Raw genomic sequence first — 144179 nt, forward strand, 5'->3', positions numbered from 1 at the left:
ATGGGGGGCATTGAGACCCATGGAGTCAGGAAGCAGACATCCTGATAGTCCCTAAGATAATAAATAATAATAATGATGATTATTATGATGGTATTTGTTAAGCGATTGCCCAATTAACCTTGCTAAAGCGTGCATAGGAGTATTCAATATGAAGAATATAGCCAGGCATTTATTTATGGTACTTATTAAGTGCTTACTATGTGCCAGGCACTGTACTATGCGCTGGGGTAGATACTAGCTAATCAGGTTGGACACCATCCCCGTCCCACATTGGGGTACCAGTCTTAATCCTCATTTTACAGATGAGGTAACTGAGGTGCAGAGAAGTGAACTGACTTGCCCAAGGTCACACAGCAGACAGGTGGCAGAGCCGGGATTAGAACCCAGGTCCTTCTGAATTCCAGGTCCCTGCTCTCCCCACTAGACCACTCTGCTTCTCTAGTAATTTTTGCTACTCTGCTTCAGTAGCTACTGGAGAGAACATGATTTGGACTGCGTGGTTCCTTCTCCAGTTGCAGAATTCCTTCCAGCTGGATTCCCAGCCGCAGCTGCAATTCAAAAAGAAAAGGCAAAATCAGCGATGGTAGCAGTCTAATTTCATCTCCTCTCTCTTTCATTCTTTCCTTTGCCACTGGGCCCACCTCCATCGGCCATAATGTGGTATTAAAACCCCCTGGGATTCTGGCTAATGGCCAGTTGGATTGCTTTCCAGAAGATCCAGCTACTCCCATTGTGCAAATTTGAATAGACCCACATTAGCCCTAAAAATGGACTGCTATTAGTACTAAATATACGAGCGTCTAATAATAAAGAAGAAATATCGGTTTATAGAAAGCCTCTCTTAAGGAGTCAGAAATGTCTTAGTTCAAACCTTCGACGGCACTGTTGAATGCATTCCCAGTTCATACGGCTAGACTATAATCCTAAAACAACTGGGCCTTCGATTTCTAAACACGGTCGGGGCGATGAGAACTTATGTAAGCACCGGCCTGAGAGTCAGAAGGTCATGGGTTCTAATTCCGCCTCTGCCACTTGACTGCTGTGTGACTTGAGGCAAGTCACTTAACTTCTCCGTGCCTCAGTTCCCTCATCTGTAAAATGGGGATTAAGACTGTGAGCCCCACGTGGGACAGGGACAGTCCAACCAGACTACCTTTTATCTATCCCCAGCGTTCAGAACATTGCCCAGCATATAGTAGGTGCTTAAAAAATACCATTATTATTATTATTATTATAAGTGAGGAAAGAAAAAATTAGGGATTAGTATAGGCTCCTCTCCATCCGGTTTTCCAGCCAGGGGAATGAAGTTGTGTGACTTGGCTAGATTTTTTCAGTAGGTCAAAGATGGTCAGGGATACTTGTGCTCTAAAGCAAGCTTTGAGAGCAAGATGTGAAGCTTCTTTGTGGGCAAAAGAAATCACAAATCTACATGTCTTTTCTATGGGCAGGGGACTTTCTTCAAATAATGAATGACCCTGTCTAAAGCTGACTGTAGATTACAGGATCATCTCTAGACTTTGAGCTAATTTGGGGAAGGGAACATATGTATCAGTTCTGTTGTATTCTCCCAGGTGCTTAGTGCCGTGCTCTGCCCACAGTAAGCACTCAATAAAATCACTAAAACCGGCCTTTTCTTGTCCATCCAGACAGCTACAACGTTAATCCAAGCAGGTCACTACAGAAATCTCATTAAACTTGCATTGACGTTTGAACTCGAAAATCAATCAGTTGTATGTATTAAGTGCTTATTATGTGCAGAACATGATATACTAAGCACTTGGGAGAATACAATGTAACTGATAGATCATCCCTCATTCCATTTTCCTCTATTTTTCTCTGACAACTCACTTTCCCCATCAACTTGTTAAGGAAAAAAAAAAAGCAAAATACCCCTCCAAATTCATGTTTGAAGAATGTCATATGGAGAGAGAGAGAGTCCATTTACCTCAGCCTGTTCTTTACCTGTTTCATTTTTCTTAGAAGTCTCAAAGAGTCAAGTGACATATTTTAAGAATGTAAGCTCTCTGTGGGCAGAGATCATGTACTTTCCCAAGCACTTAGTACAGAGAAGCAGCGTGGCTCTGTGGAAAGAGCCTGGGCTTTGGAGTCAGAGGTCATGGGTTCAAATCCAGACTCTGCCAATTGTCAGCTGTGTGACTTTGGGCACTTAACTTCTCTGTGCCTCAGTTCCCTCATCTGTAAAATGGGGATTGACTGTGAGCCCCCTGTGGGATAAACTGATCACCTTGTAACCTCCCCAGCACTTAGAACAGTGCTTTGCACATAGTAAGTGCTTAATAAATGCCATCATCATCATCAGTGCAATGCACACCATAAGTGCTCAATAAATATGATTGATTGAATCTCTGTCTCTTTTCCATTTCTCCCTTCTCAGTGCTCTGCACTCAGCATTTTCTAATAGATCAGATTTGGTGGTAAATATATTGCTGAACTCCGTCGGGGGTAATAATAATAATAATAATGATGGCATTTATTAAGCGCTTACTATGTGCAAAGCACTGTTCAAGGCACTGGGGAGGATACAAGATGATCATGTTGTCCCATGGGGGGCTCACAGTCTTAATCCCCATTTTACAGATGAGGTCACTGAGGCCCAGAGAAGTTAAGTGACTTGCCCAAAGTCACACAGCTGACAATTGGCAGAGCCGGGATTTGAACCCATGACCTCTGACTCCAAAGCCCGGGCTCTTTCCCACTGAGCCACGCTGCTTCTCTAAGGAAGTAGAGAGTGCTTCTCTAAGAAAGTAGAGAGGGGTAGAAAGTAGCTTGGAGACATTAGGACTTTGGGCAGTCTAAGAGCCTGGAGTCTGATTCACAAACCTAGCTTGGAGGTTTCCTGCTTCTGTTTCTCTTCTTCCAGCGCTCTCATTTTGGCATCGTACTCATCCGCCAGTGCCTTCCACTCTTTCCGGTTGTTGGTGATTCCTTCTAGCATGGGGGTGATCTGATCGTGGAATCGGGAGAACTCCTAGAAGACAGTGAGTCTGGTCTCAGATCCAGAGAACTTTAGGAAGAACTGTACAGTGATCTGCACACAGTAATCAATCAATCAATCGTATTTACTGAGCGCTTACTGTGTGCAGAGCACTGTACTAAGCGCTTGGGAAGTACAAGTTGGCAACATATAGAGACGGTCCCTACCCAACAGTGGGCTCACAGTCGAAAAGGGGGAGACAGAGAACAGAACCAAACATACTAACAAGATAAAATAGAATAGATACGTACAAGTAAAATAGAGTAATAAATATGTACAAATATATATACATTATGTCATATGTCATTATCATAATTACAACAATTCTGATATCTGTTAAGTGCTTTGTATTAACCAAGCACTGTACAAAATGCTGGGGTAGATACAATATAAGCAGACAGAGTCCTGTTCCATATGGGCTCTTGGTCCAAGGAGGAAGGAAAACAGGTATCTTAACCCCATTTTTACTGTTGAAGCTGTGGCACAGACACATTAAGTAACTTGTGGATCAGAGAAAGGTTTGGTACCAAATGGGACGAGTAAGCGCTCAATAAATATGATTGAATAAACTGTGGCAACTAACTCATCTGTATAAATTCCTGGATGACTATACAACCTTCCTTGTTGGCCACGTCACACAGTGAGCAGCTTTAGTGAATTGTTGGCTTTGTCGGACTGCTTTACCTCCAGCTGGGCCCGTCTCAGGACCATGATCTGAAACTACTGTCCGTGAGGTTTATAATAATAATAATAATAGAATTTGCTAAGCGCTTACTGTGTGCAGAGCACTGTACTAAGCGCTTGGGAAGTACAAGTTGGCAACATATAGAGACAGTCCCTACCCAACAGTGGGCTCACAGTCAAAAAGGGGGAGACAGAGAACAAAACCAAACATACTAACAAAATAAAATAGAATAGATATGTACAAGTAAAATAGAGTAATAAATATGTACAAATATATATACATTATGTCATATGTCATTATCATAATGACAACAATTCTGATAGCTGTTAAGTGCTTTGTATTAACCAAGCACTATACAAAATGCTGGGGTAGATACAATATAAGCAGACAGAGTCCTGTTCCATATGGGCCCTTGGTCCAAGGAGGAAGGAAAACAGGTATCTTAACCTCATTTTTACTGTTGAAGCTGAGGCACAGACACATTAAGTAACTTGTGGATCAGAAAAAGTTTTGGTACCAAATGGGACGAGTAAGCGCTCAATAAATACGATTGAATAAACTGTGGCAACTAACTCATCTGACGGAGAAGCAGCGTGGCTCAGTGGAAAGAGCCCGGGCTTTGGAGTCAGAGGTCATGGGTTCGAATCCGGGCTCCACCGCATGTCTGCTGTGTGACCTTGGGCAAGTCACTTAACTTCTCTGAGCCTCAGTTACCTCATCTGTAAAATGGGGATAAAGAATGTGAGCCCCAACGTGGGACAACTTGATCAGCTTGTATCCCCCCCAGTGCTTAGAACAGTGCTCTGCACATAGTAAGCGCTTAATAAATGCTATCATTATTATTATTATTATTATAAATTCCTGGATGACTATACAACCTTCCTTGTTGGCCACGTCACACAGTGAGCTGCTTTAGTGAATTGTTGGCTTTGTTGGACTGCTTTACCTCCAGCTGGGTCCGCCCCAGGACTATGATCTGAAACTACTGTCCGTGAGGTTTATAATAATAATAATAATAATAATAATAGTATTTGCTAAGTGCTTACTACGTGCCAACCACTGTTCTAAGTGCTGGGGTAATAATAATGATGGTATTTGTTAAGTGCTTACTATGTGCAAAGCACTGTTCTAAGAGCTGGGGAGGTTACAGGGTGATCAGGTTGTCCCACGGGGGGCTCACAGTTTTAATCCCCGTTTTACAGATGAGCTACCTGAGGCCCAGAGAAGTGAAGTGACTTGCCCAAGGTCACACAGCAGACAAGTGGCGGAGCTGGGATTCGAACTCAAGACCTCTGACTCCCAAGCCCGGGATCTTACCACTAAGCCATGCTGCTTCTCGAGGTGGACGAAGTGGATACCCTGGGTGTTTCAGATGGGTTTTGGAGTCAGCCTGTAAGGCTGGGGAGAAGACAGAGAAGGATCCCACTCCTGATAGTTAACTTAGGAGAAGCAGCATGGCTCAGTGGAAAGAGGCCGGGCTTTGGAGTCAGAGGTCATGGGTTCGAATCCTAGATTCACCAACTGTCAGCTATGTGACTTTGGGCAAGTCACTTAACTTCTCTGGGCCTCAGTTACCTCATCTGTAAAATGGGGATTAAAACTGTGAGCCCCCCGTGGGACAACCTGATCACTTTGTAACCTCCCCAGCGCTTAGAATAATAATAATGATGATGATGGCATTTATTAAGTGCTTACTGTGTGCAAAGCACTGTTCTAAGCACTGGGGAGGTTACAAGGTGATCAGGTTGTCCCACAGGGGGCTCACAGTCTGAATCCCCATTTTGCAGATGAGGTAACTGAGGCACAGAGAAGTTAAGTGACTTGCCCGAAGTCACACAGCTGACAATTGGTGGAGCCGGGATTTGAACCCATGACCTCTGACTCCAAAGCCCGGGCTCTTTTCCACTGAGCCACGCTGCTTCATAGAACAGTGCTTTGCACATAGTAAGCACTTAACAAATAACATTATTATTATTATTTATTATTAGTGGAGAGAACTTGGGCCTAGAAGTCAGAGGTCCTGGGTTCTAATTCCGCCTCTGCCTCTTGTCTGCTTTGTGATCTTGAGTAAGTCGCTTAACTTCTCTGGGCCTCAGTTTCCTCACCTGTAAAATAGGATTTAAGACTGTAATTCAATTCAATCGTATTTATTGAGTGCTTACTGTGTGCAGAGCACTGTACTAAGTGCTTGGGAAGCACACTAAAGTCCCATGTGTCCAACCTAATTAGCTTGTATCTACCCCAGGGCTTAGTACAGTGTCTGTCATATAGTAAGGGCTTATTAATAATAATAATAATTATTATTATTATGGTATTTGTTAAGCACTTAATATGTGCCAAGCACTGGGGTAGATACAAGGTAATCAGGTGAGCCACATGTGGCTCCCAGTCTTAATCCCCATTTTACAGATGAGGTCACTGAAGCATAGAGAAGTGAAGCGGCTTGCTCAAGGTCACACAGCAGACAAGTGGCGGAGCCGGGATTAGAACCCATGACCTTCTGACTCCCAAGCCCGGGCTCTTTCCACTAAGCCACACTGCTTCTCCACTAAATACTATTTTTTTTTTTAAAAAAAGCAGAGCCTACCTTATACACAAAGGTGCAGACAAAGTCGATGAAACCAACTTGCAGCTTGGGTAGTTCATCAGCTTTATTCCTGTCCATCATGGGCTACAGGACACGGTGACAAAGAATCCACAGAACATTTGTGCTTGTCTTTATTGTAAAGGTTCATATATTTTTTTTCCCCACCGTCACTTGTAAAGAAGCAGCATGGCCTCGTGGAAAGAGTGTGGACTTGGGAGTCCGAAGATCTGGGTTCTAAACTCAGCTCCACCCCCAGGGATTCCCAGCAGCACCAGTATATGTGCTATGCAACTTGATTTGTAGTAATAATAATGGTATTTGTTAAGCGCTTACTATGTGCAAAGCACTGTTCTAAGAGCTGGGGGGGATACAAGGTGATCAGGTTGTCCCATGTGGGGCTCCCAGCCTTAATCCCCATTTTACAGATGACGGAACTGAGGCACAGAGAAGTCAAGCGACTTGCCCAGAGTCACACAGCTGACAATTGGCAGAGACGGGATTTGAACCCATGACCTCTGACCCCCAAGCTCAGGCTCTTTCCACTGAGCCGCGAGAAATGTCTAAGAGTTGTTGGGGAAACTATCTTGCGAGACCCTGAAGGCCTTGTGGGTGTTTATGGGAAACTAATTTATGGGCCTGGTGTGCAGTGACAGCTTATTTAAGGGTGGTGTTTATTAAGCACTTACTGTGTGGCGGGCACTGTACTAAGCACCAGGGTACAAACGAGATAATCAGGTCAGTTGTTAACCCAGTCTCTGTCCCACATAGGGCCCTCAGCCTTAATCCCCATTTTATAGATGTGGTAACTGAGGCACAGAGAAGTGAGGTGACTTGCCCAGGGTCACACAGCGGACAAGTGGCGGAGTCGGGAATAGAACCCGCAACTTTTGTCAGAAAGTTCCCAGGCCTGGGCTCTTTCCTATAGGCCGCCTTGAGCCTGGAGCCGAGCAGGCGCAACCTCGGCCTCGGGCCTTATGAAGGATCTATTTATTTATCTATTTATTTATATCTATTTATTTATTTATTTATTTATTTATTTTACTTGTACATATCTATTCTATTTATTTTATTTTGTTAGTATGTTTGGTTTTGTTCTCTGTCTCCCCCTTTTAGACTGTGAGCCCACTGTTGGGTAGGGACTGTCTCTATATGTTGCCAACTTGTACTTATCAAGCACTTAGTCAGTGCTTTGCACACAGTAAGCGCTCAATAAATACGATTGATGATGATGATGATGATGATGATCTAGAGAAGCAGCGTGGCTCAGTGGAAAGAGCCTGGGCTTTGGAGTCAGAGGCCGTGGGTTCGAACCCCTGCTCCGCCACATGTCTGCTGTGTGACCTTGGGAACGTCATTTAACTTCTCTGAGCCTGTTCCCTCATCTGTAAAATGGGGATTAAGACTGCGAGCCCCATGTGGGACAACTTAATCACCTTGTATCCCTCCCAATGCTTAGAACAGTGCTCTGCACATAGTAAGCGCTTAACAGATGTCATTATTATTATTATTATTCTCGCTCTGCCATCAGCTTGTGACTTTGGGCAAGTCACTTCACGTCCTTGGGCCTCAGTTACCTCGTCTGTAAAATGGGGATCAATCAATCCATCATATTTATTGAGCGCTTACTGTGTGCAGAGCACTGTACTAAGCACTTGGGAAGTGCAAGTTGGCAACATACAGAGACAGTCCCTGGATTAAGACTGTGAGCCCCACGTGGGGCAACCTGATCACCTTGTAACCTTCCCGGCACTTAGAACAGTGCTTTGCGCATAGTAAGCGCTTAATAAATACCATACTACTACTACTACTAATAATAATAATAATAATAATTATTATTATTATTATTACATAGAAAGTGGAGAGTCAGCTACCGAGAGGGCAGACAGGGTGATCTCACCCGGTTGAAGGCCAGGGGTTAAGCAGCATTCTTCCTATAGGGATAATGAAGGTTTTGTTCTTCTGTGAGGAGGAAAATTTAGGCGTGATCTGAGTTTAGAGATAATTACAGGTGAGGATGAAGGCTTCTTACAAAGTAATAAAAACCAGCTCGGCACAGCTTGTGTAAAAGAGTCTGGTTTTGGAGCCAGATGAATCAGTGGTATTTATTGAGCACATACTGTGTGCAGAGCACTGTACTATATGCTTGGGAGAGTCTGATATAACAGAGTTGGTGGACATGTTCCCTGCCCACAGTGAGCTTACAGTCTAGTGAGAAGCAGCGTGGGCTTAGTGGAAAGAGCCCGGGCTTGGGAGTCAGAGGTTGTGGGTTCTAATCCTGGCTCTGCCACTTGTCAGCTGTGTGACCTTGGGCAAGTCACTTAGCCTCTCTGTGCTTCAGTTACCTCATCTGTAAAATGGGGATGCCCATGTGGAGCAACCTGATAACCTCGTATCTACCTCAGCGCCTAGAACAGTGCTTGGCACATAGTAAGCGCTTAACAAATACCAACATTGTTATTATTGTTATTAGTGGGGGATCCCCATGTGGGACACAAAAGCACATTGTCGGCTTCCCCTCTCATTGTTGTGCTGGGTTGTAGGAGGTGAGTGTTATTTAGAAGTTCCTCACACAGGATTTGTGCTCCTCGAGATGCTTTATGCCATCAATAAACAACTTTAATTACAAAACTGGTGTTATCAACCTTTGATATGGGGCCTGGCATCTTGTGTAAGCTCATCCTCTAGACTGTAAGCTCCTTGTGGGTAGGGGATGTTGTCTGTTATAGTTGTGTTGTACTATCCCAAGCACTTAGTACAGTATCCCGCACACAGTAGACACAAAATACATATGATTGACTGATTGGGTTTGAGGAGAGTCATTTTTAAAGCCCTGGATCACAGAAGAAATTCAGGAAAACCAGGTTGTTTGGATGCCTGGATATTTCTAACAAAAGGATTTTATTCCTCAACTAGAAGGGACAGTTTCACCTGAAGGGATATTTTGTAAGCAGCAGTTCTAGCAGAAGAATTAAAGAGCTGTACTTACGATCGGATTCTGCTGTAGCACACTTCTCTCCAAATCTCCTTGTTCCCAGAACTCTGCAGCAACTAACAAAGCCACCTGCAGAAAGCAAAGAAGCAGAGACCTCAAAATGGACCCCTAAAATCCCTAGTTCAGGCGACGTGGCAGCTGTGTGACTTTGGGCAAGTCACTCAACTTCTCTGTGCTTCAGTTACCTCATCTGCAAAATGGGTATTAAGACTGAGTCCCACGTGGGACAGGGACTGTGTCCAACCTTATTAGCTCAGATTAACTCTTGTGCTTAGTACAGCGCCTGGCACATAGTAAGCACTTAACAAATACCGTGAAAAATAATAATAATAATAATGGTTATTGTTTAATGCTTACTAATTCAGGCCAAGCACTGTAATAAGCACAGGGATAGATAATAATAATAATAATAATAATAATAATAATAATAATAATAATAATAATAATGGTATTTGTTAAGCACTTACTATGTGCAAAGCACTGTTCTAAGCACTGGGGGGGATAAAAGGTGATCAGTTTGTCCCACATGGGGCTCACATTCTTAATCCCTATTTGACAGAAGAGGTAACTGAGGCCCAGAGAAGTGAAGTGACTTGCCCAAAGTCACCCAGCTGACAAGTAGCGGAGCCGGGATTAGAACCCATGACCTTTGACTCCCAAGCCCAGACTCCTTCCACTGAGTCACTCTGCTTCTCTAAATGCACAGAGTAACAGTGCTACTATTATCAAAGCTGGGATAGATTTAAGATAATCAAACCAGATCACAGTCTAAGTCGGTGGCAGAACAGATATTAAATCCCCATTTTGCTGAGGAGGAAACTGAGGCTCAGAGATGTTAAATGACTGGCTCAAGGCTCAGTTTCCCCTCTGATTTCAAGGTGGACCTCCCTCCCACTTTTGGGGAACCCCTCTTCTAGCTCGAGGGCCCCGCGTCTCATCACGTAGGCCTGAAAATGCTGCCGGGGCTGGCTGAGAAGAGGTGGCGATTCAGCCACGTGGCTGGAGGGTATGGAAAGGTTGATATTCTCTGAATCAATCAATCAATCATATTTATTGAGCACTTACTGTGTGCAGAGCACTGTACTAAGCACTTGGGAAGTACAAGTTGGCAACATATAGAGACGGTACCTACCCAACAGTGGGCTCACAGTCTAGAAGGGGGAGACAGAGAATAGTAATAATAATAATGATAGTATTTATTAAGCACTTACTATGTGCAAAGCACTGTTCTAAGCGCTGGGGAGGTTGCAAGGCAATCAGATTGTCCTACGGGGGGCTCACAGTTTTAATCCCCATTTTACAGACGAGGTAACTGAGGCACAGAGAAGCAAAGTGACTTGCCCAAAGTCACACAGCTGACAGTTGGCGGAGCTGGGATTTGAACCCATGACCTCTGATTCCAAAGCCCGTGCTTTTTCCACTGAGCCACGCTGCTTCTCACAAAACCAAACATATTAACAAAATAAAATAAATAGAATAGATATGTACAAGTAAAATAAATAGAGTAATAAATATGTACAAACATATATACATATATACAGGTGCTGTGGGGAAGGGAAGGAGGTAAGAACTGAACTTCCTCCTCCATGGCCCCTGCCTGGGGCAAGGGCTGGCAAAGCAAGGTGGGGAGTATGGAGTTTGCTGAAGGGCGGGACATAAAATATGAAATAAAAACTTTGAGAAACGGTGTAGCTTTCTGGACAGGTGGTACTAAAGCCCCCCATATCTGAGAAGATGGCGTGCAGGAGGGGATGGAGGTGGGCATTCCTCAGTTTCACTCCAAAATCCAGAATCATCAGATCCGGGAGAGATAAGAACGTGGGCTCCTACCTTCATCATCATCATCATCAATCGTATTTATTGAGCGCTTACTGTGTGCAGAGCACTGTACTAAGCGCTTGGGAAGTACAAGTTGGCAACATATAGAGACAGTCCCTACCCAACAGTGGGCTCACAGTCTAAAAGGGGGAGACAGAGAAGAAAACCAAACATACTAAGAAAATAAAATAAATAGAATAGATATGTACAAGTAAAATAAATAGAGTAACAAATATGTACGAACATATATACAGGTGCTGTGGGGAAGGGAAGGAGGTAAGATGGGGGGGATGGAGAGGGGGACGAGGGGGAGAGGAAGGGGCTCAGTCTGGGAAGGCCTCCTGGAGGAGGTGAGCTCTCAGTAGGGCCTTACCTTGCTCTGAACCTCCCAGGGCTTGGTTATAGCTGATAAATCACAGGCTGTCATCATCATGGCCCTACGGGAGAAATGGAACACAACCCGTTGAGCCTGTCAAATGCCAGCCGGGTTCTCACTGGATGGTCAAAAATCTGGGGATCTCGAGTAAGGGCTGATTAGGACAGATAAATCGCCCCTTCCTCCTGATCAATCAGTCGTATTCCGTGAATACGGACTGTGGGCAGAACACTTGGGAGAGAAAGTATAATAGAAGAGATCTGGTGGACATATTCCCTGCCCTCAAGGAACTTACGGTTCTGATCCAGCTAGACAGTCTAATTCAGGGCCAGAATGGCCCCTTGGTCACGGTCATCCCTCAATCAATCAATCATTCATATTTACTGAGCGCTTATTGTGTGTAAAGCGCTGTATTAACCTCTCGGGAGACTACAATAAAACAGTATTGATAGACACATTCCCTGCCCGCAGTGAGCTTACAATCATAATCATCATCAATCGTATTTATTTAGTGCTTACTGTGTGCAGAGCACTGTACTAAGCACTTGGGAAGTACAAATTGGCAACAGATAGAGACAGTCCCTACCCAACAGTGGGCTCACAGTCTAAAAGGGGGAGGAGGTGTCACCAGGTGACAATTTAATGCTAGTCTTGCAGCGCTAAATTGATATCATATCTAAAGCTCTAGATAGGATGGGAAATAGCATTCAACGTTCTACGCACAGAAGTTTAAACGCTACTAAAGAGGAGAAAAAGGGATATAAGAGCAAATGTTTCAGCGCACATCACTGGGTGCCTTGAAGATGCAGATTATTTGTTTTCTCTCATGGGTAATCCTCCCGATAATAACAGTTATGGTATTTGTTAAGCACTTACTCTGTTTAGGGCTGGGGTAAATACAAGGAAATAATCACATTCATTAATTCAATTGTATTTATTAAGCGCTTACTGGGTGCAGAACACTGTACTAAGCGCTTGGAAAGTACAAGTTGGCAGCATATAGAGACGGTCCCTACCCAACAACAGGCTCACAGTCTAGAAGACACCATTCCTGTTCCACATGGAACAGGGGAAGGGGAAGCAGGGGAAGCAGCATGGCTCAGTGGAAAGAGCCCGGGCTTTGGAGTCAGAGGTCATGGGTTCGAATCCTGGCTCCGCCAATTGTCAGCTGTGTGACTTTGGGCAAGTCACTTAATTTCTCTGGGCCTCAGTTACCTCATCTGTAAAAATGGAGATTAAGACTGTGAGCCCCCTGTGGGACAACCTGATCACCTTGTAATCTCCCCAGCGCTTAGTACAGTGCTTTGCACATAGTAAGTGCTTAATAAATGCCATTATTATTATTATTATGATTACATGGCAACTCACAGTTAAAGTAGGAGGGAGAACAGGTATCTAATCCCCATTTTACAGACGAGGCAACAGAGGCACAAAGAAGTTAAGCGACTTGCCCAAGGTCCCCCAGCAGGCAAGAGAAGCAGCATGGCTCAGTAGGAAAGAGCCCAGGCTTTGGAGTCAGAAGTCATGGGTTCAAATCCCGGCTCCGCCAGTTGTCAGCTGTGTGACTTTGGGCAAGTCACTTCACTTCTCTGTGCCTCAGTTCCCTCATCTGTAAAATGGGGATTAAGACCGTGAGCCCCACGAGGGACAACCTGATCACCTTGTAACCACCCCAGCTCTTAGAACGGTGCTTTGCACATAGTAATCGCTTAATAAATGCCATTATTATTATTATTACATGGCAACTCACAGATAAAGTAGGAGGGAGAACAGGTATCTAATCCCCATTTGACAGATGAGGCAACAGAGGCACAAAGAAGTTAAGGGACTTGCCCAAGTTCCCCCAGCAGGCAAGTGGCAGAGGCTGGATTCAAATCCAGGTCATCTGATTCCCAGGCCCCTGCTCTATTCACTAGGTCACTAGTCCCGGGGGAGAAGGCCTTCAATGGTGACCACTGGGCCATCATACCCCTGGAGGAGCAGGCCTTGGGAATGACCTAGACATGTTGCCAACTTGTACTTCCCTAGCGCTTAGTCCAGTGCTCTGCACACAGTAAGCGCTCAATAAAGACGATTGAATGAATGAATGAATGAATGACAGAACTGAGCTGACGGCTCAGAGGAAAGCAAGAATGAAGCACCCAGAGCACATCATCATCATCATCAATCGTATTTATTGAGCGCTTACTGTGTGCAGAGCACTGTACTAAGCGCTTGGGAAGTACAAATTGGCAACATATAGAGACAGTCCCTACACAACAGTGGGCTCACAGTCTAAAAGACTTTGAGCACATCATAATCAGCAAGCCTATTATTACAGACTGGGGAACGCTGTTGCCTTGTCCTTGGAGCCTGTCTTAGGCTGGAATGCCACTGCTATCAAACTTTCTTGCGCCATGGTGATCGTCACTTTCCAAATCAAAGCTTAGCACAGAAACTGAGTCACGTGGAACGGTTGAGATCGCTCAATGAATCGATCGTATTTATTGAGTGCTTACTGTGTGCAGAGCGCTGTACTAGGCTATTGGGAGACGATAATACAATAGAGTTGGTAGGCATGTCCCTGCCCATCATCATCATCATCAATCGTATTTATTGAGCGCTTACTGTGTGCAGAGCACTGTACTAAGTGCTTGGGAAGTACAAGTTGGCAACATATAGAGACAGTCCCTACCCAACAGTGGGCTCACAGTCTAAAAGTCCACAATGAGCTTATAGTCTAGAGGGGATACATTGTCTAACCCTGACTAAATCATTCATTCCTTCAGTGGTATTTTAACGTACACGTGTGGCGTGCTTTACTAAGCTCTGGAAAAAAAAATTAATGAAGGATAAATAAGACTCAGTCCCTGGCACTCAAAGGGAAGTGGGTTTTAGGTTTCTTGCTGGAGATATTTGGACTGGAGCTAAGGAAATTGTTAAATGAAACATGAATGGGAGGCTTGGCACACTTGCTCTGCCAGTATTTATTCAATTGTATTTATTGAGCGCTTACTGTGTGCAGAGCACTGTACTAAGCTCTTGGGAAGTACAAATTGGCAACATATAGAGACAGTTCCTACCCAACATGTGAGCTTCTACCACACATTTTGAAGAGAACGTAATGGCAGAGTTCGGAAACGTTCTTCTGACATGGCATATCCATCTACATTCAGTGTGACGCAGGGTTAGAAGTAATGCTTGTGTGCGTGGTATGGGATGAGTACTCCAAAAGAGAGTTTTCTGAATGTGTTGAACTTCTGGCACAAAGCAGCAGAGAAGCAGCGTGGCTCAGTGGAAAGAGCCCTCTCTTGGGAGTCAGAGGTCGTGGGTTCTAATCCCGGCTCCGCCACTTAGCTGTGTGACTTTGGGCAAGCCATTTCACTTCTCTGTGCCTCAGTTACCTCATCTGTGAAATGGGGATTAAGACTGTGAGCCCCACATGGGACAACCTGATAGCCTTGTATCTATTCCAGTGTTTAGAACAGTGCTTGGCAATAGTTAGCGCTTAACAAATACCGTTATTATTATTATTACTAACACTGACATTTTTTGAGCACTTAGTGTATGCAGAGCACTGTACTAAGCGCTTGGAAGAGTGCAGTACAATAGAGTTGGTAGATATGTTCCCTGCCCACAAAGAGTCTGGAGGGGCAGCTGAAAGTCTACTATAGTCTGTAGACTGTAAGCTTTTTGTGGACTGAGATAGCACTCAGTCGTATTTATTGAGCGCTTACTGTGTTCAAAGCACTGTACCGAGTGCTCTACCCTAATCTATTGCATTAGACTTTCCCAAGCACTCAGTACAATGCTCTACGTACAGTAAGTGCTCCGTAAATACCACTGATTGATTGATTGATAAACATTTCCTTAATGCCGGGTTCTGAAAGGATGTGACCCTATATTACAGGAAAACTAGGCCGCATGTGTTGTTGAGTTTTATTCTTTTGTGTCACGGTGAAGAATGAAGTCTGGAGTGAATATAAGCATCTTATGAATAAATAAAAATACCTTTTCATGGATCATACAAATGGTCATTCATTCATTCTAAACCTTGAATCAAAATTTAACACAAAAAAGGGGCGATAGCCCCCTCCTAAATCAGCCCCATTTGACTCCCTGATTTAGACTCCTGAAGATATGAACAGTCAAAGATGCGTATTATTATTCATATTACTATTAACACTTAATAAGGAAGTTTTAGAAAACCCAGAAGCAATATGATTTAGTGGATATAAGACGGGTGTGGGAGTGAGAAGACGTGGGTTCTCGGCTTCCAGCTCCACCACTTGTGAGAGTGGGCAAGTCACTTCACTTCTCTGTGCCTCAGTGACCTCATCTGTAAAATGGAGATGAAGACTGTGAGCCCCATATGGGGCATGAACTGTGACCAACCTAATTAGCTTGTTTCTACCCCAGCACTTAGTACAGTGGCTGGTACATAATAAGCGCTTTACCAGATGCCATTAACAAGAACTTGCACTACTTCTCACAACTCCTGTCTTAACGAGGTTGAACGAAGAACACTCACATGACGATTTCTTTCCGAGTTTGTTCCAACATCATGTATTGGGTCCATTCTTGTTCACTTTCGTATGTCTTGGACTGATCCACTATCTTCTGGAACATGGTTCTCTTCCTGAAAACAGAGGAGACGGGCAGAGTGAGAGGACAGATAATAAATGAGGTGATTCAAGGATTATCTGAATCGGAGTGTTGCAATGCAATCCCAGTTCCTCCTTTCAACCTCGAACGGAGATAAAGAACAGAGAACCGCTAACCCCCTCACAAGAACTCCCCTAATGACCATAAATTCAGCCAACATGTTGAGGGGTTATCAGAATTTCCTGTGTCTGCATCCCCTGAGATATGAAGAAATCCTCAGGCAGCCCTCTCCCAATTTCCCACTACTAGGTTTCTCCACTTAATTTGGCCTCCCTGAGGCTAGTTTGTTGTTTTTTAGGAGTGTTTTTTAACAGTATTTGTTAAGCGCTTACTATGCGCCAGGCACTATACTAATCACTGGGGTAAATACAAGGTTGGACACAGACCATGTCCCACATGAGTTCATAGTCTTAATCCCCAATTTACAGATGAGGTAACTGAGGCCCAGAGAAGAAACTTGCCCAAGGTCACACAGCAGACAAGTGGCAGAGCCAGGATTAGAATCCAAATCCTCTGACTCCCCGGGGCCCGTGCTCTTTCCGCAATCAGTCAGTCATATTTATTGAGCGCTTACTGTGTGCAGAGCACTGTACTAAGCGCTTGGGAGACTACAATACAATAGGGTTAGTAGATACATTCCCTATCCACAGTGAGCTTACAGTCTAAAGGAGAAGCTTACAGTTTAGAGGAGGATCTTACAGTCTAGACGATGGGCTTATAGTCTAAAGGACTAAGCCACACTTTCTCACCAATCCTCCTGCCTCTCATTCATTCATTCAATCGTATTTATTGAGCACTTACTGTGTGCAGAGCACTGTACTAAGCGCTTGGGAAGTACAAGTTGGCAACATCTAGAGACGGTCCCTACCCAACAGCAGGCTCACAGTCTAGAAGGGGGAGACAGACAACAAAACAAAACATATTAACAAAATAAAATAAATAGAATAGTAAATATGTACAAGTAAAATAGAGTAATAAATCTGTATTCATTCATTCATATTTATTGAGCACTTACTGTGTGCAGAGCACTGTACTAAGTGCTTGGGAAGTACAAGTTGGCAACATATAGAGATGGTCCCTACCCAACAGCGGGCTCACAGTCTAGAGAGATCCCCCTCCCCATCCCCTCCGCCTTACCTCCTTCCCCTCCCCACAGCACCTGTATATATGTATATATGTTTGTATGTATTTATTACTCTATTTTATTTGTACATATTTATTCTATTTATTTTATTTTGTTAATATGTTTTGTTTTGTTCTCTGTCTCCCCCCTCTAGACTGTGAGCCCACTGTTGGGTAGGGACTGTCTCTATATGTTGCCAATTTGTACTTCCCAAGTGCTTAGTACAGTGCTCTGCACATAGTAAGCGCTCAATAAATACGATTGATGATGATGATGATGATGTTGGGTAGGGACTGTCTCTAGATGTTGCCAACTTGTACTTCCCAAGCACGTAGTACAGTGCTCTGCACACAGTAAGTGCTCAATAAATACCATTGAATGAATGAATGAATGAGCCCACTGTTGGGTAGGGACCGTGTCTCTATATGTTGCCAACTTGTACTTCCCAAGCACTTAGCACAGTGCTCTGCACACAGTAAGCGCTCAATACGATTGAATGAATGAATAGAATGGGGAGACAGACAACAAAACAAAACATATTAACAAAATAAAATAGAATAAATACGTACAAATAAAATAGAGTAATAAATCCGTACAAACATATATACATATATACAGGTGCTGTGGGGAGCGGAAGGAGGTAAGGTGCGGGGGATGGGGGGGGGGATGGGGGAGAGGAAGGAGGGGGCTCAGTCTGGGAAGTCCTCCTGGAGCCACCCGAGAGTCTAGAGAACATAGGATATATCAGGTCCCTGACCCTACCATGCTGGAAAGAGAATCAGAGGACCTGGGTTCTAATTCTGGCTCCACCACTTGCCTTCTGTGTGACCTTGGGTAAGTCACTTAATGACTCTGAACCTCAGTGTCCTTCTGTGTTCAACACGGTTAACTTGTATGTACCCCAATGCTTAGTACAGTGCCTGGCACGTAGTAAGCACTTAATGAATACCACGAAAACAAAACAAACTAAAAAAAAATTCCCTCCTTTGCCTACGATATCTGGCCCCATCTTCTATCCTCAAAATCCCCAGTGGCACCTCCTCATCGACTGGAAGGGCCAGGGGTCACTGGCTTGCAGTAAATGGACCGTCATTCTTTTAATCCTTGAAGTCTCTGGCCTTCACCAGCCACTTCAGCACTTAGAACAGTGCTTTGCACATAGTAAGCACTTAATAAATGCCATTATTATTGTTGTTATTATTATGCACTGTGGCCTTCAGCACTTAGAACAGTGCTTTGCACATAAGCGCTTAATAAATGCCATTATTATTTTATTATTTGAAACCACTCTGCTGTAATGGAGACTTCAATGAACTCTGGCCTAGCAGGCTCTCCCCTCAGTTGCTGTTACAGATCTCTGATGTAACACTGAAACAGCTCTCTACAGAATCTCCAAATCCATAGCAAACTAATGGAGTTTCAAAGAAATCACCATCTGAGTGAGGGCCTCGGTGGCTGGAAGTTTATAATTGATGAAAACCGTGCACTTCGCTAGCTCGTGGACTATCTCCAACCTGTTTAAACAACATTACTGCAAATCTACCCCTGAAGAAAACATCCTGGAACATTGGGAGGGGCACTGGGAAAAGTCTCTTTAAGTAGAGAACAAGGAGGTCCCGGCTCTTTGCCAGAAGGGTTATCTGGAAAAGGTATGTGTGTTGGTGGGAGACTGTTCCCAGAGTAATGGCTTGGATCTCGGAGGGGTGGTCCTGAGAGACACGAGGCTTTAGATCCCTTGTCCAATGAGTTTCCCTGTGTGCCTGGGGAAGGGAACTCGGCTTATAAATATTGTTGGTATTTGTTAAGTGCTTACTGTGTGCAAAGCACTGTTCTAAGCGCTGAAGGCCACAGTGGCTGGTGAAGGCCAGAGACTTCAAGGATTAAAAGAATTACGGTCTAGACTGTGAGCCCGCTGTTGGGTAGGGACCGTCTCTATATGTTGCCAACTTGTGCTTCCCAAGTGCTTAGTACAGTGCTCTGCACACAGTAAGCGCTCAATAAATATGATTGAATGAATGACTGTGCCAAGCACTGTTCTAAACGCTGGGGTAGATACAAGGCAATCTGGCTGTCCCGCGTGGGGCTCACAGTCTTCATCCCCATTTTACAGAAGAGGTAACCGAGGCCCAGAGAAGTTAAGTGAGTTGCCCAAGGTCACTCAGCAGACAAGTGGCAGAGGCGGGATTAGAACCCACGACCTCTGATTCCCAAGCCCGGGCTCTTTCCACTGAGCCATGCTGCTTCTATGGACAACAATAATAATAATAATGACGGTGTTTACTAATCGCTTACTATGTGCAAAGTACTGTTCTAAGAGCTGGGGAGGTTACAAAGTGATCAGGTTGTCCCACGGGGGCTCACAGTCTTAATCCCCATTTTCCAGATGAGGTAACTGAGGCCCAGAGAAGTGAAGTGACTTGCCCAAAGTCACACAGCTGACAACTGGAGGAGCCGGGATTTGAACCCATGACCTCTGACTCCAAAGACAAGAGAAGCAGTGTGGCCTAGTGGAAAGAGCACGGGCCTCGGAGTCAGAGGACCCGGGATCTGATCCTGGCTCCGTCACTTGCTGTATGACCTTGGGCAAGTCACTTCACTTTTCTGGGCCTCAGTTCCCCCATCTGTAAAATGGGGCTTAAAGCTATGAGCCCCATGTGGGGCATGGACTGATTATCCTGTATCTATCCCAGCACTTAGTACAGTGCCTGATTTAGATTAAGTGCTTAATGAGCGCTCAACAATACCACTAAACAAAAATATAGTCAGATTCAAGCACTTAGTACAGTGTTCCACACATAGTAAGCGCTCAATAAATATGATTAAATGAACGGGCATTTGGGAGAGGGAACTTGGGGCTTCTTCCCTGGTTCTGATGGCAGAGTATTTTTCCTTGGAATTCCCCAGAAAGTCGCCGTGGTTCTCTAAGACTCTCTAACTCACACAAAGAAGCTGGAGGCCGATCTCATTCTTTCAAGGTAAAAGGTGGAATTGCTAGCTTGCTACGGTCACAAGCCTTACAAATGATTTGAATAAATATAAATTGTCCCCGGGCAGATATACGCACTTGAAATAAAGGGCCAGATCTGTAGCGATGATGGCAATATCCATCATATGGATCGCATGTTCATGCTGCCTTCGGTTGAGGTTCTGGAAGATATTCAGACTCTGAGGAAACCAAGAGGAAATGCATGAAAAGTGCATTAGTGGAGCATGATCAGGAAAATACCCTTCTGACATTTTCCCAGAAGGAAACAGATGCAGTTGAGAAAATCTAGCTAAAAGAAGCCTGCCTGTCTTTGCATGAAATAGCATCAATAGCTCAGTATTTATGCAGCAGTAATATTTCCAGAGGGCTTCTTCATCTTCTCATATTAATCCTTTCCGCATTCCTCTGGGGTAAGCCTGTGTTGTTACTTGATTACAGATGGGAAAGCGAGACCAGAGAGGTTTCCACAGAAATTCAAAAGCAAAACTAGAACCGTTCTTGATCGTAACCAAAAGCCAGAGTAATATTTTCTCCTTCACACTAAGAGACAGAAAGGAATCTCTTCCAGACTTCTTATCCAGGTCCTGAAAAACTAGATTGGAGCACTGCAGGGGATGGGATTTAGCAACTCGTCTATAGTTTTTACGCCTGTTACCTTCATTTTAAGTTTTTAATTGCTGGGATCTTGGGGCTCAATACCTGGGAATTATCCCAAGCAAGCGAGAAGCAGCGTGGCTCAATGGAAAGAGCCCGGGCTTTGGAGTCAGAGGTCACGGGTTCAAATCCCAGCTCTGCCAATTGTCAGCTGTGTGACTTTGGGCAAGTCACTTCAATCAATCAATCAATCGTACTTATTGAGCACTTACTGTGTGCAGAGCACTGTACTAAGAGCTTGGGAAGTACAAGTTGGCAACATATAGAGACAGTCCCTACTCTGGGCCTCAGTTGCCTCATCTGGAAAATGGGGATTAAGACTGTGAGCCCCCCGTGGGACAACCTGATCACCTTGTAACCTCCCCAGCGCTTAGAACAGTGCTTTGCACATAGTAAGTGCTTAATAAATGCCATCATTATTATTATTATTATTAAATAAGAAATCAACAAGTGTCATGCATGAAAAGCGGTTTCTGTCTCCCTTCTTCAAACTTGGAAAATCCAGCTTTCTTTTTGTAACAGGATCATCTGAAGGACAGTAAGTAAATCAAGGTGACTGAGATTGCAACTAAATGAGAGTGAGATTTGAATGCAGCTAGGAGACCTCACTCGGGGAAAGTGAAACAGGCGATGATTATGCATCACTCCGTGCATTTCCCTCATTTAAGTCAGACGGTGTAACATTTGACTCAGAGGACAAGATAAGAGTTGCCCTGTCATGGGACCCTAGGTTTTGGGAGTAGAGAAGCAGCGTGGCTCAGTGGAAAGAGCCCGGGCTTGGGAGCCAGAGGTCATGGGTTCTAATCCTGGCTCCGCCACTTCATTCATTCATTCAACCATATTTATTGAGCGCTTACTGTGTGCAGAGCACTGTACTATGCGCTTGGGAAGTACAAGTTGGAAGATTAAGGTCCCACTGAGATTTGAACTTGGATCGCTGGATTCAGAGTCCAGAGTGCTAACCATTACACCATGGGGCCCTTAATGTCTGCATTACTTGTCTGCTGTGTGACCTTGGGCAAGTCACTTCACTGGGCCTCAGTTACCTCAACTGGAATCAATCGTACTTATTGAGCGCTTACTGTGTGCAGAGCACTGTACTCAGCGCTTGGGAAGTACAAACTGGAAAATGGTGATGAAGACTGTGAGCCCCACATGGGACAACCTGATGACCTTGTATACCCCCAGTGCTTAGAACAGTGCTTGGCACATAGTAAGCGCTTAATAAATGCCATTATAATCATTATTAATAATAATACTATCGGGTTAGTAATAAGAATAATAATAGTGATATTTTTTAAACCAAGCACTGTACTATGCACTGAAGTAGATAGAAGATAATCAGGTCCCACATGGGGCTCACAGTCTGAGCAGGAGCGGGAACAGGGGGAACAAAATCCCCATTTTGCAGATGAGGGAACTGAGGCACAGAGAAGTGAAGCGACTCGCCCACGTTCACACAACAGACATGTGGAAAAACCAGGATTAGGACCCTGGTCCTCTGAATCCCAGATCGGTGTTCCTTTCACTAGGTTACACCGCTTCTCTCACTGGAATTTGTGAGCTAACCCATATGGAGAAAGGCAATAAATAATACGATTTTCCTGAGTCTGCAGACACAGGAGGTTGAGAAATCAGCCCGCTTGAGGACAAATTTGGGTTATTTACTTGTGTTTGTTCTTCCTCAGGTGTGGAAAGTCGCTGTCAGATTCCAATTTCTGAAAGCTGAGATATGTCATGAGCTGGGGACTACCCAGGAGCTCAGTGCATTTTTTTGCAGTGAAGCATTAATGGAGGTGGAAACAACGTGGCCTCATGGAAAGGCCTGGGAGTCAGAAGATCTGGGTTCTAATTCTGACACTTACCTGCTGTATGACTTTGGGCAAGTCACTTGACTTCTCTGTACTTCAGTTCCCTCATCTGCAAAATGGGGATTCGATACCTGTTCTCCCTCCTACTTAGGCTGAGCCCTTGGTGGGACTTGATTATTATTTTGTATCTACCCTAACGCTTAGTACAGCACTTGGCATGTAGTAAGCACTTAAATACTACAATTACTATTATCATTATAAATTGCTCCCTGCTGCTTGGTTCATGGCATCATCAAGGTGGAAGTTCTGTGATAAGCACTACAAACCCAGAGATGACTCTGAGGCGGTCTAAGCTGGGGTTTAGCTAAACGCAGGGTTTATTTCCTCAGAGGCCTCAACTCAGCTGCATGGTACTCGCCCAAGCGCTTAGTACAGTGCTCTGCCACAGTAAGTGCTCCATAAATACCACTGTTTGATCAGAAGTGCTCGCTGACTCTTCGACAAGTAGTCCTCTTCACTGCAGTCAGGGGCAGAGATTATTGTTTGCCTTATGCATCTCCACCTCGACGTATGCAAAGCTCCTGCTAAGGATATGATCCTCCTGTGACAGCAAAGAGCGAAATTTATTCATTTATTCAATCGTATTTACTGCTTACTGTGTGCAGAGCGCTGTACTGAGCACTTGGAAAGTACAATTCGGAAACAGAGACAATCCCTACCCAACAACGGGCTCAGGGGAGACGGGCAACAAAACAAAACAAGTAGACAGGCATCAATATATAGAACTACTGATATCTGCACATCATTAATACAATAAATAGAATACTAAATATGTACATATATACAGAAGCGTTGTGGGGTGGGGAGGGGGTAGAGCAGAGAAGGAGGGAGTGGGGGTGATGGGGAGGGGAGGAGGAGCAGAGGAAAAGGGGGAGCTCAGTGTGGCAAGGCTTCCTGGAGGAGGTGAGCTTTCAATCAATAGGGAATGTTCTCTAGGTGTTTGAAGGGGATGTAGAGTGCCAAAAAAGCCTGTTCTGGGAAGTGCCTCTGTGGCACTAGAAATTCCTAACTGAGTATCTGGCAGTTTTTCTTATCTAGGGAGTTGCCCCTCTCTCTCCCCTCCTAGCCCATACTCCAGAGCTAGAGATGAGCTTCCAGGGCCCTTCGTTTTGTTTTGGTTTTAAACGGTATTTGTTAAGCACTTACTAGATTGTGAGCCCATTGTTGGGTAGGGATTGTCTCTATCTGTCACCGAATTGTACTCTCCAAGCTCTTAGTACAGTGCTCTGCACACAGTAAGCGCTCAATAAATACAATTAAATGAATGAATGAATATGAGCCAGGCACTGTAGTAAGCACTGGAGTAGATACAAGGTAATCAGGTTGGATGCAGTACACATAATAATAATAGCATTTATTAAGCGCTTACTATGTGCAAAGCACTGTTCTAAGCCCTGGGGAGGATACAAGGTGGTCAGGTTGTCTCACGGGGGGCTCACAGTCTTAATCCCCATTTTACAGATGAGGTAACTGAGGCCCAGAGAAGTGAAGTGACTTGCCCAAAGTCACACAGCTGACAATTGGCGGAGCTGGGATTCGAACCCCTGACCTCTGACTCCAAAGCCCATGCTCTTTCCACTGAGCCACGCTGCTTCTCTACATCTCCTATGGGATGATTGATTGATTGATTGATCACCTTGTAACCTCCCCAGCGCTTAGAACAGTACTTTGCACATAGTAAGTGCTTAATAAATGCCATTAAAAAAAAAATCCTCATTTTACAAATGAGGTAACTGAGGCCCAGGGAAGTGAAGTGACTTGCCCAGGTTCACTCAGCAGACAAATGGTGGAGCCGGGATCCGAACCCATGACCTTCTGTCTCCCAAGCCCGTGCTCTATTCATTATGCTGCTTCTACTCTCCCAAGCGCCTGTTACTGTGCTCTGCACACAGTAAGCGTTCAATAAATACGACTGCCTGATTGAGATCCCTTGAGTCATCCAGGTTCACTGCACACAGTAAGCGCTCAATAAATACAATTAAATGAATGAATGAATATGAGCCAGGCACTGTAGTAAGCACTGGAGTAGATACAAGGTAATCAGGTTGGACACAGTCCACATAATGATAATAATAATAATAATAATAATAATAATAGCATTTATTAAGTGCTTACTATGTGCAAAGCACTGTTCTAAGTGCTGGGGAGGATACAAGGTGATCAGGTTGTTCCACGGGGGGCTCACAGTCTTAAGCCAACAATGCTTCTCCGGGCAAGTTTGAAGAGAAAACCTAATCAATCAATCAATCAATTGTATTTATTGAGCACTTACTGTGTGCAGAGCACTGTACTAAGCGCTTGAATGCCCTGGGAGGGGTTATTCTGGAGGACGTTTGGGTCTTCATCCCGTTGCCAAGGGAGCTGCTACCATGTTCTAGCATCAAAGAAAAGACGAGCCAACCAAGGAATGCCTGTACCTCATCTTTCAGCAGTGTCTTGCCAAATTCCAAGTGGTGTCTTTCCAAAATGGAGGAGCCGTGCAGCTTAGCCAGTGGGTTTTGGGATCTGAAAACAGAAGAGTAAGACCCTTTCCCCATGAAATCCTCACTAAACGCTCTCATGATCATCGTACACACTCCAAAGGGCAAAGATGTTGGACGAGTGAAAAGCGAAATGGCTTATTTGTAGGGGTAAACCGGGCTCTCTAAGGGTAGGATTGCTGAGCAAATAAAAGAAGGAAAGGGATACGCAGGCTGATAGACTTCCCTAGAGGCCCCAGCCTAGAGGGGCAAATTTTTGCTGGGTGACAATTTTTCAGGAAAAAAAAATTCAAATACCTAAAAACTTTTAATATTACCAACGTCCTGATTTTTTTTTTCCAATGTCAGCTTAATCCCTGCGAAAGAGCACGGGCTTTAGAGTCAGAGGTCATGGGTTCAATCCCGGCTCCGCCAATTGTCAGCTGTGCAACTTTGGGCAAGTCACTTCACTTCTCTGTGACAATAACAAGTACTTGTTTGGGAGGTTACAAGATGATCAGGTTGTCCCACAGGGGGCTCACAGTCTTAATACCCATTTTACAGATGAGGTAACTGTGGCACAGAGAAGTTAAGTGATTTGTCCAAAGTCACACAGCTGACAAGTGGCGGAGCTGGGATTTGAACCCATGACCTCTGGCTCTCCAGCCTGTGCTCTTTCCCTTGAGCCATGCTGCTTCACATAATAATAATAATAATAATAATAATAATAATAATAATAATGACATTTATTAGGTGCTTACTATGTGCAAAGCACAGTTCTAAGCGCTGGGGAGGTTACAAGGTGATCAGGTTGTCCCACAGGGGGCTCACAGTCTTAATCCCCATTTTACAGATGAGGTAACTGAGGCACAGAGAAGTGAAGTGACTTGCCCAAAGTCACACAGCTGACTATTGGTGGAGCCGGGATTCGAACCCATGACCTCTGACTCCAAAGCCCGGGCTCTTTCCACTGAGCCACGCTGCTTCTTTTGCCTGCTGTATGTCCCTGGGCAAACCACTTCACTTCTCTGTGCCTCAGTTACTTAATCTGTGCAATGGGGACTAAGACCGTGAGCCCCATGTGGAACATGGACTGTGTCCAACCTGATTAGCTTGTATCTACCCCAGTGCTCAGTACAGAGCCTGGCATCCCCTTCTAGACTGTGAGCCCACTGTTGGGTAGGGACCGTCTCTATATGTTGCCAACTGTACTTCCCAAGCGCTTAGTCCAGTGCTCTTCACACAGTAAGCGCTCAATAAATACAATTGAATGAATGAATGAATGGCACAAAGTAAGAGTTTAACAAATACCATTAAAACCAAACCGAAACAAAAAACTTACTTCATCTGGTAGAGGTTATTAGTGCCTCTGTGATCGATGTCATGACAGAAAGCAGCGGTCACCATGGCTAGTGCCTCCAAATCCGTGAAGTAACGTTTCAACTTCCCAGTCTAAATAAGTGGACAGAGCGTGCTTACGAGTTGTCGTTTCCTAGAAATGTCTCCAAAGTTTTGTTCCTCTAGACGGTGAGCCCGTTCTCTAGACTGTAAGCTCGTCGTGGGCAGGGAACCTGCCTATGAATTCTATTGTATTATACTCTTCCAAAGTGCTCAGTACAGTGCTCTACACACAGTCCGTGCTCAATAAATGGTCACGGGTTCGAATCCCAGCTCCGTCACTCGTGAGCTGTGTGACCTTGGGAAAGCCACTTAGCTTCTCTGGGCCTCAGTTACTTCATCTGTAAAATGGGGATTAAGACTGTGAGCCCCAAGTGGGACAACCTGATCACCTTGTAACCCCCGCAGCGCTTAGTACAGTGCTTGGCACATAGTAAGTGCTTAACAAATTCTAGACTGTGAGCCCACTGTTGGGTAGGGACCGTCTCTGTATGTTGCCAACTTGTACTTCCCAAGCGCTTAGTACAGTGCTCTGCACACAGTAAGCACTCAATAAATACGATGGAATGAATTGAATGAATGAATGAATGAACAAATACCACCATTATTATTAATAAATACCATTGATAATAATAATAATAATGACATTTATTAAGCGCTTACTATGTGCAGAGCACTGTTCTAAGCGCTGGGGAATTTACAAGGTGATCAGGTTGTCCCACATGGGGCTCACAGTCTTCATCCCCATTTTACAGATGAGGGAACTGAGGCCCAGAAAAGTTAAGTGACTTGCCCAAAGTCACACAGTTGACAAGTGTGATTGACCATTGATTGGTTGATTGGTTCTGAGGTGGGGGAGAAAGGGGAACATGATCTGGCTGATGGTGCAGGGGAGGAGATGACTGTGATGCAGAGACCCATTTGATATTAGTTCAAGTCAGGCCAGATCATTATTATTATTATTATGAATGATAATAATAATAATTGTATCAAGCACCTACTATGTGCCAAGAACTGTACTAAGCACTGGGGTAGATACGAGATAATCAGGTCGGACAGTTCCTGCCCCATAGGGCACTCTGAGTCTAAGGGGGAGGGAGAACAAGTGTGAATCTGCATTATATTCATTCATTCCAACGTATTTATTAGAGAAGCAGCGTGGCTCAGTGGAAAGGGCCCGGGCTTTGGAGTCAGAGGTCATGGGTTCAAATCCCGACTCCGCCAATTGCCAGCTATGTGACTTTGGGCAAGTCACTTCACTTCTCTGGGCCTCAGTTCCCTCATCTGGAAAATGGGGATAAAGACTGTGAGCCCCCCGTGGGACAACCTGATCACCTTGTAACCTCCCCAGCGCTTAGAACAGTGCTTTGCACATAGTAAGCACTTAAATACCATCATTATTATTATTATTATTGGGTGCTTACTAAGCTCTTGGAAAAGTACACTACAACAATAAACAGTCACATTCTCTGCCCACAGCGAGCTTACATTTTAAAGACAAGGAAGCTGAAGCACAGAGAAGTTAAGTGACCTTCTCAGGGTCACAGAGCAGGCAAGTTGCAGAGCTGGGGTTAACAGTAATAATTAATGATAATAAATAATTGTTAAGCACTTATGTGCCAGGCACTGTCTTTTGACTCCCAGACTCCCGCTTTTCCCTCCAGGATACGCAGCTTCACGTTTCTCCAGAGGCGCCTAGGAATTCAGAGGGCAGGATTTGGGGGGCAGCAGGAAAATAACTAGCCATACTTGTTTCGATAATATTTCTTCGATCTGGGTACTGGGTCAGATAAGAAGGGTCCGGAAAGTGCTGGCTCCATTTATCAGGGAATCTGGGAAATTTTGTGTGTGCTAACTAATGACGATAACAAAGCACTGTGTGTGGCTGAGAGGTAGCGATAGCCCCTTTTGGATGTTATCTCCAACGTCTCCCCAGATTTCTGTTTCTGTTTTCTATTTCTGTTTTCTGTCACCTGCATATATGAGCCCACTGTTGGGTAGGGACCGTCTCTATATGTTGCCAACTTGTACTTCCCAAGTGCTAAGTACAGTGCTCTGCACACAGTAAGCGCTCAATATGATTGAATGAATGAATATATGTTTGTACGTATTTATTACTCTATTTTATTTGTACATATTCATTTTATTTATTCTATTTTGTTAATATGTTTTGTTTTGTTGTCTGTCTCCCCCTTCTATACCGTGAGCCCGCTGTTGGGTAGGGACCGTCTCTAGATGTTGCCAACTTGTACTTCCCAAGCGCTTAGTACAGTGCTCTGCACGCAGTAAGCGCTCAATACAATTGAATGAATGAATATATGTTTGTACGTATTTACTACTCTATTTTATTTGTACATATTTATTTTATTTATTCTGTTTTGTTAATATGTTTAGTTGTCTGTCTCCCCCTTCTAGACTGTGAGCCCGCTGTTGGGTAGGGACCGTCTCTATCTGTTGCCAACTTGTACTTCCCAAGCGCTTAGTACAGTGCTCTGCACACAGTAAGCGCTCAATAAATACGATTGAATGAGTGAATGAATGCCCGGGAAGCCAGTAGGGGACCATTCTCGTGGCCCTGTTCTCTCCTGAGACAGGAAGGCGGAAGCTCGGGAAAGTTCAGTGATTATCCTCAGGCTGTATAACCCTTGGAAGTAACGTGGATTGGGACTGGGTGTAGGTAAGCAGAGTGGTCTAGTGGACAGACCGCAGGCCTGGAAGTTAGAAGGACCTGATTAGAATCCCAGCTCCACCACTTTTTTTTAAAATGGCATTTATTAAGCGCTTACTATGTGCAAAGCACTGTTCTAAGCGCTGGGGAGGTTGTCCCACGGGGGGGCTCACAGTCTTAATCCCCATTTTACAGATGGCCCAGAAAAGTGAAGTGACTTGCCCAAAGTCACACAGCTGACAATTGGCAGAGCTGGGATTTGAACCCATGACCTCTGACTCCAAAGCCCGGGTTCTTTCCACTGAGCCCCGCTGATTCAACTTGTCTGTTGTGTGAGCTTGGGCAAGTCACTTCACTCCTCTCTGCCTCAGTTACCGCATCTGAACAATTGGGATTAAGATTGTGAGCCCTATGCGGGACAGGGACTGCGTCCAAACTGAAAAGCGAATATCTACCTCTACATTAGTACAGTGCCTGGAACATAGTAAGTGCTTAACAAATACAATAAAAATACCAGCTGAGATTAGAGTTTTTCTAGTTGTAACTGCTTTATGCTCACCTCAACCATTAGAAATGGAGCTTCTTGTGGACAGGAAACGTGTCAATTGGCTATTCTATACTTCCCTAGTGTCTAGTATAGCGCACCGCAACAAGGTATCCTTCAGTCTCGTCTATCCCACCGCCCGAACTCTCGCCCATGACCTGCTTCTGGCCTGGAAAGCCCTCCCTCTTCATTCATTCATTCATTCAATCATATTTATTGAGCGCTTACTCTGTGCAGGGCACTGTACTAAGCGCTTGGGAAGTCCAAGTTGGCAACATATAGAGATGGTCCCTACCCAACAGTGGGCTCACAGACTCAACCTGAAGAGCACTTGAGTGTGTGGGCTTGTGGGCAGGGGTCATGACTTCAAACTCTATTGCCTTGTACTCTCCCCAGAATTTAAGGCAGTGCTCCACACATAATAATAATAATGGCATTTATTAAGTGCTTACTATTCATTCATTCATTCAATCGCATTTATTGAGTGCTTACTCTGTGCAGAGCACTGTACTAAGCACTTGAGAAGTCCAAGCTGGCAACATATAGAGATGGTCCCTACCCAACAGTGGGCTCACAGTCTAGAAGGGGGAGACAGAGAACAAAACATATTAACAAAGTAAAATAGACTATGTACAAGTAAAATAGAGTAATAATAGAGTAATATTTATGTCCAACAGAGAGATAATCACTCTCTTCCCAAGCACTTAGGAAACTCTTCTGCACAGAATAGGTGCTTAATAATTACTATTACTACATTGCCCACTGACAGGCTTTCTCTATGAGGCTACTTGCTACTGATTCTCTTTCTCTACCCTCCCTCCTTCCCCCTCTTCCTTTCCCTTTTCAAGAAGAAACATGGCTTAAGGGAAAGAGCCCGGGGCCTGAGAGTCAAGGGACATGGGTTCTAATCCCAACTCCGCCGCTTACCTGCTGGGTGCACTTAGACTAGTCGCTTAATTTCTCTGTGCCTCAGTTTTCTCATCTGTAAAATGGGAATTAAAAGCCTGTTCCCCCTTCCCCTTATACGGTGAGACTCGTGTGGGATTAGCTCATATTTACCCCAGGCATCAGTATGCTGCTTGGCATGTATACCATGTACGTATACCAATGGCATGTATACCAATCCCGACTCTGCCACATGTCAGCTGTGTGACCTTGGGTAAGTCACTTAACTTCTCTGAGCCTCAGTTCCCTCATCTGTAAAATGGGGGTGAAGACTGTGAGCCCCACATGGGACAACCTCATTACCTTGCTTCCCCTCCCCAGCACTTAGAACAGTGCTTTGCACATAGTAAGCGCTTAACAAATGCCATTATTATTATTATTATTATTGTTATTATATAAAAAGTGCTTAATGAATACCGCAATTATTATTGGTTCTTCTCTCCCCTTTTCCTAATAATAATAATAATAATGGCATTTGTTAAGCACTTAACTATATGCCAAGCACTGTTCTAAGGTTGTCCCACCTGGGGCTCACAGTCAATCCCCATTTTACAGATGAGGTAACTGAGGCCCAGAGAAGTAAAATGACTTGCCCAAAGTCACATAGCAGACAAGTGGCGGAGCCGGGATTAGAACCCGTGACCCCTGACTCCAAGTCCACACTCTTTCCACTGAGCCACGCTGCTTCTCTAATGACATTAGGTTTCAAACTGGGGCTTGCGGGGAGGGGAAGAGATAAACTTTCTGGTTCCTTACACACCGACTTCTCCGAGTTTCACTTTGGTTCTACAAAAAAGGATTGCTGACCACTGACTGGGCTAACGCTGCAACTCAGCTGAAAACTAGGAGTCAAATGCTGAGCCGCAGAGTTTAACTTGCTAGTTGAGGTCTCTAATTGTGGACAAAATTCAACCCGCAAAGACGTTCAAGAAGAAAAAAATCTGATCCTTTACGTTGGCCTACGGGACTGGAAGATCTCTGATATCCGGAGACAAAACAAGCTGTTCCAAATTTCGCTGCAGGGGCCCTGCTTGACCCGAACTTCCCGGTTCAGGCCAAAGAGCAAGAGGAGAGCTGGAAATTAGGATGCGAAGCCAGGAAAGTGCGGTGAAAGAGCAACAGTGCCAAAAGTCTCATCCACAGGGTTTCTTTGGCACACTCCGCTTTGTGAAGTTTAATCCAAAATCCACCCCCCAGCCCCAAACTCCACGTACTCCCCTGTTTTCCTTCCTCCCCACCTGAATCATCTTAAGAAGTTCAGTTCTTTGTCTCTTCCACCATTTTGGAGCTACAACAACTAGAAGGCCGGGAAGAGAGAAAAGAGAGGAGAACCATAGGACCAGATTGTTCCGGGATTCTGGATTCTAAAACCCAACCCACCACTTGTCTGCTGTGACTTCGGGCAAGTCACTTCACTACTCTGTGCCTCAGTTACCCCATCTGGAAAATGAGGATTAAGACTGTGAGCCCAAGTGGGCCACCAGACTGTGTCCAATTTAATTAGCTTGGATCTACCCCAATGTTTAGTACAACAAGAGAAGCGGCATGGCTCAGCGGAGAGAGCCCGGGCTTGGGAGCCAGAGGTCATGCGTTCTAATCCCGGCTCCACCACTTGTCAGCTGTGTGACTTTGGGCAAGTCACAACTTCTCTGTGCCTCAGTTACCTCATCTGTAAAATGGGGAGTAATACTGTGAGCCCCACGTAGGTCAACCTGATCACCTTGCAACCTCCCCGGCGCTTAGAACAGTGCTTTGCACATAGGAAGCACTTAATAAATGCCATTATTATTATTCAGTTCCCTCATCTGTAAAATGGGGATTAAAACTGTGAGTCCCATGTGGGACAACCTGATCACCTTGTATCCCCCCCAGCACTTAGAACAGTGCTTCACACATAGTAAGCGCTTAACAAATGCCATCATTGTTATAATAATAATAATAATGATGATGGCATTTGTTAAAGCACTTACTATGTGCAAAGCACTGTTCTAAGCATTATAGTAAGAGCTTATCAAGTACCACATAAAAAAAGTCATTTTACCAGGTTCCAGTGGAAGCACAGTGATTGTCTATAACTTTCAGGCTCCACTAAGGCTCCCTGTATCCCGAAGAACACTCGGAAGCTTATTAAGTACACCTTGCACCTCAAACCCGATCACGGCCGTTTCAAGGCTCATCACCCTACCATCAGCAAAGAGAACATGGTCTGGCCCACATTAAATCCATGACGCCAGTTGTGGTAAGTGATCTTGCGATAGCCTTTACTGAGGGAGTATACGAAACGCACCAGGGCCTGTGAAGAGAGAAAAGCAGGAGACCATCATCTCTTTGAGGGCAGGGAGCATGCTTTGTTCTTCCTCTAGATCTCCTCCCCCTCATAACAAGGGCCCAGTCAATGATTTGGGGGGGGTGATCAATCAATCTGTGGTATTCACTGAGCACTTATTGAGTACACAGCATGGCCCTAGGTGCTTAGTACAAGATCAAAATAAATTTAACAGAAGCTGGAAACTTTTTGGGGAGAAGAGGTGATGTCTTCTCCATGGCTTCATCCTTCCTCATTTTCAAAGTCTTTCTGAAAGGCCACCTCCTGCCCACACCTGGCTCCTGTGCGTTGCTCTCTTCCTCTCTTACCATCAACCTCTTGCTTATGACATCCCTCCTACCTGGAACTCGCTCCCCCTTCACACCTGACAAACCATTACTCTCCCGATCTTCAGAACCCTACTAAAATCACATCTCCTCCGGGCAGCCTTTCCTGATTAATCTCTCAACCCCAAACCCTGTTTTCCTTTCCTACTGCATAATAATAATAATAATAATAATGGCATTTAATAAGCACTTACTGCTCTAGGCACTGCGTGATCAGGTTGTCCCACAGTCTTAATCCCCATTTTACAGATGAGGTAACTGAGGCACAGAGAAGTTAAGTGACTTGCCCAAAGTCACACAGCTGACAATTGGCATCATCTATGCACTTGGGATTGAACTCCCTGAAACATTCATGCCACCTTCCACGGGCATGGCACACACCCTTATTCTTAGTTGTTTCCCCTTTATACAAGTGCTTTTGTCGGCAGTCTCCCCCTACAATCTGTATCTCCCCCTATAGATTATAGAAATCTTGTGGGCAAGGATCATGTCTACTCAATCTAACATGCACTCCAAAGTGCTTAATATAGTGCTCTGCCCAGAATAAGTGCTCAATAAATACCATTAATTGATTGATTGATTGAAGTGCTACAGGGAGCAGTGTGGCCTAGTGAAAATGGCCCGGCCCTGGGTGTATTAAATTGTGGTATTTAATAATGATGGTATTTGTTAAGCGCTTACTATGTGCCGAGCACTGTAAGCACTTACTATGTGCCAGGCACTGGACTAAGCATTGGGGTGGATACAAACAAATCGGGTTGGACACAGTCCCTGTTCCATGTGGGGCTCACAGTCTCAATCCCCATTTTACAAATGAGGTAACTGAGGCCCAGAGAAGTGAATTGATTTGCCCAAAGTCTCACAGTAGATAAAGTGGCAGAGTAGGAATTAGAACCCAAGACCTTCTGACTTCCGGCCCATGCTCTATCCACTACCCCATGCTGCTCTCATCTCTAAGCTCCACCATATACCTGCTGTGTGACCTTGACAAGTCACTTAACTTCTCTGTGCCTCAGTTCCCTCATCTGCAAAACAGGGATTCAATTCCTGTACTCCCTCCTACTTAGACTGTGAGCCCCATGTGGAACCTGATTCCCCTGCATCCAACCCAGTGTTTCAAACAGTGCTTGGCATATAGTAAGCACTGAACAAATACCACAGTTATTATCATTATTTATTGTTATTATTGCAGGAGAGTACACGTCCCTCAGAAAAGATTCCTTGTCCATGATAAATGGGTCAAAGTTTTTAGAGAGCCAAAGACTCATCTCTGGATTATTGTTATGGCAAATTTCAGAAAGGAAAGAAAGCCAAAGATCATAGGCAGGCTCTCACCTCCTGGGGAATATGAAATTTATCTACGACCTTCAGTTCATAGTACATCTGGATCCCACACTTCACCAGCTCCAGTTCGGTCAGGGGCAGATCGCTGAAGTGGAATTTATTAATTTCATATTGCTCTGGGTCTGGAAGTTCAGCTTGCTATAAAAAAGGAAAGAAATTAGCTTGTTACTGGGGAGAGAGTAGGAGATGGAATTTTTAGGTATCTTCGGATTTGTGGTTAAGTTCAGAAGGGTGGGGTGTTTAGGTATCTCCAGTGAGCATCAGGGTCTCAAGATGTTTCTCCATTCCTCTGGCACTTCAAGGATCTAGCCATAAGGATGTCAACAGCAACAACAAAGTGAGAGGTGGAATCCCCTTCTAGAGGTGGCAAAACTGAGGCCCAGTCATAGGGTAAGGCAGAATTAGGATGACAATCCAGATTTTCAGACTCTTATTCTACTGCCCTGTCCCCTGAAAGGAAGAAATGGAACTTCCCTCCCTCCCATGTCAGTTTAAGACTCATTTCTCATTCCCCTCCTTGGGTTCCCATCACCAGGACTGGGTGGGATGTTGTCTGAGGTAAACCCTGATCCAACTTACGAGGATCTCAAAAAGCTCATCTTCTTCGCACTCACTGGGTTCTTTTCCATACACTTCTCTTGTTTTCTGGAAAGGCAGAGGCAAAGATTTTTCAAGAGCCATCCCGACAAAATGAACCCAATTTCCTCAGAACTCTGAGGATGCCTGCTATATTCTAAGTCCACTAATTCTTCCCAAACTTCATTTGCTCATCATCCTGATCCCCATTCAGAATGTACCAGAATAAAGGGTGGAATTTAGCCTTGCTCTTTCCAATGGCACAAACGTGGAATATTTTCCAAACTGACACTTGCTCTTTTTGCTGTTCTTTTATCAAGTATCTTAGCTTTTTATTTGTTCAATTTCTACACTATAAATAGGCTTAAGAAAAGTCTGACATTCCTAGCAAGATAACTGTACATGAATATATATGTAGATAGATAGAGATGATGATGATAGATAGATAGATAGATAGATAGATAGATAGATATTACTACCTTGTCTGGCTCTGACTAGTATTTGTGTACATAGATGGAGTATTTTGTCATAGGCTGTGATTTATGGTGAGGGAACTAGACCGTAAATTTCTCCATTATCAATCAGTGGTATTTATTGAGCCTTTTGTGTGCAGAATATTGTATTGAGCGCTTGAGAGCATGCAATATAACACAGTTGGTACCCACATTCCCTGCCTACAGGGAGTTTATTATCTAGATTGAAGCCTCCCTTATGCCACCCTCACCACCAGATTGTAAATTCCTTGAGGGCAGGAATCATGTCTGTCAATTCTATTGTAATGCAATTTCCCAAGTGCATACTTAGTACAGTGCTCCGCACACAGTACTCAATAAATGCTATCGATTGCTTGAATCTTTCATTTAATGAACAAGAGTCACCCCAAAAAGTGTTATGTGGGGTGACTCCTCATTCAGTCCTGAGACACTCAGATTCCTGAATGGTTCTAGAATAACATAATTTGATAGTATAACATTTTCCTAGTGATAACAAAATAGCATAGGATAACATCATCAAGGAAAGAAGTCAAAGTGAGCAAGCAGGAAAAATAAGGGGGAAAATACACACCAATATCTCCTGGATTTCATCGTTGCTACACATTACATGATATTTTACCATATCCTGAAAAATATCCTTCCTGTTTTCCAGTTTGTTCATTGACTCATAGGTGTCAGGATTTAGGACGGACCACCCGAGGAACTGCGTGAGAGACTAAATAAAAAAAGAAAGGGCATCATCATTAGAAAGTTTCTTCTTACTCTTTTCTCTTTTAGGAATAGTTAAACCAAGCTTTCATTGCATACGTTAGGCACTCAACGAATAAACTGATACTGATACAGAAGATAATATTTGCATAACATTAAGTCTGTTGATTAAGATCTTACTAATTTGATCACACTATGTTCTCAGGTGAAGACCATAATGATGAGGTAAAACCGTCTTCAGAGAAATTTACATTTCAATACCCAGAAGCAAATGCTGTATACTCAAGGGAGTCTCAAAGGAGAAGGAAAACTGGCTCAGATCAATGTTACCTTTAGCATGGGATAAGTGAAGTAGAAAATCAATCTGATATATTTTAGTGCCCGAACCCCTCTTTTCAAGGAATCAATGACCACAAAATGGTTCTATTTTCTTAAAATCTCTTGGTAATATTTCTAAGACTGAATTTGTACAAGTAGGGATGCTTGTGAAGATGTAGAATGCTACAGTACAGTGCTCTGCACACAGTAAGTGCTCAATAAATATGATTGAATGAATGAATGTAGAAACTTGAGTTACATAGGCAACGTCTTCAAACCCTGTCACCTCAGTCCTTAAAATCCCCAAATTCCCATAGCACTTATGTACATATCATATATACTTTATTTCTTCCCTTGTCACTTAAATATCTGTCTCCCCCATTAGATTGTAAGTTCCTTGCAGGTAGGACCCATATCTTCTAATTATTATGTTCTTTCTCAAGTGCTTAATGATCACTTAACTCCAAATGTGAAGCCCACGTGGGGCAGGGAATTGGCCCAACCTGATTACCTTGTATCAACCCCAGTGCTTAGAACAGTGCTTGACTTAGTAAGTGCTTAATAAATGCTTTAATTCAATTAAATTACTGACTAAATGCTAGTGATTGATACCTTTATGCTTCAGTAAATTTAAGTAGATCTGGCTGCTTTCGGCCAGTGGATAATATCAGCTTCTTCTCATAAAAGTTCTGACTAATGTTACTTCGATGACCAAGCCAGAAGTAATATTTTAATTTTTCCTTCTGTTTCAACAGATTGACTTTCAGTAAACAGTTAGAACCTTGTCCAGGGGAGAAAAGACTGTATTGTGGCCAGAAATTAAATACAGCAGGAACTCCATATTTATTAATAATAATCATACTGATAATAATAATGGTATTTGTTAAGTGCTTACTATGCATCAAGCACTGTTCTAAGCACTGGGGTAGATACAAGGTAATCAGGTTGTCCCATGTGGGGTTCACAGTATTAATCCCCATTTTACAGATGAGGTAACTGAGGCGAAGAGAAGTGAAGTGGCTTGCCCAGGGTCACACAGCAGAGAGGTGGCGGAGCCAGGATTAGAACCTATATCCTCTGACTCCCAAGCCTGGGGTCTTTCCACTAATCCATGCTGCTCTGATCACTGACAACTGTTGATAACCTATTTTTCCATGGAGGAAGACTATATGATCGCTAAATATCAACCGTTCTGTCTTCTGCTCTCCACGGGAATGTGTGGAGAATGGGGAATGTGGGGAGAGAATGATGTGTCTCTTTTCCTGGTTGGAACTGGTTATACTGGCTTACTATCTGGTCATGCTGGGCTGCTTTTCCCTTGGAATGTATAACTCAGTTTGTCTTTGGTTTAAAATCTCCACTCACCATGGAGATTTGAAGGAGGAATCCAGGAAGTTATAATAATAATAATAATGGCATTTATTAAGCGCTTACTATGTGCAAAGCACTGTTCTAAATGTTGGGGAGGTTACAAGGTGATCAGGTTGCCCCACGGGGGCCTCACAGTCTTAATCCCCATTTTACAGATGAGGTAACTGAGGCACAGAGAAGTTAAGGGACTTACCCAAAGTCACACAGCTGAGAAGTGGCAGAGCTGGGTTTTGAACCATACCTCTGACCCCAAAGCCCGTGCTTTTTCCACTGAGCCATGCTACTTCTCAAGTTATCCAAATGTTGGAACAAATGGAACTGGATTCACATTTCATTTTCCCTCCTACATTCACTAAAGAGAAGATTGGTGTTTATCACTTGGCTTGCCTTGCCTGAACAGGAAAAACAGGTATAATAATGATGGCTTTTGTTAAGCGCTTACTATGTGCTAAGCACTGTTCTAAGTGCTAGGGGGATACAAGGTAATCAGGTTGTCCCACATGGGGCTCAGTCTTAATCCCCATTTTACAGATGAGGCAACTGAGGCCCAGAGAAGTGAAGTGATGTGCCCAAAGTCACACAGCAGACAAGTGGTGGAGGCGGGATTAGAACCCATGACCTCTGACTCCCAAGCCCATGCTCTTTCCACTGAGCCACGCTGCTTCTCATATATCATATCACGAAGTTTCAAGGAATAATTGAACTGAGAAGGTCTCCCAGAGCTGATTGCCATACGGGGGACTATTTATCAGAGACCCCAAACCAAATCCGTCAAGCCCTGGTTCCTAAAACCTGGTTCCTAAAACTGTTCCCAAGAATTACTTTTGAAAGCAAGTCCAACCCTGTGTCAAATGATGTCAGGGGCATAGGTTTGTCTTTGATGTTTCCCGCATTCCTCTCACGGTCTTCCTGGTTACTGGTGAGAGGGGATAGAGGATGATCAATCAATCGCATTTATTGAGCCCTTACCATGTGCAGAGTTCTGTACTAAATGCTTCGGCGAGTTCAATATAAGACACATTCCCTGCCCACAATGAGCAGGGAATGAGAGGTTGATGAAGGGGCTGCCAATAGGAGATTCCATGGCTCCCCCCGATTCAAGACCTCTGGCGATTCTATTTTCCATTTTCTGGCCATGGGATCATGGCAGCCCAAGTGAAAGAGACGTGGCACCTTGGTTTTATGCATGGTGGCTGAATCCCAGTGCCATAATATGCAACTCCTTCCACGCTGCACTTGATGCCCCCCATGCCCAGGACTCCAGGCAGCTAATGGACCCCTTAAATAGAAGCAGTGTGGCTCAACGGGAAAGAGCACGGGCTTGGTTCTAATCCCGGCTCTGCCAATTATCAGCTGTGTGACTTTGGGCAAGTCACTTCACTTCTCTGTGCCTCAGTTACCTCATCTGTCAAACAGGGATTAAGACTGTGAGCCCCCCGTGGGACAACCTGATCACCTTGGAACATCCCCAGTGCTTAGAATAGTGCTTTGCACCTAGAGAAGCATGGTGGCTCAGTGGGAAGAGCACGGGCTTTGGAGTCAGAGGTCGTGGGTTCGAATACCAGCTCCACCACAAGTCTGCTGTGTGACCTTGGGCAAGTCACTTAACTTCTCTGAGCCTCAGTTACCTCATCTGTAAAAATGGGGATTAAGACTGTGAGCCCTACGTGGGACAACTTGATCACATTGTATCCCCCCAGCGCTTAGAACAGTGCTTTGCACATAGTAAGCGCTTAACAAATACCATCACTATTAGTAAGCGCTTAACAAATGTCACCATTATTATTATTCATTCAGTCATATTTTTGAGCACTTTTTGTGTGCCGAGCACTCTACTAAGCACTTGGGAGAGCTCGTTGTGGGGAGAGAATGTGTCTGTGTATGTGAGCCCATTGTTGGGTAGGGACCTTCTCTATATGTTGCCGACTTGTACTTCCCAAATGCTTAGTATAGTGCTCTGCACACGGTAATCGCTCAATACGATTGAATAAATTTACTCACCCAAACGCTTAGTACATTGCTCTGCACCCAGTAAGCGCTTAATAAATACGATTGAGTGAATTTACTATCCCAAACGCTTAGTACATTGCTCTGCACACAGTAAGTGCTCAATAAATACTCAAAATGATTACAATTATTATTAACAACTAGGAATTCCTGCACTAAACATTTAGCCACATGGCCCACGGCAGGCTTTTTTGTGTACTGAGTTTTTAGGAAGGTTGGACACAAACCCACATCTCCAAGAAAGCAACCAAAGAAAGCTTGATGCAAGAAGTGAATGGACCGAAAATGACATTTCTTGGGAGAATTTTTACTCCGCTCTGATGAAGCAGTTCCAGATGTCTTCCTTAAATAGAAAGTATACCCACTCAAACATAAATAAAACATTCTCTAATTGTACAATACGTTTCAATAGCAAATGCGCCTCACTGTTTTGTTCAAGCTGGTCAAGGACACGTTTTCTATAATAATAATAATAATAATAATAATAATAATGGCATTTGTTAAGCGCTCACTATGTGCAAATCTCTGTTCTAAGAGCTGGGGGGGATACAAGGTGATCAGGTTGTCCCACGGGGGGCTCACAGTCTTAATCCCCATTTTACAGACGAGGGAACTGAGGCCCAGAGAAGTGAAGTGACTTGCCCAAGGTCACACAGCAGATAAGTGGTGGAGCCGGAATTAGAACCCATGACCTCTGAATCCCAAGCCCAGGCTCTTTCCACTGAGCCATGCTGCTTCTCTCTGTATGATCCCAAACAGAAAGGATGTTTAGTTTGCAGGACGTACCTCCATTAGTGTTTCATCCATGTCATCAAAGGGTTTTCCATCTTTTCGATTGTAAAATGTGGCAACGCCAACGATTTCTTCCTTCTTATTGACTATCGGCATGGAAAGGACATTTTTAATCGTCCACCCAGACTCATCCAGAGGTTCTTTCTACATAAAGGTAGATTGTGATTAGAAGTTAGAGAAGCAGCATGGCCTAGTGGAAAGAGCACAGTCCTGGGAGTCAGAAGGATCTGGGTTCTAATCCCGACTCTGCCAGGTGCTTGCTGTGTGACCTTGGACAAGTCACTTCTCTTCTCTGTGCCCCAATTACCTCATCTGTAAAGTGGGGGTTGAGACTGTGAGCCCCATGTGGAACAGGGTCTGTGTTCAACCCAATTTGCTTGTATCCATCCCAGTGCTCAGTTCAGTGCCTGGCACATAGTAAGTGCTTAATACCATTAATAATAATAATATTCAATCATTCAATTGTATTTACTGAGCACTTACTGTGTGCAGAGCACTGTACTAAGTGCTTGGGAAGTACAAGTTGGCAACATCTAGAGATGGTCCCTACCCAACAGTGGGCTCACAGTCTAGAAGGGGGAGACAGAGAACAAAACAAAACATATTAACAAAATAAAATAGAATAAATATGTACAAATAGAGTAATAAATATGTACAAACATATATATATATATACATATATATATATATACAGGTGCTGTGAGGAGGGGAAGGAGGTAAGGCGGGGGGGATGGGGAGGGAGAGGAGCGGGAGAGAAAGGAGGGGGCTCAGTCTCATCCTTTTGAAATTCATTATTGTTAATAATATTATTTATTTATAATATAATATTACTTATTTATTATTTAATAATAATACGTTTCAAAAAGATGAAGATTATGTCAGTAAACCTCAGTGACATCTGCAGAAGACTGAAATCATTCAAACCTGGAACTGATGCTTTGTTAAGGGGGGGTCAGTCTGGCCCTGCCCAATTTCACAGAAACTTGCCTAAACAAGTTCTCAGAGTTAAGTTGCAAGAAAATTTAAAGCATTCCAGAGTGGGAACCAACCTCTCCCTATCTCCCCATTGCAAAACAAATACTTGACTTTAGGGGTTGACCCTCAAGAAATTCTTCCACTCTGCTCTGGAAACACAGCACGCATGATTCATCATAACCCTTTCTGAGATTCTTCTGGGTTCATTCAAGCGCTTAGTACAGTGCTCCGCACACAGTAAGCACTCAATAAATACAATTGATTGATTGATTTGGTCACTTTACTACAAGAGAAGCAACGTGGCCCAGTGGATATACAGCACAGGCCTGGGAGTTCTCCCCCTGGCTTGCCCATCACTGTAGACGGCACCACCATTCGTCCTGTCTCACAAGCCAGTAAACTTGGTGTTATCCCTGACTCCTCTCTGTCATTCAACCCACATGATAATAATGACGGCCTTTATTAAGCGCTTACTATATGCAAAGCACTGTTCTAAGCGCTGGGGAGGTTACGAGGTGATCAGGTTGTCCCACGTGGGGCTCACAGTTTTCATCCCCATTTTACAGATGAGGTCACTGAGGCCCAGAGAAGTTTAGTGACTTGCCCAAAGTCACACAGTGGACAAGTGGCAGAGCTGGGATTTGAACCCATGACCTCCGACTCCAAAGCCCGGGCTCTTTCCGCTGAGCCACGCTGCACACATTCAATCCGTCATCAAATCCCGTCGGTCCCACCTTCACAGCACTGCTAAAATCCGCCCTTTGTACTCCATCCAAACTGCTACCACTTTCATCCAAGCACTTACCCTATCCTGCCTTGATTACTGCATCAGTAGAAGCAGCGTGGCTCAGGCTTGGGAGTCAGAGGTCATGGGTTCTAGTCCCGGCTCTGCCACTTGTCAGCTGTGTGTTTTTGGGCAAGTCACTTCACTTCTCTGTGCCTCAGTTCCCTCATCTGTCAAATGGGGATTAAGACTGCGAGCCCCACGTGGGACAACCTTGATTACCTTGTATCTCCCCCAGCGCTTAGAACAGTGCTTGGCTCATAGTAAGCGCTTAACAAATACCAACATTATTATTATTATTATTATTATTATCAGCCCTCTCGCTGACCTCCCCGCCGCCTGTGTCTCCCCACTCCAGTCCATACTTCATTCTGCTGATTGGATCATTTTTCTACAAAAACATTCAGTCCATGTTTCCCAAATCCTCAAGAACCGGTTAATGGTATTTTACTGGCTTTAAATCACTCGATCACCTTCCCCCTTTCTGCTCTCCTGCTGAAATCCAGGCCGCATACTTGGCTCCTGTAATGCCAACCTTCTCACTGTACCTCCATCTCATCTATCTCGCCTCTGACCTCTCGCCCACATTCATATCTTTCAAAGCCTTATTGAAGGGACATTTTCTCCAAGAGACCTTCCCTGACTAAACCCGCTTGTCCCCTTTTCCCACTCCTTTCTGCATCACTTTTAATCCCTTTTTTATCACACACCCCAGCCCCCCAGAAACTACACACATACCCCTAATTTATTTATTTATATTAATGCCTGTCTCACTCTCTAGGCTATAAGCTCATTGTGGGCAGGGAGTGTGTCTGTTATATTGTTATGCTATAATCTCCCAAGCACTTACTACAGTGCTCTGCACATACTAAGCACTCAATAAATATGACATTGATTGACTGGGAGTCAGAAAGATCTGGGTTCTAATCCAGACTCTGCCATTTATCAGCTATATGTCCTGGGGCAGACACTTCACCTCTCTGGGCCTCAGTTACTGCATCTGTAAAAGGGGGATTAAGACTGCGAGCCCTATGTGAGTTAAGCAGAAGCAGCGTGGCTCAGTGGAAAGAGCCCGGGCTTTGGAGTCAGGGGTCATGGGTTCAAATCCCGGCTCCGCCAATTGTCAGCTGTGTGACTTTGGGCAAGTCACTTAACTTCTCTGGGCCTCAGTTCCCTCATCTGTAAAATGGGGATGAAGACCGTGAGTCCCCCGTGGGACAACCTGATCACCTTGTAACCTGAACAGTGCTTTGCACATAGTAAGCACTTAATAAATGCCATTGTTTTTATTATAAGGACTGTGTGCAACCAGATTACCTTAGTACAGTGCCTGGCACGTATTAAGTGCTTAACAAATACTACAATTATTATTATTATTATTTACTGGATTTAATGATCTTTTTGGCGATTGCCATTCATCTCATTCGGAGAAGCAGAGTGGCTCAGTGGGAAGAGCACGGGCTTTGGAGTCAGAGATCATAGGTTTGAATCCCGGCTCCGCCACATGTCTGCTGTGTGACCTTGGGTAAGTCACTTAACTTCTCTGAGCCTCAGTTACCTCATCTGTAAATTGGGGATTAAGACTGTGAGCCCCACATGGGACAACCTCATTACCTTGTTTCCCCTCCCCAGCGCTTAGAATAGTGCTTTGCACATAGTAAGCGCTTAACAAATGCTATTATTATTATTATTATTCATTGGCTCATCTATCCTTTTACCATTTATCTTTTCCCCTTCACTTAAATTGCATCTCTGTTCAGTAGTGATGAGAGTTCACGCTACTTCTCAATTGGGAATATGATCAGATAGCTACATTACCTGAAATGCAAAAAAATCTTCTGCAGGAGCATTCATAATGTTGCAGATCTGGAAACCACAAAGGAGTAACATATTATTGATGCTAACTGATATTTTGAGAGTGTCAGTAGTTCTACTCAGATATTCAATAGGCACAGTCTAATGTCTACAAGCAATCTATAAACAGAGAGACAGAGTAAAGACAACTTCTATGTATCATTCTTCCCCTTCCCTTTCCATTCCCAAATCCTTTCAAACCTGAGTGAGAGTTGAGCCTTTTTCTCATCCAATACTCACCAGGCCATTTTGGGCAACATAGGCTGGGAGGCCACTAACTAAGGCCCAGTGATCGGGAGTTGGATTCCTGTTAAAGCAAAGAATGTACATTGTTATGGTGCTGGTCTGGATTTTTGGAAATGTGGGTTATTTTTCACTGATGGTTGTCTGTTTGGAAAGTGCTTCTCAACCCAGCCACCTGAGACTCAAAATAGCAGAAGAAGAAGAAAAAGAGGAGGAGGGTTTGTAATTTGTAATCATTTATTCATTGTATTGAAAATTTTGTCCAATATACGTTAGCAATAACCTTACTTTCTTCTTAAAACACCTTGAAACAACTTAACTCCTGACCCTGCCTCTGGTTTCCTGGCCTAGTGGAAAGAGCCTGGGCTTTGGAGTCAGAGGTCATGGGTTCAAATCCCACTCCGCCACTTGTCAGCTGTGTGACTTTGGGCAAGTCACTTAACTTCTTTGGGCCTCAGTTCCCTAATCTGTAAAATGGGGATTAGGACTGTGAGCCCCCCCGTGGGACAACCTTATCACCTTGTAACCTCCCCAGCACTTAGACCAGTGCTTTGCACATAGTAAGTGCTTAATAAATGCTATCATTTTTTTCTCCATCCTCCTTCCCTTGGCTAACAGAGTTGATTCCTGATTGAAGTTTCTGAGATCAAGTCTCACCCCTGATTTCCTCTAGATGTGACAAGAATTGAAGGACTGTAAAGGATTTGTGATCTTTTGCTACATAGACCACCGTGTAAATTCACCTTTTGGTCCTCAGGATTATTGGCCTTGTGACTGAGTTTGCTTTGATTTTCAAGAAACGGATAAGTAGAGGTGACTTCAAAGGTGCAAGGAGATGCTCAAAAGGAGTTTAGTTGTTTCAGGATGTTTTAAGAATAAGGCTATTGCTTAGCTATATTGGACAAAATGTTAATACAATTAAATAACTACAAACTACAAATCATTTATTTAATATTATAAGATTGCTTTGAATTACTCTTAGATTGTGAGCCCCTTGAGGGACAGGGTCCATGTTTGATACTCACCTGTATCATAAACTGTATAATAAGTGCTCAACAAATACCAGCACTTAGAACAGTGCTTTGCACATAGTAAGTGCTTAACAAATACCATCATTAATATTTATTATTATTACCATAAAAAAGGGAAAAGTGAGGTGGGGGAAAGCAGGAGAAAGTAGTGCATTCAAATTCATTGTGAAACAAATTCACTAACAAATGAGAAAAAAGTAGGAGGAGGAGGAGGAGAGGAGGAGGAGGAAGAGGAGGAGGAAAAGAACAATGAAAAGAAGAGGAGGAGGAGGAGGAGGAAAAGAACAAGGAGAGGAGGAGGACTGTACTTAGCAGTACAGTGCTCTGCACACAGTAATCACTTAAAAAATGCTATTACCATTACTACTACTAGCAACAAATAGCACTATGACTATTATTACGACTACTACTACTAAGTTTGAAGTAAGCCTTCGCTGGATGAGCAGAGTCATAAGAACTCAACTTGGAACTTACGGGATCACTTTAATGTCCTCTTTGCCATGTAAGATGTAATCAATGACTTTGTAAAAGTTGATTTCCTGGAGGAAGGAAATAATGAGTGGAAGGGGCAATAAGCACAACATTAATTTTGGCTTCTATTGCCTAAAATATCCAGGGGTCAGCTTCATAGTCTCTGGTCATGAGCAAGAGTTTCAACAATATTTCAAATGGGTGGGAACTATAACAACTACAACTAATTATATACCTAGCCTTGATTTATATAAATATATAAACACCTGAAAACAAAAGAAAAAGTTACACTGAATTTAAATCAACCTCACTATTTTACTGGTCATTTGTTTCTGTGTGAAAAAATGCGATCAGTTCATGACTTCAGCAATCCCACGGTGCCTTCCACTTAACCAGATGATAATGGAGTCTACCAAACAGATGCACATACGCTTTCATATGAGATTGAAAGAAAACTGGAAACTTTAGGGGATGAGTTTTAATTAATAACTATGGCAAGAGTTTAACTGCAAAGTTGCCAGTGAAATGCAATTTACTGGGCAGCTACTATTATTGGACAGTTACTCTATCTCAAAAGTTTCCAGAACCGAGTGTTAGTTACATGATAGAGAGAAGGGCAAAAACATTCATTCATTTATTCAATTGTATTTATTGAGCGCTTACTGTGTGCAGAGCACTGTACTAAGCACTTGGGAAGTACAAGTTGGCAACATATAGAGACGGTCCAGCTGTGGAGCCTGCAACAGTGAAACGGTATTGAGGTCACTGTATATGGCACATTATCAAATACTCACACTTGGCAGAAATCAGTCTGAAGTTCTCCTAATGTCAAGCCCTGGAGAAGTTTTGGTCCTTAATAGAGACCATGCATTTTTTTTTTAATTTCGTATTATTCATTGTCCTAAGATGGAGGCTCCCAGCTGATGTTTTATGAGTAATACTCTCCCCCACAAGGTTCCCTGATCCTTTTGCATACTTCCATACAAACTTCCCTGACTCTGAATCCAGCTAGTAAATGCTAATCAGGGGGCTGGGGGTGGGAAGGTACTCTGTGGACCAGTTGATGTGTTACAAAGAACATCAGGGCTAGGCAGAGTTGTCCCCCCAAACTCCATTCATGCATGATTCCTGTCGGCCCTCTCCCTGTTCCAGAGTTGGGATTTCATAGTCAGTACCCAGGGCCAAAAGCAAACACAGGCAGCGGGCTAGAATGGTGAGGAGAATGGAGAGAGAAAAGGGAAACAGGGTGGAAAGAGAACAGAACGAAGGGGGATAAGTTAAAAAGAGCCAGAGAGGAGGAGAAGAAACACGAGGGTTGAAACTGGAAGGGAATCTCATGGGGGTATCATTTGTCAATAGGCTCCGCTCCAGAAAAACGTCCTAATATCTGCCACTGAGCTATATAGCAACAGATGACTCCGAGAATGAGGACTCCAAAAACAAAGAGCCACTCTGAGAAGGAATATCACTTTGGGGTTAAACCACCACACAAATCCCACGAGGGAAGTGGTGTAGCCTAGTGAAAAGAGCCTGGGAATCAAAGGACCTGGATTCTAATCCCAGCTTTGCCACTTGTCTACTGGGTGAGCTTGGGCAGGTCACTTCACTTCTCTGGGCTTCAGTTACCTCTCCTGCAAAATGGGAATTAAGACGGTGAACCCCATGTGGTTTAAGCACTGTGTCCAGCCTATCTTGTATCTGCACCAGAGCTTAAATAATAATAATAATGATGGCATTTGTTTAGCATATACTATATGCCAGGCACTGTAAAACAAATTAATAAATACCACTTTTTTAAATAGAGGGGAATGCAAGTAGTTTCTAACTCCCAGGGAGGAAAATACTGATTGGCTTATAGGATCTTGGTTAAAGTCAGATTATAGGGGTCTGTAGGAGACTGTAAGCTTGCTGTGGGCAGGGAACATGTCTACCAACTCTGTTGTACTTTCCCAAGTGCTTAGTCCAGTGCTCTGCACAGAGTAAGCCTTCAATACAATTGATGATGATGATCCCCATTTCTTTATTCCCCAACTTCACCTAATCATTTACATAAAGTGAAAACTAGAGTTTCAGGGAAAAGAATAAGGAATCAAACAGAGTCACTGTAGCACAAGGAAACATATAACTTTCCACTAGTTCAGCAACCTCAGAATCCATTCCGTTACCAACATGCTTCTTCCATAATCATCAGCTTTATCACTACAAATGTAAAAAGATCTAAACTCTTGAAAGGCAAAACATAAGAATTAGCTGATGCTCAAATCTGCTTTTGGGAGAGCAGCTGCTTTTAAATGACCAGCAGTCATTTGAATTTGTAAATGATTGAGTGAAGTTGGGGAACAATATATATATAACAAATAAAGATCAACTGCTTTCAAATGACCAGCAGTCTTCGAAGTTGTCAGTAATTCAGCTTTTGCCATAAAGATCAACTGCTTTCAAATGACCAGCAGTCTTCAGAGTTGTCAGTAATTCAGCTTTTGCCAAAATGGCCTATCTAAAAGAAGACTAGAGAAAATAATAGTCAGCTGTTACGTGGCATCCTGTCAAAGTGGAATTTTAAAGATGACTAGTCAAATTCCATCAATGCAATGGTCTTTGAAGACACATAATATATATATATATATACATATATATGTATATATATGTATATTTATATATGTATAATAGCATTTACTAATGTATAATAGCATTTATTAAGCACTTACTATGAGCTAGGCACTGTGGGATAGATAGGAGATAATCAGGTTGAACACAGTTAATGTCCCACATGGAGCTCACTGTCTTAACCTCTCATTTCCAACCTGTGTTTATAGAAGTCCCATTTACTCACTCGCTTTCCATTTTGCCCTGATGGAAATATAAATAATGATGGCATTTGTTAAGTGCTTACTATATGTGAAGCACTGTTCTAAGCACTCGGGGGGATAAAAGGTGATCAGGCTGTCCCACGTGGGGCTCACAGTCAATCTCCATTTTGTAGATGAGGTAACTGAGGCCCAGAGAAGTGAAATGACTTGCCCAAAGTCACACAGCTGACAAGTGGAGGAGCCAGGATTAGAACCCATGACCTCTGGCTCCCAAGCCCGGGCTCTTTCCACTGAGCCATATGGCTGGAAGGGACAGGAGAGTGGAATAAACTGTCCTATAATCAAATCCAGCATGCAGGCGGTGGTCTTGGAGGTGCAGGATAGTTTCGTTCGTTGTTCTTGACAGGAGACTCCATCTGTTCTAAAGGCAGAAACCCTTCTCTCCTTTAAAACCTCCTCAACTCACCCCCTGTGCCCCTTAGTGGCTTTGGTGGTCTTTGCTTTTGGCCCAAACCAGGTTACGGAGATTCTGCAGCATGTTGTTTGAATAGAGGGAAAGAGGTGTTTATCACGTGCTGCTCCTTTACAGTTGATTGGGAAACAAGTTTTGAGAAAGGAGGTTCTTTGGGTGAAGATGAAAGGGCTAGACATTTTCCCTCACCTTCCCTCATCCTGGGCTTCAAGTCTGTCCATCCCCTCGCCCCCTCTTACCTCACCTCCCTTCTTTCCTTCTCCAGCCCAGCCCGCACCCTCCGCTCCTCTGCCACCGCTAACCTCCTCACCATGCCTCGTTCTCGCCTGTCCTGCCGTCGACCCCTGGCCCACGTCCTCCCCCTGGCCTGGAATGCCCTCCCTCTGCCCATCCGCCAAGCTAGCTCTCTTCCTCCCTTCAAAGCCCTACTGAGAGCTCACCTCCTCCAAGAGGCCTTCCCAGACTGAGCCCCCATTTTCCTCTCCTCCTCCCCCCACCCTACCTCCTTCCCCTCCCCACAGCACCTGTATATATGTTTGTACAGATTTATTACTCTATTTCACTTGTCCATATTTACTATTCTATTTATTTTGTTAACGATGTGCATCTAGCTTTAATTCTATTTGTTCTGATGACTTGATCCCTGTCCACCTGTTTTGTTTTGTCATCTGTCTCCTCCTTCTAGACTGTGAGCCCATTGTTGGGCAGGGACCATCTCTATATGTTGCCAACTTGTACTTCCCAAGTGCTTAGTACAGTGCTCTGCACACAGTAAGCACTCAATAAATATGATTGAATGAGTGAATGAAAGAATTTGGCAGTTCCTTTGGCCATCAGTTTCCCTGTACTTCACTTAGAAATCTGTCTGGAAAAAGAAATGAAGCAGCCTACCCTTCCATCTGGGGTTCTGGGTCCGGAGTAGGGGGGGGCTTCTCCCATCAAGACCGGCCACACATCAAAAAATTCCTGAGAAAGATAACAATGGAAAGCTGTTAGCACTGATGAGGTGGTTTCATAATGGATCAGGGAAGAAGGAGAAGGGGAGGGGAAGGAAGAGACATTTATGGGAAAATAGAGGGGTTTTTTCTTAATGGCATTTCATGGCTCGGTGGAAAGAGCCCCGGCTTTGGAGTCAGAGGTCAGCGGTTCAAATCCCAGCTCTGCCACTTGTCAGGTGTGTGACTTTGGGCAAGTCACTTCTCTTCTCTGGGCCTCAGTGACCTCCTCTGGAAAATGGGGATTGAGACTGTGAGCCCCACATGGGACAACCTGATCACCTTGTAAACTCCCCAGCACTTAGAAAAGTGCTTTGCACATAGTAAGCGCTTAATAAATGCCATTATTATTATTAGTTAAATTATTATTATTACTATTATGGTATTTGTTAAAGAGCTTACTATGTGCTGAGCACTGTTCTAAGCACTGGGGTAGATCAAAGGTAATCAGGTTGTCCCACGTGGGGCTCACAGTTTTCATCCCCATTTTACAGATGAGGTAAATGAGGTTCAGAGAAGTTAAGCAGCTTGCCCAAGGTCACACATCAGATGAGTGGTGGAGCTGGTATTAGAACCCATGTCCTCTTATTCCCAAGCCCGTGCTCTTTCCATTAAGCCACGCTGCTTCCCCAGTAAGTGCTTATTATGGGTTCAAGCACTGTTCTAAGCACTGGGGTAATAATAATGATGGCATTTATTAAGGCTTACTATGTGCAAAGCACTGTTCTAAGCGCTGGAGATGCAAGTTAGGTTGGATGCAGTCCTTGTCCCATATGGAGCTCACAGTCTAAGAACTAGTGGAACATGAGGGTTTGAGGTGAAGAGAAGCTCAGATATGGTCTAGACATCACCACTGCTCCAAGCCCAACCTCTCTCTAAATGTGTTTTCTGAAATTGAATCTCATTTTCACAGTCTCTTTTAGACTGTGAGCCCACTCTTTTAGACTGAGAGCCTACTGTTGGGTAGGGACTGTCTCTATATGTTGCCAACTTGTATTTCCCAAGCGCTTAGTACAGTGCTCTGCACACAGTAAGCGCTCAATAAATACGATTGATTGATTGATTGATTTTCACTCCAGCTTTTTCTCATCTATCAGTCTTTCCTTTAGATTTTGAGCTCCTTCAGGACAGAGGATGTGTCCTTTTGTCGTCCTCTCCCAAATGCTTAGTATGGTGCTTTGCTCTCAGTAGATGCTCAGTAAAAATCACTTTTCTTCTTTGCCAGGCACAGTATTAAGCACTGGGGTAGAAATAAGATAGTCAAATTGGACACAGTTGATGTCCCACATGGGCTCGCAGTCTTAATCCCCAATTTACAGATAAGGTAATTGAGAAGTTAAGTGACTTGCCCAAGGTCACACAGCAGGCAAGTAGCAGAGCCGGGAATAGAACTAGAAGGAGTCCTCCGACTCCAGACTCGAGCTCTTTCAACTAGGCCATGATACTTCTTCCTCTTGTTCTTGCTCAACTTAATTTCTGCCAGATGTTTCAGGGTAGTAAGGACCTCTCAGGGAAAAAAAAAACCCAAAAACTTTTATCGTCAGATTGGCTTTCAGAAATGAAAATTCAGAAATGAAAATTCCAATGTACCAATTTCATATATTGATTCCTCAAGTGACCGGGCAGATCATCAGCTGGTGAAGAAGAGTTATTGATCTGAACATTGTGGGGAATTATAGGAGCACAGATCCACATGGAACTGGATAGGAGAGCTTGCTTCGCCAAAACACGCCAAAATACACCTCTGGATCATCAAAACACCCCTCTCTCATTTTGAATACCATTTAACTTCAATGCAGACATCTGAATAATAACAACAGTAATGACAATAATAATAATAATTATATCTGTTAAGCGTCTACTGTGTGCCAAGCACTGTACTGAACTCTGGGGTAGATACAAGATAGTCACATCTCACATGAGGCTCACAGTCTAAGTAGGAGGGAGAGCAGGAATTGAATCCCCATTTTGCGGATAGAAGAAGCGAGGCACAGAGAAGTTAAGTGACTTGTCCAAGGTCACACAGCAGACAAGTGGCATAGCTGGAACTAGAACTAGAAAGATCCCAGGGCCGGGATCTTTCCACTAGGCCATGCTGCTATATACTGGGCAGTTGTGTTTAATGTCCTTGTTAATGTGCTGTCTTGCTGATCTTATTTCCAGAGTTTCCCTAACATGCACAGCTGCCTAGCTTCTCCTCACTGACTGGGGAAAATGCCGTGAAACAAGACACTCTCGGAACTGAACTTTATCCAACCCAAATGTTAGAAAGTAGAATGAGAAGTAGGAAAGAGGGTGTGCCAGAGACAAGAGAAAATATTTCTAGAATAAGGTTCCACCACAACCACTGTGTCCGGTTATTGTTCAGCAAGATTTGAGATAAATGCCCCCAGACCATCGCCATGTAGCTCGTGAGAGGATTTTAATTTAACTCCGAGAGTCAGTGTACTTTTTATGTCTCTTTTAGTGGTCTAATCTAGTAGTCTGTCTACCCAAGATATATATCGGTACCCAGCGCGTCAGATTGAATTTTTTCAATTTCCTTTTTAAATTAAGGGGCTATCACTTTGTTGGGTAGTGACCACTGTAACTCCAGCGCACTTTGTAACAAAGAGAAGAGGGCCCAGATTGCTTGGCAAATAACAGTGTGGCCTTGTGGAAAGTGTGCTGTACTGGGATAGAGGAGACTTGAGTTTTAATACTGCCTGCCGTGTAAACTCGTTGTGGGCAGGGAATGTGTCTGTTTATTGTTGCATTGTACTCTCCAAAGCGCTTAGTACAGCGCTCTGCACATAGTCAGCTTTCAATAAATATGACTGACTGATTGATTAGGCAAGCACCTTAACTCCTCTATGCCTCGGTTACCTCATCTGTAAACCTGAGAAGATATGTCTTCTCCCTCTCCCTTAAACTCCGAGCCCCACGTGGAACAGGGACTGTGTTTGATCTGATTGTATCCACCTCAGTCCTCAGCATTGTTTGACCCACAGAAAGTGCTCAAATACCACAGTTATGATTATCATCATCGACATCCATAAAGAATGACTCCATAAAGAACGATGAATTACATCAGAGCTCACGCTATTCAGAAATTTTTCTGCTGTGGCCTGGTTGCCACCTAAGATGGAGTCCGCATCACGGGGAATTAAGGGTAATTTCGAGATGCACACACCTTTTGTTTGGTCATGTCCAAAAGGCCCACGGAGTATCTGTCGCAGTTGAGGAAGGCGCGGACTGTATAGAGAGCCTTGTGAAACTGTCTCTCGATGTCTGTGAGCTCTTCGAACACTTTGCTGCCAGACCACAACAGTATCTAAAAGACAGCAGAAGAGACACTTGCAGGTTCGGTTGAGAAAAGAAAGCCCAATATCTGAAAATGAATCAATCAATAGTAAGCTCACTGTGGGCAGGGAATGTGTCTGTTTATTGTTCTATTATACTCATAGGTGCGCTCATCTTGAAATTACCCATAATTCCCTGTGATGCGCCTGTCATCACCCAAAAGTCACATTATGAATCCGTCCTTTCTCTCCAACCAAACCGCTATCTTGTTGGTTCAATCTCTCATCCTATCCCGACTGGATGACGGCATCGGCCTCCTTCCTGATTTTCCCATCCTCCTGTCTCTCCCCGCTTCAGTCTATACTTCACTCTGCTGCCCAGATTATCTTTGTACTGAAAAACTCTGGGCATGTCACTCCCCTCCTCAAAAATCTCCAGTGGTTGCCTATCAACCTTCACATGAAAAAAAACTCCTCACTATCGGCTTCAAAACTCTTAATCCCCTCACCCCTACTTCCCTCCTACTACAGCCCAGCCCGCACCCTCCGCTCCTCTGCCGCCGCTAACCTCCTCACTGGGCCTCATTCTCGCCCGTCCCGCCATCGACCCCTGGCCCACGTCCTCCCCCTAGCCTGGAATGCCTTTCCTCCACACATCCTCCAAACTATCTCTCTTCCTCCCTTCAAAGCCCTACTGAGAGCTCACCTCCTCCAGGAGGCCTTCCCAGACTGAGCCCCCCTTTTCCTCTGCTCCCCATCCCCATCCCCCCACTCCCTCCTTCCCTCTACCCTACTCCCTTCCCCTCCTCACAGCACTTGTGCATATTTGTACATATTTACTACTCTATTTATTTTATTAATGATGTGCACATAGCTATAATTCTACTTATTCTGATGGTATTGACACCTGTCTACTTGTTTTGTTTTCTTGCCTGTCTCCCCCTTCTGAATTGTGAGCCCGCTGTTGGGTAGGGACTGTCTCTATACGTTGCCGATTTGTACTTCCCAAGCACTTAGTACAGTGCTCGGCACAATAAATCCAACTGAATGAATTGAATGAATGAATGAAAAAAACGTGGATGATTCATGAAAACACGTTAGTGTTCCTTGGGGGACTGGCGTCTTACCTGGCCACGTCGAGTTTCACCGTTGTGAAGGTAACTCAGATGAAACACTTTCATGATCAGAGTAGCAAAATTGAGGTACTTTAAAAGGATCTACAAACCAAAGGGAATAGAATACAAGGAGGAGACTCAGAGGGCATGGGGGAAAGCAGAGATCATGAAAAGGTTTAAATAGCAATCTCGGGTTTCAGCATTGACTAGGGCTTAGGTGCAAAAATCAATGAATTATATTTACCGAGCGCTCACTGCATCTACCTTGGGAAAGTCACTGAATGTCATCTATAAAACGGGGATTAATATGCGTTCTCCCTCCCTCTTAGACTGTGAGCCCCGTGTGGGACAGGGACTGTATCTGATCCATTTATCTTGTATTCAAGCACTTGGGAGAGGACAATATAAAAGAGTCGGTAGACATGTTCCCTGCCCACCAAGGAGCTTGAAATTCCTCCGAACCATTCCCAGAACTCAACCACAAAAGTAGCCACAGAGCAGTTGCGAGGTCTCTACTTGCTTCTAAAGTTTCCCATTTTTCTTTACCTCTTCATCACTTTTGGTGAAGTGTGGCCCATCCACCTTGTTCACGGCCATTACGACAGCCACAACGTCCTTCCCATTCATTATAGGGGTGGCCAGGATGTTCTTGGTCTCGTATTCCATGAGGACGTCCACAAAGTCACAGAAATGGTCGTCCTGAGGAGGGAAGGAATACGAGCGTGATCCGTTATAAGGTACCAGCCCGGAGGGCGGAAAATATGAATGATGTATTTCTCGAGCCAAGGCATGGGCCTGGAAATTAGGAGACCTGGACTCGGGTCCTGGCTCAGCCACTGCCTCTTCTAGACTGTGAGCCCATTGTTGGGTAGGGACCGTCTCTATATGTTGCCAACTTGTACTTCCCAAGCGCTTAGTACAGTGCTCTGCACACAGTAAGCGCTCAATAAATACGATTGAATGAATGAATGCTGTGTGACCTTAGGCGAGTCATTCAACCTCCCTGGGCTTAATCTATGAAACAGGGTTAAATCCGCGTTCTCCCTCCAACTGGGACTGTGAGCCCCATTTTGGACAGGGACGGTATCTGATCTGTTTTTATCTTGTATTTATTCCAGCTTTTAGCACAGTGCTTGGCACATAGTAAGCATTCAGCATGGCCTAGTGGATAGACCATGGGCCTGGTAATCAGAAGGACCTTGATTCTAATCCTGGCTCTGCCACTTGTCTGCTGTGTGACCATCGCTTTACTCCTCTGGGCCTCAGCTACCTCATCTGTTAAATGGGGATTAAAATTGAGAGCCCTTTGTGGGACAGGAACTGAGTCCAACCCAATCACCTTGTATCTATCCCAGCGCTTAGAACAGTGCTCTGCACATAGTAAGCACTTAAATGCAATTGAATGAAGCACTTAAATACCACAATTATTATTTATTTATTAATAAATACCATCACTTTTGTAAGGTTCTATGTAGAGCCCTGGTTTGGGAGTCAGAAGGACCTGAGTTGTTATTATAATTATCATTATACTGTAATATGATATATTATTATATACATTATTATCCTAGCTCTGCCACTTGGCCTGTTCTGTGACCTTGGGCAAATCATTTCTCTCAGTTACCTAATCTTTCAAATGGGGATTAAGACTGCGATCCCCAGGTGGGATATGGACTGTATCCTTATCTACCACAGCACTTAATATAGTGGCCAGCACATAGTAAGTGCTTAACAATTACCATAAAAATTACATACAGGAAAAAAAGGCAAAATAGATTGTCTCCTGATAGAGTTCTGGGACTGAGTTGTCATCTTCCAAGGAATCAAATACACTTAATCTTTGCCTGGTGTCTCATAACAATAATAATAATGGCATTTATCAAGTGTTTACTATGTGCAAAGCACTGTTCTAAGCACTGGGGAGGTTACGAGGTGATAGGGTTGTCCCACAGGGGGCTCACAGTCTTAATCCCCATTTTACAGATGAGGTCACTGAGGCACAGAGAAGTGAAGTGACTTGCCCAAAGTCACACAGCTGACAGTTGGCAGAGTTGGAATTTGAACCCATGACCTCTGACTCCAAAGCCCGGGCTCGTTCCACTGAGCCACGCTGCTTCTCTGAAACAACCCAGCTCCATAAGAATGGGTGTGGAGTACAAATGTCAATAATCAATCATATTTATTGGACACTTACGGTGTGTCGGGGGCCATACTAAGCACTTGGGAGAGTACAAGAGTAGAGAAGCAGTTTGGCTCAGTGGAAAGAGCCCGGGCTTTGGAGTCAGAGGTCATGGGTTCAAATCCCAGTTCCACAAATTGTCAGCTGGGTGACTTTGGGCAAGCCACTTCACTTCTCTGTGCCTCAGTTACCTCATCTGTAAAATGGGGATTAAGACTGTGGGCCCCCCATGGGACAAACCTGATCACCTTGTAACGTCCGCAGAGCTTAGAATAATAATAATAATAATGAGAATATTAATAATGATGGCATTTATTAAGCACTTACTATGTGCAAAGCACGTTCTAAGCGCTGGGAACAGTGCTTTGCACATAGTAAGAGCCTAATAAATGCCATTATGATTATTATTATTACAATAGAAAAGAGTTAATAGGTAGGCGTATTCCCTGCCTACAACGAGCTTACAGTTTAGAGAGGAAATAATCCTCGGAGTCTGATACAGAGGCATTCATTCATTCATTCAGTCGTATTTATTGAGCGCTTACTGTGTGCAGAGCACTGTACTAAGCGCTTGGGAAGTACGAGTTGGCAACATATAGAGACGGTCTCTACCCAACAGTGGGCTCACAGTCTAGAATCGTCAGTGTTGTCCAGCCTACCCAATATGGATGTTCCCAGGAGCGAACGAGATGGAGATCACCAGCCCTGCTGTCAGTCAAGTGCTCTGAGCATCAGGATACTTGGCCTCCGGTTCTGGTTCTGCCTGTATTTGCCTAATATGTGGCCCGCCAGCCCTCCTACTTACTTGTTGCTCTCCTTTCCCAGCAGGAAAGTGACCAGTAGGGAAGGGAAAGTGCCAAGTGACACAGTGAAAACCTCACTCTATCATCCCTGCTTCCGTGCAGTCTCTCAGTCCTAAACAGCAGTCCTGCTGTTCTGGACGGAAGACTCCCTCATTAATTTATTTATTCTTGACTACGTAAATGTCACAGTGTTAGAATCTAATTCTGTGACTGATCCTTATGTTCGGCCTTGCAGACGGATTCCAAATTTGTCATTAGCCGGCAAAAACTCGATTGTTTATGCAGTTATTGAATGGCTCCCACCATCCTCTAGCTGTTTCTTAATGACCCTCTCCCCACCCAACCTCTAGCTGTTACTCATTTAATAGGACAAGAAGGAAAAAAAAAAAACCATTTGCCCGTGCTAAGGCAATCAATATTCCACACAGTCACAGATTCCCAGACAAACCTAACTATAAGGAGAAAAAAAAAAGGTCCAGTTGGTTTAATTTCTTTTGGTTCCAGTCTGACCTTTTTTAGCTTGGCTTTCATAAGTAAAGGCAGAAGTACATAATGGATTAAGAAGAACTATTTCCTACAGGAGAGAGTGCACAGAAATTTACTTTGTATAATCAATCCTATTCTCTTCCTGTTGATTGTGCAGATGCTTTCATTAAGTTGTCCAGAGTGGTAACAGTACCATCCTCAGTCAGTCAATCGTATTTATTGAGCACCTAGTATATGCAGAACATTGTACTAAGCGCTTGGGGGAGTACGATATAACAATAAACTGACCCGTTCCCTGCCCACAATGAGCTTACAGTCCAGAGGGGGAGACAGACATTAATCTAAGTATAAATAAAATAAATAAATTTAATAAATCCTCTAGACTGTAAGCTCATTGTGGGCAGGGAATGTGATTTCCAAATCTGTTATGTTGTACTCTCCCAAGTGCTTAATAGTGTTCAGCACAGAGTAAATGCTCGATAAATATGATTGATCATTGATCTTATAGGTATTAGGCAATGTGCACCTTCCTGAGCCACTGTTTCAGCCTTGAAAATGGCAGAGCCTAGACTTTTTCCAAAATATGGCACCTTAAAAATTGGACACGATCTAATTATCTGAGAGAAAATTTTGTTGAACAGAAGCAATACTCTCAATTAATTTTACAACAACAAAGAATCTGATTTCCTCTTTGAACTCTTGGTATTTCCCAGAAGAAGTCAGAGCACAGAGACATGACTCACATGCCCTCTATTTAAACAGGGGCTTCATCTTGCTTTACATTTAGGAGTTTCTTTACCGTAGGCTATTCATTCAATTGTTCATTCAGTTCAATCGCATTTATTGAGCGCTTACTGTTTGCAGAACACTGTACTAAGTGCTTGGGAGAGTACAGTATAACAATAAACAGATACTTCCCCTGCCCACAGTGAGCTCACATTCTAGAGGACGAGCTTACATAAGAGCCATCAAAAATTCACCACTGAGAATCACTTTTGATTCAGAAAGACGGCTTCCATTTAAGCATCTGCAATTGTAACTTCGACTTCTACACCAGGTTCAATATTGACAGAAGTGATCTGCTTTATAATCTCAGAGGGATTGTGTAAGTCAAATAGGCATTTATGAGTTTGCATCTGGAAACCATCCCAAGTTTTAGAACCTTCACCACAAGAGTTTCTAGTAGTGATCCAAGAAGACTTCGTTGGCATGTGAACTGGTCCCTTTTAAGTTCTTTCCCTTGGTTTCCTGAGCGACTTAATCCTCAGCAAAAGCGAACAGCAGTGAGTCACGAAAAGTGCAAGTGACTCTTTCCCCAATTCCCACACCACTGCTGCTAATTCTCGTTGGGGTGATGATGATGATGATAATAGTTACCAAGACTGTATGAAGCTCTGAGACAAATACAAGATAACCAGGTCAGAATCGGTCTCTGTCCCAAATTGGTGGGATTCATTCACAGTCTAAGAGGTATTTTATCCCCATTTTACAAATGAGGGAACTGAGGTTAAATGAGTTGCCCAAGTTCACACAGCAGACAGGTGGTCGAGCTGGGATTAGAATCCAGGTCTTCTAACTCCCAGGCCCAAGCTCTATTCATTAGGTCATTCTGCTTCTCGTGGGTTCTCCCGAAGGGCGTAGGTTCAAGATTCTCAAGATCCAAACTTTAATACTCACTTCTTGGAAATGTAATTGGGCTACTAATGATGACTCACATTTGACTTACTGCCTTACTCAAGCTTTCTGGCCATGAGGTAAATATTTTTCTTTCTATCCGGGGGCATGGCTAAGAAAATAAACAGAGTGGCCCTGCCTAATTATGCTACAAACTGGTTCCAGGGTAAAGACTTTACGTTAAGCCTCTGTTGTCCCAATTCAATTCTGAGGCAAGGATTAGACAAGCGTGTCACTAAGGATATCCACTGGGAAATGACAGTCTCAAAGAGGGCATGATAAATTCATAAAGATGGTTCTGAGTAAGCTCTTTTAATCCATTTCATATGTCCAATTTCATTTTGCAAATGTTGCGAAACCATTTTTAAGAAGGACATAATGATGGCGTTTATTAAGTGCTTGCTATGTGCAAAGCACTGTTCTAAGCTCTGAGCACTGACATTTGCTTGGGATATAGCTAGGTATTTTCTGAACAGTGTCCGTCTGTAAACAATATTAGAATTAAAATTTCCCCTAAAAAGACAATACTGAGGCAGTTGTTAAGCACCTCCATGATCCTCCTATTCTCACTTTCTCCTTCTCTCCCTCACTCTAGTCTATGCCCTTCCAACATTTCTTGGGATGTTTTCATTCTTAAAGTCAGGGGGAAGATGGAGGGGAAATGGGAATTTTTTTCTATTCTTTTGGGTTCTATTCTCTGGGTTGTCTTTAATATCCAGGTACTTGTAAAAAAAAAAATCTCCTTCAGTTAATGGTACTTATTAGTTTTAAAGTACTCAATCACCTCCCCCCAAATCATTTTCCAGAATGGTATGGCAAAAGGGAACTGATTCCAGACTCTTCAGTGTGGAATGATGAAACCATACAATATTATGATGGGTGTGAATAGGGTGAAAACAGAATTGTCAATCAGTGGTATTTATTGGCACGCTTATTGGGTGCAGTGCACCGTACTAAGCCCTTGGGAGAGTACAATACATTGTTACTTGCCCACAATGAGCTTACAGGCCAGAGGGCACCAAATCGTGCATCAAATGCCACAACAGGAGGAGCCCCCGACTCTCCCAACTGAAGCTTGAAGGTTTTTGTTCCAGACACATTCACTGGCCCAGTAGTTGGTTGGTTGTGCAGATGGAAAATATCGATAAGGACAAAAGGGTTTGGAAAACTTCATGACCGAAAGGTGCATTAAAAAGTGCTTTAACAACCCTGAAGTTAGATTTCAATGAGGGCAACCACCACAATACTTTCAACAAAGTCCAGTTTAGGGACTATTGTTAAGAGACAAGATATTAGTGTAGCTGGATCTTTGATACTAATTTATTGTGACTCATATTGAGTTAATCATTTTATTTTCCTTTCCAGTCTAATGGGGGAGGCAGACGCAATTTTTTTTTTTACCAATAGTGCCAGCAGGAGGGAATCTAAGGAAATAACAGGGTGCAATACCAGTATGTCAGGAATTGTGTTCCTATAATTCCCTGGCCTTTAAGGCTTTTCTCAGTGTTCGGAGGTTGTTTTTAATAGTCTTGAAAGTCACTTCTGCCTTCCCCCCTCAACTCTTCTTCCCTGAAAGTTTGGAAGTGTAACAACAACTGAACCTTCTTCCTGTGTATGAGTTGGGGATATATCAGTAGTGTGATAGAACTGCAGCATTTCTTTCTTAGACCCTGTAGCTACCCCTAGCACTGAAGAGGAGGGTACTTAGTCTTTAACGAGCACTTGCCCTTTGGGTTGCAGTGTCCTGTATTCAGTGCATGGGAAAGTAGAGAAACATTTCCTGTCCCCATTGAACTTTCATTCTAAAGGCGGGGGTAGGGGGGGATGTAGAAACATTTACAGAGTAGTAAGAATAAACACATACAAGTGGGGAGGTAGAGTGGAATTTGATTAGTGTATTTCAGAAAGGAAGCAGCATGGCGTAGGGGATAGAACCCGGACATGGGAGTTGAAAGGACCTGGGTTCTAATCACGGCTCCGGCCCTTGTGTGCTGTGTGATCTCGGGCAGGTCATTTCACTTCTCTGTGCCTCATTACCTCATCTGTAAAATGGGGATTAAGATTGTGAGCCCCATGTGGGACAGGGACTGTTTGTTTGTATCTACCCCAGCACTTAAAATAGCGCCTGGAACGTAGTAAGCGCTTAACAAAAACCACTATTATCGTCTAGCCCGTGAGCTTGTTGCATGCAGGGAATTATATTGTATTATATTTTCCCAAGCGTTTAGTATGCTGGGAAGCAGCATGGCTCGGTGGAAAGAGCCCGGGCTTTGGAGTCAGAGGTCATGGGTTCAAATCCCAACTCCGCCACATATCTGCTGTGTGACTTTGGGCAAGTCACTTAACTTCTCTGGCCTTAGTTCCCTCATCAGTAAAATGGGGATTAAGACTGTGAGCCCCACTGTAGGACAACCTGATCACCTTGTAACCTCCCCAGTGCTTAGAACAGTGCTTTGTACATAGTAAGCGTTTAACAAATACCATTATTATTATTATAGTACAGTGGTCTGCATATAGTAAGCACTTAATAAATACGATTGAATGAATGCCCACTCCTACCTCGCCTCCCTACTCTCCTAATACAACTCAGCCCACACACTTGGCTCTCCTAATGCCAACTTTCTCATTGTACCTCCATCTTTTCTATCTCACCACTGACCACATCCTGACTCTGGCTTAGAATACCCTCCCTCTTCATACCTGACTGGAATCACTCTCCCTGCCTTGAAAACCTTATTGAAAGCACATCTCCTCCAAGAGGCCTTCCCTAAGCCCCTTTTTCTTCCACTCCCTTCTGCATCATCCTGAATTGCTCCCTTTAGTCATCCCTTCTTCCAGCCCCACAGCACTTATGTGCATAGCTGTAGTTTATTTATTTATAATAGATGCCTGTCTCCCCCTCTAGACTGTAAGTGAACTCACTGTGGTCAGGGAATGCATCTGTTATACCGTTTGACTGTATAATAATAATACTAACGATAGCATTTGTTAAGTGCTTACTATGTGCAAAGCATTGTTCTAAGCACTGGGGAGGTTACAAGGTGATCAGGTTTTAGACTGTGAGCCCACTGTTGGGTAGGGACTGTCTCTATATGTTGCCAATTTGTACTTCCCAAGCGCTTAGTACAGTGCTCTGCACACAGTAAGCGCTCAATAAATACAATTGATGATGATGATGATCGGGTTGTCCCATGGGGGGCTCACAGTCTTAATCCCCATTTTACAGATGAGGTAAATGAGGCCCAGAGAAGTTAAGTGACTTGCCCAAAGTCACACAGGTGACAATTGGCGGAGCTGGGATTTGAACCCATGACCTCTGACTCCAAAGCCCGGGCTCTTTCCACCGAGCCACGCTGCTTCTCAGTATTCTCCCAAGCATCTAGTACAGTGCTCTGCACACAGTAAGCGCTCAATAAATACAACTGACTGACTTCCTGCTGACAGTGAGCAGGGTCTTTGTCAAGCAACTCAAGACAATTCCAGCTTTCCGTGGAACCTCAATGTGCCAAGAAAGGAGTCAGAGGAAGAATACTGAGAGAGGAGAAAACTACAAAATATTGGCCCATGCCTTAGCTCAAGAAATGCTAACCACATGCTAAGCTTTAGCATCTTAAAATAGCATGAATTTCCTCATGCCAGTGTGAACCTTGACTAAACATCACTGGAACTGCTCCACTAATACATACATCGGAGCTGGTTAGGACTGCAGCTTACCCTCTACTCTTTGCTGATGCATATACAGGGTTTGCCGTTCCTTGAGTGCAAACCTTCCTCCATCAGAAAGGCATCAGCTCAAAGGTGATGAAGGAGAAAGGACTCAGACTCATGCAGAAAGATGGTTCTGTGGGCCCAAAGAACACCTTTCTCGTGACCTAGTGGATACAGCACGGGCCTGGCAGCAAGAAGGATCTGGGTTCTAATCCCGGCTCTGCCACTAGTCTGCTGTGGGACCGTGGGAAAGTCACTCCACTTCTCTGGGCCTCAGTTACCTTATCTGGGAAATGGGGTTTAAGACCGTGAACCCTATATGGGACTGTGTCCAACCTGACAAGTCTTTGTCTATCCCATTGCTTATAAGAGTGCCTGGCACATAGTAAGCTCTTAAATACCACTGCTACTATTATTATTATAGTTACTAGCCCCAGTAAGCACTTAAATACCACAGTTATTATTATTATTATCATTATTATTATTGTGACTAGCCCCAAGAAGGAAAAAAGGACCCTCAAAGAGAAACCCGACAGGACCAAGACCTGTCTCCACTATCCTCCCGCCCAATAGTAATAATAATAACTTTGGTATTTGTTAAGCGCTTACTATGTGTAAAGCACTGTTCTAAGTGCTGGGGAGGATACAAGGTGATCAGGTTGTCCCATGAGGGGCTCACAATCTTAATCCCCATTTTACAGATGAGGTAACCGAGGCCCAGAGAAGTGAAGTGACTTGCCCAAAGTCACACAGCTGACAAGCGGTGGAGCCGGGATTTGAACTCATGACCTCTGACTCCCAAGCCCGTGATCTTTCTACTGAGCCACGCTGCTTCTCTGCTCCTCTGCTCCTCCCATCATCCTCTACCCTAGAACTGATCCCATTGTAGGCAGAGATTGTTGCTGAATTGTCCTTCCCAAGCACTTAGTACTGTGCTCTGCACACTGTAAGCTCTCAATAAATACGAATGAATGAATGAAATTAGAAATACCTCAGCTGTGTTTGGGACATTCACGATTTTCTTGGAGTGGGCAACATGGCCGATGACTCCCATATCCAGAGGGAAGACAATCTCAGAATCCGGAGCCACCAAGCACTCCTCCAGGACAGCATCCTTGTGGACATCAAACAACCTAGTAGCCAGCTCAGCGACGGCATTCCTCGTGCGGTACATGAAAAGACTCATTCGGTCGGCGTGGAGAAGGAAACACAGTCTCTTCATGACGGTGAAGACACATTTCTCAGCTTGCAGGTTCTCCTGAAGGTCTCGGAGAAGTTCAAAGACAATTTCGCTCTCCTCCACGCTTGTCAAGGTGTGGTAGTGACTGAAATCCACCGAGGTCTCTTTGGCCCCCAAAAGCTCAGAAATGACCTTGGCTCTTAATCTGTGATCGTAGTACTGCTTGGCAAAGACAAAATTGGAATCCAGGAACTTTTCTACCTCTTCTGAGGACACTTCACCCATGGCTGAGGAGAGGCCTTTTTGAGCTTGACAATTTCCTGTTGCAAGAGATGAAGGGAGGTTCATTCATTCAGTCATTCAATCGTATTTATTGAGCGCTTACTGTGTGCAGAGCACTGCACTAAGCCCTTGGAAAGTACAAGTTGGCAACATATAGAGACGGTCCCTACCCAACAACGGGCTCACGATCTAGAAGGGGGAGACAGACAACAAAACATGTGGACATCTGTCAAGTCGTCAGAACAAATAGAATCAAAGCTAAATGCACACCATTAACAAAATAAATAGAATAGCAAATATGTACAAGTAAAACAGAGTAATAAATTATAGATTAAATTAAATAAATAATTAATTAAATAGAGTAATACTAGGTTGCCCTGACAGTTTAGAACAAACCCCCGCGGGTCCGCCTGGATGGAAGGAGCTAATTAGCTTTTTCAGGATACCTCCTGACTTCAGAGGAAGAGGGAGAGGAATGATAGAACTGAACTGGAGGGGTATGAAGATGGTGGTATCTTAAAGCAACATGGTAAAATAGGATTATGTGGATCTAATCTGCACGTTAATCATGATTTAGGCTGTGAAACTGGTAGCCCAGAAAGCTGGGCAGTTGTCTTAACTCCATTTTAACACCAGTCTGTTGAAATCCCTAAAGAAGCTTTAGCTAAGACATGGCTTTTATGTTGACTGACAAAAATACCTGCAAGCTTTTGAAACTCCTATTTTCAATTATAGTTATGGAGCACTTTTTACTGAGAACGCTGTACTGGCGCTTGACAGAGTGCAATGTAAGAGAGTTAGTTGCCCTCAAGAAGCTTGCCTGGCCTTCAATAAGGCTTTGAAATGGGGGAGAGTAATTGTTTGTCAAATTAGAGGAGGGAGGGCGTTCCAGGCCAGAGGCAGGATGTGGGCAGGATGTGGCGGCGGGACAGGCGAGAGCGAGGCACCGTGAGGAGGTTAGCAGCAGAGGAGCGAAATGTGAGGGCTGGGTTGTAGAAGGAGAGAAGGGAGATGAGGGAGGAGGGGGCAAGGTGGTAGACTGCTTTATAGCCAATGGTGAGGAGTTACTGTTTGATGTGGAGGTGGATGGGCAACCACTGGAGTGTTTTTGAAGAGCTGGGTGACATGTCCTGAACACTTCTGTAGGAAAATGATCAGGGGTTTTCCCAAGCTTGGTGTGAACCTACAATGAGGAGGCATCCCTCCCTCTGAACCTCAGAGAGCTAAATGCCAGTGCTCCCCCACATGTGAAGGGAAATGCACATATTTCCCAGTCCATCCCTGCACTGACCTCTGCTTCCGATTCTGCCATTAAATTAATGAAACGGAACTTGGACAGCGGAGAAATTGACTCGCAATTTATTCCCCTTCAATTACGCGCCTTCAGGCGCCCCTCCCATCCCACATAGGAGCGGAAGGTGGATTTTCTTAATTGACTGTTCTCTGAAGATTGATGGTCTGAATGGTGATTTCAGATGACAAGTAGGGGTAAAGATTTTCTTTGCATTGGTTTTTACTGAGCCAATCGATGTAACTAATGCCTCCTGTCATCTCTCCTCTCATATTCATAGATTGTGAACCCCTTGAAAGAGGGGGCTTGCATCTAATTCCAACCTGTGTACAGTGTTCTGTACAAGGTGCTTAATAAATACTATTACTACTATTAATTCATTCATTCAATCGTATTTATTGAGTGCTTACTGTGTGCAGAGCACTATACTAAGCACTTGGGAAGTACAAGTTGGCAACATATAGAGACGGTCCCTACCCAACAGTGGGCTCACAGTCTAGAAGGCGAGCTCACAGTCTAGAAGACTGTTGCTACTACTACGACTACTTCATTATATCAGAACAGTCTGAGGTTTAGTTTCTCCAGCTGTGGATAGAAGGGTTGAGGACTGTATAATTGGAAAAGATTCTGATTTAAGGACCCTGGGAATAATAACAATAATTATAATGATTGAATATTTCAATCAATCATATTCATTGAGCACTTACTATATGCAGAACACTGCATATAATTGGAAAAGATTCTGATTTAGGGGCCCTGGGAATAATAATAATGATTTGATATTTCAATCATATTTATTGAGCACTTACTGCTAATAATAATGATGGCATTTACTAAGCACTTACTATGTGCAAAGCACTGTTCTAAGCGCTGGGGAGGGTACAAGGTGATCAGGTTGTCCCCCAGGAGGGCTCATAGTCTTAATCCCCATTTTCCAGATGAAGTAACTGAGGCCCACAGAAGTGAAGTGACTTGCCCAAAGTCACACAGCTGACAATTGGCGGACCCGGGATTTGAACCCATGACCTCTGACTCCAAAGCCCGGGCTCTTTCCACTGAGCCACACTGCTTCTCACACTTCTGCACACTTACTTTGTGCAGAGCACTGTACTAAATGCTTGGTACAGAGTTGGTAGTCGCAGCCTATATCAATCTTAGAACAGTACCGGGCACATAGTAAATGCCTAACAAATACCATTAGTATTATTAATAATAATAATCATAAAGTCTGGAGAGGGATTCCTTTGTGGGATAGGGACTTTAACCTGATTATCTTGTATCTACCCTAGTGCTTAGGACGGTGCTTGGCACATATACCAGCACTTAGAACAGTGCTTCGCACATAGTAAGTGCTTAACAGATGCCATCATCATCATCATTATATTAAGAGTTAAACAATTATTATTATTGATATCATTAGATGTTGAGAGATGGCCCTCATCGCTGGGCCCTTCTCCCCTGTTAGCTTCCTTTCTAATTTCCTCCCCTTTACCCTCTCCCCCCTTGTCTCTACTGTCTATTTCAATTTCTGCAGGCTGGAGCCTTTTGAACCACACCCTCCCCTGTTTTTCTGCGTGTTCTCTTCCCTATTACAATCATCACGGCCTATGGACTCCTTGCACAGCTGGGGAAGGGTGTGGACTTTCCGATGAAAGCTATTTATGAAGAGTTGACTCCCATGAAGAAGCGTGACCTAATGGATAGAGCCCGGGCCTAGGAGCTAATCCTGGATCTGCCACTTACCTGCCGTGTGACCTTGGGCAAGTCGCTTGGCTGCTCTGTGCCTCATCTGTAAAATAGGGGTTAAGACATTGAGGCTAAAGGGGGATAGGGGCTGCACCCAATCTGATAACCTTGTATTTATCTCAGCATTTAGAACAGTGCTTGACATGTAGTAAACGCTTAAATATCATCATCCTCATCATGACCTCTGTGGGAGGGCACAAGGGAGCTAGGAGATGAAAACATCTGAGAATAATTTATTTAGAACCAAAAAAACTGTGAGCTCATTATTGGGTAGGGACTGTCGCTATATGTTGCCAACTTGTACTTCCCAAGCACTCTGCACACAGTAAGTGCTCAATAAATGAATGAAAAAAAAACATTTTTTTTTCCTTATTGGTTGACGCTGAAGCGTCTCCTTCAGCAGCACACAGGAAACCCACAATCAACACGACTTAATTGAGCTAAGGGCCTAAGTACTTCTGTGATAGAAGTCAACTCACAGATCTGATAACCATGCACAATTTTTCTTGTTTTCCCAGCCTTTCCTTAAAGTTCCCAAACCAAACGCAAATAGACCCACTGCAACTATTTGCCCACTTTGTAGCTAAGAAATTAAAAGCATATTTAAACATTTAATAGGCAAAGTCCAGAGGGTTCAGGCTTTCCTAATCAGGGCTAACACTTGATAAAACACCATTGGAAAACATTTAAGAGCTGTGAGTCTTGAAGGGGCCTGAGTGGACTATTTTACAATCCCTAATGAATTCTACTTTTGCGTGAAGCGGGAAGGAAACCGAAGCGATTTTGAGTCCTTTTAGGTTGCCCAGGTGCCTCTAAAACTTTCTAGAGGCTCACACTTGGAAAAAAATTGTTGATTACAAAGCAGTTGCAGGGAAAGGCCTTTTCTAGGTCGTGTGGTAACTGTGACCTTGATTCGATAGGAGTTAGGCAAAGCTTATCAGTGGACAGAACTCTGACCCAGGGAGGTGGCAGAAGGCAGGAGCAACAGTTCCAAATCTTTCCCTGAAGAACTGGGTGATGTTGGATATGATCTTCTGGTCTCCTGACATTTCATTGGTAAAATGGAGATAATAGTGGTATAGTGGGGCTGAATAGACTTTTCTGGATGGGGGAAATGCAGCATTTAGGTGGGAAGAGGCCTTCCCTGACTAAACCCTCACTTTCTCTTCTCCCACTCCCCTTCTGAATCATCCTTGCATTTGGATTTGCTCACTTTATTCACCCCTCCCCGAGCCTAATAATAATAATAATAGCATTTATTAAGTGCTTACTATGTGCAAAACACTGTTCTAAGCACTGGGGAGGTTACAAGGTGATCAGGTTGTCCCACGGGCTCTCACAGTCTTAATCCCCATTTGACAGATGAAGTCACTGAGGCACAGAGAAGTGAAGTGACTTGCCCAAAGTCACACAGCTGACAATTGGCGGAGCCGGGATTTGAACCCGTGACCCCTGACTCCAAAGCCCGGGCTCTTTCCACTGAGCTTCACTGCATGGATGACACTTATGTACATATCCATAATGAATTTAGGTATTTCACTGATGTCACACTCAGCACCACAGCACATATGTACGTATCTATAATTTATTTATATTATGTTTGTCTCCCCTTCTAGACTGTAAACCCATTGTGGGCAGGGAATATGTCTTTTTATTATTATACTGTACTCTCCCAACCACTTAAGACAGTGCTCTGCACAAAGTGTTCAATAAATACGACTGACCGACCTTTAAAAGGGAAAGGACAGGGCAGAAACAACGGTGACCTCTTTCCCCTTTTATCCTGTCCTTCTGCCGAAGCTCTCGTTTCTTATCCCTGCTGGGATGAATCAGATTGCATAAACAGGGATTACAAAATAAGATTTACGTGGTCATCATCCTCTCCTTTATCTCCTTCAATCCATCACTCGTCTTCAAGGTTTCTCGGTACGTAAAATTCAAACATCCTAGCAGGGTTAGAAAAGCTCAACTGCATAGGGATTTTTTGCGGCAGACTGGAGAAAGGAAAATAGTGTTGGAAGTGTCAGGGCAACGATTTCTCCACTGTCTTTTAAACTACTCGTTCTCTAATCCATCTTAATTTACGGAATTCCTTCAAGTGATGGGATTTTATCGAGGGATGAGGTCTCTAGGCACACGAATGAAAAATACTCCAAGGCAGAAACCGTAAGCAAAATAAATAGCTTACTGCTCCCCCTCAAGCAAAAGCTTTGTGTAAAAGATAGACCGCGCGGCATTAAACGCTTCATCACGCTACAAGGGTAAAGGAATATTAAAGCCGAGAGCCTCCAGAGGCAGATGCCTCCTGCTATATTTTTTGAAGATTAAAAGTGTTTTCTCAGGTCTCGAAAGCACAGTGTAAAACCTGGCTGGCCTTTGCTTCATTCTGACGGTAAAGGAAGGATATTAAGTCTTGCCAAAGATGGTTAAAGTCCGGGAGAGAATATTTCTTCCCCAGCCGTGGATCGGCCCATGGTCACTGGAGGCTGACTTCCTTAGCATCACAGCAGATAAAACTAGATAGTGTTTAACCAGTAGAATGACTTAACATTAAGATCAACGATACTCTCCCAAGCGCTTAGTACAGAGCTCTGCATACAGTAAGCGCTCGATAAATGGGATAGTTTGATAACAGAAAGGCGGTTGGCAACTACTGCGGTCATTTCATTCATTCATTCATTCAGTCGTGTTTATTGTGAGCTTACTGTGTGCAGAACACTGTACTAAGCACTTGGAAAGTACAATTCATCAACAGAGAGAGACTATCCCTGCCCACAATGGGCTCACAGTCTAGAATGGGGGAGAGAGACATCAAAACAAGTAAACAGGCATCAATAGCATCAATATAAATATATTATATGTATATTCTATAATATATTATTCTATATATATAATAATATAGAACAATATATATAATTATATAATATAAATGTATACATATATATACGCACACCAGAACAAGTAAACAAGTATTAATATAAAGAGAATTACAGATAAGTACACAAATATACTCCCCCTCTCAGGGTTGCACCTGGAGAGTTTCCAGTACTCTACCAGTCTCAGCTATCAATCAATCATATTTACTGAGTACTTACTGTGTGCAGAGCACTGTATTAAGTGCTTGGGAAGTACAAGTTGGTAACATATAGAGACGGTCCCTACCCAACAGTGGGCTCACAGTCTAGAAGGCTATGGGAGGGAGAGTCAAGTAGAGGCCTAACCCATTCCATTCCTAGCTTGGCAAGTGGCTAGCAAGTGGAAGTACTTGACAAATACCATCATTATTATTATTAGTATATTATTATCATTATTATTTGGCAAGGAAAGGGGTAAGCTTCAAAGAGCTAATAGATCTGGAAGCCACCACTTAGGGTTTCTACCACCCTGCGAAGTAGAGTGAGGAGGTTAGTGGTGGCAGGGGAGCGGAGGATGCGGGCTGGGCTGGAGAAGGAGAGAAGGGAGGTGAGGTAGGAGGGGGCGAGGGGATGGATGGACAGCCTTGAAGCCGAGAGTGAGGAGTTTTTGCTTGATGCGTAGGGTGACTGGCAGCCACTGGAGATTTTTGAGGAGGGGAGTAACATGCCCCCGGCCCACGTCCTCCCCCTGGCCTGGAATGCCCTCCCTCCACACATCCGCCAAGCTAGCTCCCTTCCTCCCTTCACAGCCCTACTGAGAGCTCACCTCCTCCAAGAGGCCTTCCCAGACTGAGCCCCCTTTTTCCTCTCCTCCTCCCCATCCCCCCTGCCCTACCTCCTTCCCCTCCCCACAGCACCTATATATATGTTTGCACAGATTTATTACTCTATTTTACTTGTACATATTTACTGTTCTATTTTGTTAATGACGTGCATCTAGATTTATTTCTATTTGTTCTGACGACTTGACACCTGTCCACATGCTTTGTTTTGTTGTCTGCCTCCTCCTTCTAGACTGTGAGCCCGCTGTTGGGTAGGGACCGTCTCTATATGTCGCCAACTTGTACTTCCCAAGAGCTTAGTACAGTGCTCCGCACACAGTAAACACTCAATAAATACGATTGAATGAATGTAGTAATTGTGGTATTTGTTAAGCACTTACTATGAGCACTGTGCTAAATGCGGAGGTAGAGACAAGATAATCAGATTGGGTCTTGGTCCCTGCCCCTCATGGTTCTCATTCAGGTCTTTGCAGACATTTGGGACGAGTCACTCTGGGAGTACGGATTAAACAACTATGGGGATAAGTGCAGAGCACTATATTATGAGCTTGGGAGAGTATAACACAGTTGGTAGACACGTTCCTTGCTCACAACGAGCTTACAGTCTAGAGGAGAAGACGGACATTAATATTCACAAATTATGGATCCGTACAGAAGTGCCGTGGGGCTGATAGATGAAAAGAAATTGCATACAGTCTCCCACACCTTCCTTTTGATGTGAGGAAAAGGTAGCCAGAAGAGAAGAGGAGAGAGTCCACTAGATAGCCTAGGTAGCAGCTTGGCAGGGCGCATTCAATAAAAGTGATATATCAGCTGCAGCAATAATAATAATTGTGGTATTTGTTAAGCACTTACTATGTGCCAGGCACTGCTCTAAGCGCTGGGGTAGATGTGAGCAAATTGGGCTGGACACCATCCGTGCCCCACAAGGAGTTCACAGACTTAATCCCCACTTTACAGATAATAATAATGATGGTATTTGTTAAGTGCTTATTATGTGCCGAGCACTGCTCTAAACACTGGGGTAAATACAAGATAATCAGGTTGTCCCACGTGGTGCTAACAGTCTTAATCCCCATTTTACAGATGAGGTAACTGAGGCACGGAGAAGTGAAATGACTTGCCCAAAGTCACACAGCTGATTAGTGGTGGAGCCGGAATTAGAACCCACAACCTCTGACTCTCAAGCCCGGGCTCTTTCTGCTAAATCAAGCGACTTGCCCAAGGACACACAACAGACAAATAGTGAAGCTGTTCCTGGTTGTGGTTTTCTTTTTTATTGACATATAATAAGCCCACTGTTGGGTAGGTACTGTCTCTACATGTTGCCAATTTGTACTTCCCAAGCGCTTAGTACAGTGCTCTGCACATAGTAAGCGCTCAATAAATACGATTGATGATGATGATGATAATGATGGCATTTGTTAAGCGCTTACTATGTGCAGAGCACTGTTCTAAGCGCTGGGGAGGTTACAAGGTGATCAGGTTGTCCCACGGGGGGCTCACAGTCTTAATCCCCATTTTACAGATGAGGGAACTGAGGTCCAGAGTCACACAGCTGACAGTTGGTGGAGCTGGGATTTGAACCATGACCTCTGACTCCGAAGCCCGGGCTCTTTCCCCGAGCCACGCTTACATGCCTACTATATTCCCCATTTTACAGATGAAGTAAGTGAGGCACAGAGAAGTGAAGTGACTTGCCCGAGTTCACATAGCAGACAAGCAGCAGAGCCAGGATTAGAATCCAGGTCCTTCTGAGTCCCACGCCCATGCTCTATCTGCTAAACCAACACTACTTCCCAGTTTCTTAATCTGTTAAAACAAGATGATACTACGAGCATCTCCCTACCTCACAAAAATGCTGTATGGTTAAGTTGTGATATAAATTGAAGGCCCTTATTCAGTCAATTGCATTTACTGAGCGCTTACTGTGTGCAGAGCACTGTACTAAGTGCTTGGGAAGTACAAGTTGGCAACATAGAGAGATGGTCCCTACCCAACAATGGGCTCACAGTCTAAAAGACTTACCACTCCTACCACAAAAACGTAGGGACAGAACTGATATTTGAGCGGTGCTAAGCACTGAGGAGAGTTGAGAATGAAATGGGAGATGCAGACTCTACCCTCAAGAAGCTTCAAACATGACGAAAACACGGTACATCCAAACAGAACAAATTAAACCTAGAAGTTAGAAATCGTAGCGATAAGTGTCAACGACAAAAGTCCAAGCTTATCTGATCCAATTTCCGGGTCACTGGTCCAGGCCTCTGTTTCCCCTTGACAAGCTGAAATCTCACCTTCAGCACAGCAGAGTGGTGCCGGCCGAAATCCAGATATCAGGCCAACCTGCTCCACCTTAAATTCATCCCGAGAAGTAGGGTGACCTAGTAGAAAGAGCACGGGCCTGGCAATCAAAGGACCTGGGTTAAAATCCCAGCTTCATCACTTGTCTACTGTGTGACCTTGGGTACATCACTTAACTTCTCTGTGATTCAGTTACCTAATCTGTAAAATGGGGATTAAATGATCCTCTCTCTGATTTAGACTGTGAGCCTCATTTGGGACCGTGTCCGACCTGATTTATTTTACTTCTATACTCTAGCATTTAATACAGTGCCTAGCACTCTGCTTAATAAGTATCATTTGGAAAAATCTCAACAGCTTTAACTTTGCCCTTTCATTCACCCAGCAATCTTATTTCTCAATCCTTTCTGACCCCCATGACCGTTGCTTGCGACATCTGTTTCTGACTTTTAACTCCCTCCAAAAATCCCCTTCCCTCACGGCCTCTCCATCTCTTCCTCCTAATGACCTGACCACATACTTCACTGATAAAACTGAAAGCATTAAGTGTGGTCTCCCTAAAATCTCCAATTGCTCCTGTCCAGTCTCTCCCTCCCACTGCCCCTTCTTCGACTCTCCCATCTTTCCCAGCTGCATCTCAGGAGGAGCCCTCCTGCCTCTTCTCAACTTCTACCTCCCCCTCCTGTGTTTCTGACCCCACCTGTTCTCACTTTATCAAAACAACTACCACCTCCCTTTTTTTCTCCCTGACCACCATCTTCAAACACTCACTTTCCAATGGCTCCTTCCTTGCTGCTTTCGAGCATCCCCATGTACCCCCTAGTGTAAAAAAACTCCCTCATTTTGACTCCACTTCTCCCTCCAGTTATCATCCCATCGCCCTCCCACCATTCCTCTCCAAACCCCTTGAGCGAGTTGTCTACACATTCATTTAGTCGTATTTGTTGTCTCCACTTCCTCTCCTCCCTGCAATCTAGCTTCCGCCCTATTCACTCCATGGTAGTGGCCTTCTCTAAGGTCACCAATCAATCAATCAATCAATCATATTTATTGAGCGCTTACTATGTGCAGAGCACTGTACTAAGCGCTTGGGAAGTACAAATTGGCATCACATAGAGACAGTCCCTACCCAACAGTGGGCTCACAGTCTAAAAGGGGGAGACAGAGAACAGAACCAAACATACCAACAAAATAAAATAAGTAGGATAGAAATGTACAAGTAAAATAAATAAATAAATAAATAGAGTAATAAATATGTACAACCATATATACATATATACAGGTGCTGTGGGGAAGGGAAGGAGGTAAGATGGGGGGATGGAGAGGGGGACGAGGGGGAGAGGAAAGAAGGGGCTCAGTCTGGGAAGGCCTCCTGGAGGAGGTGAGCTCTCAGCAGGGCCTTGAAGGGAGGAAGAGAGCTAGCTTGGCGGATGGACAGAGGGAGGGTATTCCAGGCCCGGGGGATGACGTGGGCCGGGGGTCGATGGCGGGACAGGCGAGAGCGAGGTACAGTGAGGAGATTAGTGGTGGAGGAGCGGAGGGTGCGGGCTGGGCAGTAGAAGGAGAGAAGGGAGGTGAGGTAGGAGGGGGCGAGGTGATGGACAGCCTTGAAGCCCAGGGTGAGGAGTTTCTGCTTGATGCGCAGATTGATCGGTAGCCATTGGAGGTTTTTGAGGACTTTTGAGGTTTTTGACTTCCTTCTTGCCAAATCCAATGGTTTTCAGTCCATCCTCATTCCCCTGGACATTTTTGCTACCTTTGACACTGAGGACCACCCCCTTCAGCTAGAAACATTATCTTTTAGACTGTGAGCCCACTGTTCGGTAGGGACTGTCTCTATATGTTGCCAATTTGTACTTCCCAAGCGCTTAGTACAGTGCTCTGCACATAGTAAGCGCTCAATAAATACGATTGATGATTATCTAAGCTTATCTTCTCTGACACTGTACTTTCCTGTTCTCCTCATATCTCTTTGCCACCCGGTCTCTTTCACAGGCTTCCCTTCTGCCTCCCACCGAACCTAACCCACATATTCCAGCTCTCTTATACCAACGTACTCTCTGTACCTCCATCTCGCTTATCCCACACCAAGCTCTTGCCCACATTTTTCCCTGGGCCTGAAACTCCCTCCTATTTTATATCTGACAATCCATCACACTCCCCATCTTCAAAATGCCCCTAAAATCACATTTGCTCCAAAAAGCTTTCCCCAACTAACCTTTAATTTCCCCTTTCTGCACTCCCCTCTGCATTGACTACGCACTTAACTATGTACTGCTCAAGCACTTCGATATTCACCCCAGCCCCACGGCACTTAAATGTAATATTTTTATACTCTACTATTTGTAATTTAATGCCTGCCTCTCCTTCTAGATAATAATGGCATTTGTTAAGCGCTTACTAGGTGCAAAGCACTGATCATAATCTCCTTGTGGAGTTTATTCATATCTGTAAATCATTCATTACTATAAATGCCTGTCCCCCACTCCAGAACGGTAGCTCACTGTGGGCAGGGAATGTATCTACCAACTCTGATACACTGTTTATAGCATACTCTCCCAAGGGCTTAGCATAGCGTTCTGCAGGCAGTAAGCGCTTGATAAATACAATTGATTGATCAATTAATCAATCAATCGTATTTATTAAACACTTACTGTGTGCAGAACACTGTACCAAGCGCTTGGGAAGTACAAGTTGGCAACATATAGAGACGGTCCCTACCCAACAGTGGGCTCACAGTCTAGAAGGGGGGGACAGAACAAAACATATTAACAAAATAAATAGAATTGATAGAATTGAAATCAATCAGTTGATTGATTGTCTGAAATCAGGTCCTACCACAAGATGCAGGGAGCACGTTTACCAACTCTGATGCACTGAACTCTCCCAAGCCCTTAAAGTAGTGCTCTGCAGATAGTACGCACTGAATTCATACCTTTGATTAATTGATTGATCCTTAATAAAGGGAGGGGGGTGGAACAAACCCACTCTCCCTCTTTCCACTGACAGTCCTCAGTAGGCAGGAGAATAACTGAGAACCCCAAGAATAAATTGGAAATTTTTAAGTCCCTGATTCAGAAGGTCTTCCTTAGGACCGTAAGACATTTGTTGCTCTACAATGTCTTGGGTGTTTGGCATAGGTTCACCCGCTCAAGACTGGTATCGCCTAAAGTAACGCTGGACTTTTTGCCACAGGTGTTTGGAATAGAATCACCTACCCAGAGAAGTTATCGATTAGTGCGACTTTGACACAGGTGTTTGTACAAGAGCAACTGCCTAGAATAGGTATCAATTAGTGCAACTCTGAACCTCGAGGTAAAGTGTAAATTTTCATTAGGATAATTAGTTGCCTGCTATGAGTAGTACAGTCTTTCCACCAGAAGCAGCAAGGCATAGTAGAAAGAGCAGGGGCCTGGGAGAACAATTTTTCATCTTCTTTGCCAAGAAATATCAGCCATATTAAAACACAGTTTGCTTGAAGCAGTAAGAGGACATTCAAATGGGATTCAGTTGGAGGTTCAGAATGATGGTTTTGTCATAAGCACAAACTTGGGGTAGAAATGGACCAAGGTCTAATCTATGTCCTTAATTCTAGAATGCAACTCCAGGGAGAAGTTTAGAATGTTTTAAAATTCATGTTTATGTTTCCTGGGCTTTGTTTATTGCACAACATGGAAGGAATGTTGGATTGTTCAAGGTTTTGATGCTATGTTGTATTTTCTTAGGGTGGGTTGTCCCAAATAATTGCAAACTACACCTCGTAAGAGAGTAAGATGCCAAGCTTCCCGACTATTGACATCCAACAATTAACTTTAAATAATCATCAATAATATTTATTGAGCGCTTACTATGTGCAGAGCACTGTACTAAGCACTTAATTAACTTTAAATTAACTTTAATTAACTTTAAATAATAAAATTAGGCCTGGGCCAAACCAGCTTCTCTACCTAAGTCAAAGCAAATGCACCGAATCCTCTATGCGGATGAGAGGAGTGATTCTCTTCCTTCAAACATTTCAGACTTAAGTACTTAGAAAGAAAACATGCAAAAAGTTAAACTTAAAATCTGAGATGTTAAAGGGAAAAAATAAATCTTCAGATACTACCTGAAATACTGTACTGAAAAGAGTTTAAGGAAACAGACAAAAGTTGATACATTTACTCCGCTTTATTTATAACTGTGATAGTTAAGCACTTGGTTATGTGAATTATTATTGTGGTATTTATTACACATTTACTATGTGCCAGGTACTATACTAAGCACTGGGTTGGATACAAGCAAATCAGGTTGGTTAAAGTTGGGCAAAGCACTGGGGTAAATATAAGATCATCAGGTCAGACACAATCCCTCTCTCAGGGTCTAAAGAGGAGAGAGAAAAGGTATTGAATCCTCACTTTACAGATGAGGAACCTGAGGCCCAGAGAAGTCAAGTGACCCACCCAAGGTCGCCAAGAAGGCAAGTGGGGGAGTGCAGATTAGAACCCAGGTCTATGCTCTTTCTACTATGCCATGCTGCTTCTGAAAGTCAAATTCTGAAAATATGATGCATGCTGGTATTCTTGGGGATGGGTTTAGCTTTGGTCACTCTGCCTTTTTTGTTCAATAAAAAAAACCAAACCAACACAGATAAGGTCAGACTTGGTTAGTGCAGAACTGTTCTCTATCTAACCCTATCCTTGGGTTTCCCCCTCTATTCCTTCTCCACTCCCATCCCTGTCCTCACCAAGGACCGCAGCCCATTCCAAACTGGGAAGTGGTTAAACTACCTATGGTTTTAACCGGTCCCCCAGCTTGCCGTGCTCCTGGGGCTTCCAAGCTGTCTGGATTCTCACCACTGCAGAACTCCTCCAACCCCTGGTCTCTGGGGCCTGAATCTGGTTGAGAAATCTTCAGCCTACATCTCCGGTAGACTGGACAAAGGTCCAAAACGGCTCCAAAGTATCTTTCCCCCCCCATCTTACCTCCTTCCCTTCCCCACAGCACCTGTATATATGTTTGTACATATTTATTACTCTATTTATTGATTTATTTTACTTGTATCTATCTATTCTATTTATTTTATTTTGTTAGTATGTTTGGTTTTGATCTCTGTCTCCCCCTTCTAGACTGTGAGCCCACTGTTGGGTAGGGACTGTCTCTATATGTTGCCAGTTTGTACTTCCCAAGTGCTTAGTAATAATAATAATAATAATGATGGCATTTGTTAAGCGCTTACTATGTACAAAGCACTGTTCTAAGTGCTGGGGGGGGGATACAAGGTGATCAGGTTGTCCCACGTGGGGCTCACAGTCCTAATCCCCATTTGACAGATGAGGGAACTGGGGCTCAGAGAAGTGAAGCGACTTGCCCAAGGTCACACAGCTGACATGTGGTGGAGCCGGGATTCAAACCCATGACCTCGGACTCCAAAGCCCGGGCTCTTTCCATTGAGCCACGCTGCACAGTAAGCACTCAATAAATATGATTGATTGATTGATTTCCCCCCCACCGGCTGAATCTGCCACCTATTCTCTGCTCTTTTCCCGATTCTCTCCAGCTCTCTCAGCCTGTTTCAGCCCAGAAGAGCTCAATAAACACCACTGATTGGCTGACAGGTGCTAACTCTTTGGGAGGCATGAAGGCCCCTGTCTCCCATGGACTTTAAACCTGGAGAATTGAAACCATTTTTTTATACCTCCCAGAATGTTTTTGGGGTGGAATCCAGCCTCGTCACTGTAAGCTCATTAGGGGCAGGGACCGTTTCTTCTAATTCTGTTGTATTATACTCTCTCAAGCACTTAGTACAGTGCTCTGCACATAGTAATGGCTCAGTAAAGACCAGCCTCCTGTCTCTCCAAACTGCAGTCCATATTTCACTCCACTGCCCAGATCCTTTTTCTAAAAAATGTTCAGGACACGTCACCCCATTCCTCAATCTCCAGTGGGTGCCCATCCACCTCCGTATCAAAAATAAACTCCTCACCACTGGCTTTAAAGTAGTCCATCACCTTGTCCCCTCCTATCTCACCTCGCTTCTCTCCTTCTACCACCCAGCCTCCTCAAATCCAACGAGTCTCCCTCACTTCAAAGCCTTATTGAAGGCCCGTCTCCTCCAAGAGGCCTTCCCAGACTAAACCCCACTTTTCCTCATCTCCCACTCCCTTCTGCATCGCCCTGACTCGCCCTCTTAGTTCCTCCCCTCCTCCTAGTCCCACAGCGCTGGTAATAATGATAATGAGCCTGCTGTTGGGTAGGGACTGTCTCTATATGTTGCCAACTTGTACTTCTCAAGTGCTTAGTACAGTGCTCTGCACACATACGATTGAATGAATGAATGAATGATGGCATTTATTAAGCGCTTACTATGTGCAAAGCACTGTTCTAAGCTCTGGTGTACACAGCTGTCATTTTATTTATTTGTATTGATGTCTGTCATTCATTCAATTGTATTTATTGAGCGCTTACTGTGTGCAGAGCACTGTACTAAGCAGTTGGGAAGTACAAGATGACAACATATAGAGATGGTCCCTACTCAACAACGGGCTCACACTCTGGGTGTCTCCCCACCTCTATCAATCAATCAATCAATCAATAAATCGTATTTATTGAGCACTTACTATGTGCAGAGCACTGTACTAAGCGCTTGGGAAGTACAAGTTGGCAACATACAATGACGATAAGGTCATTGTGGGCAGGGAATGTCCCTGTTTATTATTATATTGTACTTTCCCAAGTGCTTAGTACAGTGTTCTGCACACAGTAAGCACTCAATAAGTACACTTGAATGAATGAATGAATACCATTAATTGATCAGTGGTCAGACGTGAATTCTTCTGATTAGGGATTAAAGATGAAAAAATAGTTTGGCTTTCAGGCCCTATTAGCTTTTGGAGATCTCACTGAGCCCAGTCCCACTGGGATTAAGGCCCCGGGACTGTTGACAACCAGAATCTTGGGCCACTAGGCCACACTGCTTTCCCCGTCTGACCTAATTAACTTAGAATAATAATAGTGGTATTCGTTAAGTGCTTAGTATGTGCCAAAATTCTGCTAAGCACTGGGGTAGATACAAGATAATCAGGTCCCACATGGGGCTCACAGTCTAAGGAAGACAGATTTTTGACTCCCCATTTTTCAGATGAGGGAACTGAGGAACAGAGAAACGAAATGACTTCCTCAAAGTCAACAGCAGGTATGTGGCAAAGTCGGGATTGGAACCCGGGTCCTCTGATTCCCAAGCCCATGCTCTTTCCAGTAGGCCACACTGCTTCTCTATTACTCTATTTATTTATTTATTTTATTTGTACATGTTTATTCTATTTATTTTATTTTGTTAATATGTTTTGTTTTGTTCTCTGTCTCCCCCTTCTAGACTGTGAGCCCGGTGTTGGGTAGGGACCGTCTCTATATGTTGCCAGTTTGTACTTCCCAAGCACTTAGTACAGTGCTCTGCACACAGTAAGCGCTCAATAAATACAATTGAATGAATGAATGGAATCTGTCACCTTCAAGTTCAGTTGGGTAGGGACCATCTCTATATGTTGTCAACTTGTACTTCCCAAGCGCTTAGTACAGTGCTCTGCACACAGTAAGTGCTCAATAAATACGATTGATTGATTGATTGATAAATACGATTGAATGAATGCATGAATGCATGCATGAATGAATGAATGAATGCGTGCATGAATGAATGAATGCTTGCATGCAGGCATGAATGAATGCTTGCATGCAGGCATGAATGAATGAATGAATGAATGAATGAATGAATGAATGAATGAATGAATTTCCCCCCAGTTCTCTGCAGCATTAAAAAAAACTCGCTTGTCCTGGATCACGTGCTCCAGAGCTACCAATGGGGAGGCCTGATGGCTGGCTGAAGGCCGGTTCTGGTCCGCCATTGGCTGCCGCCCTCCTGTCACGTGACAGGAGGGCGGGGCCACGGCCAACGGCTCCCTGGCGCGTGGAGCGGGGAACCAACCCCGCCTCCTTGGGGCGGGAGGGGCGTGGCTTCATCGGAGGCCACGCCCACTTTCCCCTGATAGGCTAGTTCCTATAGGCCACGCCCCCGCGGTAGAGGCCTCGCCTCCAGACTCCCTGATTGGCTACTCTCCCAACATGCCACGCCCCCAGAGTCACTGATAGGCTGCTCCCCTCTAGGCCACGCCCCCTGACAATCTCGCGCTCTAAGATAGGCCACGCCCCCGGTCCCCCGGATTCATTCATTCATTCATTCGTATTTATTGAGCGCTTACTGTGTGCAGAGCACTGTACTAAGCGCTTGTGAAGTCCAAGTTGGCTACATATAGAGACGGTCCCTACCCAACAGCGGGCTCACAGTCTACTGGGTAGGGACCGCCTCTATATGTTGCCCACTTGGACTTTCCAAGCGCTCTGCACACAGTAAGTGCTCAATAAATACGATTGAATGAATGATTGAATGAATGAACAGCGGGCTCACAGTCTAGAAGATTGATTGGCTACTCTCCCAACAAATCACGCCCCCAGCGTCCGGATAGGCTACTCCCCCTATAGGCCACGCCCCGGATCATTGTCATTCCTTCAATCGTATTTATTGAGCACTTACTACTACTACTACTACTACTAATTATAATATTTTGACAACTGTCCACATGTTATCCTTCTCTCCCTTGTAGACTGTGAGCCCGTTGTTGGGTCGGGCCCGTCTCTCTATGGTGCCGACTTGTACTTCCGAAGCGCTTAGTACAGTGCTCGGAGGGCGGTAAGTGCTCAATAAATACACTTGAATGAATGAATGAACTCCCCGTATAGGCCACGCCCCCTCCCAGGATAGTCCTCTCCGAGGAGTGGCCATGTAGGCCATGTCCCCAGACCTTGGATTGGTCATTGCCCTGTAGGCCACGCCCCAAACCACCGGATTGGTCACTCCCCTCTAGGCCACGGCCCCAAACCACATGATTGGTCACTCCCCTGTAGGCCACGCCCCAACCCCCTGGTTGGTCACTCCCCTGTAGGCCACGGCCCAAACCCCCTGGTTGGTCACTCCCCTGTAGGCCACGCCCCCCAAACCCCCGGATTGGTCACTTTCCTGTAGGCCCCGCCCCATCCCCTGAACAGGCCACGCCCCCTCTCCGGAAAGCCCTTCCCCCCTACCCCCCGGATTGGTCGCTCCCCTCTAAGCCACGCCCCCAACCTCCGGATTGGTCTCTCCCCTGCAGGCCCCGCCCCCGAACCCGCGGATCGGTCTCTCCCCTGTAGGCCACGCCCCCAACCCCTGATTGGCCATGCCCCCTTTAGGTCACGCCCCAATCTACTGATTGGCCACTCCCCTGTTGGCCACGCCCCTAAATCCCCGGATTGGGCCCCGCCCCGTCCCCTTAACAGGCCCCTCCCCGGCCCCGGAGAGCCCTCTCCCCTTGAGAGGCCACGCCCCCAACCCTCGGATTGGTCGCTCCCCTGTACTGTAGACCCCTCCCCCGAACCCCCTTCAGATTGGTCATTCCCTCGCCCCTGAAGATGCCACGCCCCCACCGCCGCGGATTGGTCAGGCCCCTGTAGGCCACGCCCCCAATCCCCCGGATTGGTCGCTCTCCTGTAGGCCTCGCCCCCGAACGTCCCTCTGATTGGTCATTCCCTCGCCTCTAAAGAGACCACTCCCCCAGCCCCGCGGATTGGTCAGCCCCCTGTAGGCCACGCCCCCTTACCCCCTCTGATTGGCCATTCCCTCGCCCCAAAAGAGGCCACGCCCACAGCCCCGCGGATTGGTCAACCCCCTTTAGGCCCCGCCCCCAACCCCCGGGATTGGTCATTCCCTCGGCCCAAAAGAGCTCACGCCCCCAGCGCCGCGGATTGGTCGGCGTCCCGTAGGCCACGCCCCCTTCCCCCGATCGGATTGGCTCCGGCGGTGTTCCGGGCCCCACCCCCGGCTCCTGATTGGCCGCGGCGCGGATAGACCACGCCCTCTGCCTCTCCCCCCGCCCCCCCTCTTCCCGCGCCACGGGGCCGTCCGAGCCGGGATTGGGAAGCCGGGAATCCGGGGAGCCGGGGAGCCGGGAATCCGGGAAACCGGGAAGCCGGGAATCCGGGAATCCGCCACCGCCTTAAAGGAGCCACGATAAAGGCCCCGCCACGACCGGTCAGTCCGGGCTCGCCCCACGCCCACGCGGGAAATCGGAATTAATACTATTATTAATAACAATGCTAATAATAATAATGTCATAACAATGCTACTACTACTAATAATAATGTCGGTATTGGTTAAGCGCTTACTCTGTGCCAAGCACTGCTGTAACCGCTGGGGGAGATTCATGCATTCAGTCGTATTTATTGAGCGCTGGACCACTAGTACTACTAATCGTAGTATTTGTTAAGCTCTTATTCTGTGCCAAGCAGTTAATAATATTAATAATAATAATGATTCATTCATTCAATCGTATTTATTGAGCGCTTACTGCGTGCAGAGCACTGGACCACTACTACTACTACTAATCGTAGTATTTGTTAAGCTCTTATTCTGTGCCAAGCAGTTAATAATATTAATAATAATAATGATTCATTCATTCATTCAATCGTATTTATTGAGCGCTTACTGCGTGCAGAGCACTGGACTACTACTAATCGTAGTATTTGTTAAGCTCCTATTCTGTGCCAAGCAGTTAATAATATTAATAATAATAATGATTCATTCATTCAATCGTATTTATTGAGCGCTTACTGCGTGCAGAGCACTGGACCACTACTACTACTACTAATAATCGTGGTATTTGTTAAGCTCCTATTCTGTGCCAAGCAGTTAATAATATTAATAATAATAATGATTCATTCATTCAATCGTATTTATTGAGCGCTTATTGCGTGCAGAGCACTGGACTACTACTACTAATAATAATCATGGCATTTGTTAAGCTCTGATTCTGTGCCAAGCAGTTAATAATATTAATCATAATGATCCATTCATTCATTCAGTCGTATTTATTGAGCGCTTACTGCGTGCAGAGCACTGGACTACTACTACTAATTATAATCGTGGTATTGGTTAAGCTCTTATTCTGTGCCAAGCACTGTTAATAATATTAATAATAATGATTCATTCATTCAGTCGTATTTATTGAGTGCTTATTGGGTGCAGAGCACTGGACTACTACTACTAATAATAATCGTGGCATTTGTTAAGGTCTTATTCTGTGCCAAGCAGTTAATAATATTAATAATGATTCATTCATTCATTCAATCGTATTTATTGAGCACTTACTGCGTGCAGAGCACTGGACTACTACTATTAATAATAATCGTGGCATTTGTTAAGCTCTTATTCTGTGCCAAGCAGTTAATAATATTACTAATGATTCATTCATTCAATTGTATTTATTGAGCGCTTACTGCGTGCAGAGCACTGGACTACTACTACTAATAATAATTGTGGTATTTGTTAAGCTCTTATTCTGTGCCAAGCGCTGTTAATAATAATAATAATGATGGCATTTATTAAGCGCTTACTATGTGCAAAGCACTTAGTGATTCATTCATTCAGTCGTATTTATTGAGCGCTTACTGCGTGCGGAGCACTGGACTACTACTACTACTAGTAATCGTAGTATTTGTTAAGCTCCTATTCTGTGCCAAGCAGTTAATAATATTAATAGTAATAATGATTCATTCATTCAATCGTGTTTATTGAGCGCTTACTGCGTGCAGAGCACTGGACTACTACTAATCGTAGTATTTGTTAAGCTCCTATTCTGTGCCAAGCATTTAATAATGTTAATCATAATGATTCATTCATTCAATCGTATTTATTTAGCGCTTACTGCGTGCAGAGCACTGGACCACTACTACTACTAATTGTAGTATTGGTTAAATTCTTATTCTGTGCCAAGCAGTTAATAATATTAATCATAATGACTCATTCATTCAATCGTATTTATTGAGCGCTTACTGCGTGCGGAGCACTGGACTACTACTACTGCTAATCGTAGTATTTGTTAAGCTCCTATTCTGTGCCAAGCAGTTAATAATATTAATAATAATAATGATTCATTCATTCAATCGTGTTTATTGAGCGCTTACTGCGTGCAGAGCACTGGACTGCTACTACTAATAATAATTGTGGTATTTGTTAAGCTCTTATTCTGTGCCAAGCACTGTTAATAATAATAATAATGATGGCATTTATTAAGCGCTTACTATGTGCAAAGCACTTAGTGATTCATTCATTCATTCAATCATATTTATTGAGCGCTTACTGCGTACAGAGCACTGGACTACTACTAATTATAATCGTGGTATTGGTTAAGCTCTTATTCTGTGCCAAGCACTGTTAATAATATTAATGAGTGATTCATTCATTCATTCAATCGTATTTATTGAGCGCTTACTGCGTGCAGAGCACTGGACCACTACTACTAATTATAATCGTGGTATTGGTTAAGCTCTTATTCTGTGCCAAGCACTGTTAATAATATTAATAATAGTGATTCATTCATTCAATCGTATTTATTGAGCGCTTACTGTGTGCAGAGCACTGGACTAAGCGCTTGGGAAGTACAAGTTGGCAACATCTAGAGACGGTCCATACCCAACAGCAATGATGGCAGTTATTAAGCGCTTAGAGAAGCGGCGTGGCTCAGTGCTCTGCACACAGTAAGCGCTCAATAAATACGATTGATGATGATGGAAAGAGCCTGGGCTTTGGAGTCAGATGTCGTGGGTTCAAATCCCGCCTCTGCCACTCGTCAGCAGGGTGACTTTGGGCAAGTCACCTCACTTCCCTGGGCCTCAGTTCCCTCATCTGTAAAATTGGAATTAAGACTGTGAGCCCCCCGTGGGACAACTTGATCACCTTGCATCCCCCCAGCGCTTAGAACAGTGCTTGGCACATAGTGAGCGCTTAACAAATACCATTATTATTATTATTACTACTATTCTTAGCGAAGCAGCGTGGCTCAGTGGAAAGAGCCCGGGCTTTGGAGTCAGAGGTCATGGGTTTAAACCCCGGCTCCGCCACATGCCTGCTGTGTGACTTTGGGCAAGTCACTTCACTTCTCTGCGCCTCAGTGACCTCATCTGTAAAATGGGGATGAAGACTGGGAGCCCCATGTGGGACAACTTGATCACCCTGTGTCCTCCCCAGCTCTTAGAACAGTGTTTGGCACATAGTAATAATAATAATAATAATAATGGCAACTATTAAGCGCTTACAAGGAGGCCTTCCCAGACTGAGCCCCCTCCTTCCTCTCCCCCTCCCCATCCCCCCCGCCTTACCTCCTTCCCCTCCCCACAGCACCTGTATATATGTATATATGTTTGTATGGATTTATTACTCTATTTTATTTGTACATATTTATTCTATTTATTTTATTTTGTTAATATCTTTTGTTCTCTGTCTCCCCCTTCTAGACTGTGAGCCCACTGTTAAGTAGGGACCGTCTCTATATGTTCCCAACTTGCACTTCCCAAGCGCTTAGTCCAGTGCTCTGCACACAGGAAGCGCTCAATAAATACGATTGAATGAATGAATGCAAAGCACTGTTCTAAGCGCTGGGGAGGTTACAAGGTGATCAGGTTGTCCCACGGGGGGTTCACAGTCTTAATCCGTATTTTACAGATGAGGGAACTGAGGCACAGAGAAGTGAAGTGGTTGCCCAAAGTCACTCGGACAAGTGACAGAGCCGGGATAATAATAATAATAATAATAATAATGATGATGGCAGTTGTTAAGTGTTTATGATGTGCCAAGCACTGTTCTAACCGTTGGGGTGGATACTAGGTGATCAGGTTGTCCCACGGGGGGCTCACAGTCTCAATCCCCATTTTAAAGGCGAGGGAATTGAAGCACAGAGACCTCAGGTGACTTCCCATTTTTAAGGCGAGGGAATTGAAGCACAGAGACGCTAGGCGACTTGCCCAAAGTCACACAGCTGACAAGTGGTGGAGCCAGGATTAGAACCCACGTCCCCTGATCCCCAAACCCGGGCTCTTTCCGCTAAGCCACACTGCTAATTCCAGCTCCTCCACTTGTCAGCTGTGGGACCCGGGACAAGTCACTTCACTTCTCTGTGCCTCAGTTACCTCATCTGGAAAATGGGGATTGAGACCGTGAGCCCCATGGGGGACAGGGATTGTGTCCAATTCGATTAGCTTGTATTCACCTCAGCACTTAATAATAATAATAATGGCATTGATTAAGTGCTTACTATGTGCAAAGCACTATTCTAAGCTCTTGGAGAGGTTACAAGGTGATCAGTTTGTCCCACGTGGGGCTCACAGTCTTAATCCTCATTTTACAGATGAGGGAACTGAGGCACAGAGAAGTGAAATGACTTGCCCAAAGTCACACAGCTAATTGGCAGAACCGGGATTTGAACCCATGACCTCTGACTCCAAATCCCATGCTCTTCCCACTGAACCACGCTGCTTCATGCCTGGCACATAGTAAGTGCTTAATAAATACCATGATTATTATTATTATACAAGCAGATCAGGTTGGACACAGTCCCTGTCCCTTGCTGGGCTCACAGTCTCAATCCCCTTTTTACAGATGAGGTGACTGATGGCCAGAGAAGAATAATAATAATAATAGTGGCATTTATTAAGCGCTTACTATGTGCAAAGCGCTGGGGAGGTTACAAGGTGAGCAGGTTGTCCCACGTGGGGCTTACAGTCTTAATCCTCATTTTACAGATGAGGGAACTGATGGCCAGAGAATAATAATAGTGGCATTTATTAAGCGCTTACTATGTGCAAAGCACTGGTCTAAGCGCTGGGGAGGTTACAAGGTGATCAGGTTGTCCCACGGGGGGCTCACAGTCTTCATCCCCGTTTTACAGATGGGGTAACTGAGGCCCAGAGAAGTGAAGTGACTCGCCCAAAGTCACACAGCTGACGGCGGAGTGGGATTTGAACCCATGACCTCCGACTCCAAAGCCCGGGCTCTTTCCACTGAGCCACGCTGCTTCTCTAAGTGACTTGTCTAGGGTCACGCAGCAAAGTGGCGAAGCTGGGATTAGAACCCATGACCTTCTGACTCTCCCAAGTGCTTAGTACAGTGCTTTGCACACCAGAAGTGCTCAGTACATACAATTAATAATCATAATCACAGAATTTATTGAGTGTTTATTGAGTGCAGGGCACTGTACTAAGCATCTGAGAGGACAATACCACAGAGTTGGTAGATACGTTAGTAGAGAAGCAATGTGGCTTAGTGGAAAAAGCCCGGGCTTGGGAGTTAGAGGATGTGGGTTCTAATCCCAGCCCTGCCATTTGTCTGCTGTGTGACCTTGGGCAAGCGACTTCACTTCTCTGGGCCTCAGTGACCTCATCTGGAAAATGGGGATTAAGACTATGAACCCCATGTGGGACAACCTGATTACCTTGTACTTACCCCAGCCCGTCGAACTGGGCTTGGCACATAGTAAGCGCTTAACAAATACCATCATTATTATTAACCTAACAACCCAACATCAGCCTAACCATAAGCAGGGGCTCATCTTTGGGAGGGCAAGACTATAATAAGCCCCTTGGGGGCTGGGATTGTCTCTCATTATTGCTGTAGTGTACTTTCCAAGCGCTTAGTGCAGTGCTCTGCACTCAGTAAGCGCTCAATACATCTGAATGAATAAGGATGTGGGGAGAGGGACTCGGAAGTATTGAATATTCTGATCGGTGTCTGCAGGCTGAAGGTAACTTCCTTGGATGCTGAGCACATTGGGGTCGTAGATATTCCTTCAATCGTATTTATTGAGCGCTTACTGAGTGCAGAGCACTGTACTAAGCGCTTGGGAAGTGCAATTTGGCGACATATAGAGACGGCCCCCACCCAACAACGGGCTAGTAATAGTAATGAGGGTATTTGTTAAGTGCTTACTACACCATTGTTACACCAATAATAATTATGGTATTTGTTAAGCGCTTACTATGTGCCAAGCACTGTTCTAAGCACCAGGGTAGATACAAGGTCATCAGGTTGGACACGGTCCTTGTCCCGCTTGGGGCTTACACTGTTAGACCCCATTTTGCAGATGAGGTAACTGAGACACAGAGAAGTGCACAAGGCAGACAAGTGGCAGAGCCGGAATTATTCATTCAATCGTATTTATTGAGTACTTACTGTGTGCAGAGCACCCTACTAAGCGCTTGGAAAATACAATTCAGAGAAGCAGCATGGCTCAGTGGAAAGAGCCCAGGCTTTGGAGTAAGAGGTCATGGGTTCAAATCCCAGCTCCTCCACTTGTCAGCTGTGTGACTTTGGGCAAGTCACTTCACTTCTCTGGGCCTCAGTTACCTCATCTGTAAAATGGGGATTAAGACTGTGAGCCCCCCGTGGGACAACCTGATCACCTTGTAACCTCCCCAGCATTTAGAACAGTGCTTTGCACATTGTAAGCGCTTAACAAATGCCATTATTATTATTATTATTATTATTATTATTACAATTCAGCAACAGAGACAAGCCCCTTCCTTCCTCTCCCCCTCATCCCCCTCTCCATCCCCCCATTTTACCTCCTTCCCTTCCCCACAGCACCTGTATATATGTATATATGTTTGTACAGATTTATTACTCTATTTATTTTACTTGTACATATCTATTCTATTTATTTTATTGTGTTAGTATGTTTGGTTTTGTTCTCTGTCTCCCCCTTTTAGACTGTGAGCCCACTGTTGGGTAGGGACTGTCTCTATATGTTGCCAACTTGTACTTCCCAAGCACTTAGTACAGTGCTCTGCACACAGTAAGTGCTCAATAAATATGATTGATTGATTGATCCCTGCCCAACAATGGACTCACAGATTAGAACCCCTGACCTTTTGGCTCCCAGGTTCATGCTGTATTCACTAGGCCACGTTGCTTCTCAGTAGCAATAGCATAGAAATACTGAGTATTCATTCATTCAATCGTACTTATTGAGCGCTTACTGTGTGCAGAGCACTGGACTATGCCGATCGGCCTCTGCGGGCTGAAGGTAGCTTGGCTGGATGCTGAACGCCTTGGGTTTGTGGATTGCTACACCACAAATAGCGAGCCGGGACCAAAGTTGGGGATGGAAGTTCCAAAGATTCCCAAGCCAGATTCTACTTTCAGGACACTCATAAAGTCACCATAAAGCTCCATCATCATCATCATCATCAATCGTATTTATTGAGCGCTTACTATGTGCAGAGCACTGTACTAAGAGCTTGGGAAGTACAAATTGGCAACATATAGAGACAGTCCCTACCCAACAGTGGGCTCACAGTCTAAAAGGGGGAGACAGAGAACAAAACCAAACATACTAACAAAATAAAAGAAATAGAATAGATATGTGCAAGTAAAATAAAATAGTACACTGCTCTGTACGTAGTAATTGCTCAATAAATACCACTGTTTGATTTCCCAAGTGCCCAGTATAGTACCTTGCACCTGTTGGATGCTCAAAAGGCGCCTTGACTCTACTACTTTTCTGTTTGTTCTGATGACACCTGTCCACATGTCTTGTTTTGTTGTCCGTGTCCCCCTTCTAGACTGTGAGCCCGTTGTTGGGTAGGGACCGTCTCTGTATATTGCCGACTTGTACTTCCCAAGCGATTAGTCCAGTGCTCTGCACACAGTAAGCGCTCAATGAATTCATTCATTCATTCAATCGTATTTATTAATCATACAATATTAATTATTATTATCAATTATTAATTGTATAATAAATATAATTGAATGAATGAAAGATTAAGATGGGAGGTGAGAAGCAGTGTGGCCTAGTGGATAGAGAATGGGGCTGAGAGACGGAAAGACCTGTCTTCTGGTCCTGGCTCTGCCACTTGTCCGCTGTGTTACCGTGGGCAAGTCACTTCCTCTCCCTCTCTATCCCCTCCGCCCTACCTCCTTCCCCTCCCCACAGCACCTGTATATATGTTTGTACAGATTTATTACTCTATTTTGCTTGTACATATTCTATTTATTTTATTTTGTGAATATGTTTTGTTTTGTTCTCTGTCTCCCCCTTCTCGACTGTGAGCCCGCTGTTGGGTAGAGACCGTCCCTAGATGTTGCCAGCTTGTACTTCCCAAGCGCTTAGTACAGTGCTCTGCACGCAGTAAGCACTCAATAAATACGATTGAATGAATGAATGAATGAACTTCATTTCTCTGTACTTCAGTTACCTCATTTGTCAAAATGGGGATTAAAGCTGAGCCTCATGTGGGACATGGACTAGGTCCAGTCTAATTAGCTTGCATCTCCCCCAGCACTTTGTACAGTACCCGGCCCAAAGTAAGCACTTAAATACTATTATTTTTTTTTAAAGATCAAGGGCAGAGAAAAAGGACAGGAAAGGAAAAAGGATTTAGGACACACGGTGTCTGTTTGAGGTGATTTGGCCTAACTGTCCTTTAACTTGTCCAGAGCTAATCTTAAGAAAAACCCCTTCTCCTCTTTGGGGTGAACTGATGTTAAGAAGTTATATTTATTGACTATTCACTTATGCACTAGACACCTTTCCAGTTTGTTAGTATCGCTCTGATGTTAAGAAGTTATATTGACTATTCACTTATGCACTAGACACCTTTCCAGTTTAATATCGCTCTGATGTTAAGTTATATTGACTATTCACTTATGCACTAAACATTTTTCCAGTTTGTTAGTATCGCTCGTATCTTTCTTTTGCTTCTAATCCTTCTAATCATTAATGATTTAGGTTCTCCTTTAGAGAAAACACCTTCAGGGGAGTGACCATATCTTTAGCATCTATTCTATTTTCCAAAGCCCCTATTACAGTGTTATAGACAGAGACGTCCTATAAATACTACTGACTGATCAGTCTTCTAGACTGTGAGCCCACTGTTGGGTAGGGACCGTCTCTATATGTTGCCAGCTTGAACATCCCGAGCGCTTAGTACAGTGCTCTGCACACAGTAAGTGCTCAATAAATACGATTGAATGAATGAATAAATCAGTCAAGAGGATGGCAGTCTCTAGATTGTAAACTTGTGGCGGGCAGGGAATGTGTCTACCAACTCTGTTACAGTGCTTGGCGCATAGAAAGCGCTTAACAGATGCCATTATTATTATTATTATTATTATTATTATTATTATTGTACTCCTCCAAGTGCTTAGAACGTGCTCTGTACACAGTGTGACTTAATAAATACCACTGATCGATGGATGGCAAGGAAAGCAGATGATTTCTTCTGCTTCACTAAGACCTATCATAGGCCCTACTTATCCTTTTCATTCATTCAGTCGTATTTATTGAGCGCTTACTGTGTGCAGAGCACTGTACTAAGCGGCTCCTCCCACCAGGATCACCCGTGTGGATTGTGAGAGAGCTGGGTCAGGGAAGTGGATTATCTCCATTTATTCCATGCTCTCGTGAGCAGATAGGGGAAGAGGGCCCTTGTCCCTAAAGCTTCTTTTCAATTCCCACAAAACAGGAAGATTCGGGAAAGAAGTATGGAGGTTCAGGAATTTAGCGGCCTCCGACTGGTTTTGGGATTCCCTCCCTCCAGGAGCTCACGTGGAAGAGATCTTCTTGTATCCCGCTAAGAGTGGGGCAGGGGGATTCGAGGAGGCCGGACCCAACTCGTCCGAGGGGCTCCTCTCCTCACCGCGTAACTTGTAAAACTTGTAAAAATAGCCCTTTCTGTTGAATCTCCCACCAAAGATGTAGTTATAACGATGAACTTGGCTGCAAGAGTAAATAGGGAAAGAAGCCTCCCCATAGAGCTGTTGAATTTTAGAGCGGACAACCATCAATGTTGTTCATTTGGACATGGGTTTTATTGTTGGAGAAATCTTACTCCCTTTCTCCTGTACAAACCAGATCCCCGAAATGTACTTCCACAAGGTTCAACGTGGAAGCTGGCCTGCTAGATGGAAAAAACCAAGAAGAGGTGAAAGATAAGGATAGCAGATGTATTCCTGTCCATTTAAAATCAGATTTAGAGCTCACACTTTCTTTACATGATCTCTGAAAAGGCCATTACCCATCGGGGGGGAAAAGAAACCTTCCGGCTATTTAGAAGGGACCAGTCACAAAAGGGAAAACATTTAACGAATACCACAAAAAAAGTTTTCCCTTGTCCTAAGTGCTGAGTAGATACAAGTTAGGTCTGCCCAAGCCCCTGTCCCACGTGGGGCTCCGAGTCTAAGAGGGAGAACAGGATCCTTCCAAAGATTCAGCTCCCAAAGATCCTATCCTTTCGTGGCTGCAAAAGATGTAGGAACGTCACAATTTTTGAAACCAAATTCAGCCTTAGTTATCCCTTTTTAAGAGGCATTGCTAATAATGTACAATTTCTGGTCTGAGCAAATAAAATACCAACACGTGTCTTTTTGGTCCAAGAATCTGGTTATGTTTTCAAATTATTGTTTTGAATTTTTCAATACCAGAAACACTAAAGCATGGGCTTTTGATGTAAAGTAGGTAGTTCCTGTTCATTCGCTCTGTTTTTATTATTAATCAGTCGTTTTTGTTGAGTGCTTACTGAGTGCAGAGCACTGTACTGGAGAATACAACGGAACAATATAACAGACACATTACCTGCCCACAATGAGTTTACAGTCTAGAGGGGGAAAATTAGGTGTTTCTCTTCAACTGTCCTTTATATTGTTAATTATTTTAACATTAAGGTATGTTGGAAGAAAACGTGTGAGCCTTTTTACGTTTTTTCACATGGAGTGAAACATTACCTACACTTAGGCTGTTAATGAATACTTCTTTTAAATGCTCAATTGAGTTTGTAAGTGTCTATTATGGGATTCAAGGTCATGGTAACCCTGACCAAAAAAAAGACATTAGAAGTGTTTGTGAAAAGGTTTTTTTGCTTTTTTTAAATGGTATTTTTAATGTTACTTCGTGCCCGGCACTGTACTAAGCCCCGGATTAAGATACAAAATAATCAGATTGGACACAGTCCCTGTCCCACAAAGGCTCACAATCTTAATCCCCATTTTACAGATTAGGTAACGTTTTTCTATTTTTCCTTCAAGGCACAGAGCAGTCAAATGATGAAATCTTTGTCCTTAATGAGTCTCTAAGGTTGAATTTTTTTCCATTAGGAACAGGAGGCTCTTACTATATATTCGGTGTGCTGAGTTTAGAAAACTATTTAGTGCAGAATGAAAAATTGTCTTAGGATCAGAATTATCAACTTTTCACTCAGACCGTTTTGGTTAAATGTCCCATGCTAGCCTTTTCCTGTTTTCTCTTTTTCTCAGAGCAAATTATTATTGACTATGAAGCAGTTGTAAGCTTCTCAAAGCCTCCTTTGAGGGTGGAGCTACTGGGAACATTGAATTCGAAGTCTGGGAAGAGGCCCAGAAAGTTCGCTCTGGAAAATCTTTTTCCAAAATTTGAGAGGCTGCACCCTACATCTGAATTTAGGTTTTGTACCTTTTTCCATTTGAGGAGAGATTCTAATTTAGCTACTGCTGGCTGGATTATTATGGTTGCATCAGAAAGTTGTGTGAAATAGAAGTGGAGGATTCACACCTTTTTACCAGAGGCGAGGCCTATTTTGTGAAAGACCCTTTCAGAATAGGGTAAAAAGAGTGTTGTATAGATGCAGACAGTGGTCTACTGTAAGTCTGCCGGTTTTCCAGGGAATTTGGAAACCAAACAACTTTACCGGTTAATTATACTACTGTTTGGTTTTCAAATTGTGTTTAGAGGATGATGTGTCATCATGTCACATCGCTGGACACTGGACTCTAAGTGACGTGCTTGGGGTAGATGTGAATTGGGAATCAGACTAGACAGCCTGTATAGAACAGGTCATAACATTTTGCATTTGGAAAAGTAAGGCAATTACGAGTTAATGGTTTAGGGGAGCCTTCATTTCTAATTCCGTAGTTTTAAGGCATAACTACTGATGGGTAGTAATTTGCGGGGGGGGGCTGGGGTTGGCGTTGCCAATATTGAAAGCTCAGTGGCCACAGTCCCATGTGAGGTTCACAGTTTTAATACGGAGGACAGGTATTGGAGAAGCAGCGTGGCTCAGTGGAAAGAGCCTGGGCTTTGGAGTCAGAGGTCATGGGTTCAAATCCCACCTCTGCCAACTGTCAGCTGTGTGACTTTGGGCAAGTCACTTCACTTCTCTGGGCCTCAGTTACCTCATCTGTAAAATGGGGATTAAGACTGTGAGCCCCCTGTGGGACAAACTGATCACCTTGTAACCTCCCCAGCATGAAGAACAGTGCTTTGCACATAGTAAGCGCTTAACAAATACCATCATTATTATTATCATTATTGAAACACCCTTTTACCATTGAGGAATTCTACCCTAGGGCCCAATACAGTGCCTGGCATATAGTAAATAATAATATTAATGGCATTTGTTAAGCTCCTACTATGTGCCAAACACTGTTCTAAGTGCTGGGGGTGAATGCAAGGTAATCAGTTTGTCCCACATGGGGCTCACAGTCCTAATCCCCATTTTACAGATGAGGTAACTGAGGCACAGAGATTTTAAGTGACTGCCCGAAGTCACACAGCTGACAAATGGCGGAGCTGGGATTAGAACCCATGACCTCTGACTCCCAAACCCGGGCTCTTTCCACTGAGCCACGCAACTTAACAAATACCACAATTATTAGCATTATTATTTTCCATATTATAACATAGGGGATGGTAGAGTTGGTAGACTAGAATCTCCTCAGCTCTGACCCAATCAAGACACAGCAAAGCACATGCTGAAACAATATACTAATAATAATAATAATAATGGTATTTATTAAGCGCTTACTATGTGCAAAGCACTGTTCTAAGCGCTGGGGAGGTTACAAGGTGATGAGGTTGTCCCACGGGGGGGCTCACAGTTTTAATCCCCATTTTACAGATGAGGGAACTGAGGCCCAGAGAAGTGAAGTGACTTGCCCAGGGTCACACAGCTGATAATTGGCGGAGCCAGGGTTTGAAGGTAGTAGAAGGGTAGAATGAGACCGACAGGCCAGAAAACATGATGGGAGGAGAAATTAGTTGCTCTGAGTAGAAGCTTGGAGAAGATCACAATTTGGGGGAGACAAAACTGAAAACAGCCCCAAGCAAACGTAAATTTGCAAACTCAGCATCTCCACCCAAAGCCCCAAGTTGCCTCTAAATGGAAAGAGGGCAATTACTGTGTCCAGCCTGCTGAAACCAGAGCCAAGGCAGTTAAACTTTTCTTTGCCTCTTTGCCTCAGGTACAGAATGGGGGGGTGATAATATTTACATTACAGGGGTGTTTTTTTTGGAAGACAGGATAGATCTGGTTTACTCAGTGACTTTTGAAATGATCACTTTCCATACTTTTGTACAGTCATCCTCCCGGAATGCCTGCTTTCACTCCGTGTTTTGGTGAACACATTTTCATGGAGTGTTTTGGGAGAATTAGGCCGACAACTCACGTCTCTCTGGATAGAGCGTGGTCCTGTGTTGGAAGAAATGGTTATAATAATAATAATTACAATAATATAATATACAATTATATAATATTAATCGATTATTAATTAATTAATTCTACATATATTAATTGTATATATAATTAAATAATCATATACTATTATAATTATATAATAATATAATTATTATAATATAATAATAATGATAATAATGGCATTTGTTAAGTGCTTACTATGTGCAAAGCACTGTTCTAAGCACTGGGGAGGTTACATGGTGATCAGGTTGTCCCACGGGGGGCTCACAGTCTTAATCCCCATTTTCCAGGTGAGGTAACTGAGGCCCAGAGAAGTGAAGTGACTTGCCCCAAGTCACACAGCTGACAAGTGGCGGAGCCGGGATTAGAACCCATGACCCCTGACTCCCAAGCCTGGGCTCCTTCCACTGAGCCACGCTGCTTCTCTATGAATGGGAGCACTAGTCAGCACAAGGAATGAACGACAAGGCTCGTTTCCTTGGCATGGGATTCTTCAAGAACACAGACTGTACCTTGAATTCTTAGAGCGCTTTTGTGTCTTTCACCAGTGCTTACATTTTATCCCCACATCAGTCCTGAGAGGCAACTGAGGCTCAGAGAGGTTAAGTGACTTGCCTGAAATAACACAGCAGGATGAAGCAAACTGGAACTTAGGCAGAGGAAGATGGCTCATCAGGCTCTAAATTTAGCATGGCCCTTTAGTTTGCTTGGGAGGGAGGGGTGTTTAAATGTTCTCTTGCACACATGAGAAACAGCCTGGACTATTCATTCATTCAATTCATTCAACCGTATTTATTGAGCGCTTATTGTGTGCAGAGCACTGTACTAAGCGCTTGGGAAGTCCAAGTTGGCAACATCTAGAGACGGTCCCTACCCAACAGCGGGCTCACAGTCTAGAAGGGGGAGACAGACAACGAAACATATTAACAAAATAAAATAAATAGAATAAATATATACAAATAAAATAAATACATAGAGTAATAAATACGTACAAACATATATACAGGTGCTGTGGGGAGGGGAAGGAGGTAAGGCGGGGGGATGGGGAAGGGGAGGAGGGGGATAGAGCACAGACTTAGGTGTCAGTCAGCGCTTAGAACAGTGCTTTGCACATAGTAAGCGCTTAACAAATACCAATATTATTATTATTATTAGAAGGACCTGGGTTCTAATGTCCAGTCTGTCACTTATCAGCTTGGGCAAGTCACTTAAGTTCTCTGTCAGAAATATCAGAGTAATTCTACTCCGTTACCTTCATCTGTAAAATGGGGATTAAAATTGTGAGCCCCCATGGGACATGGACTGTGTCTTTTCTAGCGCTTGTGTCTATTCTAGCGCTTACTATAGTGGCTTAATAAAGTAAGCGCTTAAGAAGTACTAAAATAAAAAAGTGACTGGACTACTCGCTCTTGAAGCTATCCAAGTTATAACCTACCAGGTACTCCTGTAGTTCATTGGGCACGAATTGCAACTGATCAAACTATGTACAAGCAAATTTTAGCTTTCATTTAAAGTTTGTGCCAGTGCTCTGGAGTAGCCAATAATAGCCAATATTATGGTAAATACTTGAGTAAATAGCGAGAATATTCCCCCGTGAAGCAAAAACGAAAAAAACCAAAGAGCCAGATATTCGGGGCTGGTTATTTAGTCTGTGTGTGTGTATCTATTCTAGCGCTTACTGTAGTAGCTTAATAAAGTAAGTGCTTAACAAATACTAAAATAAAAAAGTGACTGGACTATTCGCTCTTGAAGCTATCCAAGTTATAACCTACCAGGTACTCCTGTAGTTTGTTGGGCATGAATTGCAAATGATAAAACTATGTACAGCAAATTTTAGCTTTCATTTACAGTTTGTGCCTCCTGGAAAATTATCACTCTCAAGCCTCAAATTTGCCACTCAATAATAGCATCTCCTTTTAATAGGTGCCTTTAATAGCATGTTCTTCATCCTCATCATCAATCGTATTTATCCTTGTATCAGTCCTCATGAGAAGCAGCGTGGCTCAGTTCAAAGAGCCTGGGTTTGGGATTGCCAATTTATACTTCCCAAGCGCTTAGTACAGTGCTGTGCACTCAGTAAGTGCTCAATAAATACGATTGAATGAATGAATGAATTCAGAGGTCATAGGTTCTAATCCCGGCTTCACCACTTGTCAGCTATGTGACCTTGGGCAAGTCACGTAACTTCTTGTTATTCTTATTATACATTCAGCCCCGTTATGGATTTTTCTCCTTGAGTTTTGTAGTTGCTGTGGTGGGTTGAATTTTGCTTTCAACTCTCCAGTAATGTATTTGATTACTTGGCATTTATCTATCTAGATGAAGCATTCCTTTCTGTCAACCCTATGCACTGTTTACTTATTCAAAAATGATTGACCACAGCATTTTCAAAACTTTCAAACGCCACACCCCACTTCTCCCCAACTGCCATTTCAGCACTTCCATATCATCTAAATTCTGTTGATTTAGACTCTATTGCTTCCTCTTGGCTGTAATATATTTAACCCCTCTCCCTCCCAAGAGACTATAAGCACCTTCAAGACAGGGATTATGTCTACTAACCATTGTACTCTCCCAAATTCGTACTGGTACAGTGCTCTCCATAAAATAAACACTCAGTAAATGAAATCGATTGTCAATTCTTTCTGAATTTTCTCCTTTGGAAATTAATTAATAATTCAGTTTCCTTCTCGAATGATAAAAGTACCCTAGGATATCTTTGCCTCACCCAGGGAGTTTTTAATCCTGATTGGTCACAAATGTTGTTTTCTCATCTCAGTGAAAATCTCATTTTAGCTAATAACTTCAGCCTCTTTCTCCCCAAAGCTGAGTTACAACCAAATCAGCCTAAGTGAATTTTCTCTCTCTAGTTTTTCTGCCAGTTCTCTGGAGTAGCCAGTAATAGCCAATATTATGGTAAATACTTGAGTAAATAGTGAGATTATTCCCACGTGACATGAAAAGGGAAAAAACCAAAGTGCCCGATATTCGGGGCTGGTTATTTAGTCTGTGTGTGTGTGTGTGTGTTTTGTTGTTTTTTTAGGGCATTTAAGCACGTCTGTGTGCCAGGCACTGTATTAAAGCCCTGTCTTTTGGCATTCAGAGATTTGGGGTTTGCCTATTTGTATTTGGTTTGGACCCAAATCGAGACCGTCGGTATAATCTACCCGTATTCCAGTAGTGTGGACAGAGGGGAGTCTCGAACGCTAAAGCTGCTCAACACAAGGATTGGCACTGCCCAATGTCAGCAGTCTTGGTTCGTCCAAAGTCTGTGGTAACCATGACTGCATACAAACATCTTGTTTTTAAACGAAAAGAGGTACGACTCTCTTTCAGTGCATGCAGATGTTTGGTATTAAAATAATAATAATAATAATGGCATTTATTAAGCGCTTACTATGTGCAAAGCACTGGTCTAAGCACTGGGGAGGTTACAAGATGATCAGGTTGTCCCACGGGGGGCTCACAGTCTTCATCCTCATTTCCCAGATGAGGTAACTGAGGCCCAGAGAAGTGAAGTGACTTGCCCAAAGTCACACAGCTGACAAGTGGCGGAGCCGGGATTGGAACCCATGACCTCTGACTCCAAAGCCTAGGCTCTTTCCACTGAGCCACACTGCTTCTCTGCATTGGTGGAGGTTTCCCTAACCAGTCCCCCCCTGAGTCCCCACGTTGGGCGAAGCAACACAGCCTAGTGGAAAGAACACAGGCCTGGGAGTGGGAAGGACCTGGGTTCTAATCCCCAGCTCCACCCCTTCATCATCATCATCATCAATCGTATTTATTGAGCGCTTACTATGTGCAGAGCACTGTACTAAGCGCTTGGGAAGTACAAATTGGCAACATATAGAGACAGTCCCTACCCAACACTGGGCTCACAGTCTAAAAGGGGGAGACAGAGAACAAAACCAAACATACTAACAAAATAAAATAAACAGAATAGATATGTACAAATAAAATAAATAAATAAATAGAGTAAAAAATATGTACAAACATATATACACACCCCTTGTCTGCTGTGTGACTGTGGGCAAGTCACTTCTCTGTTCTTCGTTTCCCTCATCTGTAAAACGGTGAGACTGAGCCCCATGTGGGACGTGGACTCTGTCCAATCTGATTTTATTTTGTTAATATGTTTTGCTGTCCGTCTCCCCCCTACTAGACTGCGAGCCCACTGTTGGGTAGGGACCGTCTCTATATGTTGCCAACTTGGACTTCCCAAGCGCTTAGTACAGTGCTCTGCACACAGTAAGCGCTCAATCAATCAATCAGTCGTATTTATTGAGCGCTTACTGTGTGCAGAGCACTGGACTAAGCGCTTGGGAAGTACAAGTTGGCAACATATAGAGACGGTCCCTACCCAACAGTGGGCTCGCAGTCTAGAAGGGGGAGACAGAGAACAAAACCAAACATATTAACAAAATAAAATAAATAGAATAGATATGTACAAGTAAAATAGAGTAATAAATATGTACAAACATATATACATATATACAATAAATATGATTGAATGAATGAATGAATGAATTAGCTTGTATCTACCCCAGTATTTGTTACAGTGCCCAGCACATAGCACATGACAAATACCATTCTCTATTTGAATACTGTATTTGAAAGAACTATGGGTGGAGAAGCGACGTGGCTCAGTGGAAAGACCCCGGGCTTTGGAGTCAGAGGTCCTGGGTTCAAATCCCAGCTCTGCCAATGCATTCATTCAATCGTATTTGTTGAGTGCTTACTGTGTGCAGAGCACTGTACTAAGCACTTGGGAAGTACAAGTTAGCAACATATAGAGACAGTCCCTACCCAACAGCAGGCCCACAGTCTAGAAGGGGGAGACCGACAACAAAACAAAACATATAAACCAAATAAAATAAATAGAATAAATATGTACAAGTAAAATAAATAGAGTAATAAATATGTACAAACATATATACATCTATACAGGTGCTGTGGGGAGGGGAAGGAGGTAAGGTGGGGAGGGGGAGTAGGGGGAGAGGAAGGAGGGGGCTCAGTCTGGGAGTTAAAAGTTTGCGCCCAACGTGGGGCTCGAACCCACGACCCTGAGATTAAGAGTCTCATGCTCTACCGACTGAGCTAGCCGGGCACTTGTCAGCTGCGTGACTTTGGGCAAGTCACTTCACTTCTCTGTGCCTCAGTTACCTCCTCTGTAAAATGGGGATGAAGACTGTGAGCCCCCCCGTGGGACAACCTGATCACCTTGTAACCTCCTCAGTGCTTAGAACAGTGCTTTGCACATAGTAAGCACTTAATAAATGCCATCATAATTATTATGATGTAGTGGCCATTTGTGTGGTCAGACCCATCCTTTTCACGCTGCCTCAGTGTGAAGGTCATCGTGACCCACCATTCTGCTGCACTCCAGGTTAACCTATCATTGTCCTTTTCTAGCATTTTTGCAGGTCTACTGCATGTTTTTAATCAATTGATAGCATTTCCTGGGCATCTACTTTGTGCGGAGCAATGTACATACTAATTGTTTGAGAGACTGCAGTGGAATTAGTAGGCAGGATCCCTGCCATCCAGGCGCTTACCATCTACAGGGTGAGAAAGAAATTTAAATTATGGATAGGAAACAGTAGTATAGTGTATAAGACGTGTATGAGAAGCAGCGTGGCTCAATGGAAAGAACACAGGTTTGGGAGTCAGAGGTCATGGGTTCTAATCCCGGCTCCGCCACTTATCAGTGTGTGACTTTGGGCAAGTCACTTCACTTCTCTGGGCCTCAGTTCCCTCATCTGTAAAATGGGGATTAAGACTGTGAGCCCCACGTGGGACAACCTGGTTACCTTGTTGCTTCTCAGATATGCAGCGTGGCTCAGTGGAAAGAGCCCGGGCTTTGGAGCCAGAGGTCATGGGTTCATATCCCGTCTCCGCCACTTAGCTGTGTGACTTTGGGCAAGTCACTTAACTTCTCTGTGCCTCAGTTACCTCATCTGTAAAATGGGGATGAAGACTGTGAGCCCCCCATGGGACAACCTGATCACCTTGTTACCTCCCCAGCGCTTAGAACAGTGCTTTGCACATAGTAAGCGCTTAATAAATACCACCATTATTATTACTATTATATGCAAGGTTTATCTGGTCTTTGAGCCAGCCATGGGTTCAAGTTTAGACCATTCACCCAGGGGTTCTGGACTGTTCTATATTACCCCATTCACAGGATTGGGAGGAGCCTGGGCTGTTATTTTTTGTGATCCTCGGGGTTCACAATTGAACAAGTTTTAGTCACGCAGCCTAACCACCTCGGAAATGAAGTTTGTCCATTACTCTGTCCATGGGAGACTCAGCCCTCCATCCTTGAAGGAATCCTAATGAACCAACCAGCTCCGGGAAAATGCACCATCATCATCATCGGCAAACATTACTCTTGTTTTTCCAGATTCTCCCCTCTTAACCTTTCTTTAGGGCTAGGTTTTCTGATTCAAATTTCCTGGTGTTCTGAATTTCTTCATGTGCAAATACCAGGTGGCCAGCATTACTCAATCAAGCAATAGTATTTACTGAGGGCTTAGACTGTGTGCAGAGGATTTAAAACACCTGGGAAAGCACCAAATAAGCGTTGGTTGACAAATTCCTACCCAAGAAGAGCTTACAGTCTAGCACTTGATAATAATAATCATAACAATAATAATCACAGTATTTTGTCTCCCCCTTTTAGACTGTGAGCCCACTGTTGGGTAGGGACTGTCTCTATATGTTGCCAACTTGTACTTCCCAAGCGTTTAGTACAGTGCTTTGCCCACAGTAAGTGCTCAATAAATATGATATATTGATTGATTGATTTAAGTGCTTACTATGTGCCAGCCACTGTACTAAGTGCTGGGCTGGATACAAGCAAATTTGGTTGGACACAGCTGCCTTTTTTAAATGGTATTTGTTAAGCGTGTACTACAATAATAATAATAATAATGTTGGTATTTGTTCTAAGCTCTGGGGAGGTTACAAGGTGATCAGGTTGTCCCATGGGGGGCTCATAGTTTTAATCCCCATTTTACAGCTGAGGTAACTGAGGCCCAGAGAAGTTGTGACTTGCCCAAAGTCACACAGCTGACAATTGGCGGAGCCGGGATATGAACCCACGACCTCTGACTCCCAAGCCTGGGCTCTTTCCACTGAGCCACGCAAATACCATCGATAGATCCAGCGCTTAGAACAGTGCTTTGCACATAGTAAGTGCTTAATAAATGCCATTATTATTATTGATTGAACCTCTCAACGCAGTAATCTCTCTCCCCCGCCTCCCTCTCCCCCTCCTCATCCCCCCGCCTTACCTCCTTCCCCTCCCCACACCACCTGTATATATGTTTGTACGGATTTATTACTCTATTTTATTTGTACATGTTTATTCTATTTATTTTATTTGGTTAATATGTTTTGTTCTCTGTCTCCCCCTTCTAGACTGTGAGCCCACTGTTGGGGAGGGACCGTCTCTATACGTTGCCAACTTGGACTTCCCAAGCGCTTAGTCCAGTGCTCTGCACACAGTAAGCGCTCAATAAATACAATCGAATGAATGAATGAATAAATACGACTGAATGAATGAATGAATAACCATCTGTGATATCTGTGCTGTTGAAGAACCGTGTTGCACAACAACTTATTGGAAGTAAGAGGAACTTGGCAGAAGATGTCCTCCCAAGCTCTGCAAACTTGCCGAGTCAGTCCTGGGTTGTTGGGTGGTTGTTTTTTGGTTTTGTTCTTTTCCGCCCTCGTTTACTAGTTTTCAGTGCAGCTGTTTGGCCCACCTCTGCCAAGATTATCTCGCCCTCCCCCCTAGAGCTATCTGGTTCTCTGCGGCATTAAAGACGACTCTGGTGCTAGTGGCGCCCCACTGAACACCCTAGTAGTAGTATTAAGGGCTTACACCTGTGCTAAACACTGGGGGAGAATAATAATATTAATGGCATTTGTTAAGTGCTTACTATGTGCAAAGCACTGTTCTAAGTGGTGGGGAGGATACAAGGTGATCAGGTTGTCTCATGTGGGGCTCACAGGTTTCATCCCCATTTTACAGATGAGGGGACTGAGGCATAGAGAAGCAAAGTGACTTGCCCAAAGTCACACAGCTGACAGTTGGCAGAGCCAGGATTCGAACCCATGACCTCTGACTCCCAAGCCCGGGCTCTTTCCATTGAGCCCTGCTGAATAAGCAGGTAGAGTCCCTGGCCCTTGGTTGGCTAACAAACTAGGAGTTTAGGGAGGGAGAAAGGACTGGAGATGGACATAGCAGAATGGGAAAATTTAACACAAGCAAATCCAACCCAAGCAAAATAGTCGCAATGTCCCGATGGGAGTGGAGAAGGCCCAGAGCGTGCAGAAGCAGCTTTTATCCCCAGAGCATGCTGGGAGCGCAGAGCATGCTGGGAGCAGGGACCCTTAATAATAATAATAATAATAATAATAATAGTATTTGTTAAGCGCTTACTATGTGCAAAGCACTGTTCTAAGTGCTGGGGAGGATACAAGGTGATCAGGTGGTCCCACGTGGGGCTCACAGTCTTCATCCCCATTTTACAGATGAGGGAACTGAGGCACAGAGAAGCAAAGTGACTTGCCCAAGGTCACACAGCTAAGTGGTGGAGTCGGGATTCGAACCCATGACCTCTGATTCCCAAGCCCGGGCTCTTTCCATTGAGCCACGCTGAATAAGCAGGTAGAGTCCCTGGCCCTTGGCTGGCTAACAAACTAAGAGTTTAGAGAGGGAGAAAGGACTGGAGATGGACAGAGCAGAATGGGAAAATTTAATACAAGCAAATCCAACCCAAGCGAAATAGTCATAACGTCTCGGTGGGAGTGGAGAAGGCCCAGAGCATGCAGAAGCAGCTTTTATCCCCGGAGCATGTTGGAAGCAGGGACCCTCCATGGCAAGAGAAGCAGCGTAGCTCAGTGGAAAAGAGCACGGGCTTTGGAGTCAGAGGTCATGGGTTCAAATCCCGGCTCCACCAATTGTCAGCTGTGTGACTTTGGTCAAGTCACTTCACTTCTCTGTGCCTCAGTTACCTCACCTGTAAAATGGGGATTATGACTTTGAGCCCCCTGTGGGACAAGCTGGTCACCTTGTAACATTCCCAGCGCTTAGAACAGTGCTTTGCACATAGTAAGCGCTTAATAAATGCCATTATTATTATTATTATAAGAGGGAAGGCACGGTTACCATGGTGCTTTTCTCAGCGGGATTGGAAGAGTGCAAGAGTGTGCAGATGAAGCTCTTATTCCTGAACTGGCTCACCCTCCAACACATGGCGTAGTGGAAAGCGCAGGGGCCTGGGAATTAGAGGGAGACCCAGGTTCTAATCCCAGTTTTACCACATTCATTCATTCAATCGTATTTATTGAGCCCTTACTGTGTGCAGAGCACCACATGTCCACTGTGTGACTTTGGGCAAGTTACTTCACTTCTCTGTGCATCATTTACCTCATCTGTAAATGGGGATTAAGACTGAGGACCCCATGTGGGACGTGGACTGTCCAACCTGACTAGCTTGTATAATAATAATAATAATAATAATAATAATGACATTTGTTAAGTGCTTACTATGTGTAAAGCACTGCTCTAAGTGCTTAGAACAGCACTTTGTATGTAGTAAGTGCTTAATAAATGCCATCATTATTATTATTATTAAGCGCTGGGGAGGATACAAGGTGATCAGGTTGTCCCATGGGGGGCTCACAGTCCCCAGCGCTTAGAACAGTGCTTTGCATATAGTAAGCGCCTAACAAATGCCATCATTATTATTATTATTATTGTTCATCCGCATTTTCCAGATGAGGTCACTGAGGCCCAGAGAAGTGAAGTGGCTTGCCCAAGGCCACACAGCAGACAAGTGGCGGAACTGGGATTAGAACCCATGACCTTCTGACTCCTCAACCTGGGCTCTGTCTACTAGGCCAGGCTGCTTCTCTAGCATGAATTCTTGAATACCGAATTCCCAGAGGGTAGTTAGTCTAGTTAGAGTACATAGTCTCTCAAACCGTTCGTTGTCATGGGTGATACTACTACTACTACTAATAATGGCATCTATTAAGCGCTTACTATGTGCAAAGCACTGTTCTAAGCGCTGAGGAGGTTACAAGGTGATCAGGTTGTCCCACGGGGGGCTCACAATCTTAGTCCCCATTTGACAGATTTGAGAGAAGCAGCGTGGGTGGCTCAGTGGAAAGAGCCCGGGCTTTGGAGTCAGAGGTCATGGGTTCAAATCCCGGCTCCTCCAACTGTCAGCTGTGTGACTTTGGGCCAGTCACTTCACTTCTCTGTGCCTCAGTTCCCTCATCTGTAAAATGAGGATTAAGAGCGTGAGCCCCCCGTGGGACAACCTGATCACCTTGTAACCCCTCCAAGCGCTTAGAACAGTGCTTTGCACATAGGAAGTGCTTAATAAATGCCATCATTATTATCATTATTATTAGATGAGGGAACTGAGGCCCAGAGAAGTGAAGTGACTTGCCCACAGTCACACAGCTGACAGTTGGCGGAGCGGGGATTCGAACCCATGACCTCTTGACTCCAAAGCCCATGCTCTTTCCACTGAGCCACGCTGCTTCTCTAATGAGTTAATGAGTCTCTGATGAGTTAATGGCTGGGCCTCATTTTGTCCTGACTGGACCCCGTGACCATAATCGTGTTGGAGAGCCGCCACCGGCTGGGACCTGTTTGCCCGGGCAGGTATGATGAACCAAGAACACGGTGGCTAAATGTCACTGTTTGACTGTTTCATCGTCCATCATCGTGCGCACACATTTCCTGATTTATTTCTCCCAAAACGTTAGCCCTAGCCACCCTGGTTTAGCTCCCAGGCAAGTCAGGAGAGAAGCAGCGTGGCCTAGAGGATAGAGAACAGGCTTAGGAGTCAGAAGCCCTGGGTTCTAATCCTGCCACCGCCACTTGTCCACTGTGTGACCTGGGGCAAATCACTTAACTTCTCTGGGCCTTATCTGTAAAATGGGGATTAAGACTGTGAGCCCCATGTGGGACAGGGATTGTGTCCAACTTGATTAGCTTGTATCCACCCCAGTGCTTAATACAGTGCCCGGCACATAGGAAGCTCTTAACAAATACCATTGAAAAATAAATTAAGTTGAAAGTCTATCAATGAAAAAAATAAAGTTGAAAGGTCACATTTCAGACAGTGTTTTTTCCCTTGTTTGGCTGTTGAACTTTCGAGTTTACTGTGCTTACCATCTCTATCGTATTATACCCTCCCAAATGCTTATTACGGTGCTCTGCACACAGTAAGCGGTCAATGAGAAGCAGCGTGGCTCAGTGGAAAGAGCCCAGGCTTTGGAGTCAGAGGTCATGGGTTCGAATTCCGGCTCCGCCACTTGTCAGCCGTGTGACTTTGGGCAAGTCACTTCACTTCTCTGGGCCTCAGTTCCCTCATCTGGAAAATGGGGATTAAGACTGTGAGCCCCACGTGGGACAACTTGATTACCTTGTATCTACCCCAGCATTGGAACAGTGCTTTGCACATAGTAAGCGCTTAATAAATGCCATTATTATTACTATTATTATTATTACTATTATAGATACTGTCGATTGAGGACTTCTTAAAGTCCACTTGTGCGTAATTGAGAATTAATTGTATTGTGGATCAGTCACTGGTTATTAGAGGGGCAAAATGATAGTAGGAGGTCAGTGAGTAAGATAGGAGGGGGAGAACTGAATGAGTGCCTTAAAATCAAAGGTAAAGAGTTTCCATTTGATTCAGAGGTGGATGGGCAGCCATTGAAGGTTTTTAAGGAGTGGGGGAGATGTAGACTGAGTGGGTTTTTTTAGAAAAATGATCCAGTCAGCAGAATGGTGTATGGATTGGTCAGAGGAGAGACAGGAGACAGGGAGGTCAGCAAGGAGGCTGACAGGAGGTCAAGATGGGATATATTCCGCATGGATCAGCTTTGTAGCAGTTTGGAGGGGAGGAATGGGTGACTCCTAGAGCTGGTTTGAAGGTAGAACTGACCAGATTTGGTGTCAAACTGAATATCCGGCTTGAAAGAGAGATGAGTCGGGGATAACACCGAGGTTATGGGCTTTTGAGGCAGCGAGAGTGGTGGTGGTGTCTACAGCGATGGGAAAGTCAAGAGGAGGGCAGGGTTTGGATGGGAAGATGAAGAGCTCTGTTAAGTTTGAGGTGTCACCAGGACATCCAAGTAGAGATGTCCTGAAGGTAGGAGGAAATGCCAGACTGCAGAGAAGAGGAGAGTTTGGGGCTGGAGATGTGGATTTGGGAATCATCTGCATAGAGATGGTAGCTGAAGCCATGGGAGCGAATGAGTTCTCCAAGGGAATGGGAGTGGATGGGAGTGGATAATAATAATGATGGCATTTATTAAGTGCTTACTATGGGCAAAGCACTGTTCTAAGTGCTGGGGAGGTTACAACGTGATCAGGTTGTCCCATGGGGGGCTCACAGTCTCAATCCCCATTTTACAGCTGAGGTAACTGAGGCACAGAGAATCAATCAATCAATCGTATTTACTGAGCGCTTACTGTGTGCAGAGCACTGTACTAAGCGCTTGGGAGAAGCCAAGTGACTCACCCGAGGCCACACAGCAGAGAAGTGGCGGAGCTGGGATTAGGACCGATGACTCTCTCATTCCCTGGCCCGTGCTCAGCAGCGTGGCTCAGTGGAAAGAGCCCGGGCTTTGGAGTCAGAGGCCATGGGTTCAAATCCCAGCTCCACCACTTGTCAGCTGTGTGACTTTGGGCAAGTCACTTCACTTCTCTGGGCCTCAGTTACCTCATCTGGAAAATGGGGATTAAATGGGGATTTTCCACTGTGTGACCCAGGGCAAATCACTTAACTTCTCTGGGCCTTATCTGTAAAATGGGGATTAAGACTGTGAGCCCCATGTAGGACAGGGATTGTGTCCAACTTGAGTAGCTTGTATCCACCCCAGTGCTTAATACAGTGCCCGGCACAACCTGATCACCTTGTAACCTTCCCAGCGCTTAGAACAGTGCTTTGCACATAGTAAGCACTTCATAAATGCCATCATTATTATTATTATTATCCACTACACCCTATCAACCTTGGTTGACAATTAACGTTTGCGTTTTAGGGCCCTGAGACCTCCACCTCCAGAAATGTCAGAGGAAGGAGAAGATAACCTTGTCCACGCAACTGGCGCCCAAGTCAGAGAAAGCGGCCAGTGGTGTCTTCATCCAAGGATCCTCTTGGAACCGCAGGAGAAAGAGCCCGTCGACCCGAAGAAGCTTGTGATCCAAAAGCTAAAGAGCACTTGCGAGTGTTCCGTGGCCAAAGTCAAAGACCACGTCTTGAGTTTCCTCCCCGTCCTGCGATGGCTCCCCAAATACAGGTTAAAAAAATACATCCTAGGAGACGTCATGTCCGGATTGATCGTGGGCATCTTGCTGGTCCCTCAGTCTATCGCGTATTCCCTCCTGGCTGGTCAGGAGCCCATCTACGGGCTGTACACCTCTTTCTTCGCCAGCATCATTTATTTCCTGCTGGGAACCTCCCGCCACATTTCGGTGGGGATCTTTGGCGTCTTGTGCCTGATGATCGGGCAGGTGGTGGACCGCGAAGTGCACAGAGCCGGCTATGACGCGGAGCAGGTGATCCGGGCGGGCGGCCCGCCGAACGGCACCGCCGCGCCTTGGGCCGCGAACCGGACGTCGGAACTCGCCTGCGACCGAAGCTGTTATGCCATCACCGTGGGCGCCACCGTGACGTTCGTCGCCGGAGTCTACCAGGTAAGAATCGGCTGGGCAGGGCATCCCTCTCGCCAAAACTGGGATCGCTTCGCGGCCGGCCGGAGTTTGAAATCCTGAAGCTCGTCGCGGGCAGGGAACGTGGCTACCGAGCGTGGGTAGGGATTACTTTCAGGGATCAATTTAGAACGCTCATCAGTGTGTATCAGAATGCTAATCAGAGTGTATCAGGATTTATGTATCAGTGTATCAGGACTCCTCACCCTGGGCTTCAAGGCTGTCCATCCCCTCGCCCCCTCCTACCTCACCTCCCTTCTCTCCTTCCACAGCCCACCCCACACCCTCCACTCCTCCGCCGCTAATCTCCTCACTGTACCTCATTCTCGCCTGTCCCGCCATCGACCCCCGGCCCACGTCATCCCCTGGGCCTGGAATGCCCCCAATCCCTCTGCCCATCCGCCAAGCTAGCTCTCTTCCTCCCTTCAAGGCCCTGCTGAGAGCTCACCTCCTCCAGGAGGCCTTCCCAGACTGAGCCCCTTCTTTCCTCTCCCCCTCATCCCCCTCTCCATCCCCCCGTCTTACCTCCTTCCCTTCCCCACAGCACCTGTATATATGTATATATGTTTGTACATATTTATAACTATTTATTTATTTATTTATCTTGTACATATCTATTCTATGTATTTTATTTTGTTAGTATGTTTGGTTTTGTTCTCTGTCTCCCCCTTTTAGACTGTGAGCCCAATGTTGGGTAGGGACTGTCTCTATATGTTGCCAATTTGTACTTCCCAAGCGCTTAGTACAGTGCTCTGCACATAGTAAGCGCTCAATAAATATGATTGATTGATTGATTGATTATGTTGTACTTCTTCTAGCCCCACTTGTGCAACACAGATTTTATTTTCATTCTTCCTCCTGCTCTTGTTATTTATAGATCCCTTTTTGTCTGTCTGTCTGTTTGTCTCTATTATTACTCTATTTATTTATTTATTTTACTTGTACATATCTATTCTATTTATTTTATTTGGTTAATATGTTTGGTTTTGTTCTCTGTCTCCCCCTTCTAGACTGTGAGCCCACTGTTGGGTAGGGACCGTCTCTACATGTTGCCAACTTTTACTTCCCAAGCGCTTAGTACAGTGCTCTGCACACAGTAAGCGCTCAATAAATGTGATTGATTGATTGATTGCTCTGCACGCAGCAAGCGCTCAGTAAAGAGAAGCAGCGTGGCTCGGTGGAAAGAGCCCGGGCTTGGGAGTCAGAGGTCGTGGGTTCTAATCCCGGCTCTGCCACTTGTCAGCCGTGGGACTTGGGGCAAGTCACTTCACTTCTCTGGGCCTCAGTGCCCTCATCTGTAAAATGGGGATGAAGACTGTGAGCCCCACGTGGGACAACCTGATTACCTTGTATCTACCCCAGCTCTTAGAACAGTGCTTGGCTCATCTGTAAAATGGGGATGAAGACTGTGAGCCCCACGTGGGACAACCTGATTACCTTGTATCAACCCCAGCGCTTAGAACAGTGCTTGACGCATAGTAAGCGCTTAACAAATACCAACATTATTATCATTATTATAAATACGACTGAATGAATGTCATTTCGTGCTATTCCAGTCAATCCTCTAGACTGTAAGCTCTTTGGGGACAGAGAATGTGTCCGCTTATAGTTACATTGCACTCTCCCAAGCGCGCTTAGTACACAGTAAGTGCTCAATAAATACAATTGAGTGAATGAATGAATGAGTCAGTGGTATCTATTGAACGCTTTACATGCAGAAGCACTTAGTATGATGGTCTCTACACAGTGAATGCTCAATAAATACCATCGATTGATTCCAAGGTTTCAGAAGAGGTTGATTAATCAGTGGTATTGTCTGAGCAACTTCCTGTGTGCAGAGCATTGTGCTCAACGCTTCCTCTAGACAGTAAGCCCCTTGCATCATCATCATCATCATCAATCGTATTTATTGAGTGCTTACTGTGTGCAGAGCACTGTACTAAGCGCTTGCACCGCGACTTAGTGGAAAGAGTATGGGCTTGGGAGTTGGAAGTCATGGTTTCTAATCTCGGCTCTGCCACTTGTGAACTGTGTGACTTTGGGCAAGTCACCTAACTTCTCTGTGCCTCAGTTCCCTCATCCGTTAAATGGGGATTAAGACTGTGAGCCCCACCTGGGACAACCTGATTACTTTGTATCCACCTCAGTGCTTAGAACAGTGCTTGGCACATAGTAAGCGCTTAACAAATGCCATCATTGTTATCGGTGTTTAGAACAGTGCTCGGCACATAGTAAGTGCTTACATGTCATCATTATGGGCAGGGAATGTGTCTACCAACTGTTATATGGTATTCTCCCAAGTGCTTAGTATAGCACTCTGCGCACAGTGTGCTTAATAAATACAGTTGATGGATTGGGAAAATACAGTAGCATTGGGGGACATGATTCCTGTCCACAAGGAGCTTAGAGTTTGCGGGGCACTGACTGTGTCCAGCCTGATTACCCCCAGCGCTTAGGACGGTGTCTAGCACATAGTAAAGGCTTAAGGAATAATAATAATAATGATGGCACTTATTAAGCGCTTACTATGTGCAAAGCACTGTTCTAAGCACTGGGGAGGTTACAAGGTGATCAGGTTGTCCCACGGGGGGCTCACAGTCTTCATCCCCCTTTTACAGATGAGGGAGCTGAGGCCCAGAGAAGTGAAGTGACTTGCCCAAAGTCACACAGCTGACAATTGGAGGAGCCGGGATTTGAACCCGTGACCTCTGACTCCAAAGCCCGGGCTCTTTCCACTGAGCCACGCTGCTTCTCTCTCTCTCTCTCTCTCTCTCTCTCTCTCTCTCTCTCTCTCTCTCTCTCTCTCTCTCTCTCTCTCTCTCTCTCTCTCTCTCTCTCTCTCTCTCTCTCTCTCCTCTCTCTCTCCTCTCTCTCTCTCTCTCTCTCTCTCTCTCTCTTTCTAGGGTAGGGTTTTATTTCTCTTAATTTTATGAAAAGGTTTCTCGTGGCCAAAAGGACATTGGCTCTCCCACACGCATGATCGCAGAGTTTTTGACCTCCTACTAAACTTTCCTTGATTCTGATGAGGGCTCCAAAGATGAGACCTTCTGAGCGCGGGGGCTGTGCGTCCTGACCCACCTGAACCGATGTTCACTGCAAGAGGGGAAACCTGCTAGAGTGCTGACTTCTGCTAAAGTTCCAGGAATCCCACAGACTCCACACTCTTTCCTTTGTTCTATCTTGGCCCCTGTTACTCTTAGAAATATTTTGGCCAAAGGGAAGGAAAGAGAGAGAGAGAGAGAATACTTTGACTGTCTTTCCATTTCTGAACCACAAATAACAACGAAGGCATTTGTTAAGCATTTACTACGTGCAAAGCACTATTCTAAGCGCTGGGGAGGATACAGCGTGATCAGGTTGTCCCCCGTGGGGGCTCACAGTCTTAATCCCCATTTTACAGATGAGGTCCCTGAGGCACAGAGAAGTTAAGTGACTTGCCCAAAGTCACACAGCTGTCGTTCCTCCTGCATGACTTTTGTTCTTTACCTGATTTCTGCAAATACAAGAAATCCCTGGATTGCTTTCTCCTCCAAATCAGATTTTCAAGTCCACCACGCCATGCTGCTTCCCTAGACTGCGAGCCCCATGAGGGACAGGGACTATGCCCAACCTGATTAATTGTGTATCTTCCCCACTGCTTAGTACAGTGCTTGGCACATAGTAGGTGCTTCACAAATATCACTTATCATCATTCCTTTCGATTATTATTGTTATTAACAGTAGTAATAATGATAGTGCTAATAATAAACAAAAGGATAACGACCGGTGCCCCAAGCATCTCATCTTTGCAGGCGGCCGAGAATGAACTTGTACACATCTATTCTATTTATTTTATTTTGTTAATATGTTTTGTTCTCTGTCTCCCCCCTTCTAGACTGTGAGCCCACTGTTGGGTAGGGACCGTCTCTATATGTTGCCAGCTTGGACTTCCCAAGCACTTAGTCCAGTGCTCTGCACACAGTAAGAGCTCAATAAGTACGATTGATTGATTGACTGATTGAACGTTCCCCCGGCAGGGAGGGTTGCACACTTAACCTCTTGTTTGATCCTTCCCAGGTCGCCATGGGCTTCTTTCAGGTGGGCTTCGTGTCCGTCTATCTCTCCGACGCTTTGCTGAGTGGTTTTGTCACCGGAGCCTCCTTCACCATCCTTACGTCCCAAGCCAAGTATCTCCTGGGCCTGAACATTCCCCGGAGCAATGGCGTCGGCTCGCTCATCACCACTTGGATACACATCTTCCAAAACATCCACAAGACCAACGTCTGTGACCTCGTCACCAGCGTCCTGTGCCTCCTGGTTCTGGTCCCCACCAAAGAGCTCAACGAGCACTTCAAGGCCAAGCTCAAGGCGCCGATTCCCGTGGAGCTGGTCGTCATCGTGGCCGCCACGCTGGCCTCGCACTTCGGCAGACTGAAGGAGAAGTACGGCTCGAGCGTGGCCGGGCACATCCCCACCGGGTTCCTGCCCCCGAAGGCGCCGGACTGGAACCTGATCCCCAACGTGGCCGTGGACGCGATAGCCATAGCCGTCATCGGCTTCGCCATCACCGTGTCGCTGTCCGAGATGTTCGCCAAGAAGCACGGTTACACCGTCAAGGCGAATCAGGAGATGTACGCCATCGGTTTCTGCAACATCATCCCCGCCTTCTTCCACTGCTTCACCACGAGCGCCGCTCTGGCCAAAACGCTGGTCAAAGAGTCCACGGGCTGCCAGACCCAAGTCTCCGGGGTGGTGACCGCGTTGGTCCTCCTCTTGGTCCTCCTTGTGATCGCCCCCTTATTCTATTCCCTGCAGAAGTGCGTCCTGGGGGTGATAACCATCGTCAATCTCCGGGGGGCCCTGCGGAAGTTCTCGGATCTCCCCAGGATGTGGAAGCTGAGCAGGATCGATACGGCGATCTGGTTCGTCACCATGTTGGCGTCCGCTCTGGTCAGCACCGAGATCGGCCTCCTGGTCGGGGTGTGCTTCTCCATGTTCTGCGTCATCCTCCGCACTCAGAAGCCGGAGGCCCCCTCGCTCGGCTGGGTGGAAGAGTCGGAGACGTACGAGTCCACCGCCGCCTACAAGAACCTCCTGACCCCACCGGGCATCAAGATCTTCCGTTTTGTCGCCCCGCTCTACTACATAAACAAAGAGAGCTTCAAAACGGCGCTGTTCAAGACCACCGGGATCGACCCGGCCTCGGTGATCGCAGAGAGGAAGGCGGCGGCGAAGAGGAGGCTCAGAGAGGACGCGGTGACTTTCAGCTGCAGCCAAGAGAAAGTCTCCGCTCATCTCGTTCACGAGCCGCTGGCTCACCACACCGTGGTCGTCGACTGCGGCGCCGTGCAGTTTTTAGACACGGCGGGAATCGCCACCCTCAAGGCCGTCCGCAAGGACTACGAGGAGATCGGCATCCAGCTTCTTCTGGCCCAGTGCAATCCCTCCGTTAGGAAGTCCTTGAGCTCGGGCGACTACTGCAAGCCGGGAGAGGAGGACCTCCTCTTCCATAGCGTACACGACGCGGTGTGCTTCGCCCTGGAGTCCCACCCTCCGAAGGGACAGTGTGCTTCCAATGGGATGTACGCTCCCGGCGATTAGACACCGGTGAGGGGCTGGGAAGACCCCAAATCGAGCTCCTTCTGAAGACACTGGGGTCGCTATTTGGGGGGAGGGAAATGCAGGCTGGCCTGGCAGAACTCAGAGCTACGCAGGATGAAAGGGGAAACGTAATCCGGGTATACGGATTTCTATCAAGGAAGATAGAAGATAGATAAGCGCTCAGTACAGTGCTCTGCACACAGTAAGCGCTCAATAAATACGATTGAACGAATGAATGAATAGATGTCCATGTGGGAATGTAGGGGTAAATAGGTATGTGGGATGTGGGGGGTTTCAGGAGGTGTGGATGGACGGACAGCCAGGGAGTGGCCTGGGGAGAGACGGCTGCAGTCGGCCTAACGGTTTTCTACGTTTGAGCTCCATTTTATTCCTCGCCATTTTTCTAGACCGGATTGTTTGAACCTCAGCCTCTGATTGTGACTTCCCCTTCGTTCCCCGCCCCTTATCCTGAATAGCCAGCGACCTGTTTAAATTGGTCTCGGACACATTGCCAAAGATGAGCTCTTTTCTAATCCCCTCTCTTTAGGATCGATCGAGCTCCTGTCATTTCAAGGAAGGGGCCACTCTCAAGCAGTGGAAGTTGTGCCCGTTAGATGGGCTCAGAAGCAGCGGTTTGTAGCGGGCAGGAGTATTTTAGTACTGCAGTGCTAAGGAAGGGGACTCCGAGCATCAATTTTGGTAGGCCAAAATATCTGTCCCTGAAATACATCTGTGCCTTGAATTGAATCAGGTGTTCTGTGGCACTGAAACACACCCATTTCTTCCACAGTGTGAGTCTTTACTATGTGTTTTGGCAAAGTAGACAGCATTCTTCCCCCACCACGCAATGGGTATCGCGCTCATCATGTCAGAAGAATCGGGTGTGTGCATGGTATCGGACAAGGTACCCGTATACTGGAGCACAAGGAAAACTGAATGTATTGGTACTGTGATGCTCTTCAAGATGTATATTGCTGAATTATATTTTGGGGCCTTCTGTGCAAAAAAGCTAGAAGCCCTTGCTCTTTAAAAATTAGTTACCTTTTAGAGAAAGCAAAAATCCACTTGTTGAGTGACAGGAAATTTTAAGATTTTACAGCGCTCCTTCTGGCTTTAGGCAACGACTGGGAGATTCTGAATTTACGGAGAAACGATGATTTTTCTGAGACTCTTTTGGACCCGACCTTGGTTTTCCTGTCAGCAGGATCCTCTGCCTGTTTTGTCAAGGGGATTTTCCAATCCCTAGGGGTGGTTTCAAAGCTCTACAGGGGGTAGCAGTCATTAGAGGGTTCAGCCATTATGGGAATCCTTGGGGAGCCCATCCTCAGCAGGTAGGCAGGCTAAAGCTGGGACAGGAGATTTCCTTGTTTAGTGTCCTGGGGACATCTGCTGCTGTTCTCTTCTCCACCGGGAAGACAGCTTAGCACCGGTGAGTGTTTCTCTGTTTATGGTAGGTGGAGGGATGTGTGGGTTTATCTGCCGGTGGTAGTTGGGTGGCAGGGGGAGGCGTAGAGATTCTACTGGTGAAATCTTGAGGCCACGGAGGTACACTTTTTCTATAGTGGTTGGGAATCGCCGGCCTGGGGGTGGTAAAAACCGGCTTCAGTCCGATCATCCTTGCGTACTGTAGAAATAAAAATTCAACAATCGGACCGAATGGAAGAGGGAAGCTAGCGTGAAGCTGAAAACAATCAGGTGTTTTCCTAAAACCCTGCCAGGCAACGGTTGTCATTCATCAGGAATACCCAAATCGCTTTTCGCCTGTGTCTCCAAAAAAGCTAAACTTTGTCGTAAAAAGACTTAAATTTTAATCTTTTTATAGAGTCACGTTTCTTCCGTTAATAGGGCACAGAATTTTAATAGCTATCCTTTAAGACTTCAATTTTAATCTTTCTATATAGAGTCACATTTCTACCGTTAATGGGGCACAGAATTTTAATGGCTATCCTTTGACTTAAATTTTAATCTTTTTATAGAGTCACATTTCTACCATTAAAAGGGCACAGAATTTTAATAACTATCCTTTAAGACTTAACTTTTAATCTTTCTATAGAGTCACATTTCTACCGTTAATGGGGCACATAATTTTAATAGCTATCCTTTAGAATATTGTTCAAGTAGAAAAACAATGATTAGTAATGTTGGAGTTACCGTTGTTCAAACTGCCGGCTCCTTGGGATGCTTTTTTTCCTCATGGCTTTTTAAAACCGGGACTGTAAGAGGGTTTGTTCAGTGGCTTGTTTTTTGAGCAGCAAGCATTATCTCATTCAATCGTATTTATTGAGCGCTTACTGTGTGCAGAGCACCATACTAGCGCTTGGGAAGTACAAACCGGCAATGTATAGAGACGGTCTCTACCCGACAACGGGCTCACAGAGGAACTGGAATTTGAGAAATGGCACTGCGAAGGTAGGGCGGAGTTGGGGGACAGAAATTTCTGGGATTTCGTGGACCTCAAGTTTCATCCTTTGAAGGGAGTGAGTGATGGAGCCCAAGAACAAAGTGATAATTTGCCAGGGTTTCTAGTTCTTCTCCTCCTGCAGTCTTACCTAAGTGGGGAGCTTCTATAAAACACGGGAGGGTAATGCCCAGCTATATTCCACACAATTTAAGGTAAAGGGGGTCCAGTTGCTGCTCTGAGTGGCCCCCAAATGAGGATTTTCCTTCTGATAAAAGAAAACCTGCTCTTCCAAGTGTACTTCAGATACCTGGGTCTGCAGTAGAAGTGGTGGAAAACTATATAATCCACTCAAAGAGAAAATGGATAAGCAGCAACCGATAAATGGTAGCTCTCTGGCCCAAGTAAGGTGGAGTGCACCAAGACAATTTTTTTTTCCTAGGAGCAGTTTAAGGAATTGCCAATGGAGCTGGAATTTTAAATGAACTTATGTTTTACCTCTGAGTTGTATGGTGTAAGTTCGTTTGGGTGGACAAAGGTAGTTGCAAACGCCCGCAAGTCACCTCTGTTCTTGTTTGTGTTACCTTTGCCCCGTGTCACCCCAGGTCACTCCTACGGCCTTCAAAATGGGGGAGAATCAAGCTCGTTGGAGTCTGTGATCTCTTCTCAAATTTACACGCTCCATGTAGCCAACCCGAGTCTCGTGGCCTCATATCTCGGCAAAGACTCAACGATGGTGGTATTTGTTAAGCGCTTAGTATGTGCCAGGCACTGAGCACTCAAAGACAATCCGTGGTATAGACAGCTCTTGAGCTAAGGTGTTTCGAATTGGGACGAGCGACACTTTTACTATTTCTACATATCCATCCTGTTTCATCTTTCAGTACTAGCCTTCTTTGGGGCATTCATCTCTGGGGATGGGGGTGGTGATAGCCAGTGGATGGGGCGAGAGGAGAAGGAGATTAATAGCAAGCAGCGTGGCAGGTTGGAAAGAGCACAGGCCTGGGACCTAATGTTGGCCCTGCCACTTGTCTGCTATGTGACCTTGGGCAAGTCGCTTCACTTCTCTGTGCCTTAGTTACCACATCTGTAAGATGGGGATTAAAACTGTGAGCCCCATATGGGACAGGGACTATGTCCAAACCTCATTATCTTGCATTTACCCCAGTACTTGGTACAGCGCCTGGTACACAGCGCTTAACAGCGCTTAAAAGGGGAGGGCAATCTGATGACCAAGAAGTCCATCTTATAATAATAATAATAATAAGCGTTTACTATGTGCAAAGCACTGTTCTAAGCACTGAAGCACTGTTCTAAGCGCTGAATGATTCCTCCGTTCATTCAATCATTCATTCAATCATATTTATTGAGCGCTTACTGTGTGCTCAGCAGTGTACTAAGCACTTGGGAAGTACAAGTTGGCAACATATAGAGACGGTCCCTACCCAGCAGTGGGTGAGCGCTCACCGTGTGCAGAGCACTTATACTAAGTGCTTGGAAGGTACAACGTGGTTCAGTGGAAAGAGCCCGGGCTTGGGAGTCAGAGGTCATGGGTTCAAATCCCGGCTCTGCCGCTTGTCAGTGGTGTGACTTTGGGCAAGTCACTTCACTTCTCTGGGCCTCAGGTCCCTCATCTGTAAAATGGGGATTAAGACTGTGAGCCCCACATGGGACAACGTGATCACCTTGTATCCTCCCCAGTGCTTAGAACAATGCTTTGCACATAGTAAACACTTAACAAATGCCATCATTATTATTATTACTACAATTTGGCAACAAATAGAGACAGTCCCTACCCAACTACAAGCTCACAGTCTAGAAGGAGGGGGACAGAAAACAAAACAAGTAGGCATCAATAGCATTAATATAAATAAATAAATTAGCTGGCTTTCCCAGTAAAGAACTTCACTGACTCCTTCATTGCGTACGTGATATAAATTCACAAGATAGTTCTGGGTAATTTTGGTTCTGAAACCAAGATCAGTCTCTATTTTTACCAAGTCCCCCATTTATCACATTGTTCCTACCAAAAAAAATCAGTTCCTACTTATGTCGCAATTGGATCCTGAATTTTGCACCTTAAGGCTGAGGACTGCCAATATTTAAATTACTCTTTAAGATCAACTTTAAAATATCTTAATTGACATATGTCTTGTGATGTTTCCTTGATTAGTTGCTTCTCTATCTAACCCCCAAAGGCCAGTGATTGCATCTAATTCCCACTTTTGTATTCTCCTCTTCCAGTGCTTAGTACAGTGCTCTGCACACAATAAGTGCCTGATACTCTATTATTCAGTCATACTGATATTAACAGGATCTTCAACTTTCTGAAATGTTTACAAGATTCTGAATGTTTTCTCCTGTGCATATCACCCATATATGTGAATGCTGTTCACATATGTGTAAAGTCTGTGTATGGAGGGGATGTAAAAATAGCCAGCTCTGGAGCAGCCATGTTATGATCCTGTTGGTTTCTGTTAATAAGGCAGTTAAATCAATCAATCGTATTTATTGAGCGCTTACTGTGTGCAGAGCACTGTACTAAGCGCTTGGGAAGAGCAAGTTATGCAGATTTCCACCAGGCGTTCTCAGAAATTTCCTCTTGTTCGTAACTGTTCCATCCACGGCAGTGCTATGATGGCCAGTACTTAAGCGCTTAGTACAGTGCTCTGCACACAGTAAGCGCTCAAAGCTGTGTGACTTCGGGCAAGACGCTTAACTTCTCTGTGCCTCAGTTACCTCATCTGTAAAACGGGGATTAAGACTGTGAGCCCCAGGTGGGACAACCTGATCACCTTGTAACCTCCCCAGCACTTAGAACAGTGCTTTGCACTTAGTAAGTGCTTAACAAATACCATTATTATTATTATTGTTAATAAATACGGTTAAATGAATGAATCTGTTACCAGGGATGAAAAGGCACAAATTCATTCATTCATTCAATCGTATTTATTGAGCGCTTACTGTGTGCAGAGCACTGTACTAAGCGCTTGGGAAGTACAAGTTGGCAACAAATAGAGATGGTCCCTACCCAACAGTGGGCTCACAGTCTAGAAGTGGGGCGGAGCACAAGTGATAGGGTATGAACTATGTAAATACATTTTTGGAACCAAACAAAAGGGAACCATTAATTTACAATGTAATTAAGTCATGCTGCCTCCAAGCCTTGGTTATATAGGGAAAATGACCACAACCTATAGTTTCATGACATGATCTTCTAGACTGTGAGCCCACTGTTAGGTAGGGACTGTCTCTATATGTTGACAACTTGTACTTCCCAAGCACTTAGTACAGTGCTCTGCACACAGTAAGCGCTCAATAAATATGATTGATTGATCTGTGAATTACAGAAGTATTGGGGAGCATTCTTCCCACAATACAGTTCTGGGTATAACATGGGCCACTGGTTGGCCCTTCTAGAAGGTGTGTAGGAAGAAACAAATACACACAAGGCATTAATCGAGGTGGGGTGTAGCTATGTTTCCCAGCCTCCTTTGTAATTGTATTATTATTATTAAATGCAGTCTAGTCATTTCCGATTCATAACGACTCCATGGATATATTTGTAATTTGACCACAGGAAATACCATCAGGTTGCATAGATACAAGGAGACACTTAGTGGAAAAGGTGTAAAACATTCTGTTAGTGGTGGATATAGATAATAACGAAATATTTTTTATCGGAAAATATCCTTCGAAGTATTTTTTTGACGCCATCTACCCCAAACCCAGTAATTCTCATTGAATCAGTGGCTGCTGGAATACAATTTTCCCTTAAAACAGGCTCTTCAAGAACACAAGTGTAACGATAACGGTGTAGTAGAAATGCCTCTTAACTAGGTAGCTTCAGGATAGTGGCCCAAGGTTGAGACCCAATTAAAATAGTCTCTCTCAGGAGACTTGGGGAAACCATTTTACAAGCCGCCTGCAGACAGGGTTCTCCACCTTCAATGGGGATGGCAGGTGGGTTCGGTTATTTTACATCTGCTCAAGTTCCTCGGCCCCCTTAAGACCCCACTTTCTAAACATCATCAGGCCGTTTCTGAGCAGGGCAAGAATTGAAATCTCCCGGTACAGTGAATTTTGGGACAACGGTTAAAAACACACCTAGTTATACTTTCTAAAATAGAGGAGCTGCTGTTATTTTAGGCAAAGGACTTAATAATCATTCACATTGGACCCACTGCCTCAGTAATCAGTGAGGTAGCTTTGATCTAGGCGGCATTAAAAGGGAGACAAATTCCTGGGAATGTATGGATGTGTAAAGTGGTCCTCTTTTCCTCATCTCACAAAAATAACTCTGCTCATGAGCCCCCTTTTCCACCCACCACACACAGCCACAAACACACCCCATCCATAGTAGACACAAAAACAAGCAACCGTTGTCTGGGGGCACTCAGAGTTGATGCGTAGCCAAGGACCCGAGTATTTCACAAACACACCCTACCTTATCTTGTTCATGCGTGAGTGACAGGGGTGCAGGGTCAGGAGGAGAAAGTATCGAGGAGGAAAACTGAAAAACGAACGAGAATGGAAAAAATAGCATTCCCCTAACCCAGACGAAGACAGCACAGTGCCGCTAATAAACCATAAAACTCTTTCGGCTGGTCACTTTTTAACGATGTTTGTGAATTAGTTCCTTGTGAATTGCTGCTTTCTATTTATTCTCTAATTTATTGCTAAGGGTCTTAAACTGGTTTAGCATTCCTTTCCTCTGTTTTATTGTAAAGAAGCAGTGACTGGAGAATTTTTGATTAATGTTTGGGGCTAAAAATACCTCAAAAACTGGAATGGGGATTAAGAACATATTGCCAGGAAGTTTGTCTGACCTACTGAAGGTGGATTTTTAATAAATAAAGCTTGGAGGAAGTGTTTTAATGGGATTATTTATGGATTAATTTCACGGGTAACACTAGAATTTGTTCACGCATGGAATGTGAAACAGACCAAAAATCAAGGGGAAAAAAAAATCAGTGACCATTTTTTATTTTTAAACCTGATAGCCTTGTATTTTACTCTTTTTAGCAATGAAGTGTTACCTTTTTCAGGTTCTCTTTAATCAGTTTTGGGAATTACACTGAGAGAAGGCAATCTATAGACTGTTTCTTTTAGAAGTGATTTTTAGCCTGACAATCCATTTATGAAAGCATCTATTTCTAAAATACAAAGGCTTACTAATGATCCTCTTTTGCTAGTCGTAAGTATCGTCAGGAACGTAAGTTGGCTAAATGTGCTTTGACAGTCATTTTTTATTTTTCAAAGTTTGGGCTGTATAGAATAAGTGGGAGTTTGTTACCATCTGAAAGCTGGAATTGTGTAAATGTTAATTGCTTTTATATAGAACCTCTGTGGGTGGAGATAATTCACTAAATTTCTAACTACCTCTGGTTTGGTTGTTTCCTTGGCTGCAGAATATCAAGTAATGAACCCATCACTTTCTAAGAGGAAGAAACAGGGCTAGTTTTTTGCTTACCATCAACAGGCAACATGGCTGCTAATTCTGTTGGTACTGTACTCTCCCAAGCGCTTAGTACAGTGCTCTGCACAGAGTAAGTGCTCAATAAATGCCCCTGATTAACTGATTAAGCTGTAACCTCCTTTAGTTCAGACATCATATCTTTTGCTCCTGGTGTATGTCTCTGCAAACTAGTAGGCACTCAGTTAATAGCATTTATTAGTTTCAGAATTATTCACGCGAAGGAAAAAAAATAACCAATGGAGTTGATAAAATATATAAACATGGTGCCCTGGAGGTGTCCGTTGTATCAGACTCTCCCGAGCGCTTAGTACGATGCTTTGCACACAGTAACTGCTCAGTAAATACCATTGACTGATTGTCTACTGGGTTGGCTTATAGGGAAAGAAGCCTCTGTAATGATGAGCCTGGTATGAGCCAAACATTCCCCCTGGGGAATGTTTTTTTCAAAAAAATTGTCATACTTGATACCAGCTATCTGTTTTTCTCCCAAAACGTGTTACGCATTGTGAATTCCGAGCCCCGACACTAAAAAAAAACAAACAAACCCCGATTTCTGGGAGGTGAAAAATGAATTTTATTTGTGGACATATTAATGTTTCTCTCGAATCTTTGTGCCCTAAGCCTGTGATTTGGGCAGAGGATGAATTAGCCCCAAATTTTCAGTCTCTTACCTGGGCTTTTGTTAAGAAATTGGACAATGCAAGGTGAGGATTTTAATACCAAGTGCCTTGAGACTGTGGTAAACATAAGCACTCTCCAAAGCCAAGAGAGCCAGATTAGTATAATGCAGTGGGTCCTAAGCTTGAGGGTATCAATCAGTCATATTTGAGCACTTTATATGCAGAGTACTGTACCAAGCGCTTGGGAGAGCACAGTATAACCAAATTGGTAGACATGTCCACTGCCCACAACGAGCTTACAGTCAAGAGGGCATTTCCATATGCAGCCCATATTGGGAAGGGGCGGGTACCCTAAACAGAAAATAGGAGTGGTGTTCATGTTGTTTGATTATGTACTGAGATCCCAGTCATGTTCCTGGAAAATATTTGTACGTTTTTGAACTCCGCTCCTGGAAACCTTTGTCTGCCAATAAATAGCTGTTCTTCTTAACTTTTCCATTTGTGTTTCGCATCTGAATTATTCCTATGGGACTGGAGTTCATTATTGAATAAACAAGCAGCTAGATGAAGCAATTTGGTGGCCTGAGTGAAGCCTGTTATTAAGTTAAAAATTAATTTGGAAAGGTGCTTTTTACATGCCAAGCACTCTGCTAAGCATTGAGGTGAGATATAAGCTAAAATCGGACACAGCCCCCATCCCTCATGGAACTTGGGGTTTAAGAGCGGTGGAAAACAGGTATTTTATCTCCACTTGACAGATGAGGAAATTAAGGCACTGAGAAGATGTGACCTGACAAAGCATGCAACAGACAAGTGGCAGAGCAGCAGTGTGCTCATTGGAAAGAGCACGGGCTTTGGAGTCAAAGGTCATGGGTTCGAATCCCTCCCCCACCACATGTCTGCTGTGTGACCTTGGGCAAGTCACTTAACTTCTCTGAGCCTCAGTTACCTCATCTGGAAAATGAGGATTAAGACTGTGAGTCCCGTGGGACAACTTGATCACCTTGTTTCCCCCCCTGCGCCTAGACCAGTGCTCTGCACATAGTAAGCGCTTAGCAAATGCCATTATTATCAATCGTATTTATTGAGCACTTACTGTGTGCAGAGCACTGTACTAAGCGCTTGGGAAGTACAAGTTGGCAGCATATAGAGACGGTCCCTACCCAACAGTGGGCTCACAGTCTAGAAGGGGGAGACAGACAACAAAACAAAACATATTAACAAAATAATAATAATAATAACGATGGCATTTATTAGAGCTGGCACTAGAATCAATCTTCTGACTAAATGCCATGCCCTTTGTACTAGCGTGGCTTAGTGGAAAGAGCGAGGGCTTGGGATTCAGAAGGTCCTGGGTTCTAATCCTGACGCTGCCACTTGGCTGTGTGGTGTTGCACAAGTCACTTCACTTCTCTGTGCCTCAGTTCCCTCATTTGTAAAATGGGGATTAAAAATGTGAGCCCCACGTGGGACAACCCGATTACCCTGTATCTACCCCAGCGCTTAGAACAGTGCTTGGCACATAGTAAGCGCTTAACAAATACCATCATCATTCCTAGGCAACATTTACCCTGTATATAATGGCAGGACCATCTGTGCCTCTAGGACCTTTCATCTGTCCTTTTAAACTTGAGATCTTTCTGGATAAATAGAGAACGCCCAGGCTCATGTTTTGCAAGCTTGGCCACAGAAGGCTGTTGCTGCACTGCCTTGACAGACCTAAAATCTTCAAGTCCTTGTCAAATTCAAAAGCAATTAAAAATTAGAACAGTGCTTTGCCCATAATAAGTGCTTAAATACCATCATTATTATTAAAACAAATACTTTGCTGCAAGAAAAAACTAGGAGGCCACCACACCACCAAAAAACACAAGGGCTCTGGCAACGATGGCTGCCCTGAGGCCGCCAAGATCCTTTGCTTCAAGGGAAGGGACCACAGTGGAATAGCCTAAAGCAAATCTGGGTGGGAGATCGTCCTGTTAAACCTGTTATGTGCTGCCAGCACTCAGGAATCTGATATCCCAATTCACTTCCCATCCCCTGGGGAATTTCCAACTCAAAGAGCACGGTCATCAGCACAAAACAGCAGTCCAAAGATGAGAACCTCAAAGACTCCACCAATGCTCAATCTCTTGAGCCACCTACCCAGGAAAGCAAATATGAATTGTTTGGCAGATTCAGCACATTCTGTGGACACGGAGGAGCCTGAATTAAACCAATTAAATTCCACCCCTCACCCTACCTGCGGCAGAAAGATCCAACAGCAATTTAGAATTTAATGAGGTCATCAAATTCTCCAGGACAGGACCCTACCCACTGATGCAGGGGTAGATTAAAAAGGAGGATACCAAATAAAGAACAGCATGGTTGGGGTTTTTTTTGAGAGATTAACACCAGACAATCGGGATTCCTCGCCACATGGACGGCAACCTGACACAAAAACTAGAATGGCGTTGTTGGCATCCTCCTCTACGGCCGTGAGCCCCGGATCGGTTACAGAAGACCCATTCAACCTCCGGTGCCAGCATGGAGAAGCAATGTGGCTTAGTGGTTATAGACAAGCCTGGGAGTCAGAAGGACCTGGGTTCTAATCCCACTCCACCGCTTGTCCTGCTGTATGACCTTGGGCAAGTCACTTCACTTCTCTGTGCCTCAGTTACCTCAGCTGTAAAAGGGGGTTGAAGACCGAGCCCCTTGTCGGACAGGGACTGAGTCCAACCTAACTTGCCCAGTGCTTAAAATAGCGTTTGGCACATAGTAAGCACTTAACAAGTACTATTATTATTATAGTCCAAGTGACCGTGAACACTCAGGATGAGGTGACCAATAAGTAGGTCCTGGAATGCCATCTGCTACATGCAGGGTGCACAGTTGGGAGGAGAATGGGTGGTTGGATATGCAAACATCTCCATGGTGACAGAGAATATTTATCTGATCCCAAGGAGGGCAGAACTGATGAACTAAAGATGCCTAAAGACAGAAAAGTTTGCATTGCTCTCTTTGAGAGGAGGGTATACAAAGATTAGAACAGTGCTTTGCACACAGTAAGCGCTTAATAAATGCCATAAAAAAAGATTGCAATATTCATGCATTCAGTCATATTTGAGCACTTACTGTGTGCAGAGTGCACTGTACTAAGCGCAATACAGAGAGGAAGTCCTGAAAGCAGGCACAAACTTAGTAAGGGGTGAACAGTCTAGAAGGGAATCCCAGCTCTGCCACTTACTGAGAAGCTCAATAGAAAGAGCATAGGCTTTGGAGTCAGAGGTCATGTGTCCTAGACTGTGAGCCCACTGTTGGGTAGGGACCGTCTCTATATGTTGCCAACTTGTACTTCCCAAGCGCTTAGTACAGTGCTCTGCACACAGTAAGCGCTCAATAAATACGATTGAATGAATGAATGAAATCCCAGCTCCGCCAATTTTCAGCTGCCTGACCTTGGGCAAGTCTCTTAGCTTCTCTGTGCCTCAGTTACCTCATCTGTAAAATGGGGATTAAGACTGTGAGCACCACATGGGACGGTCTGATCACCTTGTATCCTCCCCAGCGCATAGAACAGTGCATTGCACATAGTAAGCGTCTAACAAATGCCATCATTATTATTACTGGTTGTATTTTTAACTTCTCTGTGCCTCAGTTCCCTCACCTGCAAAATGGAGATTCAATACCCGTTCGCCTTCCCACTTAGACGCTGAGCCTCTAAGGGACCATGTCCACCCTGATTAGCTTGCGTCTACCTCAGGGCTTAGGGTAGATAATAATGATGGTATTTGTTAAGTGCTTACTATGTGCAAAGCACTGTTCTAAGCGCTGGGGGGATACAAGGTGATGAGGTTGTCCCATGTGGGGCTCACAGTCTTAATCCCCATTTTACAGAAGAGGTAGAGAAGTTAAGTGACTTGCCCAAGGTCACACAGCAGACATGTGGTGGAGCCAGAATTCGAACCCATGACCTCTGACTCCAAAGCCCAGGCTCTTTCCACTGAGTCACGCTGCTTCCCTGAGGTAAAGGTAGATAAGATAAGGTGGATAAAAGCTACCTCTGGCACATAGTAAGCACTTAACAAATACCACAAAAATTCATTTGCAGATAGGGATTGTATGTTCATCTCAGCTACATTTCCCTCAGGAATTCTCAGTCCCCTGGAGAAGGGGAAACTTTCCCCAACATCCCCTTTAGGCCCCACAGGCCTCTGTGGCTCTCAAATATCATCAACCATCCCGGGTCTAAGCCCCCTGCTCCAGGTTCTTAGTGGAAAGAGCAGAGGATTGGGAGTCATAGGTCATGGGTTCTAATCCCGGCTCCGCCACTTAATAATGGCATTTATTAAGCGCTTACTATGTGCAAAGCACTGTTCTAAGCACTGGGTGTCAGCTGAGAGACTTTGGGCTGGTCGCTTAGCTTCTCTGTGCCTCAGAAACCTCATCTGCAAAATGGGGATTAAGACTGTGAGCCCCCGTGGGACACCTTGTATCTACTCCAGCACTTAGAACAGTTAGCGCTTAACAAATGCCATCATTATTATTATAAAAAGCACCATTAAAAAACAAAACAAAACAAAAAAATCCCAGAGGGTCTCCTAACTGTCAAGCCCAGGCTTTTCACATTAGACCCTCTACACTGTAAACTCACTGTGGCCGGGGGAATGTGTTTACCAATTCTGTTGTATTGTACACTCCCTCCCGAGCGCTTAGTACAGTGCTCTGCACACAGTAAGCGCTCAGAAAATATGACAATGAATGACTGCTTAAGTACAATGCTCTACCCACCGAGCTCTGCTCTCCTTCCCTTTCCCACAGCACCTGTATATATGTATATATGTTTGTACATATTTATTACTCTATTTATGTATTTATTTTACTTGTACATATCTGTTCTATTTATTTTATTTTGTTTATATGTTTTGTTTTGATCTCTGTCTCCCCCTTCTAGACTGGGAGCCCACTGTTGGGTAGGGATATGTTGCCAACTTGTACTTCCCAAGTGCTTAGTACAGTGCTCTGCACACAGTAAGCGCTCAATAAATACAATTGATTGATTGACCATGCTTTTTCAAAGAATTTCCTTCACCCCCAGGCTACCTCCCTCACTGCTGCCTGATAGTTATCTGATAGAGAAGCAGCGTGGCTCAATGGAAAGAGCCCGGGCTTCGGAGTCAGAGGTCATGGGTTCAAATCCCAGCTCCGCCACCAGCTGTGTGACTTTGGGCCAGTCGCTTCACTTCTCTGGGCCTCAGTTCCCTTATCTGTAAAATGGGGATGAAGACTGTGAGCCCCACGTGGGACAACCTGATCACCTTGTATCCCTCCCAGCGTGTAGAACAGTGCTTTGCACATAGTAAGCGCTTAATAAATACCAACATTATTATTATTATTATCTCCCTCCATCCTTCACAATTCCTTGACTTTTCCCTTGCAATTCCCTTTTGTTTTCTTTCCTCCCTCAGTTCAGCCCTATGCTTCACCCCAACTACCTCATGGAACACACCCAGTATTTGTGTGGCTGTGTACATGCGGATATTTTAAAGACAACCTGAAAGGTATTTAAGATCCTTACCACCCAGAGGCATGTTTTGAAATCATGCGGTTGTGAAATCTATTGTTACTTAGCTGCCTTGGTTACACTGCATTGTTAGAGCTCTTGGGATAAGCCAGAATCAATTTTCACGTGAGTTGAGAAAAAACACAGTTTTGTTCGTTGGTGCCAGGGGATCAAAAAAACCCTCCCTCTCCCCAGTGTTCAAGAAGTGTTTCCCGGGTGAGAAGTAGTGGATACAAGTGGAATATTTCAGGAGAAAGTCTTATTAAAATCACATCTCCTCCAAGAAAGTTTCCCAACTAAGCCCTCGTTTCCCCTACTTCCTCTCTTCTTCAATCGTATTAATTGAGTGCTTACTGTGTGCAGAGCACTGTACTAAGTGCATCACCCTTGCATCCTTTATTCACCTCACCCTCAGCCCCACAACTCTTCGGTACATCCCCAGTGGAAAGAGCCCAGGCTTTGGAGTCTAAAGTCATGGGTTCAAATCCCAACTCCACCAACTGTCAGCTGTGTGACTATGGGTAAGTCACTTCACTTCTCTGGGCCTCAGTTCCCTCATCTGTAAAATGGGGATTAAGACCGTGAGCCCCCCATGGGACAAACTGGTCACCTTGTAACCTCCCCGGCATTTAGAACAGTGCTTTGCACATAGTAAGTGCTTAATAAATGCCATTACTATTATTCATTCAATCATATTTATTGAGCGCTTACTATGTTCATTCATTCATTCAATCATATTTATTGAGCGCTTACTGTGTGCAGAGCACTGTACTAAGCACTTGGGAAGTACAAGTTGGGCAGTAGGGCAATGCTATGTGTAGAGCATTGTACTAAGCTCTTGGAAGAGTACAATCTAGAAACAAATACTCCCTGCCTACAGTAAGCTTACAGTCTAGAGGAGGAGACAGACATTAATATAAATAAATAAATTACAAATATGTACATAAGTGCTGTGCAGCTGGGAGGGGAGGAGAACAAAGGGAGCAAGGAAGTGTAGAAGGGAGTGGGAAAAGATGGAGGAAGGGTTTAGGAAAAACCTCTTGGAGGAGATGTGCCATAATTTATTTGAATGTTCATTCATTCGATTGTATTTATTGAGCGCTTACTGTGTGCAGAGCACTGTACTAAGCACTTGGGAAGTACAAGTCGGCAACATATAGCGACGGTCCCTACCCAACAATGGGATCAGAGTCTAGAAGGGGGAGACAGACAATAAAACAAATCACATAGGTGTCAAACCTGTCACAATAAATAGAATTATAGCTATATGCACATCATAAATAGAGTAGTAAATATGTACAAATAAAATAGAGTAATAAATATGTATAAATATATACAAGTGCCATGGGGAGGGGAAGGAGTAGGGAAGAGGGAGGCTTCCCCTCTAATAATAATAATAATGGTATTTGTTAAGTGCTTACTCTGTGCAAAGCACTGTTCTAAGCACTGGGGGGCTACAAGGGGATCAGGTTGTTCCATGTGGGGCTCACAGTCTTATTCCCCATTTTACAGATGAGGGAACTGAGGCCCAGAGAAGTGCAGTGACTTGCCCAAAGTCACACAGCTGACAGTTGGCGGAGCCAGGATTCGAACCAATGACCTCTAACTCCAAAGCTTGGGCTCTTTCCACTGAGCCACACTGCTTCTCTAGACTAAGCTTATAGTGGGCAGGGAACGTGTCTACTAACTCTGTTGTGTTGCATTCTCCCAAGCACTTTGTACCGTGCTGTGCACACATGAAGTGCTCAATAAATACAATTGGATCGATTCAACCACACTGTGATGACCACATCAACCAACCCCTAAAACAGTGTGGAGTTTCTGCAGTTGAGCAATACGTGCCTGAGCTAATTGCTTTCGCCCAGGAATCTGCTGGGACACTCACCTGGAATATACCCATTTTCCCTACACTAATTATGTTCCATGTTGTTTATTGTACTTTCTTCCACAGAAAAAAAATAGCCAAAACAAAAAAAATCAACAAATCTCTTCAGCCAAACTAAACTGTAAGCTCATTATGGGCAGGAAACACATTTACCAACTCTACTGTATCGTTTGCTCTCCAACTCTTAATAATAATAATTATGGTATTCGTTAAGTGCTTACTATGTGCCAGGCACTATTCCAAGTGCTGGGGTGGATACAATCAATCGTATTTATTGAGCGCTTACTGTGTGCAGAGCACTGTACTAAGCGCTTGCTTAGCAAGCAAATCGGGTTGCACATAGTCTTTTGTCCCAGGTAGGGCTCATGGTCTTAGTCCCCATTTTATAGAGGAAACTGAGGCACCGAAAAGTGACTTGCCCCAGGTCACACAGACAACTGGCCGAGCCAGGATTAGAACTCATGACTTTCTGAGTCCCAGGACCATGCTCTACTATGCCATGCTGCTTCTGAACTCCCTTTGTTCATCCACCTCCCAGCCCCTCAGCATTGTATATCTGTATTTTATTTATTTATATTAATGTCTTTCCTCACCTGTAGACTGTAGGCTTGTTGTAGGTAGGGAATGTGCCTGTTTATTGTTGTATCATACTCTCCCTAGTGCTTAGTACTGTGTTAATAATAATAATAATAATAGTAGTAGTAGTAGTATTTGTTAAGCACTTACTATGTTGTTGGGTAGGGACCATCTCTATATGTTGCCAACTTGTACTTCCAAAGCACTTAGTACAGTGCTCTGCACACAGTAAGCGCTCAATAAATACAACTGACTGAATTAATGGTTTCAAGCACTGTTCTAAGCACTGGGGTAGATACAAGGTAATCAGGTTGTCCCACGTCTTAATCCTCATTTTACAGTTGAGGTAACAGGTACAGAGAAGCTAAGTGACTTGCCCAAAGTCACACAGCTGACAAGTGGAGGAGCAGGGATTAGAACCCACAACCTCTACAGTAAGTGCTCAATATAATTGAATGAGTGATCGAATGAAAGGCAGTGCTCAATGAATATGATTAATTTTCTTTGACTTGAATTAACACCAATTCCTTAAGGGCTTGCGGATCTGCAATGTGGCCAGTACGTGCTCTGCGCACCGTATGTGCTTAATAAATACGATCAAATGAGTGAAATGTGGCTTTAAGATGATTTCTATTCGTCCCAGTATTCTGGGTTCCTGCACCCTAAATGTAGGATGGCAAGGAATGGCCTTCACTCCAAGCTTTCTTCTTTTCCCAGGAGATCCATCTGTTTGGCCGCAGCAGAATTTGGCTCTCTGGTGTTTTAACTGGGCTTATGTAAATGTGATCTGAAGCAGGTGGATTTTCCATGGTTCCCTCCTGCCATCTCACGGCTGCTAGAAAAGGCTGCACTTTACCAGTGGGACATGGAATCGGATGAAAGGATAGAGAGAGGGAGCAAAGCCAAAGCCATTTTGATTTCCAAGGAAAAGTTAGCCGAGGCATCCTGCCCGAGGCTCTTTTCATAAATGCGTGAACAAGAACATTGGATTTGGAGGCCGGCAAACTGGCTCTGATCCCGGCTCTGCCTCTGTTCCGGCTTCAACAAGTCACTGAATTTTTCTAGTCCTTCTCATCTGCAAAATTGGAAGCGTAATAATAATGATAATGGCATTTATTAAGCGCTTACCATGTGCAAAGCTCTGTTCTAAGCGCTGGGGAGGTTACAAGGTGATCAGGTTGTCCCACGGGGGGCTCACGGTCTTAATCCCCACTTTACAGATGAGGTAACTGAGGCACAGAGAAGTGAAGGGACTTGCCCAAAGTCACACAGCTGACAATTGGCGGAGCCGGGATTTGAACCCATGATCTTTGACTCCAAAGCCCATGCTCTTTCCACTGAGTCACGCTGCTGCATCAAGCCAGTCTCCGGCTGGATATATAATGAGAATTAATTTGATAACAACCATGGGGCTCACAACCCCTCATGGGGCTCACAGTCTAAATAGAAGGGAGAATAGGTATTTAATCCCCATTTTACAGTTGAGAAACTGAGGCACAGAGAAGTGAAGTGACTTGCCCCAGGTCACACAGCAGACAAATAGAGCCAGGATTAGTTCTTCAGACAGCAACCCCTGGGCCTTGTCATCACCAGTTGCTGTGACTTTTTAGTTTTCACCAACTCTAAATATCTACTTTCCAATCTTGATCTCCTAACCTGCTCCAACAGTAATCACAATAATAATAGTTGTGGTACTTAAGTGCTTATTATGTGCCAAGCACTGTACTAAGCACTGGAATAAATACAAGTAGATCGGGGTGGATAAAGTCCCTGCCCCACATGGGATTCACAGTCTTAATCCCCATTTTATGAGGGAACTGAGGCACGGTAAAGTCAAGTGATTTACCCAAGGTCACACCGCAGACAGATGATGGAGCTGAGATTAAAACCCAAGACTCCCAGATCTGTGCTCTATCTGCTTGGCCATGCTGTCTCCATGTTTGGTTTTGTTCTCTGTCTTCCCCTTCTAGACTGTGAGCCCGTTGTTGGGTAGGGACCGTCTCTATGTGTTGCCGACTTGTACTTCCCAAGCGCTTAGTACAGTGCTCTGCACACAGTAAGCACTCAATAAATACGATTGAATCAATGAATGCTGCTTCTCTCCTTTCAACCGCCCAAACTCTCCTCACCTGCTTCAGTGAGCACCGAACTCTGACCCTTCTCCACCTGTAATACCTCTCCTGGGCCTCCTGTCAATCAATCAATCGTATTTATTGAGCGCTTACTATGTGCAGAGCACTGTACTAAGCACTGGGGAGGTTACAAGGTGATCAGGTTGTCCCACGGGGGGGCTCACAGTTTTAATCCCCATTTTACAGATGAGGTAACAGGCACAGAGAAGTTAAGTGACTTGCCCAAAGTCACACAGCTGACAGTTGGCAGAGCCGGGATTTGAACCCATGACCTCTGATTCCAAAGCCCGTGATTTTTCCACTGAGCCACAACGCTGCTCTTAGAAAACCCTGTGTTTAAAAAAAACTGGGTATGCTTGGTTTCTGTTTTGCCAACAATAAGAAATGAAGACTCCCCCAGGTGCCACTCTAGCTTCTGCAATCCTGTTGTCCTCATGAAAGTCCACATTCTCCTCATTTCCCAGTGCCTCTTCTCTTAAAAAGAGCCTTTGCTTTGAACTCCATTGCCTCTTACCACCTAAAACTACTTGCACTCATTTCCCGTCCTCACTTTGCGTCATCTTCAACCTCTTTTTGTCCCCACGGCATTAGTTAAGCGCTTACTATGTGTCAAAACGCTGTTCTAAGCACTGGAGTAGGTCCAAGTTAATTAGGTTGGACACAGTCCCTGTCCCTCATGGGGCTCACAGTCTAAGTAGAAGGGAGAACAGGCAGCGTGGCTCAGTGGAAAGAGGCTGGGCTTTGGAGTCAGAGGTCATGGGTTCAAATCCCGGCTCCACCAATTGTCAGCTGTGTGACTTTGGGCAAGTCACTTCACTTCTCTGGGCCTCAGTTCCCTCATCTGTCAAATGGGGATGAAGACTGTGAGCCTCCCGTGGGACAACCTGATCACCTTGTAAACTCCTCAGTGCTTAGAACAGTGCTTTGCACATAGTAAGCGCTTAATAAATGCCATTATATAATTATTATTATTATTATTATTATTTAATCCCCATTTTTGCAGTTGAGAAAACTGAGGCCCAGAGATGTGAAGTGACTTGCCCCTTTTAACACAGCAGACAAATGGCAGAGCCGGGATGAGAACCCAGGTCCTCTGATCCCAAGCCTGTGCTTTTTCCACTAGGCCACGCTGCTTCTCAAACCTCTGGCTTTCCACGGATTATTTCCCCTCTGCTTTCAAACACACTCAAGTCTCTTCTGCATTAAAAGGGCCTACACTGCATGTCTCCTCAGGCATCCCGTCTCCCTTCTCCCATCACTTAGCTTCTCAAACAAGGCAATGTTAAACCTCTACTTCCTCTCCAATTTGGTTTTCACTTCTTTCCCTCTGCCACAACCTCACTCACTAAAGCTCCTAATAAATTCCTCCGTCAAATCTAATGGACTCTGCTCTGTCTGTAAGCTTCTTATTGCAGATATCGGTTCTCCTAACTACCGTACTGCACTCTCCCAAGTCCTTAATGCAATCAATTGCTTTTATTGAGCGCTTACTGTGTGCAGAGCACTGTACTAGGTGCTTGGGAGACAAGTTGGCAACATATAGAGACAGTCCCTACCCAACAGTGGGCTCACAGTCTAGAATGCACTCCTCTGCCATCCATCAATCATATTTGAGTGCTCACTTTGTGCAGAGCACTGTACTCTCCCTTGGGAGAGCAAAATGAAACAGAGTTGGTAGACACGCTCCCCTGCCACAATGGGCTTACAGTCTAGAGGGAGAGGCAACATTAATATAAATAAGTTACGGATATGTACATAAATTTCCGTGGGGCTGAGGGAGGGGTGAATAAAGGGAATAAATCCAAGTACAAGGGCGACACAGAAGGGAGTGGGAGAAGACGAAGTCAGAGAGAGCCTCTTGGAGGAACTGTGTCTTCAGGAAATATCACTGACTGAACGCCCCATGTACCTTCTTGGTTCATTTAATGTGGCTTCAGTCAGTGGTAATTATTGAGCACTTGTCACCCTTCCACCACCAACTATAATTTTTGCATTTATTAAGGCCTTGTGTGTTAAATCGCTTAGTACAGTGCTCTGCACACAGTAAGTGCTCAATAAATACGATTGATTGATTGACTAAATCTTGGGGTAGTTAGGTTCATTCAATCGTGTTTATTGAGCGCTTACTGTGTGCAGTGCACTGAGCTACAGAAGCAGCGTAGCTCAGTGGAAAGAGCATGGTCATGGGTTCAAATCCTGACTCTGCCACTTAGCTGTGTGACTTGAGGCAAGTCACTTCTCTGTGCCTCAATTTCCTCATCTGTCAAATGGGGATTAAGACTGTGAGCCCCACGTGGGACAACGTAATGACCTTGTATCCTCCCCAGCTCTTAGAACAGTGCTTTGCACATAGTAAGCGCTTAACAAATGCCATCATTATTATTATTATTACCACTAAGTGCTTGGAAAGTACAATTCAGCAACAGACAGAGACAATCCCTACCCAACAACGGGCTCACAGTCTAGAAAGGTGAGACAGACAACAAAACAAGAAGACAGGCATCAATAGCATCAAAATAGATAAATAGAATTATAGATATACACATTAATAAAACAGAATAATAAATATGTACAAATATATACAAATGCTGTGGGGCGGGGAAGGGTCTAGAGCAGAGGTCCTGTTGTCTTTTGAGGTCAGACAACAATCCTCATTCCACATAGGGCTACCATCTATTTCATACCTGTTTGACTTATGAAAGCCTTGAGGCCTGGAGAGGTTAAGTGACTTGCCCAAGGTCACCTCAGTGGTAAAGCTGGGATTTGAACCTGTGTCATCCAACTCCCCATCCTTATGTTCTGTCCATTTGGCCTGCATTTCGAGGTCTCCCCACCTTCAAATCCACCACTTCTACCACAATCTGGGGTAAACTTTCTGGATGTAGAAGGCTTTCAAGGGGAGCTTTAATTTCTACCAATCCCAGGTCATATCACCTCAACAGTCACTTTAGAATTTATAAAGATGATATTTTTATTTAGCATCTAAGTTTTTCTTCTTCTTCCACTATTTACAAATAGTTTCCCCCACTGGATGGTAAACTTCTCCAGGGAAGAGGCTGATTCTACTGTAGTCTCTCAACCATTTATTATAAATTGAGTGCTTACTGGGGGCAGAGAACTGTACTGTTTTGAAAAAAAGAAATCAGGTGTACCATAATCAGGTATGTTATATTTTCCCCCCCTCAGCTAAAGCAGGAGGCTTAGTTTAAGTAATGATTATTCTTTAATAAAAAATGATGATGATCTACATGGATATAATAGATAAGATTGTGGTTCAAGCTTCAAATAATAATAATAGTATTTGTTAAGTGCTTACTACTACTACTACTAGTAATAATAATGGCATTTATTAAGTGCTCACTATGTGCAAAGCACTGTACTAAGTGCTGGAGAGGTTACAAGGTGATCAGGTTGTCCCACAGGGGGCTCACAGTCTTCATCCCCATTTTACTAATGAGGTAACTGAGGCACAGAGAAGTGAAGTGACTTGTCCAAAGTCACCCAGCTGACAACTGGCAGAGCTGGGATTTGAACCCATGACCTCTGACTCCAAAACCAGTACTCTTTCCACTGAGCCACGCTGTTACTATGTGCCAAGCACTGTTCTAAGCACTGAGGTAGATACAAGGTAATCACGAGGGGTTTACAGTCTTAATCCCCATCTTACAGAAGAGGTAACTGAAGCACAGGGAAGAAGTGACTTGCCCAGCAATAAGTGGCAGGAGCGGGATTAGAACCCACAACCCCTGACTCCCGAGCCCGTGCTCTTTCCACTAATCCACGCTGCTTCTCTACTCATGAGATATCGCCCGGCAAAATTAGCTGAATTTAACACCTATTTTCACAGGCAGCTACTTGTCCATTCCATGCGGGTGACCTGTCAGAATGCAATTCCAGCCAATTCTGTTAGAAAGAATCTTTTCAGTAACACGGAGCATCTGGGAACTATCATCTGACAACACAAGCCCTGTTTGGATGCAGTGTGGTGTGTCATTGACAGATTTTGGGTGAGGTCAAAGTGAGACCACAACCCAGTGTCAGAGGAGAACGGCATGTACCAAGCAAATAAATCCTATTTGTAGAGACCGTAGAGAGGCTTTTCAATCAACCCTGAAATTGGCCCAAGTCTTTTAGTGGCATCATCTCCCTTTGGTTTCTCGGAGAGGCGCCTTGGAATGTTTCTTCGTGCCAAGATGAAACACAAGTTTGGGATTTTCCCTTGAAAACGAATGTTGCTTCTGCCTATCTATGGCTGATTCATAGGTTGACACTGTCATTCAATCGTGTTTATGGAGCGCTTACTGTGTGCAGAGCACCGTACTGAGCGCTTGGGAAGTACAACTTGGCAACATCTAGAGATGGTCCCGACCCAACAACGGGCTCACAGTCTAGAAGAGGAGACAGACAACAGACAGTCTAGAGGGGCCTTTCGTCCCAGGGTTCAGAGAAGGACAGAAGCGGCTGCAGACTGAGCTGTGGGGGAGGCCCGCACTGATCATATATATAGAATTTAGAGCCCCAATCCGGGCCTGCTCCCACAGTCAGGTCAGGAAGAGGCAGAGACCCTTCCCAGAGCTCCAAATGCCAGTTTCCAAAACCAGTCTCCCAGCTGAGAGGGGACAGCCACCTCCTCGCATCAGACCCCCATGCCCCCGGCCACACACCCCTCCTCCTGGGCCCACTGTTGGGTAGGGACTGTCTCTATATGTTGCCAACTTGTACTTCCCAAGCGCTTAGTACAGTGCTCTAAACACAGTAAGCACTCAAATACGATTGATGATGATGATGATGATGAGTTGCTAGTGGAGACCAGTGGGGTTGAGCCTGTGATAATCCTAATTCTTTTTTTTTTGTACCATCCCAAGCGCTTAATACGGTGCTCAATAAATTCCGCTGAGGGATAGGGTTCAGCCCCTGAGGAAATGGCAGGGGCAGTCGGGTGAGCCCACTGTTGGGTAGGGACTGTCTCTATATGTTGCCAACTTGTACTGCCCAAGCGCTTAGTACAGTGCTCTGAACAAAGTAAGCGCTCAATAAATACGATTGATTGATTGATTGATTACCTTGGGGCAGCATTCAGGCCCCAAGAGAGAGAGGGAAGTAGGGCGAAGCAGCAGCTGCTTTGGGTAGTCGAGAGTCATGATGTCTGTCGGTCAAAGGTGCTTTTCTAAGGGGAGGAGGAAGAAAAAAAAAGAAAGAGTGACCATTTCCTGTCCATTTAGGAGTGCCAGCCAGTTAACCTTAGCCCTGGGGAGTAAATTCCTTGTGGTCAGAGAATGGGCCTGTCACCTCTGTTCTATTGGTTTAGTCACCAATAACAATAACAATGATGGCATTTATTAAGCGCTTACTATGTGCCAAGCACTGTTCTAAGCGCTGGGGAGGCTACAAGGTGATCAGGTTGTCGCACGGGGGGCTCACAGTCTTCATCCCCCTTTTACAGATGAGGTAACTGAGGCCTAGAGAAGTGAAGTGACTTGCCCAAAATCACACAGCTGACAAGTGGTGGAGCCGGGATTTGAACCCATGAACTCTGACTCCAAAGCCCGGGCTCTTTTCCACTGAGCCACGGTACTTCCCAAATGCTTAGTCCAGTGCTCTGCACACAGTAAGCGCTCACTAAACACGATTGAATGATGGACCCTGAGATCTGCTTTGGTCCTAGAAGCATAGATGGATTAGTCTGTGAGTCCCGCTCTGACCCTTCTTTCCACCCGCTCCCCATTCTCAGCTATTTCGGTACCACCCCTTATGTGGACACTGGCAGTTGAGACCCACCCCCATTGCCCCGGATTTTTGCAGGTTGAGTCTGGATTTTCACTCCCTCCAAGAGAAGGGGAGAAAAGAATCCCAGCATTCATTCAATCGTATTTCAATCAATCAAATGTATTTATTGAGCGCTTACTGTGTGCGGAGCACTGGACTAAGCGCTTGGGAAGTACAAGTTGGCAACATATAGAGACAGTCCCTACACAACAAGCGCTTACTGTGTGCAGAGCACTGGACTAATTGCTTGTGAACTACAAGTCGGCAACATACAGAGACGGTCCCTATTCATTCATTCAATCGTATTTATTGAGCGCTTACTGTGTGCAGAGCACTGGACTAATTGCTTGGGACGTACAAGTCGGCAACATACAGAGGCAGTCCCTATTCATTCAGTCGTATTTATTGAGCGCTTACTGTATGCAGAGCACTGCACTAAGCGCTTGGGAAGTACAAATCAGCAACACACAGAGATGGTCCCTATTCATTCATTCAATCGTATTTATTGAGCGCTTACTGTGTGCAGAGCACTGGACTAATTGCTTGGGAAGTACAATTCGGCAACATACAGAGACGGTCCCTATTCATTCATTCAATCGTATTTATTGAGTGCTTACTGTATGCAGAGCACTGCACTAAGCACTTGGGAAGTACAAATCAGCAACACACAGAGATGGTCCCTATTCATTCATTCAATCGTATTTATTGAGCGCTTACTGTGTGCAGAGCACTGGACTAATTGCTTGGGAAGTACAATTCGGCAACATACAGAGACGGTCCCTATTCATTCATTCAATCGTATTTATTGAGTGCTTACTGTATGCAGAGCACTGCACTAAGCACTTGGGAAGTACAAATCAGCAACACACAGAGATGGTCCCTATTCATTCATTCAATCGTATTTATTGAGCGCTTACTGTGTGCAGAGCACTGGACTAATTGCTTGGGACGTACAAGTCGGCAACATACAGAGACGGTCCCTATTCATTCAATCGTATTTATTGAGCGCTTACTGTATGCAGAGCACTGCACTAAGCGCTTGGGAAGTACAAATCAGCAACACACAGAGATGGTCCCTATTCATTCATTCAATCGTATTTATTGAGCGCTTACTGTGTGCAGAGCACTGCACTAAACGCTTGGGAAGTACAAATCGGCAACATACAGAGATGGTCCCTATTCATTCATTCAATCATATTTATTGAGCGCTTACTGTGTGCAGAGCACTGCACTAAGCGCTTGGAAAGTACAAATCAGCAACACACAGAGACGGTCCCTATTCATTCAATCATATTTATTGAGCGCTTACTGTGTGCAGAGCACTGGACTAAGCACTTGGGAAGTACAAGTTGGAAACATATAGAGATGGTCCCTACCCACCAACAGGCTCACAGTCTAGAAGGGGGAGACAGACAACAAAACATGTGGGCTGGTGTCAAGTCATTAGAACAAATAGAATTAAAGCTAAATGCACATCATTAACAAGATAATAATAGAATTAAATAGAATTAAAGCTAAATGCACATCATTAACAAGATAAATAGAATAGTACATATGTACAAGTAAAATAGAGTAATAAATCTGTACAAACATATATACAGGTGCTGTGGGGAGGGGAAGGAGGTAAGGCAGGGGCGGATGGGGAGGAGGAGAGGAAAAAGGGGGCTCATTCATTCATTCAATCGTATTTATTGAGCGCTTACTGTGTGCAGAGCACTGGACTAAGCGCTTGGGAAGTCCAAGTTGGCAACATATAGAGACGGTCCCTATCCAACAGCGGGCTCACAGTCTAGAAGAAGCACAGTCTGGGAAGCAGAGAGATAAACAGGACAGGCAGCTGCCATCTTTCAAGCACACCCTGCATGGGAAGCCCTAACTTGGAAGAAATGGTAAGTTACAAGCTACCAGCCCTCTCACCTCCAGGAAGCATCCCACCTCCAAATTCCTACATCCCCCCCCTGTGTCTTACCTCTTCCTGGGATCCTCCAGGGACTGTCTTGGCATGAGGGGACCTCCTCCTCATCGGGCAGGGACTCGGGGCCTAAGGAGATTCACCCTGGCTGACGCCTAAAGGGGACATAAACTCCACCTCTATTAGCCAGGGGCGAGATAGCCTGGTGAAAAGGATGGCAGGGAAAGAGGAAATAAAAAACGGTGGTAACCACTACACCTGGCACGCAGTAAGCACTAAAATACCAGCATTATTATTATCTTAGACATAGAAGGCATGGGGAAAACATTCAATACAGACTTAGGCTTTTTGGGTTGTGAGATGGCAGGCACTTTGGGTGGTCAAAGCTGTACCATGTGCAGATAAATCAATCAATCATATTTATTGAGCGCTTACTGTGTGCAGAGCACTGTACTAGAGAAGCAGCATGGCTCAGTGGAAAGAGCACGGGCTTTGGAGTCAGAGGTCATGAGTTCAAATCCTGGCTCTGCCAACTCTCAGCTGTGCGACTTTGGGCAAGTCACAACTTCTCTGTGCCTCAGTTACCTCATCTGTAAAATGGGGATTAAAACTGTGAGCCCCCAGTGGGACAACCTGATCACCTTGTAACCTCCCCAGCGCTTAGAACAGTGCTTTGCACATAGTAAGCGCTTAACAAATACCATTATTATTATTACTAAGCGCTTGATGGGCTTCCTGACCACAGGGAGTTTACAGTCTAAGCAGAGGTGAACTTGTACCAGTTGCAAACACACACAACTAAATGAACGCGCCAAAA

General features: G+C 44.5%; 2 protein-coding genes and 1 non-coding gene across 3 annotated transcripts; 1 reads left to right on the forward strand and 2 right to left on the reverse strand.

Moving 5' to 3' along the window:
* Positions 1-468: 468 nt before the first annotated feature.
* PDE6A (phosphodiesterase 6A) lies at positions 469-65350 on the reverse strand. The gene is made up of 22 exons (XM_038771672.1): positions 64877-65350; positions 55585-55737; positions 55051-55140; positions 53815-53955; positions 50539-50613; positions 46369-46433; positions 44861-44927; positions 44585-44632; positions 41002-41151; positions 36383-36526; positions 35321-35386; positions 34733-34879; positions 32931-33038; positions 26533-26642; positions 25149-25236; positions 20285-20385; positions 15964-16071; positions 11451-11514; positions 9254-9328; positions 6268-6351; positions 2842-2989; positions 469-548 (listed from the first exon to the last, which is right to left on the reverse strand). Exons 1-22 carry the CDS (start codon positions 65348-65350, stop codon positions 469-471), a joined length of 2586 nt encoding a protein of 861 aa, XP_038627600.1.
* Positions 65351-84424: 19074 nt separating this feature from the next.
* SLC26A2 (solute carrier family 26 member 2) lies at positions 84425-120502 on the forward strand. The gene is made up of 3 exons (XM_038740089.1): positions 84425-84478; positions 110803-111457; positions 115529-120502. The coding sequence occupies exons 2-3, from the start codon at positions 110828-110830 to the stop codon at positions 117050-117052; spliced, it is 2154 nt and encodes a 717-aa protein (XP_038596017.1). The 5' UTR covers positions 84425-84478; positions 110803-110827; the 3' UTR covers positions 117053-120502.
* Positions 102757-102829, reverse strand: TRNAK-CUU. Its single transcript has one exon. It is a non-coding gene; the product is annotated as a tRNA-Lys (tRNA).
* Positions 120503-144179: the final 23677 nt, after the last annotated feature.

This window comes from Tachyglossus aculeatus, chromosome X1 (genome assembly GCF_015852505.1).
Source record: "Tachyglossus aculeatus isolate mTacAcu1 chromosome X1, mTacAcu1.pri, whole genome shotgun sequence".
Taxonomy (NCBI): domain Eukaryota; kingdom Metazoa; phylum Chordata; class Mammalia; order Monotremata; family Tachyglossidae; genus Tachyglossus; species Tachyglossus aculeatus.

Excerpts from the sequence above, each read along its gene's own strand:
- SLC26A2 (XM_038740089.1), top strand. The coding sequence starts at position 110,828 with ATGTCAGAGGAAGGAGAAGATAACCTTGTCCACGCAACTGGCGCCCAA. Across the intron at positions 111,458-115,528 it reads TCGTCGCCGGAGTCTACCAG|GTCGCCATGGGCTTCTTTCA; the intron begins GTAAGAATCGGC and ends GATCCTTCCCAG.
- PDE6A (XM_038771672.1), bottom strand. The coding sequence starts at position 65,350 with ATGGGTGAAGTGTCCTCAGAAGAGGTAGAAAAGTTCCTGGATTCCAAT. Across the intron at positions 11,515-15,963 it reads ACTCGGAAAGAAATCGTCAT|GGCCATGATGATGACAGCCT; the intron begins GTGAGTGTTCTT and ends TTTCTCCCGTAG. Across the intron at positions 6,352-9,253 it reads TGCTACAGCAGAATCCGATC|CCCATGATGGACAGGAATAA; the intron begins GTAAGTACAGCT and ends CGTGTCCTGTAG.